Below are 144,179 nucleotides of genomic sequence, written 5' to 3'. Positions count from 1 at the left end.
GCCTTACTAAGCTCGACCTATACCTACTTGGTGCATTCTCCTCTTCCAATTATCAACGTGCCACATTCTATGTTAGGGTCGCAGGTTCTCAAGAATACGCATTTGGTGTGGTCGAGATCTCGTACCCAAATTTCTTGAAGTATTTTGCCAAATTACACTGTTCTATGACTCTTTTGGCAGTATCCTCCTTCGCCATGACTTCTTCAATGTTGTGGATAATTTTGAAATTTAGTTGGTTGTAGGTGTGGTTCTCAAGGGAAATGTGGTACCTTGCCCTTTCTTCTTTTGTGAATGGAAGTCAATGAGCCCGATCCTGCCGTGCTGCCATTTTTGAGTTCCTGCCATGATACCATAGTTTACCATTAGTGCCCTTAAGATCACTTCTTACTGAAAGGTAAGCAAGAATTGATTATGCTTTTATGGAAATATAAAATGCTTAAGTACATAAATATAATTTTCCTTCAAGCAATCCATTCATTACAAAAAGATTTTGACACTTTTTCTTAATCAAGAGTTGATTTTCATCTTCTCTTGTCCACTTTTGGACCATGACTGAGGCTTTTTTCCTTGCATGTTGAGACTTTTTTGCCTTGCTTGTTTCATTCACCTTACATGTTTGATTCACCTTACCCCCTCCCCTTTGGAATTGAGAAGAATCCTTCCTAGGATTAAGGTTTGAGGGGTCAAGGGTATTCACCGTGTGCTCTCGGTGTTTTACTTTCGCACAAGACAAGTATAGAAGTTTGATTCACCTTACATGTTTGATTCACCTTACCCCCTCCCCTTTGGAATTGAGAAGAATCCTTCCTAGGATTAAGGTTTGAGGGGTCAAGGGTATTCACCGTGTGCTCTCGGTGTTTTACTTTCGCACAAGACAAGTATAGAAGTTCGGATTGTATTCTAGAGTAGCATATAGTGTTCCATGTTAAGAGGAGAGATGCCTACTTGAGTGATGTAGTTGAGAATATCCATGAGGAGGTCAGCGGAGTCTATTCAACTAGCAATGTGTAACTCCTCTTCAGTCAAAATTCGATCTAAATACGAGTGGCTCATGATGTGCTCTTGTAGGGGTTAGTTATGAATCGTGGTAAACACCCTATAGGAGGCTAGAGCCATGTAAGTGGGGTCATACTTTGACCTTTTAATGGCATAGTATTGCTCAGCGTTAGTAATGATCTAGTAGTCCTCTAGGTCCCATTGAAGTTGGAGAGCATACCCTTTCCTCAAGAAAGAGGAGTCGTTGTTAGCAAGCCATTTCAACTCCTCCATTTCCTGGTCCGATGGCAACAAATACAAATTGGGATATGTCGTGTGGAAATTAATTCCTTGGCTGCCTAGGGAGCTTTAACAAATAGAAATTCGGAATCCTCCCAACAGCAAGGTAGTGTACACACTTTTGATTGCTAAAAGATCATCCAAAAGACCTAGGTCTAGTTGATCATAGCTTTTAGCAAATGTGGTAAATGTGGCATCCAGCCATCAAAGGCAGGAAACTAAGTCATCCCCCATATTTTCAACGAAGTCCACGGTGAATTTTAGAATTTATCTCCACTTTTTGTAAGAAGGTCTAAGGCTTTAGGTGGTTGGGGTTTGACAGAGGGGTTTGACAGAACTAGATAATTTAACAGCTAATGGTTGTGACTTTGGTTGTTCTTATCAGGGGTAAAGGTGCCTCCGTCTAGCCGCGCGTATATTACTACACTAGCAATATCCACCAGTACACATTGCAGGTGGCGGGTGCCCATCAACGACCCTTTATTCTTTATTATTTTAGTAATGGTTTGAACAAAAGAAGGCCCGATCACACATTGTCACTGTTGGAGTTCCCATTTTGTGTCTCTCTCTCTTTCTTGCTCTTGCTCTCCCGCCATAGCTCTTCTCAAGCAAGCTTTGATCCTTCTCACCTTTCAACTGGTATCAAAGCATGTTTGCTAGAGCATTTTGACTTGGTTCATGATTCCTTCAGCTTCTTATGGATTACCTATAGTCATTGGGTCTCCTTCTCGACAGCCATAGCTGACTCTCTCAAGCTCCCATCACTCCTCGGCTTCCCGAGCACCTACCCAGCCCCTTTGGGCACCCTCAGAGTATTCCAACAAAGATATTCATTCACTTTCTTTAGGGTTTCATTGGAGTTTACAAGTATAGTAGGGTTTGCAAGATCAGGGGTAGCCATAGCTCCCACCATTGAAGCTTATTCACATCATGTCTTGCCTAAAGCCTTTGTAGGCTATCTTGGGTTTGCACTAGGCCTTCATTGGCTCATTATTGAGCCCCATTTCACCTTGTATATCCCCATTAGGAGCAGTAGAATCCATCACCATATCAGCATGATTTGTGCCTAATCTACAAGCCCCTTGGACAGCTCATCTCTCGATTGCTAAAGGTCTTGTGTTGCTCCTAGATCATTGTAGCACCCTTAGCAATTATGCTTGCCATGATTTGAAGCATCCCAAGCCTTGGAAATTGATCTAAGGTCATGTAGCACTATTTTGAAATATTTTACAGTAGCTTATAGACACTAAATGTCAATGCTACACTAGTAGTTAATGACTATGTTGTGGGGAGCTTCCTAGCTAAGTGGTTTGATGCCTATTGATGACTAGTTATTGAAGGATGCAAGACAAATGATTTTCCATGATCTTGGACTATTTTTTGGGCTGAAAAATATTAGTTTTGAATAGTAAATCACTGTTTTACAACAGTGGGTTGAAGCCTATTACTTCATGTTTACCTATGCCTCTTGGAATTGGGACATGCTTTGGAGATGTACTTTGATGTATTGATCATCGGGAATCGACTTTGAACTTGATATTTCTTTGGATCACTGGTTGAGCTTGAGCTCACTTTGCATAGCATTTGGATCTCCATCTTTGATGTACTTATGGCATATACTTTACACCGGTCTTGACATGCTTGGCCTAAATCACTATTACATGCTCGTTACATTATCTAGAGTTGAATGCTACTGAGCCTTGCTTTGGATTGATTTCCCAAAGCTTACTATGGCTATTTCTTGACTTGCCAAAGTTACAGTTTGGATGTACTTGATGTCTATGGATGCTATGTATGGACGCTATGGAGCCTATATGCTCGGGATGTCTCACTGATGTTTGATCTTGGACACTTGTCCTGGTGCACTCTTACATGCTTTGTTCAAGCTTTCTTGCTTGACATTTACGGTTGTTGCGCCAGTGGGAGTGTCTTTGGATGCCAGACATTGAGCAGGTGGTTTATGCTACTTGAGCATTCAGATACTTGAGACTAGGATCTTCACTTGGATGTTGCATGGTTGATATGTCGTGCTTCTCACAGATATACTTGGGCCGATTTGGGCTTTGAACTCTCTGAGCATACACCTATTTGTGTCAGGTCTTGCCAGTGTTGTGTACACTTTGCTTTATTTATATAAAGGGCGTGCCGGCTTACTGACGGACTCATTTGACATGCTTGGGTGTTTGCTTGATGTCCTATGACTCTCACTTACTGATTTACACCCGCTTGATGCCAATTTTTCTTTGATAGTCAGTGGTTGACTTGGTGCATTCATTTTTCCCTATAGCTTGCTCTCATTGTACCTGAATGTAATTTATTACAATAAGCAGTTATGCATGGAATGATGTGGAATTTTCATGCTGAATCATCCTCATTTTATGTATTTTTGATGGTACTTTATGAAAAGCATCATTAGTTATCAGTTTCTAGTTATTTTGCCTTGGTCTTGGTGGTAATTTGGATGTTTACAACATAAAACAACAATCAGTTTTGAACTATGTGCACTATTTTAGCTTGCAGTATGGCATCTTCTTCCACTGAAAATGCTATCTTCAACATCACTAAGCTTGATGATATGAATTATGCTTATTGGAAGAACCAAGTTTGGCAGATATTGGTATAGAAATTGCAGATAAAACCACTACGGTTGCATGGAGAGTAGCCTGAAACCATGATTGATGAGGAATGGATGGAGCTTGATGAGTTATGCAAGTCCACTCTCATCTTGTCTCTCGTTGAACAGGTGCATTTAAATGTGGTTGAGTAAGCATAGAGTTCTTGGTAGCTTTGGGATAAGATCAAGAGCCTCTATGACAAGAAAAGTCCAACAAGTTAGATGTATTGACTAAAGCAACTTATGGATCTACGCCGCATGAAGGAGAATATGATGATATCTGCTCATTTGAGCCAGTTCCATGCTATCCTCAAGAACTTGACTTTGTAGGGCATTACTTTCAATGATAAGATTACTCCATTGTATTTGCTTGGGACCCTGAATGAGTAATGGGATGTATTCCACACTGCCTTATGTGCTTTTGCTGCCATTTTGAACTTGCATGATGTAGAGAGTGCTCTTCTGCAGGAAGAGATTAATCGTAAGAACTTGGATGCCTCTCGTGTGTCGCATGCTTTGACATCACTTGCTATTGTTGGCATTGGTGATGTATGACTACAATTCTCTATTGGCATTACTTTTTTGTTATAGGGGGATGTACGTCATGTACCTGTGCTTAGACGCAATCTTATTTCTGCAGGATAGCTTGATGATGCTAGGTTTAATGTCTCTTTTGGGGATTATGCCTAGAAGATCACAGATTGCAGACTTGTGCTTACTAGAGGTGCCAAGACTGGCAGCCTCTATCCTCTTGTAGCTGATGGGTTCTCTATTGACCATGTTTTGTGAGTGGGTTCTATCTCACATGTATCTCTTTGGCATGCCCATTTGGGCCATATGTCTTTGAAGGGAATGAAAATGCTTTCTGGTTTGCAGTACCTACCGCCCCTTGACTATTCATGTTTTAATTCATGTGAGCATTGTATTTATGGCAAACAAACTAGGAATATACATAAGAAGTCTGGTAGGACACACATGGGCGAGCCCTTGGCATTGGTACATTCAGATATCTGTGGAACCATTCCTATTAGTCTATGGGTAGTATAAAGTATTTTGTGATGTTTATTGATAAATTTTCACGCAAAATTTGGGCTTATCCCATTAAGCTTAAGTTAGATATCTTGGTTGTGTTTCAGAGATGGCTTGCATTGGTTGAGAACCAGACTGGGCATAGGCTGAAATGCCTTGGGATTGAAAATGGAGGAGAATATATATCGTGTGCCTTTGAGCAGCTATGTGACGTGAGAGTATCAGTTGACCGCTCTCTATATCCCACCTTAGAATGGTTTGGCTGAGCGGATGAATAGAACCATCCAGAAGCATATATGTATTGTGCTTAGCCATGCAGGCCTACCACAGAGCTTTTGGGCTAAGGCAGTCAGTACAGCTGTGCATATCATAAATAGATCACCTTCCAGTGGTTTGGATTTTCACGTTGCAGAGGAGATATGAACTGGGAAACCTTTGTCTTATGTGCAGCTACATGTCTTTGGATGTGATGCATTGTACTATATGTGCCCAAGGAAGAGCATAGTAAGTTGGATACTAAGAGTGTTAAATGCATTTTCCTTGGCTATGGAGATGCATGCGAGATGGTTTATCGCCTTTGGGATCCATAGGCATCATGGTTGTAGAAAGTCATTTGCAACCATGATGTAGTCTTCCATGAAGACAAGATACATAGGTAGCCTGAGAAGGTGATAGAGATATGGAGGGTTATATTCTAGGAGGAGGCACATGCTCCAGTACAGCCTGCACAACCATATGGTCAGCCTATAGAAGTAGTTGGTACACATGGCCAGGGTGTTGGACAGGCAGCAAAGCCTGAGATGGTCTACTAGAGATAGACGTCCAGCTAATAGATTTGAGCCCTCGATGTATTATGCCATAGCAAATACACATATCTCTTGTGCCCTTCAAGTATCACTTGATACCCTTCATGACATCCCAATGCTTCCTACCAGATGTAGCCATATAGCGTGCCACAACACCAACTGCAATGGTGTAATATTTCTGCTGAAAATATTACGAGGCCATGTGAAGTCTCAAGAAAAAGACAATGTCGGCATTGTGGTTACGAATGGTTTGGTCATTAAACAGTACACTTTACATTGGCCAATCAAGGCTAAGGACTAGGAAATCACATATGTTCGTGTGAACCTTCTCTTGGGAGGAGGTCAAGATGAAAATGATTATCTTATGGCAATTTTTTTTAAAATTATCCCTTCTTTTCCCCAGCCGAAGGCCGTGCTGGAGGGAAGGGAGTGAAGCATGGTTGATTCAGCACCGAGATGGATGACATGGGGGGGAGAATGCCCATGCTAGTAGCCGCGTGGGTGGGGGAGGTTCCCCTTCCTTCACCTATAAAAACCCTGTGGAAGGGGAGTAAGGAGGAAGGGGCCGTCACGCTGCAGATCGAGAGGGAGGCAAGAGCTGTGACGTCACCAATCTGAGAGAGAGAAGAGAGCAACTTTGCATCTGTGTAAGTCGTGAGGGGGTCGTGCCTAATAGAAGAGAGCTACTGCCTGATTCGTGAAGCCGCTGGCTGATGACGGACGACGCTAGCTGCAACAATTCGATCACCATACTCTCATCCACCTGGTTCCACCATGGTTACAGAAGCTTCAAGAAGCTTCTTGAAAGCTTCTAAGGGCTCTTCCAAGCCCCCATTCTCGTGGGTTTTCCCCCCTTTTAAAAAAATTCCTTAAAGCCCTTTTAAGACCCCCTTTCTATGAGGCTCTCATAAGGCCCTTCACACGCGGGTTTTTATAACCCCCCTAGAATTTAAGCCCCTTTACTTCCCTTACATCCTCGGGAATTGAACAGTTTCCCTTATATTCCCCATAAGCTCACATTTCTCGGGTTTTTAAACCCCCTTCCCGTGGACCCTTTCCCATTGCATCTACCAAGCGGTTTTTACAAACTGGGGACTTAAGCACCCTTTCCCCTTGCAACCTCGAAAATTGAGTACTTCCCCTTGCATTCCACAAAGCCATTTTTAAACCCTTCCGTGGATTTTCCCCCACACAAGTTCTTTAAAGGCTACTATGACATTCCCACACAAGTTCATTTAGAACCCCTGGTTTCTTTTTAAAAGCCTTCCATTTCAAGTCTTTTAAATCCATTCCTTACTTTGAGGAGGCAGCCTATAAGGCCTTCTAAATCTCGATTTTGAAAGACAGTGGAATCAGTGAAGGAAGCCAAATCACAAAGGGAGTTTCGTGTGCGAAGGAGATGGGCCAAGATCATAAGTGTGTGGCCAAGGCAAGAAGGTCGAATTCACGATGGCCCCTAAAAAGGCACAAGGCACAACGGCAGGAGGATCATCTCCTAACATCCATGTGGACATTTCACCGAATCCACAAATCCAGGTTTTCTTTCTAATTTTTGATTTACGTTGGAATATCGTAATTATGCATGGTTAATTCATGAAAGTAGGATGCACTTTTACAATTGAAAAACATTGGCTATCTTAGGGAAAATAGCTCATGATTGAAGAATTCAGTCATTTGTATTTTTCAATGAAACAAACAAAAAAGAGCATAAGATCTCTATGCATTCTTAGCAAATGGTTTTATGCATTGCAAAGTAACGAATTTAAATAAACTAATGATCATCTTTATAAAAGGAAATTATTGTAGTGCACTTCGATTATGCATGGAAAGAATAAATTGCATGTCGCACTATTAGACATCTTTTCATCATAATGATTCATTAAAGAAGGTTGCTAATAACCGTAGGAATTTGCAAGGCATGGTAATGATTCTAGGGGCTGCATGAAGTAGATGAATCTCTAGGAAATTGGCATAAATCTCAAACAATTACGTATGTAGTTACGAAAGGTTTTGTAAATTCAACATACAAATAATTCATTTAGAAATGAAATTAGAAAAAGGCTGCATGGTTCACATAAAACCCTAAAGCTTAGTAGCATGAATCTTGATTGCATGTTATAGAAGGATCGATAGGAATTATGCCATAATTTAACATACTCTTTGATCTTAACCAGAAAAGTTAGGGTTTGTAAATCTACTTATACATAGGCAATGAATCATGTGATTACAAAAATGATATCGTAAATATCTTCAAGAATAGGCAAGTAAATTGGTTTAACCTAAACACCTAAAACGCAAGGGACTCACTTAGGAATGGTTAAATCGATGCAACGTATCCAAGAACTAACTAGGATTTAGCATGTTGAGGACATGACCTAGTCGCTCTTATTGCTGAGCTGAAACTCTCATACCCTAAAAGACCTGCCCACATTCACGGAATGTAGGGATAGTAGGACATACTTGCGAGAAATGATCGAGGGTTTTTACCCTAAGGATTGCTCGTAAAAGGATGAAACTTGGTTTGAATTGGAACCCTAGGACCGATAATGTCGGCCTAGTGTAATTAGGAACGGATTGGTTATGAAGACACCCTAACCCTGTTTCCTATCTAATCATGATTTTGTGATTAGAAGACGCCATTTGATGGGTAAAATAGTCCCATGGTTTCTGATGCAACACTTGTGGAACAAGTTGCAGAGTCACATGATCTTGTGATTTGATCACAAGGGAATGGCCAATTCCTCGGAATGAGATTGGCAGATTCTTGTGCAAGTTTATCTTGCAAGAGAATGAGTAGTCATCCTAACATAGCACCTTTCTTGGGAAAAGTGACCAAGATAAAGGAATAAGATAATTGCTTGGAAGCAAATGACCAATTAGTAAATTGGAATAACATATTTACTGCTACTAGAACTTAAGGTATTGGTTAAGTTGGGTTAATAGGTACGGCCTTAACCCAAGGATATAAGGGTTAACAAACAAACCCTTGGGAATCTTGCCAAGTTGCAATTGATCCCGGATCAAATGCTAAATGCATTCGGAAAGAAGGATTCACTCCTTAGCAGTTGGCCAAATAACGACCACTAGAAATGATTGTGCTTGTAACAGTTTTTATGAGCACTGTTTGCTTTGTTTACTTAAGGAGATTAAAGGATTAAAAGATATCTAATGCTTCAGGTTGAAGGCCTAAAGGGAGAGGCAGCCTCAGTTACCCCGAACTGCTTGCCTGACCCTAACCAAGCCGCCGCGAGAGGTCTCTTCGTTGAGCGCTACGTGGAGCAAGAGGACGCTTGGGTGCCAGGGGGGCTCTGGCTGTAAATCCCTTGCCTTCCGGGCCCTGCACAAGAGGCCAACGTGACTCGGGATTGGATCTCGAGGCCCGCATACTAGTTTAGGGGCGGAATCTTGGATTACTAATCCCTGTGGATTATTGGATAGCCTTCGGGCGGATTATGGATAAGCCTACAGGCTGGACTTTATAAATGTATTTTCAAAGATAAATATGATAACCTGCTGAAAAGGAACTTGTTTGACACTGCTTTTCTATGTCAAGTGCTATGATTACGTGAAGGAACCAATACCTAACAACTTATTAAGAAAGTTGATTGATGCATGTCCAACTAAATGTGGTAGGTAATTAGATAACTAAAACCAGAACTTGAGGAAAGTGCGGTGGATGTGGCCATGGGTCCCATCATATGGATGGGTGGTCCCGGTTGGCCAACAACTTTTCTCAATCATGATGGACAGCAAGAAGATCGTTTCAAAGGACACCAATAGCAAGGGTGCTAACCTAGAGTTTAAGTTAAAATAATCCCAGTTTACACTATTTTAGGGGAATGAAATGGGACTATGCCTTATGGCAAAGAGGTCGAGCCTTGCATCCATCTCGTTTCTCATTCTGCTTGAACCAAGTGCAGCGTAAATCTGCTTCGGCCCTGGCGTTTCTACGTAAAGTAGTTCACTCGAGGTTTGACGCTAGTTGCTATTTAGGAAATGACCATTGGGAAAAACCCTGATTCAGGTCGGTCCTAAGTGGGAACGGCCAGAATACTTTCACTATGTGGCAGACGCGAAAAGTCCTAGATCGTACCCCGTGGCATTCCATGGGAGTGCCAGGCGGAGCTTTCTAGACGTCCTTTTTGATGGACTGCTAAGACGTGTCCTGAAGAGAATAGGTGGACACATTACAAATGGCAATATCTATTCAAGTGGCTATCACGGCATACATCAAACTGCCCATGGTTGATGCATAAGGGATCTTGGCCATCTTGGCCCTCTACTCATCTTTCTGTGGACAATCAACTTGTGAGACCTTCACATAAGAAGGTAATGGACATCCAATAGGCTTCATGTCCTACATGTGAAAAAAAACGCTCAATGACTTTATGAATGTACTCCCTCTGAGAGAGGTAGAGTAGTCCCTGATGCATGTCGTGCTTAATGCGCATACCAAGAATGTGACAGGCCTATCCCAAATCATTCATCTCAAAGCTCTTCTTCAACTGAGATTTAAGAGAATCCAACTCATCATAAACTTTCTATGCTATCAGCATATCATCCATATAAAGTATCAAAATAAGCAATGAGCCATCATGAGCTTTCTTCGTGTAAAGACACGGATCCATAGCAATACTCTTGTTGTAGCCCAATGACTGCATAAAGGCATCAAAATTATCATACCACTCTCTAGGCACCTACTTTAAGCCATAAAGACATTTCTTCAACTTGCAAACTAGATGCTCCCTGCCAGGTTCTGCAAAGCCCTTAGGCTGCTCCATGTAAATCTCCTCATGCAAATCCCCATGTAAAAATATAGTCTTGACATCCATCTAATACATGTCCAAGTTAAGATGCATGACTAAGGCCAAAACCAAGCATAGGGTCGTCATCTTCACCACAAGATAAAAGACTTCATCAAAGTCAAATCGATGCTCTTGTTTAAAACCCTTAGCAACAAGTCTTGCCTTATAAGCCAACTTGGGATGTCCAGGGGTACTTTTTAGCTTGTTTAAAACACATTGAGCTGAGGTATCACTTCATACGTGGAGTCATGGAGGACAAGTTTGTTGACGTTGTGAAGATCTCCATTGGCAAAAATCCTATAGATCTGCTAAAAAAAGTTGCACTACTGAGCACTTTGCCTTCCTTAGGAGATTGATGGGCATTGGATGAGATGACGTTTTTTCTCATTCTATTGTACATGTGTACAAAGTACTATCTTTTCTTTTTCTTTTTCACGTCATTAAGTGGGAGGTTTTTGGGGCCAAAAGTGCCTTTGCCTAGCCTTGCGTTGTCAAAGGGTTTCAAAAGCAATGTCGCAACTTCAGAAGTCCTTGATAAATTTCAGGCTAGAAGATTAAACAAGTGAGATCAGGCTATACCATAATAAACTCTAGACTCTTCATATTGAATACAAAGATTGTTGATTTAACATGCATTTGTTTTATAAATTTGCTGTTCACAGCCTGAAGAGCTATTGAATCTAGGCATCATCGGAAGAGTATAATACTTCAAAATCTAAGTCTTTGTAATCATTGAGAAGTGATTCAATATCCTCAACCTGTAAATCTCCAATTTTAGCATATAGAAAAGGGAATTCAATTGCAAGATGATATACTTTATTGGCTTCCAGGACAGCACTAAATCTATCAGTCTATAACTCTTCCAATCTGTTAACAAAGGTAATACTTCTCAGGTATGGTGAATCTCTTTTGAAGCATCCAAGCTAGCAAAATTCTTCACCCTCAGAGCATGTATAAAGAACAGTCTTCAATGTTTCATCTTTAAGCACTATTTAAACAGCCATTGAATTGTTGTAACACCAACTTAAGGCTTTTGTACCCTTTTAAAGATCTTCAGACCATATGCAGTCTCTTGATTGTTGTTCTCTTGCATCTTCTGTTATCAACCCCAGGATCACGAACCACCAAGAGATACTATGTATTTCTAGAGCAAGATCAAGCAATTTCTCCCTGTTTGTGCCCTCCACTGATGATGAGCAAGGCCAATTCTCTCCTTCTTGGTTTCTTTATCGGACTGTTTCTGCAATGACTTGGAGATGTTCTAGGATCCTTATTTATCACAATCCTTAACCTGGTTTTCTGCACTATCTATTCATTTCAAAGGAGGTAGTACTTTAGGAAATTTTATCTTAGTAGAGAATCTTGGACGGATCTCTCGTTAAAATGCCAAACTTGGCAAGCTTGCGCTCCAACTCTGGTCGGAACACTCAGAAAACAATTGCAATATATGGCTTCACTTAAGATTTTTAAACCAAGTTCAAGAGTTCAGAGTGGCCCCTTCAAATCAGGTCTTCAATTTCATCTTTCGCATCAAAGAGCGATGCCAAGCTGGAAATACAGGAGGTATAGCCTGTTGATTTACCACGACATAATAATCCCAATGTTCTCATGGAAGCATGGATCAGAGTTCTGTTGCAGCCTTCCAATTTCTTTGCATCACAGTAATGTTTTTGTTGAAGACATTGCATATACTCTTGATGGCAACAGGCTCATTGGCGTCTCTCTTCTATAATCGGAGTTTGTGAGATCATTCACTTGATCTGATCCTCTCTTTTCACATCAAACGGCCTTGCTTTTCAATTAATTAGTGCAAGCTCTGTCTTTACGCAATCACCAGCACATATTGCCAGATATTTGTGTGCATCTGCTGTATCAGCAAAATGACCCAAAGGTTGTAGAATAGCATCTGATGCAATAAGCCCAAAAACCGTTGATGAGACCCTCCATACCCTCCATAAGCTTCTACCAGCTTGGGCAGGAGATTGAACTGCAGACAACGTCCTCTTGTTCACAACCACCTCATGTATCCCAGTCATGCCAACGCCTCCCTACGATAGGTTAATGTCTTCAATATCCGCAAAAGATGTCGATTACTCCTTATAATACGTTCCTTTCATCCTCTTCAATGTTCGTTCCTCTAAGCTGTTGCAGATTAGAGACGACCTTTTGCGAGTTCCCAAAAACATGCAGCATACATCTATTGAGGAAGGTGCCTTGCTTCCTCAAAGCATAGAGTCGAAGGCGTTGCAGTCCTGGTTGACGTGCCTCCTTCACCTAAGCTCGAGCCCTTTCAAAATTATTCACCACGACTCCCCAATTTAGCATTTTCTTCATGAAGTTCATAAACCAGTAAAACCTGCGTATCTGAATCCCCAAGGTTTTTTCCAAGCTAACATTGCATCCCCTTTCCATAGGCGGAACTTCTGTTTTTTTTCTCTACGTGTCGACTCCTTCCCTCCTCTGAATTCTGTCGATTTTTTTCATAATTCTCTGTTTCCCCCCAAAAAGCCTCATTTTTCAAAAATAGCCATCCGTGGCAAAGCCTCCTTTTAAAATAGCCATCCGTGGCTTTGCTTTTTCCTTTTTTAGACCCTCTGAATCCTGCAATAAGACTATGCTTAGCAGCTGGATGATGTCGAACCTTCACCACTGTCCTGTACATCAGAAATAAAAGGCCCCCAAGGTGCACCAGAATTCCTGTGACCATTGAATGTTTCCAAAACAGCAAAGGTGATGATCGCACCAAAGTTTGAAAAGAAAGAAAATAATTGGAGGTAGTAAAAACATGAGGAAATACTCCTCCCGAAAATTAAACCATCGTTTGAAACTTTCTTCAGTATTTGATATATTTGAAATATCACCAACAATGAGTCCTGCAGACAGTGATCCTACAAAGATTTCAAGAAATCCCCCAAGCTCCAAGTTCAGCGTATCCTGAAATGTATGCATTCCATGAGATTACATCATGAACTGGCAGCATGTCAAAGACACGGTGTGCTTCAGCAAGTAAGCCACTTCTGCCATACATGTCTACCAGTTTGTTTCCAACATAAAGCTGAGGCAAGAGACTGCATCACGAATGGGTAAATTGTTGAAAACATGATGCGCTTCCGCAAGGGAGCCAAATTTCCCATACATATCCACAAGAGAGTTGCCCACCAAGGGGCTACAAGCCACATTTACCATAGATACTAATAAGTGTGCTATTAACAAAAACTTTTGAAGTGAAGCCCTTCATGTGAGCATCAATACTCATACGCTGAGAATAAATGTAATCACAACAACTAAATATGTACAAAGTACCAAATCCCATGCACAACTTTTGGGTGGTTTACACACCTCGAATGCGCAGCAATACGACATCCACCCCCTCTAATCCTGCGCATCCTCCGGATGGGCCAACTACCCATGATCATTATCATCAAGATCCACAAACAAATTAATCTCTTCGTTATGCATTTCCGGTAGATCAACAAGATTTTCAGCCATATCATCTGTCTCTTCCATTGGAGTTTCTTGTCGTTGCTCTTCTCTTGAAAATTCTTCCAATGCATAATCCTCATCATCTCTTTTCTTGAAAATCTTGATTCTTTTTCCAGCAATAGGCACTTTAAGCACTGTCCCATCGAATTCAGTCAGCTCATATGTTGCATTATCAAAGACATGTCTGACTATGTATGGCCCAAACCATCTTTTCACCATCTTCCGAAGTGTAGTATGCTGATTTTCAAGGCTGCTATCAAAGACCAATACCCAATCTCCCTCTTCTATTGCTCTTGGTCGTAAGTGATGCCTGCTGTCAAACCTGTCCTTATTCCTTAGTCTAGCAACCTTCAACCTGTCAATAGCTAGCTGAATATCCTCAGGTCTCCTCTCCAACTGTCGAATCCGAAGAGCTAAGAGCTCCTCTCTCGTCAAATCCTCCTGCCAAGGTAAAACTGACCAAGTCAAAGCACAAGTCTCAATCGGCATAACAGGTTTCTGACCATACATCAACTCTGCAGGCATATATCCTGTGGTAACACTATGAGTCGTACGATCAGCCCACAAAGCAAATGGTAGAAGTCTTGGCCATTCTCCAATCCGTCCTCTGCATGCTTTGGCTAATGCTTTCACTATTGGAGGATGCCCTCTTTCACTCTTCCCATTTCCCTCTGGATTGTATGCTGTGGTTAGAGCCAATTTGATTCCTAGCTGAGAGAAAAACTCCCTAGCTTCATCTGCATCCAATTCACCACGATCCGCTGTGATCTTACCCACACAACCATACCTACAGAAAATTTCCTCCAATAAGAACTTACACACTGCACTAGTGGTCTTCGTTCTCAAAGATCTGCCCTCAACATGATTAGAAAGATCCTCTCTAGCCAAAACAATGTATCTCATCTGCCATAGACCCATAGGCATGGTAACCAAATCAACTACCCACTTATAATGAATGCATAGCGGATAGTTCGGATGAAGCTCATCTCTATGACGCACTACTGAATACATCTGGCAGTCTCTGCAAGTCTCAACAAAGTGAGAAACATCTCTGTACATGCCTTTCCACCAATATTTCTCCCTGATTTTCTCATAAGTAGCCCATACTCCTCTATGACCAGCCCAAGGACTCTCATGAAACTCCCTCATCACCTGTAACTGTGTCTCTCTATCGCAGACAACCCGCAAAGGTAATCCGCCTCTTTTCTTCGGATGCTTCCAAAGAAATCCGTCCTTGAGAAAATAACCATAGACTTTCCTTCTGATCTTATTAAACTCTTCATCTGTCCATTCATCTCTTTTGCTTAGTGTACTAAAGTACCTGCCAATCTGCAACCAATCTCCAACATAGAGTTCTTCTATGAAAGCCACAATATCATAAACATGACAAACATGATCAACCATAGTGGCTGAAATTTCTGCATCATCCTCTTCTGCAAGTAGAGTCTCCTCATCATCATACCTGGCTCTAGACAACATATCAGCCACTGGATTATCCTTCCCTGTTATGTGTTTAAATTCCGGATTTAATGACTTGATGTATGCAATCCATCTCAACATAGCTATATCCGGAGTAGAGCAACTCGTGATCATACCAATCAATGGCAAGCAATCTGTCTCTACCACAACTGAAGCTCCAATAAAGTACTCCTTGTCACATTTGAGAGCCGTGACAATCCCCAATAACTCCCTCTTGATTTGCGGATATCTCCTCTGTCTCTCATTTAGGACTTTCGCCCCAAACCGAATAGCATACCTATTTCCATCTGCATCATCTTGACCCACAGCCCAACCTATGCCAATTGGACTAGTGTCAACTGTCAATACAATAGGCCTATCACAATTATAATCCGCTTTCCTGAGAGTAGGAGCATTCTGCAATAACTTCTTCAATTTCCGCATGGCTCTAGTGTGGCTCTCATCCCAATAGAATTTCTGCCCCTTTCGAAGCAACTGATACAAACAATCTGCAATGTGTGCAAAATGAGGTATCCAAATCATATAAAACACACAAGCACCAATGAATCTCCGTACCTCTGAAGTAGTAGAACAATACTCTGCAATCTTGCCTATAGCATTCACCTTATCAGGTGAGGGTTTCCTGCCATAATATCCACACATATGCCCAACAATGACAACCTCATTCACTCCAAAAATAGATTTTTTCCCTGAAAGTGTCAAGTTCACTTCTTCTAACCTGGCCAAAATCTTCTCACATGCTGAAATATGTTCAGCCACAAAGCATCTGCATCCCTGCTCATTTAGGCTCTCATTCTTTTCTTCTTCTGCACACCCCTTAATGGGCACATCATCCAAGAAAGGCATAGTAAGCTGAGGTATGTAATCACCAAGGACCTTATGCATGGCATTCATCATATGCGCAACAGAATTAGTGGCACCTTGAGGCAAGGTACACATCCTGACAAGCCCAATAGGAGTTCTCATGGTGGTTATGTCCCTGCTTTCCAAAGCCAGCTGAAACTGATCATAACCTGAATACAAATCACCCAAAGAATAGATGGCACGTCCAGCAAATGCCTCTGCAAACTCATCCACAACTGGACCTATACCAACATTCCTGATAGTAACTCTGTTTACTGGCTGCATGTCCTGAATAAATCGGAGAGTACCATTCTTCTTTGGAACTGTAAACCACCTGTTTGAGTATGGTGCAGATGAAGGCTCAAGGATTCCCATCCTGATTTTCTCATTCAATAAATCAATCAGCTTTAGCAAGTGTGCTTTAGGCACTGGAATAGGTCGGAGATTCCATGGAATATGAGGAATAGTAAAAATGACCATAGGAGCAACAATATCAGGATTCACACATCCAATCTCATGTGGGACAAAAGCAAATCCCCTTCCATGACACTCAAGCATCTCTTGAAAGCATTGCTTCTCCATGGGTAACAAGAAATCACCATTTCCTATTTTCAATTCAGCAAGTGTCTCTGCTGAAAATTTATGACCAATATGCTCCGGATTCCTCAAAATTTGCTGATCACTGTCAGGTGGAAGCGGTACAGCAACTGGCTTCACCTTCTTATCCAGAGTTTGTATTTCGTGTCAACCCTGGCTTCATTATGCTCTTCTGCATTACATAAACCTTGCTGTAAATCAGCAATTCTGCACTTCAATGGCTCAATATTCTCAGCCCTCTGCTCTATGGACTGCATAGAAACAGCCCCAAACTCTGAATGCTGAAATATTTCAGCAGTAAACTCTGCTGGCTGAAAATTTTCAGCCCTCTATCTCTGTGAAAGCTGATCATAACCAGCTGGAAACTCTGTTTCTGAATTTCTTCAGCACTCAACACTCTTTGCTGAGTTTCCTCAGCCTCTGACTCAATCTGTGACACAAAATTTGCAATTTCATTAAACATATCCAGGGATTGCACTAATACATTACCATGACAATTCAGCATATCAGTTTTCAGCATATCTCCCATCTCTGCCATCGTATCTGCACAAATCACACTGTCATACATCCCATCTATGTGCTCATCATCTTCCAAAATTCCTGCATTTTTCAAAATTTTCTCCTTCCTGCATATATACTGCCTGGCAGCTCTAGGCAACTTAGAAGTCTTCTGATAGCTCATTGAACTGTTTGCTGAAATCCCAACATAACCGGAGGAGAAAACACTACTGCCAGGAGGCGAGAACTCCAATCTCCTCTCCTCTGTACCACCGTCGTCTCGCGAAACGGCGGTACCTAATGAAAATCCGAATCCCTCACAGTGGGTAAGGGTGCATCTCTGAGAGTATCCCTGTTTCTAACATGATTCACACATACAGTCATAAACTGAACTGCTCTCATACCATCTTTACTACGAATCCGTGCATAAGCAGATCCATCATCCATGACCTTTGTTTCCATACGCATCTCTGTAATGAATGGCTGTCCAAGAATTATGGGATAAGAGCATGAATCCTGCACAAAGAAATGAAAATCCTCCTCTACATCACCAATAGAAACCCTGACACTAGGGCAAGCAGCATATAAATCACCTGTAGTGTTATTGGCGGCTCTCATACGCCACCCATGCTCTACATCCATAGGCCATCTATTACTCTCATAAACCCCACGTACTATGAGATTAATCTCTGAACCATGATCAACCAATGCAACATAAGGCACCTGTTTCTCTCCAACCTTTACCATCGTCTCTGTAGTTGCCCTAGCCCAATGCCTCCGTGAAAAGTGACTACGCGGTATCAAAACAGGCTCATCAATTTCAACATAATGCATAGGCTGAACCCTCTTCTCTACCTGCGGCAAAATAGAAGCATTATCAACCATAACCTCATCATCATCCTCATCCAACTCTCCAATCAAAACTCCCTGTGTATCAGTGGTAGACAATGCATGTCTTTTCCTCTTCAGGACCTCCTGAAACTGATCCTGAAACTCTCTTTTTGAGATGCCCAAAATCTCAGAAATAGTGAAAGTCACCTCACTGCCAAGTATCTTATCATTAAATATTTTTTTAATGTCTGTAGATGTCTCAATATCGGACATCAATCTGAATCCTGGCTGCTTTCTCTCTCTAGGCTCTTGCCTCTTTTCCCTCTTTTGAGCATCCTCCATCTGTCGATCTGGCCCTGATCGTGAAGACGGTCCTGCAGTAGGTGGAGTAACAAACTCACCCCCTCTAGTCTTCTTAGCTGCACTTGGATTTTCTTCATCCCTCTTACGCTTCTCCTCAACAAATACATCTGCACCATGAGATTTATCCAAATAAGCATAAATAGAATACCTGTCAACAGGTGAGTCCCAACCTGTCTCTGATCTGATGCTAGAGCCTGCACTAGTCAAAATAGTTTGCTGAATTTTCCCCTTGTTTGCAGTCTCCATAGCATAAGTCCATAGTGCGGACTGAGTCTCTGATCCCTTCTCAATCTGTACTCCATATGCAGAAGCATCACCTCTAGCTGTCACATAAGAAGTACGCGCAGCCATGTCCTCCACTAACTTCTTCATTCCACCTTTACCAAAGTTGGTAGCAAGTGGAGCTCCTATCTCAGTCAACCAAATCTTACCATCTTGCCCCCAATATACCAAATTCTGCCTCCTTGCATCCTAGAAAGAGTCACAATCCCTGCAATGCTGATGCTCCGTACTATCACACCAAATACATCTCCGATCTCTCCTAGGTGCACTAGGAGCACTCCTAGGTGCAATAGGAGCACTATAAGAAGTAGCAGGCGCAGTCGAAGCAAACTGCTCCTTCAACTTACCCACCAACTCCGCTTTGACTGACTCAAGTGTCAAATCTGTGATACCTTTGATTATGTCATCAAGAGAAGTAGGCACCGATGGAGCGGATGGTTTTGGAGCAGAAGGTGTAGGCATCGGTCGTGGAACAGGAGGAATAGGTGGAGTAGAAATAGTAGGCACTGGCATAGGCCAAGAAACTGGCTGAGGAGGAGAAGAAATAACAGGGATAGAAGTAGGCATAGGAGCAGATGATGGTGTAGGTGTCATGGAACCATTCTGTAGGCGAGTCTTCCATATCCTCCTCTTGGTCAAAGTCGAGACTGCATCCTGAGCATCCTGCCAATCAGTTTTAAGACCCATAGGCTTCGTGCGATCTTCAAGAAGCTCACCCAATTCTTCTTGAAGAGGAGGATTTGCAGCTTGCAAGAAAAGTTCAACTTTTTCAACATCCAATGCTCTTTGTTCAATAGCATCAAGCTGACTATACCTCTCTTCGAATTCTCGAATCAACTCCGAAGCAGCAAGACCCTTGTTTGGCATGTAGACCCACTCTCGGAATGACCGCCGAGTAGCCATACCAAAGTCCTGAAGGAAGTATTCTTCTTTTAGAGCCTTCTTAAAATCTTGCCAATGTGTATTTTGAATAAAAAGATCAATCACTTTTGTCCTCAAAGCAGGTGTGACAAGACGAAGGAAGTACTTACTCATAAGTCCAGCAGGAACTCCAAAAAACCCCATCTTGATCTCATATGTCTTCAAATATGCTGAAACATTATGCCCATCAAATAGCTTCTTCTCACTCTCAACTGCTTCAATAGCCTTAGTCGCGCTGTTTGCATTCTCCTGCTCCGAGTAGAGTTGCCTTTGCTGAGACAACTGCTGTTGATGCAATTGTTGTTGCTGCTGTATATACATTTGTGTTTGCTGATTTTGGAGCTGCATATACATGGACATATTCTGCAAAATCTGTTTTAGATCCTCCGTTGAAGTACTTGACGCAGCAGTCATAGATGGAGCTGAAGTAGACGCAGCTGGAGTTGTAGAGGAAGCTGAAATAGAGGCTGAAGTATCTCCCATCCTGAAATTTCTGCGACGTTTTCACGTCGGGTTCACCAAAGATGTCAAAGGGTTTCGAAAGCAATGTCGCAACTTCAGAAGTCCTTGATAAATTTCAGGCTAGAAGATTAAACAAGTGAGATCAGGCTATACCATAATAAACTCCAAACTCTTCATATTGAATACAAAGATTGTTGATTTAACATGCATTTGTTTTATAAATTTGCTGTTCACAGCCTGAAGAGCTATTGAATCTAGGCATCATCGGAAGAGTATAATACTTCAAAATCTAAGTCTTTGTAATCATTGAGAAGTGATTCAATATCCTCAACCTGTAAATCTCCAATTTTAGCATATAGAAAAGGGAATTCAATTGCAAGATGATATACTTTATTGGCTTCCAGGACAGCACTAAATCTATCAGTCTATAACTCTTCCAATCTGTTAACAAAGGTAATACTTCTCAGGTATGGTGAATCTCTTTTGAAGCATCCAATCTAGCAAAATTCTTCACCCTCAGAGCATGTATAAAAAACAGTCTTCAATGTTTCATCTTTCAGCACTATTTAAACAGCCATTGAATTGTTGTAACACCAACTTAAGGCTTTTGTACCCTTTTAAAGATCTTCAGACCATATGCAGTCTCTTGATTGTTGTTCTCTTGCATCTTCTGTTATCAACCCCAGGATCACGAACCACCAAGAGATACTATGTATTTCTAGAGCAAGATCAAGCAATTTCTCCCTATTTGTGCCCTCCACTGATGATGAGCAAGGCCAATTCTCTCCTTCTTGGTTTCTTTATCGGACTGTTTCTGCAATGACTTGGAGATGTTCTAGGATCCTTATTTATCACAATCCTTAACCTGGTTTTCTGCACTATCTATTCATTTCAAAGGAGGTAGTACTTTAGGAAATTTTATCTTAGTAGAGAATCTTGGACAGACCTCTCGTTAAAATGCCAAACTTGGCAAGCTTGTGCTCCAACTCTGGTCGGAACACTCAGAAAACAATTGCAATATATGGCTTCACTTAAGATTTTTAAACCAAGTTCAAGAGTTCAGAGTGGCCCCTTCAAATCAGGTCTTCAATTTCATCTTTCGCATCAAAGAGCGATGCCAAGCTGGAAATAGAGGAGGTATAGCCTGTTGATTTACCACGACATAATAATCCCAATGTTCTCATGGAAGCATGGATCAGAGTTCTGTTGCAGCCTTCCAATTTCTTTGCATCACAGTAATGTTTTTGTTGAAGACATTGCATATACTCTTGATGGCAACAGGCTCATTGGCGTCTCTCTTCTATAATCGGAGTTTGCGAGATCATTCAGTTGATCTGATCCTCTCTTTTCGCATCAAACGGCCTTGCTTTTCAATTAATTAGTGCAAGCTCTGTCTTTACGCAATCACCAGCACATATTGCCAGATATTTGTGTGCATCTGCTGTATTAGCAAAATGACCCAAAGGTTGTAGAATAGCATCTGATGCAATAAGCCCAAAAACCGTTGATGAGACCCTCCATACCCTCCATAAGCTTCTACCAGCTTGGGCAGCAGATTGAACTGCAGACAGCGTCCTCTTGTTCACAACCACCTCATGTATCCCAGTCATGCCAATGCCTCCCTACGATAGGTTAATGTCTTCAATATCCGCAGAAGATGTCGATTACTCCTTATAATATGTTCCTTTCATCCTCTTCAATGTTCGTTCCTCTAAGCTGTTGCAGATTAGAGACGACCTTTTGCGAGTTCCCAAAAACATGCAGCATACATCTGTTGAGGAAGGTGCCTTGCTTCCTCAAAGCATAGAGTCGAAGGCGTTGCAGTCCTGGTCGACGTGCCTCCTTCACCTAAGCTCGAGCCCTTTCAAAATTATTCACCACGACTCCCCAATTTAGCATTTTCTTCATGAAGTTCATAAACCAGTAAAACCTGCGTATCTGAATCCCCAAGGTTTTTTCCAAGCTGACATTGCATCCCCTTTCCATAGGCGGAACTTCTGCTTTTTTCTCTGCGTGTCGACTCCTTCCCTCCTCTGAATTCTATCGATTTTTTTCATCATTCTCCGTTTCCCCCCAAAAAGCCTCCTTTTTCAAAAATAGCCATCCGTGGCAAAGCCTCCTTTTAAAATAGCCATCCGTGGCTTTGCTTTTTCCTTTTTTAGACCCTCTGAATCCTGCAATAAGACTGTGCTTAGCAGCTGGATGATGTCGAACCTTCACCACTGTCCTATACATCAGAAATAAAAGGCCCCCAAGGTGCACCAGAATTCCTGTGACCATTGAATGTTCCCAAAACAGCAAAGGTGATGATTGCACCAAAGTTTGAAAAGAAAGAAAATAATTGGAGGCAGTAAAAACAGGAGGAAATACTCCTCCCGAAAATTAAACCATCGTTTGAAACTTTCTTCAGTATTTGATATATTTGCAATATCACCAACAATGAGTCCTGCAGACAGTGATCCTACAAAGATTTCAAGAAATCCCCCAAGCTCCAAGTTCAGCGTATCCTGAAATGTATGCATTCCATGAGATTACATCATGAACTGGCAGCATGTCAAAGACACGGTGTGCTTCAGCAAGTAAGCCACTTCTGCCATACATGTCTACCAGTTTGTTTCCAACATAAAGCTGAGGCAAGAGACTGCATCACGAATGGGTAAATTGTTGAAAACATGATGCGCTTCCGCAAGGGAGCCAAATTTCCCATACATATCCACAAGAGAGTTGCCCACCAAGGGGCTACAAGCCACATTTACCATAGATACTAATAAGTGTGCTATTAACAAAAACTTCTGAAGTGAAGCCCTTCATGTGAGCATCAATACTCATACGCTGAGAATAAATGTAATCACAACAACTAAATATGTACAAAGTACCAAATCCCATGCACAACTTTTGGGTGGTTTACACACCTCGAATGCGCAGCAATACGACAGCGTCTATTACTACAATGATAATACTACCCACCACTGCACACTATAGGTGGCAGACGCTCATCACCGTCACTTTATTCTTTATTCTTTTAGTGACAGTTTGACTAAAGAAAATCTCGGTCACACATTGTGACTGTTGGAGTTTCCATTTTTTATGTCTCTCTCTTTTTTGCTCTTGCTTTCCCACCATAGCTCTTCTCAAGCAAGCTTTGATCCTTCTCACCTTTTAGTTCTTGATTGTGCAATTGAGTCATTGGTACACTTTGCTTGCCTTGTGATGCGAATGTCATGTTACTAGATGGTGGTGAGGTTTTAGGGATACTAGCATGACTAGGTTGAGGCAGTTTGTTAGTAGTAGACTGTGGTTTTGGTTGATGGATTTGTTTAGGCTTTGCTGGCCTATGCGTTTGAGGCTCTATGGGTTTCGCAGCCTGAGTCATTTGTGGCCTTGGTGCTTTTTCTGCCACATGGCTTGGTGTGATTAAGTTTGAGGGTAGGGTTTGAGTAGTGCCCTTGGCCATTTTGGTTTTAGGCACACCCAAACCTAGGTATTACCCTCGTAGTAGCCTTGCACTTGCAATAAGATGTTGGGGACCCATCATTGCTTGATTGTTCGTTGATGCCTGTAATTCCTTCTCTACTCCTAGGTTTCAAATACAAGTTCCTAGCCTTGCGAGGTCATGATTGTGTACTTTTAGGTGGTGGCCCTTGATGTCTAGGCATCCATTTGAACTGTGGTGCATGGGCCTTAGCTCTGATTCTTGTGGTTCACTTGCATTGAGGTTTGGCAGGTTTGTGATGAGTTGCGACCCTCGTCCTTAGCCTTGGTGGTGGGTTTCGCTACCGGTGGATTTGCAGGCTTTGATGGAGCTGCACTGCCCTCGTTGAAAGCTGTGACTATATGTATGTTGCTAATGGCTAGATGAATGCACTGTGATTGGTAATCAATGCTACAAAGTGTTTGCTTGTTAAACGTATTTCCTAATAGTGATTTCATACCTACATCCTTTGCATTGGGCAACACATAAAAAATCATTGGTATTCTTTCAAAATCGATAGAAACTGCAACCTTGCACTTTCCAAAAAGTGCATATGATTGGCTCCCATATGGGCTAAGTTTGGCATTAGTGGGCTATAACTGTGGTCTGCCAATTTGAACCCAATGATCATGAGTCAAGATATTAAAATCAGCTCCCTCATCGATCAATGTATTAAATGTATGTGTTTGTTCGACAGTGACAGTCATGCACAGGTAAGCCAGAGAGCTACAACTTCCTCATCTTCATCTTCAATTTCTATAATAGTGGCTACTTGTACATTGATAGACTAGCATTGGAGGCTCATGTAGTGGGTAGCAGTCCTCCTCGCTGAAGGGGTAGTAGTCCTCCTATTCATCGTGAGAACTATCCTCATATGATTACTCGTCATCTTCTAAGTCTTAACAGGATGCTTTCTTGTCATCAGACTAAGGCCGAGTTGTACATTAAGTTCAAGTCATGCACCTTAGTCCACTGCCACTTGGTTTCATCCAAGAGATCCTTGAGAGGTTTCAAGTTAGCAATAGGGTTGCTAGCTAACTCGTCTATTAGGTATGCCAAGAACTCATGGAGTTCTAGCCCATTGCTAGGGACATAGAACATGACAAGTTTGGATTGGATGCAAGAGCTTTTGGCCATCATGTAGAGTGGCAATATATAGGCTCCTTCTTGGGCACTCTCACTTTATTTGTTTCTTGCTTGTATTTCTCTTTCTCATTCGAGAATGGTAGATCGACTGTAGCAAGTACATGCATCCAATCTCGCTCATCCTCTAAGCAAGGTATATACTTTGTGAGTGGCTTATAAGAGTTCCTTACTTGTGCATCACCAGCAGCATGGCAGAGTTGGCGTCCAAGTCGACTGAAGTGGTCTTCTCGGTATCCATCTCCACTCTCACTGCTTCCGTTCGGTTACCTAACAAAATCAGAGACCATTGCCCTAGTCCTCTATGATTGGCGCATTCCTCATCCAAGGTCGGCCTAGCAGGATGTCATAGTCCACTCCATTCATGACAATGAAGTTCACAAAAACCTGGACACCTACAATCTTCAATGGCCAATTCTTTAGTGCTCCATATCACTTTACTTTCATTTCATTAGCCAGTGTGACATTGAACCTAGCATTCTTGACAAGTAGGTTACCCCAAGGTTGGAGAAATGCGTTGCTCAGCACACTGACTCCTACCCTCGTGTCTATAATTTCCTTTCTTGTGGTATCACCTACAGCTAGGACTGCTAAGAATGCATGCACCTCTATGCATTTCCAAAAAGCATTATGTGCAAGGACTCGGGCACTAAGTGTAGCGTTAGACTTGGTATCTGTGTTACTGCATCATGCTCGTGTAATTCAGTTATGCAACCTGCTCTATCGATCCTTCTATCCACTACCTTAGTTCTTGCCATAGCGTTGGAAGCTGCGTAAGGAGCTCTCCTAAGCTTAGAGTCACTCGGGTGGTCACTAACATTGTAAGAAGATTGCGAGCTGCTTGCTTTTCTTGTAGTCCTATGCTCCTTGGCCAATGGAAAAACTAGTGCTCCTTGGCCAATGGCAAAACTAGTCTTATGCTCCTTGGCCAAAGGCAAAACTAGTCCTATGCTCCTTGGCCTATGCTGAGCTCTCTCTAGGTGGTACTTCTTAAGGTGCAAATGAGACTCTTGACTTTGGTCCTGGAGACAAAACTAGTGTGCTTACACTTAAGAGATCGTCAATCTCCTCCTCCGAGATGGGCTCAGCATCCTTAAGGTGCTCTTAGGCCTCTTTCACCGACTCCATTACCTTCTCTATGGCTTCTAGTTGGTGGTTTGGGTTATGGTACTCCCCTACCTTACCACTTCCTTTCTTAGTAGTATTTGGAGTAGATATCTATGCCTCTCTACGTCTATGACCTTCTCTGAAGTAGGCAGTGTTGTGGCACTCTTGGTTTTGAGCATGATCTTTGTGTCAATTTTCTTTTTTCTTTGCCTACGACTCTTCTTAGGTTCTAGTTGTGATATATTGGCCTACTTTATCTGCGCTTGGGTCATGACATGCAACAAGATGGGCATGGCCTCATCGTCTAGTGTTTCAACACCAAACAACCCCAATTGGACTGATGGCATGATTGCCGAGCTAGTGGATGGCTTTTGTCTAGGGCAATCAGTAAGGAGATGTGTGATCCCACACTCAGCACATCTAAGATCAGCCTTGTGTCGATTGGCTTGTTCCCTTTCAGGGAAGCATGAGGAGATGTGTCCTGGGTGATCGCAAGTCTAACATGAGCTCTTCGATCTGCTCTCTTAAACCTCTACCTCTACCTCTACCTAGTGCCATCATCAGTACTGGTCGATAATCGATGAGGATTGGATTGCCATCATCGGTACTCGTTGTCATTTGGCTCCTCCACACAGTGGATAAGAGTGTTGCTGAGTGGATGGGTTATGAAAGGTCCATGTGGTCTAGGTATCCTTGTGAGGTTGATGTCCATCCTAGGGACAACTGGCTTTAAATCATTGGATACTAGAAGAGCTAGTGGAGCTCCCTTCCATAAAGTGGCGGACTACTCCCTAGGTAGTAAGGTCGATTATATGGCTCTAGGTATGGTAACTGCCTTGGTAATCAATAATGCATTGCATCATGGCCAAACCTACCGTAAGTGGCACAAGTTCTAGATCTAGGATCCATGCATTTGATTGAAATATAGTTTTCTTTGCAACCCACACATTGCTTGTGAGGTCGTGCGGGACTTCTCATCATCTCCTGCAATCTACTTGCTTTCACTTCTCCTAGCTTGGGTGAGCACCCTTCCCTTTATCTGGGTTGCTTAGGCTTAACCGATCACTAGATGTTGTTGCCCTGTCTAAAGTTCTAAAGTTAGCTTTTTCTCGATTCAAATTCCTGGAGTTTCTCTATTTGAGTTGGTGGTCCACATGTATGGCCTCTTCAAAGATCCTAGCAAGCTTGTCTCTCTGCAAGCTTGAGCTGCCTGCCAAGGCCTTGTAGAGTTCCTCACTATGCATTCTATTGATGAACACTGCGGATACCACTCTCTCCGTGGGTCACTTGTTGGTGGGGATTCTCTTATAGATATCTCCTGGGCCTCTGGTCCTGTCTCTGGGACTGTCTCTGTAACTCCCCGTGGCGTTACAGTGCTCTGTACTATACTGCTCTATCTCTCTGTTGGCAGGTTGAACTTCACAGTCTTGGCAGGAGAGTTATTTTCATTCTGAACCATTGGTTCTTTCTTCTTGGTGTGCAAAATAGTAGCAACTTCCAACTCTACCAAATAAGAGGCAAGCTCTTGTACCTTTTGTTGGCTATCAGTGGCATTGGCCTTTACAGGGGCCAGACTGGGACAATCCTTTATAGTGTGGCCTTCACCTTTACATCGACTGACTAAGGATCGCTCCTTCAATAGCAACCAAGACCAATAAGGCCCTGGAGCATGTAAAGGAAGTCGATGTAGCTAATGCCTTTCTAGATCCTAGAACCCCAGAGATTAGTGTATGGATAGAAGGATGCTTCATTTCAGATGCATTGATTGAGAAGCTCATCAGTCAACATAATGACGGATGTGACAATAAAGGATTTAGGGTTGCAAGGAATTCAACCTACATAGTGGCTTATCAGATTGGCAGACCAAAGCAGAGTCAAACCGTTGGGCATCCTCCCATATGTAAAAACAACCCTTGTAGGAAGAGACTATTGGCTGACATACCTGGTGGTCAAACCAAATTCTTATGGGACCTCATACCCTCTACTGTTGGGAAGACCTTGGCTTTTTGAAGCAAGAGCTAGGATGGTGTAGCCCCATTCCCTAGCAGGCTAGAGAAGCCTGTGGATTCTATCAAAGATTATGACTTGGTCAAAGACCTAGACACTTTTAAACCAAACCTAACATTTCGGCAGTTGCTGATGCTGTCTCCCAGCTCTGCCGAAAGAGATTCAAAAGCATTTTGACAAGAAGACGTGGACTATAAGGGCTTGTAATCCATAGATCGTCTAGGGTTTGGACAATTCGGGGAGATATGAACCTTTTCTCCACTGCTTTTCTTCTCTCTGTCTCTCCCCCCTTTTCTTCTCCCCTCGCTCCTCTCTTTTCCTTTTTTCTTTTTCTCTCTATTTCTCTCGCATGTGAGCAACGTAGTTCCTGATGTCCTCTTTCACTACAATAAACAGGCCTCTTAGACGCGCTCTTAGACGCGATTTTTGAATTGAGAGAAAATCTTACGGGCACGTCTATAATCCCGTCTAAGTGCGGGTGTATAATTTCGCGTCTATAGTCGCGTGCATATGGAAATCTACACGCACTAATAGACGCGCATATACATGCTTAAATAAACGCTCATATACACACGAATATAGATGCACATATAGATGCACTTATAGATGCGCATATACATGCACACATAGATACAATTTCACCTGCAACTTAGATGCATATATAGATACGCAAAACAGTGTATGAAAAAAAAACCAGAAAGCATGTGGTTGCCATGCAACCACATGCTCTCTGGATTTTTTTCCCCCCATCAAATTTTGTGTGTTTGGGGAAAACACAAGAGCATTACTCAAGAATATTAGCCATACTTCTCATGCAATAACAAAACATACCTTATCTATGATGAGCCCCTTCTCGTAAAAGTCCATTGCAAAGATCGTGTAGTACCAGTGTGAGAGATAAGTAATTTTACAAGGTAGCTAATACAAAAAAAGAAAGATTTTATAAGATAGGATCCGTTGCAAGGATTGTGTAGTCCCAATGCAAGCAGGTTGTATAGCTTATGATAGCATGCATGTAGGGATTTCTCAACAAATCTCAAAAAACCTCACAGGAGGTGTGGTTGTTTAACGTGAGCGTGTCTACATGCGCGTCGATTCTGTGGATCAGACGCGCTCTTACACACACTAGCTCCACAAAACTCAAAAAAACCTAGGAGGTTGCATGGATCTTCAACACTTGCATATCTACGAGCGCGTCTACTCTGTATATCAGACGCGCTTGTAGACGCGAATTAACAGTGAAGCACAAAATAAAACTAGGAAAAACAAGCAACAACTAACATACCAAAGTTAAGAAGGAACCAAAATACAACTCAGAGTAAACAGAGAGAGAGAGAGAGAGAGAGAGAGAGGGAGAGAGAGAGAGAGAGAGAGAGAGATAAGAGAAGAAGCCCTCACCTTGAATATTTGTTGTGATGGGCAGCGGCACAACTACAAACTCCTTCTTCTCCTCCATCTCCTTGCTCTTTGGCAGTTCTCCTCGTCGCAACAAACATACCAAAAGCTAAGAAGGTAGCAAAATACAACTCAAAGCAAAGATAGAGAGAGAAAGAGAGAGAGAGGGAGGGAGGGAGGGAGGGAGGGAGGGAGGGAGAGGGAGAGAGAGACAGAGACAGAGACAAGAAGAAGGACTCACCTTGAATCGGTGTTGTGATGGGCGGCGACAGGGCTACAAGCTCCTTCTTCTCCTCCCTCTCCTTTCTTTTTGCCTCGTGCTTCCTCCTCTCTCTTTACCCTTTCTTCTTTGCCTCTTTCTTTCTCCTCTCTTTGTGTCGTGCGCATGTCAAAAAAAACCCAAAAGAAACGCAAGACGGGACTACTTTGAAAAGAACGACACACCATCAATATTTTTCAAAAAAATTTAAAATTTTAGTGCACGTCTGTGCACGCATTTGAAAGCGCATCTATAAGCACATGTATATAGAGCATGAATTGTGTCTATATACACGCGCTTATATACGCACAGTTAAACGCGCCCGACTATGCGCGTGTACCAAGCGCATCTATAATTGTTGCTTGTTGTAGCGTTTATCCCCATGGACATTGCATGTTGCATGCGAAAGATGCTTGTAGAATGGATTAAAGGTTGCCTGTCACATATTCGTGATGCATGAACTTCATTTAACAAAGTTGTATCTAGAAAAGGTTGAATGTTACATATTCGTCATGCATAAACTTCGTTCATCGAAGTTGCATCTAGAAAGGTTGCATGTCATATCAAAGCATGAAATTCAATTGCATCAAATGAAAGGTTGTAGGCATAGTTCCTTGATGTAAATCTTTGTAGGTTTTATGCAAGTTATTCTCCAAATTAACATTCGTCATGACCTGACATTGATCAGGTGCACCATAAGATTATCTGAGTACCCAATCTCCGAGGATCTCTTAATGAAGAGAATCTTGAGGTCATTAAAATTGTTGTGCGTGCAATGTCTAAGCTTAATGTGTACCATGTCCTACCTTTTATCACCCAAGTATAGGATGAAAGCATGTGAGCGTTGAGCGAGATCGATGAGGCCATTAGCCTAGCAAAGCTACTCAAACTGCTCTATGAAACTATACCACATGTCCTTGCTCAATTGGTACTTGTCTAGTTGTTTCGCAACCACAAGGATTCTCGATTGGCTTTTGGAGCCCTGGATAACTCCTAATCCTCCAAGCAATGATGTTTCTAGTGCTGTCATGCTTTGCTTTGTTGACATGTTGTCTATTAGTTACTTTGGGAAAAGCTCGCTTATTGTTAAGTTTGCCTCTAATGCTCTTTCCCTCTCGCATTTCAATGTTCTGTCTCAGATTTTGAGCACACTACTCTCAGCTTTGTAGGCAGCGATGCTTTGTAGTGCTTTCCTTGCCAACCTTCTCTCCTCCTTGAGATCGGCTAAGATATCCTCGACTAGTCTACCATGATACTCCATTTTGGTTTGCAGGTCATACTACCAAGTCATTAGTTGTTGTTGGGTGTTGACTAGGAATTCTCCCAAGTCAAGCTCATCATTTCTCTGGTTCGTATTGCCATATCTATGATCTCCTAATCCACTAGGTTGTTGATGAGGTTGATCAAGTCGGGTAGTGCTGTGCTCTTAATGGTGTTTCTATCTTGATGTATCTGGCCTTTCGTGTAGTGTTTGTCACCTGGTCCTGCCAATTGGGATTGCTTGATCACCTACCTAGGTTTGAGGGTCATCTCCTATTGGTGGGTTTGTTATATTTGTTAAGTGTGAGTGTGTTTCTATTTATTTATAGAGACAATCCCCAACTTGCATTTTCTCTGTGTGTGTGTGGTGGTCTTTCCGATGCACTGTGCTAAGTCAGGCTTTTAGTTTTTTCCAAGTGCACTTCAAGTATTGAAAACACTGTGGATGCAAATACAAGATAATAAGTGCAGCTTTTGCAGTCCAGTCTAAGCTCTCGGTCGAACAAGGCTTTATACTCAGTCAATGGCCACTCTTTCTCGTTTCTAGGGTCTATGCTATGTTGTTCACCTTGATTAGAATCAAATAGGGGTCAATTTCTCGTAATGTCCGATTTGTCAATTTCTCGTGTCAAGTTTTTGGTCTGATGTTATAATGTCCGATTTTACAATGTTTGATTCCTAGAATCGGACGTTCGATTTTGACAGGTGTCCGATTTCCATAATCTGATTCTTATGCGTACGTTTATGGTGTGTTTGATTTGCTCTGTCTGATTTTCAAAATTGGACTGGTGTGTCCGATCTTTGAAATCAGACAGGATATGTTCGATCGGACAGGATGGTTGGATCTGATGTCCGATTCTCCAAATCGGATAGGGTAGGGTGATTTGAGTGTTAGATTCGTCCGACCGGACTTCTAATGTCTAATTGGATTTGCAAGGTTGTCCGAGTGTCGCATGTCTGATTTTCGAAATTGAACAATGAAGTGGGTCTGATTGTCTGATTCTAGGAATCGAACCCCTGTGGACCATGTCCGATTTCGCCGCCATGCAAATAGTGACAACAAAAATCAATTTGTGGCAATAATTTTTACCACACCCACACGCAAGGAACTCAAGAATGCAAGAATGCATATAGAGGGAGTGTCCTATGTACCTGATGCGCACAGAAAACTCTTATCGTAGCCGATTGATTCGCCCTAAGCACCAAGTCTCTCTCACGGTCTCAAGCTCTCTCTCTCACTCTCTACTGCGAAAACTAAAAATAAGCCTTCTACCCCCCTTCCTTGGATCTTAAGCCCTTGTCCTAATGTCAAAGTGCTGTCTCGTTAGTACTCAAGCCTTATCAATGGAGTGCAAGCCCTTTTTTCCCTCGAATTTGCCTGTTTTGGCCAGTTTTACAGCAGAAACTCTAAAGTTTTTTCCTTTGATTTTTTTCACCTATCCTACTCTAAATGTAACAAGAATTAAAACACAAATACTAAAACAAATCCTCCTTCTTATCTACTCATCAGAAACCCAAAATACTTACTTGTTCTCAAGATTAAAACACCTAAATCTCCTAACTATATCAAGTACCGGTTCGGGGGTAACACCCTACTTTCCTATATAGAAAAACTATCATATGTAGGGAATTTTCCCTCTATAGGGAAACACAGTAAAATTTCCTTATGTAGGGAAATTTCCCCACATAGGAAAATCTTCTTACATAGGAAAGAAAAAAAAGAGAATTTCCGAGAAAAAAATACACCTTAGTAGGGAAAGTAAATAATAGGAAAAATGGAACATTTCTTAGTTAGAGAAACTAGGGAATCACACATGGAATTTTTCCTAACTAGGGATCCTAGTTAACTAGGGAATCACACAGTGATTTTTCCTAACTAGGGAATATCACGCATGGAATTTTTCCTAACTAGATCTTTAACTAGGGAATCACACAATGAATTTTTCCTAACTAGATCTCTAACTAGGGAATCACATAGGGAATTTTTTCTAACTAGGATCCCTAACTAGGGAATCACATAGGGAGTTTTTCCTTACTAGGATCCCTAACTAGATCTCTAACTAGGGAATCACATAGGGATTTTTTCCTAACTAGGGAATCACACAGGGAATTTTTCCTAACTAGGGAATCACACAAGAAATTTTTCCTAACTAGGGAATCACACAGGGAATTTTTCCTAACTAGGATCCTTATATGATTCCCTAGTTTTTCTAACTAAGAAATATTCCATTTTCCCTATTGTTTACTTTTCCTACTAAGGTATATTTTCATCTAGGGAGTTGATAGAGAATTCTCTTTTTTTTCCTATGTAGGAAGTGATTAAAAGTCCCTTGTGAGCTAGGTCTAACAGGGTTCGCATACTCAAGCTTGGAGCTTGTAGAGTTGTGAACCACAATTATATGTTATGCATGAACATTCTACGTTTGTCCATTGGGTCAAGTTTGTTTGCCAATTGTTACATTAGCTCCAAAGCTCAAGTTGGGAAATACTAGACGTGTGAATCTCAATCAATTGGCCTATATTGAGGAAGACCAAGCCTAGCTCTATCCACTTGCATAGCTCCAGTTTGTCCACCTACTTTATTAGCTCAAAAGCTGTTGAGAGCGACTAGTTATGTGAATCTCACTTACTTTGCCCACATAGATTATGCAATGTGAACAACTTGAAACAGCTTGGACATCGATTTCTCTTTTGAATTGAAAATGGTTGGATGGTATTATTTGTTTGCCTAAATACCATGGGTGATTACTATGAGCACTATCAAAATCGAAATGAGAAAAGCCTTCTTTTGTTTCTGCATTTTAGACAGTACTCCGAATGACTTTTACAAAGAGTAAGGATTATCACTACTATCAAATACCTGGCTGCCAGTGAGCACACGCAAACCAAACACCTTGAAAGCAAATCGTAGCTGATCCGGAATTATCATCAAGCCTGGTTCCACAAGCAATCGAATTTAATCAAACTGGATATTAAGCTATGAAAAATGATGAATATCCAGATTTTTAATGATATTTACCTGTCTCCAGCTTGTTCAATGACTAGAGTTTACAACTCTACATTCACACGAAACACAGATTCAGCAGAAACTGGAATGAAAGAATGTAGCTTTATAGCTTTAAGAATGAATTCTCCGTTAGTTACATCTGGATAACAAATTGATGGCAACATCCTCTGCGAAACAGGGGGGTGACAAGGTTGATTCAGCATGAATATGCTAAGGCTAGTTTATTAATCGGCCGGAGACTGCTAGGAGGTGAGTTCAGAAAGAATCCGCAGCAGAAGTAAAAATATTTGCAAGGCTGTTCCTTTTTTCGACGGTCCCCTGGGAGCTCTGCCTGCAGTAGAACGAGAGCATATATAACACACAAACAACACAGCATTACCCCTAAGCATTGACCCACTAGCTAGTCATAATGCCAAAGGCCGTCAACCACAACGTTCCATGGTGGATGATATCCATTGGCATGATCGGCGGGACATCCGGTGTCGTTGCTGATCAAGCCGTCGTAGCTGTTGAAACGAGGCGGTGACAGCAGCATGGCTTGAGCAATACTTGAGAACAGCAAGGAGTCGGGAGTGAGGAAGTCCTCAACGTCGACGACATCCAAGCTGGGAGTGCGATTAGTGTCGTCTTGAGCTGTGACAGCACCGTCGCCGTCGCGACATGGATCCGCTGACGACGATGAGAATGACGACGCACTAGGACGTTGCTCCTGTGGCGTAAAGTGATCTGAGGCACGTAGCTCGGCTAGGTCATGTAGTTCATGACAGCTTCCCGTGAAGGCGCTCCTGTGTCGGGCTAGCTGCTGATGAGGAGCGTGGATAGTATGGGCTGTACGGTAATACTGCCCGTACCTAGTATGCCCGGTTCGGCTGCTGCAGCTGGAGGGTAAGTTCGGGGCTGGATTAGAGGAGGCATGAATGGTCTTGGACACGAGGGACGCAGCAGCCGCCGCCGCCACCTGGATGCTCTTAGGGGAGAGATCAGCAGGAGGGGAAACCCTAGCGATGGTGTCCGGGAAGTTTAGAGTGGCGGAGCTTCCCTTCAGCGTGAATGCAGCCAAATCGTATGCCCGCGCCGCCATCTCGGGCGTGGGGAAGGAGCCCAGCCATATCCTGGTCTTCTTCTTAGGCTCCCTGATCTCCGACACCCACTTGCCCCAGCTCCTCCGCCTCACGCCTCGATACACAGACGCATTATTGATATTCCTACCCCCTCCAGCTCTGTCTAGTCCCGCAGTAACTGCCTTTCCATCAGTCCTGCTGCGTTCCCTGGCACGCTCCGTATCACACTCCTTCTGCGAGTCCACGCAAGAAGGAGGCACGATATTATGGTTGCTGCAAGCCTTCGGCTCCAAAGAGGGCAAACCCTCATGACCAGCAGATCTCTTCCGCTGATTTTCAGGACTCAGGTTCCCCTTATCGCGATCCATGTCGAGCAAAAGGCACTTGTGCTCTCCTGGTCCATGTGCGGCCATGTGTCCTGTAAGTGGCGCTGTCGAGGAGTGTCGTTCTTCCATGTGAGATTCATGTGATCTGCGAAGGTTTGTCGAAGACACTCTCCGACATTCAGCAGATTAGCGAATACATTATCATCATCGTCATTGAGTCGCCATTATGACAGTAATTAGGTCGTCCGTCAGCTGCTTTGTCGAACTACAAGTATCAATGTTTACATAATGCATCGTACATTCTGGCAGGAAGAAAAGAAGAAAGCAGAACTCGAACATCACGAGCTATAACACGTCCAACAAACACATAAAGAATGGGATACGTGTTAGAGCTCGGCATAAACAGAAGGTTTCTCCTGTCTGAGAGAGAGAGAGAGAGAGATCTATGCTTAGAACTGTGCTTTCCCTTTCTGGCCAAATAATAATTAAAGGAAACAGACGGCTAGATATAGCCTTGCTTGTGAAAAGGGGAGTACACCTAGGTGTAACAGAGCTGGTCCACGAGGATTGTGCTCCGTCGAGGGAGAACAGCCCCTTGCGGGACCGGCCAAGGGACAAGGGAGACGACGAGCCCCTCTCATTTTTAAGAAAGGATGCCATCTTTTGACTCTGCAAACGAATCATGTTCATCATGATCCCTTCCTTCAATCAATCGACTGTCAACACTTATCAATCCCTTCTCCCACTAAAAAAACACCCATTTTAAAAATAGTGTGTGCAGGTTGCAGGACCCCTAACGATTTCTCTCTGTTTTATTCGGATTAATATTTTTAATGGCTCCTCACAGCTTTTCTGTTCTGTCAACTTGTGCGCCTTCATGCCACCTTCGGACCGAATGTCTCCGCTTCAACGTCCTCTCGAGGATGCACGCTTACATTCTTCGTCGGTGGTTCAAATACCGCCGGGCCCTGGACTTCTAAGTGCAATAATTTGTTTGAGTCTTTGGACTCGTTTCAAATCACATGAGATATCACAACACACGAGATGGTTCCTTTCCCCCGATGTGTTTGCAAGTCCTATTTAGCGAACATGTGGCCGACCCCTATGTTACCATGCATCTATGTGTCTACTTGCACAAGATTGGTGTTGACAAAACGTATCACTCTACCTGCACTTTCTTTCTATGTGTCTACTCGGACAAGGTTGGTGTTGACACAAATGGTATCGCTTGAATAGCACTTTATTTCAATGTATCTATATGTCTACTTGCACAAGGTTAGTCTTGTCACAATGTAATAATGTATCTATTTACACATTGTGCTTTCACCTCCTTACTTGTACTTTGTACTTGCACTTTATTACAATGTATATACTTGCACAAGGATAGTATTTTCACAATGTATCTATCTACTTGCACTTTGATTACAATGTATCTATCTACTTGCATAAGGTTACAATTGACACAATGTATCTATATAGTTGCACAAGATTAGAGTTACTATTGTAAAAATGTATCACTCTACTTGCACTTCGTTTCAATATAGCTTTGTGTCTAAGTGCACAAGGTTATTGTTGTCACAACACATCTATGTACTTGCACTTCATTTCAATGTATTTATGTGTCTCTTACACAAGGTTAGTATTGTCACAATGCATCTATCTACTCACACTACAAGAAATTGGGGGCATTTGTGACTTGAGGGCGGGGAGGGGGAGGATTCAAATTGAAAGGCATGATCATAATGATATGGGCATTGCGTATGCAACTAAGTTTTGTGCCATAAATAGTAAAAATGTTACCAATGCTTAAACAACACACCAAGTGGCATTGAAAGAGGCATGTACAAATTGAAAAGCATACTTATGTGACACTTTACCAATTGTGTCCCATAAGCAACACATGTAAGTGGTGCCTAGCAATTGCATTCCATAAGTGATGCTTAAACAAATTGCATCACATAATCAATGCTTAGCAATTGCATCCCTTAAGTGACACTTAAACAAATTTCTTGCATAAGTGATGCTTTGGATCCTAGAATGCTACAAGTATGTGTGATTTCTTCTTCTTATTTATCATCACAATTATTAATTGATAAGCTATGGAGTGAGTGGAGCAAGCATTATCATAGTTCAAGCTTCTAGGGAAGCACTCTCCAAACTCTAATTTTTGATAGGCGCCACGCCTATATTTTGTCATGTCTATTGAGGCATTGATTATTGATTATTATTTTGTATGCGCCTATGCGGACGGATATGTTATTTCTATTTGGACATTGAGATTGGGCATGCCTGACTCTATGGGCACCGTCCATTAGCTTTATTTCGTATTTTTGTAGAAAGCAAACTCAAAAGCTAAAAGCTTGTCATATTTTTGTAAATTGGGCTATTATTGAGCATAAAGATTGAAATATACATAAAATACATGCTTTGGTAAAGCACTCACACAAGGCATGGGGGGAGATTGAACCCAATTGGTCTCTTGCTTCTTGTCGTTCATGCTTTTACATTGTTTTTTGTGCAAAAAGGTAGAGTTCATTGTTCTTGGGGACCTTTCGGGATTCACTACGTGAGCATACTGCGACCGATCTACGCACCAGTGATATCAGAGCGGAGCTGAGATGAAGAGCTTCCAATCGCTACCCATCTCGTGCGAAGGCGGAGCTCCTGGAACGATCGGGCTCTACAGTCAATCTCGTCGTGAACTGTTGATATAGGCAGACTTCTGGCGATCAAGAACCCCTGTTTCTACTCTCAGATCGCGAAGGACCAGGCTGTGCAGGCGGAGGACCACGCATCCATCTCCTTCATCAAGTCGTGGTTATACAGTAAGAAGTTCATATCTATTTTCTTCTAAAGCTTAGTCATAAAGCTTAAAAGCTTAAGGAAATTCCACAAATCCTCATCGAGCAGTAAGAGGGCCTTTCGAAAATCACGCGGCGTGGAGAAAACACCCCCCCCCCTCCCCCATGATTCGCGCCGTTGCTGCCCATTAACCCCCCCTACTAAGCTTAAGCTATAAAGCTTAAATCACTAAACTTTCATCAAGTTGGGCAAAGCAAGCAAGTTCATAAACTCCCGGTCCTGCGCACCAGAAGTCAAGTCCTGCAAGTCAACTAGAATCAAGTCCTGCAAGTTCATCAAGTCGACCTAAGTTCTGCAAGTCTGCAAGTCTGCAACTCTGCAAGTCGGCTAAGTCTGCAACTTTGCAAGTCAGACTAGTCAACTGGAGTCAGAACTGACTAGTGCTCAAAACTCCTAGAAGCGCTGTTCCTGCGCAAAAATTCTGAACTGGAAAGTTGTTCGTGGCAAAGTATTCTACCTATCTACAAGTTCGTTGAAGTATTTTCAGCAAACGAAGATGGAAATATTACAAATTTTCTGAAAATTGAGAAAGAAAAACCCAAAAATACATAGCCTTGTAACCCCGAATTTAAGCTACGCTCATCCCGCTAACCTGATTTTGAGTGAGAAAGGTTTATTGAGTTTTACAAGATGAGGACCCCACATATGGATGATCCTATGGCTGAAGACGACCTACCTAAGCCTACCATGGAACAAAAGCTGGATCTAATCATGTTGCAATCGGAAGAAGAACGAAGGGTTAGGCAAGCATTGCAAGCGCAATTGACAAAATTACAAAGAGCGTCCACCGACAAAGAAGAACCTCAAGCTGAAGATTTGATTCGATGTACCATCGACGCCACTCTTGAAGCACAAACCATTCGCAAGGAATCAAAGATAAGTAAACGAAGTTTCAAATTTCGCACTTTCAATGGCATACGAGAAGGAAAGATTGTTTTATCATTCATTAGCCAGTTTGATGATTATTTCCATGAGGAAACCTATCCAGAAAAAGATAAAATTAAGTGTGTTACTAATCATCTGGTAGACAGAGCATCACTTTGGTGAACTGTAGTACGCAAGAGCATAGAATGTCCTGCTACTTGGGAAGATTTCAAGAAGAAGTTCATGCAGAATTTTCTTCCACCGCAATTTCATGAGAAGGCTATCAAGCAATGGGATTTACTTCAACAACGGGATCGTGAGCCTATTCCACAGTATACAGAGTGTTTTTGGAATGCACTTCTGCAGCTACGCATGCTTGAAGACGTACCAGAGACGACACATAAGTGGAAGTATATGTCTGGACTTCTTGGACATTACTACGCTGAAGTGAACATGTTCAAGTCTGCTACCCTTGAAGACGCCATCTCCCTAGCTCACGACACTGAAGATAAGTTACGCGGAAGAGACAAACGACCACAGCAATTCCAAGCCAATGGTAATTATGGATCTAAACAATTCAATTCCAATTTTAGAAGGTTTAATCCAGGTCGTTTCTCTTCACCATCTTTCCGCAAGAATTGGACTAAACCACCTGCATTACCATCCAATGTCAATCCAAATCCTAAGCCTATTCCACAAGCAAATCCAAATGTACCCAGACTTCCAGCCATTTCAAATAATGTAACCAAAGCCAAGCCAATAGTATGCTATAAGTGTCACCAGCCTGGGCATCTCACAGCAAATTGTCATTCAAAGAAGCCACCAGCACATATCAACTATCTTGGAGCCATGGACGAAGACGAGCATGAGGATATGCCTGATTTCACTGAAGATGAGGATGACACTACTACTACTTCTAACACTTTACCAGGTATGCCTACTCCACATTCATTATTGACTATGAAATGTTTGGTTCATGGAAAGGAAAAGACTATCTTGCATGATGACGGTAGTACTCATGACTTTATTTCAGCAAAATTGGTAAAGGAGTTGAAATTACAGACTGTACCTACGCATTATCGCATAAAAGCTGCATTTTTAGGAACTAGGTACAATGGTACAAAAGAAGTTCAAGATTTAGAGATTCAAATTGGTTCATACATTGAAAGAAGAAATTTCTTAGTTGTTCCATTATAGTCAAGTGACATTATTTTAGGAATGCCTTGGAGACACCAGCATAATCCAAATATAGATTATTCCATGCACACAATGAATATTAATTTTCAAGGAAAATCTATTACATTATATGGTATGCATGCATCTAATATTTTTCCACTGCTTTCGCATACTCAAGCAAAACGTGCATTACGCAAGAGTACTAAATCATATCTCATTTGGGTGAATGAATTGCACGCAAAGGAAATCATATGCACCCTAGGCATAAGGAATTTCTTGCATATTTTAAGGACTGTTTTGCAGAAGACCTACCACCAGGTTTACCACCTTCATGTCCAGAAGACCATAAGATTGATTTAATCCCTGGCACACAACCACCGTGCAAAGCACCATATAGGCACAATCAAATAGAGCAAAAAGAAATCCAGAATCAAGTTGAAGAATTACTAAATAGAGGCTTAATTCGACTTAGCAGTTCTCCATTCAGTGCACCTATACTCTTAGTCAAGAAAAAGAATAATACCTATCGTATGTGTATTGACTACCGAGCTTTAAATAAGATCACTATAAAGAATAGGTATCCTATACCTAGAGTTGATGACCTTATGGACAAACTACAAGGATCTTCTATATTTAGTAAAATTGACCTTAAGTCTGGATATCATCAGGTGAGGCTAGATAAATTTGACATATTTAAGACTGCATTCAGAACACAGTTTGGCCATTACGAATTCTTAGTCATGCCATTCGGATTGACTAATGCACCTGCTACCTTCAGTAGAATGATGAACCGTATCTTTTTGAAATATCAGTACTGTCTGATTGTTTTCTTTGATGATATTTTGGTGTTTAGTCAAAATGAGAAAGAGCATTATGAGCATTTGTCATTAGTTTTTCAATTATTGAAAGAAAATCAACTATTTGCAAATCCTGAAAAGAGTGAATTCTTTAAGACGGAAATAGAATATCTAGGTCATATTGTATCATCTGAAGGAATTAAAGTTGATCCTAAGAAAATTGATGCAATATTGCATTGGCATGTTCCTAAAAACGTGCATGAGTTATGCTCATTCCTTGGTCTTGCTAGTTTCTATAGGAAGTTTATACGCAATTTTTCATTAATTGCTTTACCATTAACAAAACTTCTTAAGAAAGGCATTGTTTATCAATGGACTGAAAATCAGCAGAAATCCTTTGACTTACTGGAACGTGCATTAACCAATGCCCCTATTTTACAATTACCTGACTTTAATAGACCATTTTTTCTCGTTGTGACCGATGCTAGCGGATCAGGTATAGGAGCCGTACTAATGCAAGACAATCATCCAATAGCATTAAGACAGTGGAAACACTACTTAATGGGTTCAGAATTCATGATAAAGACCGACCAACAAAGCATTAGACATTTACTTAGCCAACCCCAAATCTCTGACCGTCATATCAAATGGGCTTCCTTCATTCAAAGTTTTCATCCTATCATTCAATACCAACCTGGAAAAGAAAATGTAGTTGCTGATGCATTGAGTAGAAGACCTGCAATTCATAATATTTCTGTCATATCTTTTGATTCTTTGATTGCTATGAAAGATACATATCAGCAGGATATTACTTTTCATTCTGATTGGCAAAAATTAATTCAAAATAATTTCAATTAGTGAAGTTTTACGTGTTTTCTTAGAGTTCTGATTTGCATTGAGAAGGAGAGAACGAGGGAGAGAAGAGAAACAGAGGGAGGGAAAGAGAGGGAAAAGGAGAGAAGTGGAGGGAGAGGTCAAGTCAGGAGAGAGAAGGTTTAGAGAGAGAAAGAGAGAGAGAGAGAGAGAGAGAGAGGAGGGAGAATATCTAGAGAGAGATTAATTGTTGTCACATATACATTTTCTTTGACATATACACACACTATGATTAGTGAAGTAGCTAGAAGAGTACTTCACTAGAGCACTAGTCATTGAGGAGCGTATTTAGGTATATAAATTCACTACATTTAATTATTAGTTATCAACAAGAGGAGAGGAAAAGAGAGAGAGAGGGGAAGGGGAAAAAGAAGAGAGAAGAGAAAGAGGAAATAATATTTAGAAAGATATTAATTGTTGTGACATATGAAATCTTTTTAATATAGCCATATAATGCGATTGGTAAGGTGGCTAGTAGAGCACTTCTTTGGAGTATTAGTCATCATTGAGTGTATCCAAATATGTAGATTCACTATTTTTTAATTATTAGTTTAACATATAATAAATATCTTTTGTTAGTCTAACACATGAAATAAAAGATAATTATTTAAATATGAAATGCATAGAGATAGACTTACTTCATATTATTAGTTTAATATAAAATTAATGTTTATTAATTGAGTATACTAAATAATATATTAATGATATATGACTTATTTTATATGAGTAGAGAGAGAGAGAGAGAGAGAAAATAGAGGGTAGCTAAAGTAGAGAGTAGGGATCAAAACAAGTATAATTGGAGTAAATATAAGAGCAAGAGGGAGTAGAGAGAGAGTAGAGAGAAGAGAGGAGAGAGAAACTACAGAGAAGAGAAAGTAGAGAGTGAAAAGAGGAAGAAAAGAGAGGAGAGAGGAGAGAGAAAAAGAGAGGCTAGCTAAAGGAAGTAGAGCAAGTACAGTTGAGAGATAAAAAAAGAGACTAGAGAGAGGGAGTAGAGAGGAGAGAGCCGCTAGAGAAAAGTAGAGAGAGAAAAGGGAGGGGAACTAAAGGGAGTAGAGAGAGGGACAAAGAGTTAAGGGACAATTAAAAAAAGTAGAGAGAGAGAAAAAGGGTAGCTAGAGGGATTAGAGAAAATGGAGAGAAGATAGAATATTAAAGAGGAAAAGGCTTGAGGGATTCACCTAATATAAAAAATCATCTATATAATGTGTGTTTAAAGAGTATTATAAGAAATATATTTTTAAAGCATGCTATAAGGCCATAAAATTGCACCTTTTACTTTACCAAACTTACTTATTTTTTTCAAAATTTTAATTTAAAAAAGCTTTTGTAAATATAATCATATAAATTTTACTAAATAAAATACCATTTCTTTTGAATTCACATAATATCTTACATGTTACATAAGGTGTACCCCTTAGGGGGGAAAAGAGAGTATAGAGAAAGGGGAGAGAAAGTACAAAAAGAAAAGAGTAGAAAAGGAGATGGAAAATAGAGAACAAAGATGATAGAGAAAAAAGAGAGGATAGTTAGATTAATAGTAATGAAAGAGGAAGTAGAGGGAGGAGAATAGGGACATTACAATAGAATTGGAGCAAAGACATAAAGGTGTCATTTGCAATAACATGCGTGTTTATCTTTTTGTATAAATTTGCATGTGAATATGCACAATATTTAAATTTACAAATGACATTATGAACACCACATTAAATGGATAGAAAGAGACATATTCTTACAAAGTAATAAATACTTCATTACACATTGCTACAGAGTTTCATATTAAGCCACAATCTGCAGCAAGGAATAATGAGTCAAAGCAAGATTGTATAAGAAATGTAATCTTCATAGATCAAGAGTCACCAATGAGAGAAAAATACACTAAATTTTATGAGTGTAGCATCTAAAATACCATGGATATCACACTTCAAAATTAGCATGTAATTCCTTCTCGAAGAGAATGGTTTTTGAGGATGTTTCCTTTACACATAATCGCCCATCCATAGGTAATAGTCAAATAAACCAAGATTCTGAGAAGTAACATAAACTAGGAGTCTGAGAAGTCAGCATCAATGACATGCAAATCACCACTAGTAGCTTCTAGTAGAAGAGCCCTTCTCATGAGAATTTATCATATGGAGCATGAACAGCCCATGTCACCCATCAAGACTAAGGATAGCATATATTCAAGTTAGTAAGTTGGAGAAATGGAAGATTCTACATAGACAAGCTAATACATAAGTGAGAGTACTATGATAAAGAGGTGAATGAGAGTTTGAAAATGGTAGATTTCAGGTGTGCCACCTTATGCAAATTTATTTCCACCATAACCTAAGGGTTTGGTCACCTCTTCTCACTCAAGCATACTTTCTAAAGTTTGTTCCTGTATAGATTATTGATGGAAACCTTGATTTTAAGTGTATTTTTGAGATGCGACACTCCTAGTCCAACAATATTGAAACTTGTTTCTATCCCTTTAACCATATGAACTCATTGGTCTACTATTAAAAGAACTACAAATTCACATGAGCTCACTATTGTATGTGTTGATATGGCACGAATGGCTACTCCTAATCCTCACACTCCCTTTCTTCACATGTACGTTGCAAGGTCTTATGATTATTCCCAGATGGATTTGTCTTCTTTGAATTCATGTTGCATGATTACCAAGATAAAAAATGATGAGAATTGTGTAATCCATGCTGTAGCAACCTCCAATATTTGTGCCACTTTGGATGGCATCCTTCACTAATCAACTTGGTGTACTTTTCATCACAATCATTCTTAAGAGCTTGTGTTGCATATTCCCATTAACTACCTCTACAACAAAAAGGCTCCATAGACGCACTTGTAGACGCAATATTTGAACCGTGATAAAAAATATCGGGTGCGTTTATTATCGTGTCTATTGCTGCATCTACAGTATCGCGTCTAAAAGCACACTTATAGTCAGAGTTACACGCCCATGTAGACGCGCAAATAGACACACGTATTGACACGCTACATAAATATATAATCAAATTTATAAAAAAGTGGATATATTCATATTGTGCATCTATACATGCGTGTATCTACGTGCCTAAAAAAGCGTTTACTCTGGAAGTTTTTGACGAGAATAGACGTGCATTTATTCTGCAATTTAGATGCGCTGATAGACGCGCAAAACAGAGGTATGAAAAAAAAAACCAGAGAGCATGTGCTCTCTGGTTTTTTTTCCCCCATCAACATCAAATTGTATGCTTAGGGAAAATAGAGAAAGATTATTTCGAAGATTGGATACTAAAAACAAAACAATGTATGTAGAATACAAAATTTCATATATATAGATGAAACGTTTTTACATGATGAGTTCTAGTGCTTGTGACCTCAAGCATGGTCATGGTCGCAAGCACTAGCTGAAAGTAATACATATCAAAAATGAAAATTACAAGCCAAGGGGAGGCATGAATGCATGAGGCTCCTCTATATCTCCTCAAAAGAGGCATCATCATCGCTACCACCACCGTTGCCTGTGCTGCTACCGTTGCCGCCACCGCTACTGCTATCCTCAACTGCATCAAGGTTCGCCTACACAAAGGATTAAGGTATATAAATACAATTACAAATAATAAATTAGAGTTATCTATACTTTTCATGTAAAAAATAAAACATACCTCTTGTGGTGGTGGAATCCTCATGGCACCTTTATATTGCTCCTCTGTTATGAGTCCCTCCTCGTAGAAATGCTCCCAACAAGTGGATGCCCGGTTATGACCTCGATGGTAGCCTACCTCTCTAGGAGTAGGCATCCTACCAACGATATGATACTACAAAACAATTTGAACATACAACGTATTAGAACACACTACATAATGAAGTGAAACAAATTACAAAATTAAATTTAAAAAAAGAAATCAAATAATACTTACAAACTCAGCCTCCCATGACTCCCTGCCACCCGATCCATAATGCAACGATCCCATGGTTGCCATTTGGATACGTGGTGCCTCTGCATGCTGGTGACTTGTCATTTTCTCCGCTGGTCTCTTCTTGGCCTCTTTCCACTCCCTCTGGTGGCAATTGGGTGGTTGGCCATATCCAGGGTGCCCCTGCTCTTGTCTCTGCAGTGACTCATTGGCGCGCGTCATAAGGCGAGACCTCTTGTTATGAAGCACGTCTCTCACCTTTGACCATCCCCAATCATCTGAGAATCGTGAATTCTCGGGATAAGGGTACCTTCTATGTATTATCTGCAGCACCTCTTGCCACAAACCATTTTTTTGGTGCTTGAAGGGAATCATGCAATCTTTGTATATGGCATGCATGATACTCCTCAAGTAGGCTATCACTTCCCTCCCTTCAGAGTCATGCAAGATACCACCAACATCAGTGTCAGAGTAGTACATTTATGGAGGCTCACCTCTCTCATTTTCCGGTGAGGGTGATCGAGAGCCACCTCCTAGGAAACCCCCACAAAGCCCTCGACCTCCTCATCCTCCCGCACGACTCTCCCTCCTCCCTCAACGAGTACTACCCTCTACGTCACTCGATACACGTGCTTCTGTAGATGCACGTGCTTCAGTCGATCCATGTACCTCAGTTGATCCATGTGCATCAGCTGATCTATGTGTATGCATAGTGCATGGAGTACTTGTTAGTAGAGGTGTGCCAAGGTTGGGTGTTTGTGCAGCAGTGCTAGGCAAAGATGTGATAGGTGTCCCAGACATCACACTGAAAACCTCCTCTGCAGTGGGAGGGCACCCAAGATAATTGGTCATCTCCCCCATGAATTTCTCCTTGTTTGGAAAACCTCCAAAAAAGCTACTAACACCTCTAGAAAACTCTACTAAGGTATTGTTCATGCGTTCCAACTCAGGATTAGTGCTGGAGGATCCAGGATTCCACATCTACACAAGAAAAATCATATTACCATGTGCAGATAAAACATATTACATCTTGCGTCTATATCTGTGTCTCTGTGTGCATCTGTTACTGCATCTATTATCACCTCTATACATGCGTCTACACTGTCATCTAGATGCGCTGACAAATGTGCACAGTCGGACCATTTCTTTTCAAACTTGGTTAAAAAACGTGCAAAAAAACCTCCATAGATGACGGATTATAGCATGTAAAGAGAGAGAAGAGAGAGACAAACAGACAGAGAAAGCAAACAAGATTGAGAGAGAGAAGAAGAACCACCTTCTTTGCTTGTTCCAATGGGTGGTGGCTAGGTTGCAAGCTCCTTGTCCTTCTTCTCCCTTCCCTTGGTAAGTTGCTTCAATCTTCTTCTCTTCCTTGCTGTTTGTTTCTTGTTCTTTACCCTTTGGCTCTTCTTTCCTCCTGTCCTCTTTTTACTCTTATTTCCTTGCCTCATTGTCTTCATGAAGTGATAGATAGACATGAGTAGTGATGTCGATCTCGAGCTGCAGAAAACGCGCAAAAAACGCAAGAAAGCATAGGTTTGAAAAGAAAGTCACAATTTTTTTAAATTTTTTTAAATATCTGTGTGGCGCGTCTGTAAGCACGTGTAATTGTGCATGTATATGCGCAGATAATACCTATTACACGCGCTTACAGACGCGCAGGAACAATTAAACTGATTAAATGCTAGCTTTTGGTTGTTTTTGGATCAACATGACATGACTTTCCTAGTCTTTCAATATCAAAATGTTTGCCTCCATATTCTAAGTATCAATGTATGCATTTAGGGAATATGACATATATAGATTATATGTGCATAGTGGTCCAACAAATAAAGCCTCTTTCTTATTTGCAGGCATTATATATTGTAGTTAAACTCTAACAATTTATATTGTGCCAAAAGATGTCATTGATTTAAGCTAAGATCTTGATCTACATTGCTATTCATACAATTTCATTCATGTTGGGTTGGCCAATCTGCTTGATTAATGCAAGATATGCTTGATATGATGTTTTTGATTGAGAATACTGGTGAAATATATAGAAAATCTTGAGATAAGAGATGGTACACTAGCAAATCAATTGACCTATGTGGTGACATATATAACAAAGCGTGAGGATAAGAGATAACACATTGGCAAGTCAATTGGCACATATGTGGTGACTTACTAGACCATCCCACTTACAATTGCATGCAAGTATCAATAGGTGGATAAAGCACGAATGGTTTTTAGCTAGAGAGAGATAATGCAATGAAGGTGTATATGAAAGAGATAGAGAAAGGCATATTATCCATCAATCAATCAAAGATATGTACATGAAGTGACTTGATATAGTAACTAGAGTATCGTTATTTTTAGGATGCTCCATTGACTTCTGTAAGTTCCTCTAACCTTGAAGTAGAATATAGCCAACCACACTGTCCATGGAAGGAAAACTTGACCTCATCAAATTAACCAAGTTAATTTACTTATACATTTCATAGATAAGAGATTTGTAGTTGGCTTGTTGGTATTGCAAAGTATCCTTAGAGTGATCTATTTTAGCCACCAACAACTGGACACACTGGCTAAAGATGATGAAAAGAGGACATGTACACATTGGCTACATGTGGTCCACCTTATCTAAAATTATATATGAGCTATAAGTGCACCTTGACATGATTGGAATAGTTTGCACGTGCACAAGCCAATTGATTTACATCAATCTACTCATGCTATGAGTTGGCATGCATGGCTAGGTTAAGTGTACAACAAATGAGACATGTGAGTGTATTGATCAGTTCTCTCTCTCTCTCTCTCTCTATATATATATATATATATATATATATATATATGTATATTGCAAATGCAAAAGTCAACCTTTGATCTATAAGTTTTAGCCATGGCTAGGTTAAGTGCACAATAGATGCAACATGTGCATATATCAATCACTTCTCTGATAATTATGTCGTATATACATCTAATCATCATGCCCTATCCAATCACATTTGTATAGGGCATGATTGGATGTATATAGGGCATGAAATCACATATATATATAATTAGCTTTTAATGATTGGATGTATATTTGTAATACTCAGAAAGAAGTAAAGTTGGTAATGTATATCATGTCCTATACATGTATATGCCCTATACATGTATATCATGTTCGTATGATCCTATACATGTATATCATGTCCTAGTTTATGATCTAGGTGTAATTATGTCGTATATACATCCAATCATGCCCTATTCAAACAAATACTAGCTGTTAAGAGGTTTGGTCATTTTCAGGGACTTTATGAGAAATGAAAAATATGTGTGTTTATTTTCCCATCTATAAGCGCGTTTATAAACGTGGATATATAGACGCGTTCTTTAAACTAGCGTGAATAGATGCGTTGATACATGCGCTTATAAATGCGCCCGCTTTTTCACGTGTACAATGCGCGTCTATAGGGCCTTTCTCTTGTAGTGTACGGCTATATCCTTTCCACTAAAACTACCTTGATCTCCTCATTAGAATTATAAGACAATTCAAAGTCCTACAACCTTATGAATATCAATCCACCATAAGCTTTTTACTCTCTTGATTGTGATCACAATTGTAACCTACCTACCTTAATTACGTGATGAGTACCATTGTAGTCGTCGCCTAGAGTTTACCTTCTAGCTGTTGCCATCCGTGCTCTAACCAGAACGATCCGATTTCGTTCGCCCAGTTAACTTAGGTCTATCCCGCAAGGGAAGCATTCTGTCGTTACCCACGGAGAATCGACCTCAAGGTTCCTAATTGACCTAATAGTCACCTATTACCAACTAACTCACATCCAGAGGTGTCCTTCCAGAGGCTTCTTGTCCGAAAGGAGAGAATGCCATTACCCTTGGTTCATGGAGTACAACACTTTTTTCCAATAGCAAACCAAGGATTTATGAAATCCCTAGCAGTGCTCCGGCACAGCCATTGTACCTTTCCCCTAAGATAATTTATTATTTGGTTGTAAGACCAAACCCTACGTAAGTCGATGAATCAGCCCTTACTAGAGTTTCTTCTTAGTGTTTGTTTTTTGGGAAACCTCTCAACTAATCGAGACCGCCCTACCATAGGACTAAATTCGTCAGGAACCCATCCACCCACTTCCCTCTATGAAGTTTCTTAGTTATCTAATTACCTACCACATTACGTGAAACATATAAAAACAAATTCATTAATTAAAAATCCCTTAATGCATAGTTATTCATTTGCATAATTTACTTATGGACATGTAATCAAAATTTAAAAAAATCATTGATTATATTCCATAATTTGTGTTCTCCTACCCATACAGGAGAAAATTTACAATTTCACGTGATGCTTGATCCGACGCATTTGCACGTCACCAAGATCAAATCCACCTATAGCTAGTGTTTTTAGGTATCCTAAGTAGAACTCGTTTCTAGGTGCGTAAAGGATTTACTAGCCAAATCCCCCTCCCTGGCATGCTATCCACCTCCTACTTAATGCAATCCCTGCTAGGAGATCTCTCGCCATCTGAGGTAGTCCATGCTTCCGCGGCGGTAAAAACATCCCCTCTTGGTATGGGGATTTAGCACCTATTCTTTGGGGAGGTATATGGCTCCTTAATTTTTATATATTCCAATACTCAATTCAATCAAGATTTAATCTAGAAAATCACAAATAGGGTTGATGTCTTCAAGAAATTATGACTTCAAACAATCATGCAGCTTTCAAGTGATGATTGATCTCATAGCAATCGACCTTTGAATTCCACACAGTGAGCTCTTTCCCTTGGAATTTAACTAGAGTACCTAGATTTTGGAGTCTCTAACTTCCCAGTTTAAGGTTTATGATGACATTCTTGTAACCCAAGTTACTTGGCCTTAAGTCAGTTTCTTCAACTTGGAGATATTTCCGGTCTTTAAAATCTTTTATCAAAGCTTCTAGATTGAAAATATATCCTTGGCTAATTTCTTCAGGATTTCATTCTTAATAAATTTGTCTTGAAAAATTCCTCATGATTTCTCTTGAGTTCTAGGTTTTCATAATTTCCCTAATAGTTTCTAACCTATAAGATGTTCTAAGAATTTACCAAGTGAATGCTCTAAGATCGCAATATTTCTTAAGAGACTTATCTTATTTCTATTCAATTTGGATAGAAATTTCTAGAAGAAACTATGGTATCGCGATTGGTAAAGGGTTGTTACCAAGGCTTGTGACTCCGTTAGTGACTCTCGTGAGGCAACTCCAACCGTTACTTCCACATTAGCAGGGCCACTCGCGGTTTCCGCTTTTGAATTCCTTCTCTTCAAAACCATGATGGAAATATGATTTGTAGAAGAAGAACACGATAGTAATACCGGCTAGCAATGGTGTAAGACTCTCAATGATGATGATCGTTATTGTGAGATTCGATAATGTAGGCCTCGCAGATGGTTCTTCTTGCTTCGTGGAGAGAAATACTTCTCTCTCTCTCACCTTGGCAAGTAAGGGTAAGAATAAGAGTAGCTCTTTCTCTAGTATAGATCAAAGGTGAGAGAATACGTATGATCTCTCTCTCTCTCTCTATAGTAGATGGAGTAGGGACATGAGTAGACGTATGACTTCTATTGGATTGTTAGAATAGAATAGGGTTCTTCAACTTCTTCTCTTCTCGGTAGAAGATGATGAGAGACCTTTAGCATATCCCCTCCTTGGGTTGAATGGAATAGTGTCTCCTCATCTCATGAGTAGAGTCTCCTTCTCTCAAGTTGACGAAGTAGGGTCTCCTTGTCATGGAATTGCGGAATAGAGTCTCCTCCTTCTCAATCAGGGTCTCGTCCTCATCAAGATTGCCCTTTTTGTTTGCCCTGCTTGGGCTTAGCTTCTTGAAATTTCCCAAGGATAAAGAACCTCTCTTTGGGTGTACACGGATAAAAAATCTTATCCATAATAAGTATCCTCAAGAATATCCTATCAAGCTCTGTAAGCACATAAGTAGCATTGTCATAGACATGCTTCACCACATAAGGCCCAAACTATTGAGATGTTGAGCTCTACAAGAGCTAGCATCCACTACATACCTTGGTGATGTGGTAGGATATTATTCACTAGTGTACTTGATGATTGACATGAAGAAAGACCAATAATTCTACAACTATGAACTATACCCACATAGTCAATCCTTGGTTATGACATATTTATTATGCCATCTCTTCTTTCTAGGCGATTCACACTTAGTGACTGCATATGCATACCTTGTGGTAATTTCATATTAGTCTTTTACCATGTTGTAGAATTAGTTCTTTTTTTCTAAGGAAGAAGAAAGAAGAGAAAGAAGATTTCAGCCCCATCTCCTTGTGTTCTCAAGTCTCCATTGCTTCTGTGTGTGTGTGCTCTTGGGTGCTTCATGTCTCTCCTCTCTTGTCTATTTTCATTATATCATAGCCATTCCACACTAGCTGTGTGGACCTTGATTGAAGGCTTATGTGAAGGTGTTGGAGTATGAAAGCAAGTAAGCAAGAAACGGGTAAGAAGCTCTTCCAACTTGCTCGATTTGGCTTAGGTTATAGCTATAGGAGGCTCCTAAGAAGACTAGTATGGATGCAGTCTCTAATTGTAGTGAAACTTATGGAGTAGGAATTGTTGAGAAATATGCAATTACACCCATGTCACAGCCTCTTTGAATGGAGCAATAGTGCAAGACACAAGCAGTTTGCTAGAAAGGATGCTTGAAATGCAGGATGCCTGAATCCATAAGCATAGTGGAGAAAAAGGAACCATCATGTGCCTATAAAGTGATGTACCTTCTTATCATTCAAGGATGGAATACAACCGTACTTTGTCCTTTCAATCATAGTCAGTGTCATACTCAAGATTGTGTTTATGAGTCCAAGCTTCCATCTTGGAACCTAATTCACTTGAGTAATAGTTCGTCTCTTCATTCTATGTCATCATGATCATTGTCTTTGTGTTCCATCCACCATAGCCATGCTCTAGATATGACATTTTAAACATGGTATCAGAGCCGAGTCGGGCACAACATTGCTCCTCCAGCACCACTTCGCCTCCGTCTAGCTCAGCTGGAGCTCATGACTTCATATTCAACTCCATTTTCACTTCCAGATACACTCAAACTTCTTGTCTGTCGTAGCAAAACTCCTCTTATTGATCATGATCCTCTAGGCTTGCATTAGTCAATGTTGGACCACTAATGTTGTTGCAGTCACACCCTCCAGCTAGTACTAATACTGTTAGAATATCAAGCTCTCATTACTCTTCAGTTAGTCTATCTTTATGGGTGTGACTGACATTAGCTGGATATAGCCGTACACATGTGTGACATTCAATAAGTCAGTGTAGTCAGTGACTTAACCACAGTTAGTCTTGGTTAGTCATGCCTATATGTGTAAGTCTCTTTCAGTTAGTATGATGGAATAATAATGGAAGAAGAATAACAATGAGCTGAGACTCATCTTTTGCTCCACTCTGTCTCTCTCCCTCTCTTCCAACATGGTATCAGAGCTTGAATGCCTGAAGCCTAAAGGCTTGGTAGTGGCCACTTGACATCAAGACATCAGATCTCAAGAAAATGTCATCAAAGGAGACTGTTCCTACAGCCTGTTTTTTTTGCAGAAGCTATATCTTGCTACATAAATGGTTTTTGAAGAGACGGCCCCAAGGTCCTAGTCATTTTGATGTGGTCTACAACTTTGCAGATTTTTTTTTTTTCAAATTCCTCATAGATTTTGAGATATTTAGCACAGACTTGTGCAAACTAGCTATTTACTACAGTAAAACAGCAGGTGATTCCAGGGCACTAGTGACTTTCACCCTAACAATGTATATGTCCTTATTATCATAAATTTGAGCATGATGTTGTATTATTAAATGCTCAGTTTTGGAGCTTATTTGCAAGCTGGAAACAGTGAACTAGTTGCTATGCTGAATTTGGAAATAATATATCTACAAGGTTGAAGTATCTGTGATGCTTATTTGCTAGTGACAAATGCTTGGATCATACCACTTGAGTGGCAAATGCTTTTTGGGAATTGAATGAGATGTTTTGGGGCTGTTTTGAGGTTTTAATACTCTTGTTTTGATAGAGAAAATACTATTGGTTATAGCAGTGGACTGGCTATATTTGGTATTGCACTTGCATACAGTACAAACATTGATACTTGTATGGACATATTATATTGCTGGGATGTTTTGCCACTACCATAGAATGTTTTGAACTGATTTGAGCTTGGTTTATGCTCAGTTGACTATGTTTTTTCATTGTTGGAATATAGTTTATAGCAAGCAGGTTGTCATAGAAACTGTCCTGAATCGCAAGAAACTATCCTGAATAGCAGGAAAGTAGTTCTGAACTGTAGGAAAAGGAGTCAGATACTTACAGGTTGTATACATCACTGAATACCTAAGCTGCAACTATAGCAAATGCTCAAGGAACTGATAATATCACTCAAATTGTGGGAGAAAAGCTGGACAACAAAAATTTTCCTTTATGAAAGTTTGGTATGAGGATTTTTTTGGTTGGTAGAGGTTATTGGGACTTATGTATAGGTGATGGGCTGGACCTAAAATACATGAAAGGAATCCAACAAATGATCAGAAAATGACTCATAAGATATGGACTGAGAGAGCATGCAAAGTTTTACATTGATTTTCCTTATATATATCAGATGCTATGGTTATACAGATTACTAGATGTAGTTCCCCAAAGGATGCATGGGACATACTCATGAAGAATTATGGAAATGTAACACATGCAAGAAAGATTCAACTAAACCAATAGTTCAATAACATATCTAGGAATGGCAGAAGCATTGAGGTCTACACTACAAAGATCAAGAATATAGTGGATCAGCTTGCCACCATTGGATCTTCTGTGTCTGAGGATAATATGATTGCAGTGACATTGAATGGACTTGGCAAAGAGTATAAAGAATTTGATATGTCTATTTTTGAGATAGTTGAATCCCCTGATTGGGATGAGTTGATTTCTTTGTTGCTGCATGAGGAAGTTAGCTTGGGCTAAATAGAGGTTCTAGTATGTCTCAAAGCAGAGACACAGTTCTTTACTCTAGCTAGTTTGGTAGAGTCGGCAGAGGCCGTGGCTCTTTTCGAGGTCGAGGAGACACTCGATGGATAGCATCAATAGAATGCTTGACATGGTACACATACATAGGGCCAACACGGATTTGGTGGCTTTAGAGGTACGGGGAGATCACCCCATGGTAGAGGTGGTGTATGTGGTTCATGGTAGCCAAATGATCAATCAAACAAAGATAAGGGTTTTCATTACTACGACAGATATGGACACATTGCAAAGTATTGTTACAAGAAGTAGGGAGATATGAAGGTAAAGGGCAAACAATATGGGCACTATGCATCTTCTAGTGGTGCTCATGATGAGCAGGTTGACGGATTGTTTGCCATGTAGCATGTGTCTAAGAATGCATCTGGGCATAACAGAGATAAGAGATTGTACATTGATTCAGGGGCTTCAAATCATATGACACCCCATGGATAATGGTTTGATGAGATGGCTATAGGTTCACATGGTTATGTATGTACTGGGGATGACACCCAACATGACATTCAACACACAGGAATTGTTCCATTGTTGATGCTTGTGATGGCAAGAAAAAGAGTCTACATGATATACTACATGTACCTACAATAACCAAGAATCTTTTATTAGTTGGGACAGATGGAAGAACAAAATTTGTAGGTGAGATTTAATAGAGATTGATGCTTTGTTCAAGAATATGGTAATGGCTGCAAATTGATTGCTAGAGGCCGAAGAGATGGCTGAATGTTTACTCTTGATGCGTCAATTCCATAATTGAAAGTAGCCATTTCTGCACATGATGATGGTGCTACACGGGATGTTGAGAGATGGCATAAGTGGATTGGCCATGTGAATGTACAAAAGCTAAAATCTATCCAACAAAAGGATATTGTGCTTGGACTGCCTGAGTTCAAGTATCATGTATTTGGACATGTATTTGATGGATATCAGTTTGGAAAGCAAGCACAGTTTTCATTTATGAGACATGTACGGAATAGATCATGACCCTTGCAATTGGTACATTCTGATGTATGGGATTTGTCTCATAATGCTTCGTTTGGGGGTGCTCGTTACTATGTATCCTTCATTGATGATTTCAACAGGTATACTTAGCTTTACATACTGAAACATAAGGATGATGTGTTTGATGCATTCAAGGACTTCAAGAAGCATGCTAAAAATGAGCTGAGTCGTAAAATTGCATGTCATAGATCAGATGGAGTTGGAGAATATGTCTCTAATTACTTTGACAGGTACCTTACTAAATATGGGATCAAAAGACAGTTAACTTGCAGCCATACACCACAACAAAATGGTGTAGCAGAAAGGAAAAATGAGGTACTGATGGAATCGGCAAAGAGCTATGCTGAATGAGAAGAGTTTGCCAAATGGTTATTGGGCTGAAGCTGTAGTGACTGCTGTCTATGTGCCAAATAGAACCCCTACTGTAGGGATTCATGATGTAACTCCATATGAGAGGTTGTATGGTCATAAGCTTGACATTTCACACTTGAAGGTATTTAGCAGCATTGCATATGTGCATGTTCTTGATGAAAAGAGGAAGAAATTGAATCCTAAAGTTGTCAAGAGTGTGTTCCTTGATTATGCACAAGACCAGAAAGCATGTAAGTATTATGTACCGTCTAAACATGAGACATTGATTAGTAGAGATGTTGTTTTTGATGAGTTTGCATCGTGTATGGTCATCCTATTGCAGTGGCTCTACTAATGGATCAAGTAGCACTAGTAATGTTGAAAATACACCTACAGTGAGTACATGTATGAGTGGTCCTATAGGTGATGGGTCACCGACAGTAAGTCCTTGGTCAGGACGCTTGCGGAGTCGTACTCCTACGTCTACTAACACGGATATGTCAGTGAGGGGAAGATTGGATAAGGAAAAAGAAAAGATACTTAAGGATGTGCAAAGTCCACTTACAACATGTTATGAGTCATCTAACAGTGATAGTTTGGATAGTGAGTTGGGCATTCTGTCTATTATGACGCTTAGAGCAAGGCAAAGTCATTATGTACCACCTCATGAGAGGCAAGCTCAGAGTGAGCCACAGTTACAAAGATCTGAGAGAGTTAGAAAACTAGTTGACAAGTCTACATACATTGGTTATTCAGCTTGCCATTATGCATATATGGCTAGTGTGATAGGTTACAAAGAACCTACAAAGTTTGATGATGTAGTTACTGATGATAACTGGTGTGCTGCTATGGATGAGGAGTATGCAGTCCTAGTTGAAAATGAGACATGGGAATTTGGTTGAGTTTCCTAAAGGAAAAGTCTCCATTGGCTGCAAATGGGTGTACAAGGTTAAGTGCAAGTTAGATGGTTTGTTACAACGCTATAAGGCCAGGCTGGTTGCAAAAGGTTATGCACAGCAATATGGCCTTGACTATGAGGAGACTTTCAATCCGGTGACTAAAATGGCAACATTCAAAACTGCCATTGCTTTAGCAGCATGCAAAGGGGGCTGGAAATTATGGCAAATGGATGTCAAGAATTCTTTCTTGAATGGTGATTTGGTTGAGGAAGTATATATAAAGCAACTTGAAGGCTATGTTCACCGGGACTTTTCTACACATGTATGTAAACTAAAAAAGGCTTTATATGGACTGAAACAGGCACCTAGAGCATGGAATGCTTGGATCAGTAGTTATTTATAGCAACATGGATTTAGATTGGGTAATGTAGATCACAATTTTTTCACCAAGAAGACATATCATGGATATGTGTTTCTAGTGGTTTCTCTAGATGATCTTATCATCACTGGAGATAATGAAGAGGACATTGTTAAAATTAAATCATGTTTACAGGAGGCTGAATTCAAAGTCAAAGACCTTGGTGAACTAAAGTATTTTCTTAGGATTGAGGTAGTCTCTATGCCTCAAAGTATATGGCTACCACAGAAGTAGTATGCCTCAAAGTATTTTCTTAGGATTGAGGTAGTCTCTATGCCTCAAAGTATATGGCTACCACAGAAGCAATATGATCATGACATGTTACTGAAGTGTAATATTTTTGCTGAAAAATATTACGAGCCGCGTAAGTCTCATGCAATGAAAATTTGGGCATCAAAGTTAGGGATGGTGTAAATTTTAAATGGTACACTCTCCACTGGCCAATCGAGACTTAGGACTAAGAAACCCGTATATCTTCATGAGAACCTCCTCTTGGGAGGAGATCAAGAGGATAATTGATAAGATTTATGGAATATATATATATATATATATATATTCTTTTCCCCCAGTCAAAGGCCATGCTGGAGGGGAGGGAGGTGCATTGGTCGAGGAAGCCCTATTTCAAAAGGGAATTGCGTATGCGAGGGAGACGGGCCAAGATCATAAGTCTGCGGGCAAGGCAAGAAGGTCAAATTCTCGATGGCCCCTAAAAAGGCACAAGGTGCAACTGCACGAGGATCATCTCCTAACATCCATGTGGATATTTCACCGAACCCACAAGTCCATGTTTTCTTTCTAGTTTTGGTTTACGTCGAAATATTGCATTTGTGCATGGATAATTTATGGAACTAGGATGCACTTTTGGCTATTTTAAAGGAAATAACTCACAATCCAAGAATCGGTCATTTGTATTTTTCATAGAAAGGAATGAAAGAAGGACATAAGACGTCTATGCATTCTTAGTAAGTTGTTTTTATGCATTGCAAAGTAACAAATTTAGATCAACTAATGATCATCTTTACAAAGTCGAAATTATTTTTGTATACTTCGATTATGCATGGAAAGATAAAATCGTATGTTGCATTATTAGACATCTCTTTCTTTGCAAGGATTCATTAAAGAACATTGCTAACAAACTGTATGAATTTGCAAGGCATGGAAATGACTCTAGGGCTGCATGAAGTAGATTAAACTCTTGGTAATTCGCATTAATCTCAATCAATGTAGTTACGAAAGGTTGTGTAATGATCATTCAGCATATGAATAATTCATTCACAAATGAAATTAGGAAAACAATGCATGGTTTGTTTTAACATAAACCCTACAAGCTTAGCAACATAAATCGTGAATGCATCAATGGAAATTATGCCGTAACTTTACATACGCTTTGATTTTAACCAAAAAAGTTAGGGTTTGTAAATCTAATCATATGTAGACAATGAATCATGTGACTATGAGAATGGTATCGTAAATATCTTCAAGAGTAGACAAGTAAATTGGTTTACCCTAAACACCTAAAACTATGAAAGAATCGCTTAGGAATGGTTAAATCGATGCATCATTCCCCAAGTGCTTACTAGGACTTAGCACATTGAGGACCTGACCTAGTCGCTCTTATTGCCAAGCTGAAACTCTCATACCCTAAAGACCTGCCCACATTCATGGAATGTAGGGACAACATGACATACTTGCGAGAAACGATCTAGGGTTTTTACCCTAAGGATCACTCGCTAAAAGGATGAAACTTGGTTTGAATTGGAACCCTAGGACCGACAATGTCGGCTTAGTGCAATTAGGAACGGATTGGATATGAAGACACCCTAACCCTATTTCCTATCTACTCATGATTCCATGATTAGAAGATGTTATTTGATGTGTAAAATAGTCCCATGGATTAGATGCGACACTTGTGCAACAAGTTGTAGAGTTGCATGATCTTGTGATTTGATCACAAGGGAATGGCCAAATTCCTCGGAATGAGATTGGCAAATTCTTGCGCAAGTTTATCTTGCAAGAGAATGAATAGTCATCCTGATATAGTAAATTTTATTGGGAAAAGTGACTAAGATAAGGGGATTAGATAATTGCTTAGAAGCAAAGGACCAATCAATAGTTTGGAGCAACATATTTACTGTTAATAGAACCTAAGGTATTGATTAAGTTGGGTTAATAGGGTATGGCCCTAACCCAAGGACATAAGGGTTAACAAACAAACACTTAGGGATCTTGCCAAGTCGCAATTGATCCCGGATCGAATGCTGGATACATTCGAAGAGAAGGATTCACTCCTTAGCAGTTGGCCAAATAAACGACCACTGGAATTAATTGTGCTTGTAACAGTTTAGAAAGTACTGTTTGCATTGTTTGCTCAAGGAATTAAAGGATGAAAAGATATCTAATGCTTCAGGTTGAAGGCCTGAAGGGAGAGGCAGCCTCAGTTACCCCCGATTATCTGCTTGACCCTAACCAAGGGGGTTCTTAACTGCGCCAGGTAGGTGGACCAAACCGGCCGCGTGAGGTCTCTTCGTTGAGCACTACTTGGAGTAGGAGGACGGTTGGGTGCCAAGGGGGGATCTGGCTGTAAATCCCTTGTCTTCCGGGCCCTGCACAAGAGGCCAACGTGACTCGGGATTGGATCTCAAGGCCCACATACTAGTCTACGAGCGAAATCTTGGATTAGTAATCCCTTTGGATTACTGGCTAGCCTTTAGGCAGATTATGGATAAGCCTAAGGGCTGGACTTTTTAAATGTATTCCAAAGATAAATATGATAACCTCTTGACAAGGAACTTGTTTGACACTGTTTTTCTATATCAAGTGCTAAGATTACGTGAAGGAACTAGTGCCTAACGGACTAATTAAGGAAGTTGCTTGATACAGGTCCAACTAAATGTGGTAGGTAATTAGATAACTAAAACAACTTGAGGAAAGTGCGGTGGATGTGGCCATGGGTCCGTCCTACAGATGGGTGGTCCCGGTTGGTCAGGAACTTTTCTCAATCAAGATGGATAGCAAGAAGATCGTTTCAAAGGAAATGAATGGCAAAAGGGCGTTGACCTAGAGTCTAGGTTATGATAATCCCGGTTTACACTATTTTAGGGGAATGGAATGGGGCTATGCCTTATGGCAGAGAGGTTGAGCTTTGCATCCCTCTCATTTCCCATTCTCCTTGAACTAAGTACAGCGTGAATCTGCTTCGGCCATGGCGTTTCTGTGTAAAGTAGTTCGCTCAAGGTTCGATGCTAGTTGCCATTTAGGAAATGACCATTGGGAAAAACCCTGATTCAAGTCGGTCCTAAGTGGGAATAGCCAGAACACTTTCGCTACATGGAAGACATGGAAAGTCCTAGATCGCGAACCCCGTGACATTCCATGGGAGTGCTGGGCAGAGCTTTCCAGACCTCCTTTCTGATGGACTACTAAGACGTGTCCTGAAGGGAAGAGGTGGACACATTACAATAAGTATTTTATGGTTGAATGCAAGCCTATGGAGACACCTCTTGATCAGAATGTCAAGCTACAGATTGATATCGACAGATGGTGGGCAGCTTGATATACTTGACTATTATCCGCCCTCACTTATGTTATGCAGTGGGACTGATTAGTCAGTTCATGTACAAGCCTTGCAAACCACATTTAGATGCAGTCAGGAGGATCATGCGATATGTAAAGGGTACTACAGATTAATATGGGCTATTTTATGTATATGGAAAATCTCTTGACTTGACAGGGTTTACTAATGTTGATTGGGCTGGTTGTGCCTATGACAGGTCAACCAGTGGTTATGCATTTGGATTGGATAGCAGTATGATTAGTTGGAAGAGTAAGAAACAGCCTACTGTTTCATTGTCTAGTACAAAAGCTGAGTACAGGGGAGCTACGTTAGTGGCTTGCGAAGAAGTTTGGTTGATGAAACTATTGAAAGAATTGGGAATACAACTGGAAAGCAGAGTGAGATTACATTGTGATAACCTAAGTAGTGTTATGTTGGCTAGCAATCATGTCTACCATGCTAGCTCCAAACATATTAAGATTCACTACCATTTCATCAAAGAAATGGTTCTTACAGGGAAAATTGACTTGATTCATGTGAAGACTGAAGACCAGGGACCAGATATATTTACTAAGTCTCTTGGTAAAGAGAAGTTCTTATTCTTTGGACAGCTACTTGGAGTTTATGAGATGGTTTGAGCTTGAGGGGGAGTGTTAGAATATCAAGCTCGTGTTACTCTTCAGTCAGTCTATCTTTATGTGTGTAACTGACATTAGCTGGACATTCAATAAGTCGGTGTAGTCAGTGACTTTACCACAGTTAGTCTTGGTTAGTCATACCTATGTGTGTAAGTCTCTTTTAGTTAGTATGATGGAAGAATAATGGAAGAAGAACAACAATGAGCTAAGACAAATCTTTTGCTCTACTCTGTCTCTCTTCCTCTCTTTCAACAAATACTAGTAGTACTACTAACAAAACCAACATGGCACGGCTACATTGATCATGCATGCATGAGCAGACATCTCTGTTGTGGGAGCCTATGCCACTCATTGTTGTAACTATATACCTTCATCCAAATGCAAAGGGGAGAACCTCACATGGGGCATCAACCTTGCCTTGGTAGAGTCAAGCTTCTACAATCAAACAATGCTCAATTTTAATGTGGCACCAAATGAAATGGTTCATGTAATACAAGGTGGAACTAGGTGGTGTTGTGGGTAGTAGGAAGTCTATACTGGCGAATGCGTTGTATGTGGTGAGCATAGGCTCAAATGATTATGTCAACAATTACTATTTGAATCTCTTCAAACTACCATTCGATTTCGTTGTGTCTTGAGCTCTCTCTCTCTCTCTCAATAATTGCTAGTGTTGTGTTCTCCCTCATGCAAATACCCTCAGAATCCCTCCTTCCTCTGCCATCACCAGCACAGCAACCATGGGCCAGCCTTCCCTCGAGGTCCCCTTTGTTGCCAATCTTGAGCTAGTCAAGGATCACGAAAGAAAGCCTAGTGAGAAGTCAAGCCACCTTTATAGTACTGTCCGTGGCTTCTGAATCTTCTTACAGAAACTCTCTCCATTGCTCGAGAAAAACTTCCTCCTGTCCCTGCTAAGCAAGCATGCCACCACACTCCAACTTGTCTCCTTCCTCTTCTTCGACTTCCTCATCTTTGCGGTCGATTAGGTCATCACCTCTTATAACAGGAGGACCATAGGCTTCAAGAACATGTTCGAGCTGGAGCCTTTCTTTGTCCATCCCATCCCTGCTTGTGAGACTGGCTGCTACATCAAAACTCCTTGTTATGACTTCCTATGGAGTGGCAAATCTATTCCCAGGGCATAGATTATCGTTAATAACACAATCGGCCCATAGATGAAAACAAGGTTTTAGCATTTGAAACACCAAGCGATGTGAATGCCTGGCTCTTAAACAACCTCATGCAAGCCACAGGAGCTCTACATTTCCAAGAGAGAATCTCAAGAGTGATTGCTTACAGAATCCAGACCAATTCAACTTTAAAGCAATAGTGTGGAATTTACAAGGATCCTACTTTCACTTATTAAATTCATCTTCAATTAGTTGTAGAAAGGAAAATTACTAGGTTGCTCACTAGAGGGAAAAATGGAGTTTTGAGCATTCAAGTCCCATCCATGTTTCCATTTCAAGAACTTGAAGACATACCTGCTACCTTGGAGACAGTGCAAGAGTTTTAAGCCGTTTCCGCTACCTCAAAGATAATGCAACTTTGAGTGGTTGTAGGTATTATGTTTATTTCATTAATGATTATACCTTTAAAGTATGCGTTTACTTTGTGCATGAAAAAATTGAGGTGTTCACTCACTTTAAATCGTTAAGGCTTTGGTTGAGAATGAGAGTGAAAAAAAGCCATATTGTACAGGTGTCTCGTGCAATGATGTCATAAAGAAACTTATCACATTACTATTGGGCTAAAGCAATTGTAGTATACATTATAAACAAGACACCCACTATTGCTATACATGGTATGACACCTAAAGAGAATTTTACATGTAGAAATCCAAAATTATCCCACCTCAAAGTATTTGGATGTATTGCTTATGTACATATTCTTGATGAATTGCATAGTAAATTAGATCCCAAAGCAAAAAAATGTGTATTTGTTGGATATTCTCTTGAGCAGAAGGGATATAGATGTTATGACCTTGTTAGATGTGAGCAAAGAGTTAAAAGGGATGTTGTTTTGATGAAATTGGGATTGATAAACATGAGAGTGTGGCTCTGTAGAAAACTGGTTAGTAGTCATAGGCATCAAGTGGACCATAAGTGTCTCCTAGTCATGGTTCTATTTTGATAGATCTTGGAGTGGAACATTGACCTTAGAGGTTACTCCACCAAGTACATTAGAGATATTAAGAAAAGCTAAAGAGAAAGTTGGGGACTCATGTTTCTCTCATGTTGATGTTGATTCAGATAACTATGAGTAGATCTTGAATGAGGAGTTTCAGATTCCATATATTAAAACACGTGGTGTGTGGAAGGGACAAGATGATGCATCTAGTAGTGATCCAACTCCATGTAGGTCAAGTAGAGTGAGAAAGACAATGCAACAATTGAAATATGATAGCTACGTAGCTCATCACTATGCATACATACCTAATATTGTGCAAGATGTAAAACCTACCCATTTTGAGGATGCAGTTGATAATGACCATTGGGATCATGCTATGGATGAAGAAATGGTTGCACTTATGGATAATGACACATGGGAGTTGGTACCATTACCTAAAGGCAAGAAATCTATTGGCTACAAATGGGTTTACAAGGTTAAAGCATAAGACAAATGGATTTTTTGAGCACTATAAGAAGGCAAGGTTGGTTGCCAAAGGATATGCAAAGACTCATTGTATTGATTATGAGGAGACCTATGCTCTAATGGCTAAAATGGCTACTATAAAAACTATCATAGCAGTGGTTGCATCAGAAGGTTGGATCATGCATCAAATGGATGTTAAGAATGACTTCTTATAGAGGGAGTTGTAAGAGGAGGTTTATGTGGAGTAGCCACTTGGTTATATAAATGAGAATGGAGCAAGAACCTAGGGCATAACATGATAGGATTGCAGAATATATTGTTAGCATTGGATTTTGTAGAGAACAAGCTAATCACTAACTCTATGTATGCGAGAGTGATGTAGGTATTGTGGTTATTACTATCTATGTGGATGATACTAAGATAGATATAGACAATGTGAAGGGTCTTCTTAAGGTGGAATTTGAGATGAAGGATTTGGGAGAGTTGTGCTATTCTCTCAGCATGGAGATAATCAAAACTCTAGAGGATATATGATTGTCACAGAGACAATATGCATTAGATATGTTGAAGAAGTATGATATAGACATGGATATAGATTATTGTGAGCCTATTCCTATACCTTTGGATATTAATGCTAAGCTTAGTGCACATGAGGAGATATGATTGAGAATGTCACTCTATATCGGAAGATTATGGATAGCCTTATCTATTTGATGATCATTAGTAGGTCTAGCCTAAACTACACAATTGGTTTAGAGAGTCATTTTATGATGCTTTCATGGAAGCTCATGGGTTTCACTATATATATATATATCCTCTATATAAGGTGTGTTCATGGCCTATTTATAAATATCCTAATCTATGAATTTTTCTTGAATAAAACACAACCTTTTTGTATTCAATCCGTAAGTAATCCCTTTATTTGACACCCTTCTCTATGTAAAAAAATGTATAAAAATAATATTTTTAAAACCTTTTATATGACACCCTTCTGTATGTAAAAAAATGTATAAAAATGATGTTTAAGAAATCCCTTATTTTGAACTCACGTAATATATATATATACTCATGAGTGACCCCCCCTCCCCCTGATGGAAGCCACATTTGGATGTAGTGTGGTGCACCTTGCACTATGTGAAGTCCATATTGGACTCTGCCGCCTTATTCTATAGTGCAAGTGTACCATTGGATTTGCATGGTTACACAAATGAAAATTGGGGTAGTAGTATTTCACACAAGAGATCTTTTAGTGTCTTCATGTTTTCCTTTAAGAGTACTGCTATTACTTGGAGAAATAAGAAACAGTTGTGAAAGTTTCCTTGTCTAATAGTACAAAGGTAGAGTACAGAGGTATTGCAATTGCAGCATGTGAGGTAGCTTGGATACATAAGCTACATGGTTATTTGGGAATGTAAGGTTGATAAGAAGGTTATCATCTACTGTCATAACCTTAACAACATTCAATTGCCTAGGAACCCCGTGTATCATGAATGGAACAAACACATAAAGGTCCATTACCATTTCATCTGCGAGCGGGTTTTAGCAAGTAATATTAACTTGATTTATGTCAACACAAAGGATCAAGTTGTTGACATTTTCACCAAGTCCTCGGGAGTTAAGAAGCTTCAATGCTTTAGAACTATGCTTGGAGTTCATGAGCTCATGTTGAGCTCGAGGGGGAGTATTGCGATGTCGACCTCTACATGAGCTGGCATCCAATACATGTCTCAATGATGTGTCATGATATTATTCATTGGCATGTTAGGTGACCGACATGACGATAGGTTAGTGATTTTACAGCTAGATTACACTATAGTCCATCCTTGATTATGGCATATTTGTAGTGCTACATCTCCTTTCTTAGCAAGTTCACACTTAGTGACCACATGTGCATACGTTGTGTTACTTTCTACCTCCTCACCATCTTTTGGATAGTTTTATGCTGATTTTTTGGGTTTCTATCATAGATCATTACCGAATCACCCTCTTCCACTGCTCTAGGTTATAGCCTCTACCTATTATCAAAGCTATCCATAAAAGCCTAACCTCAACTTTTTGCATTGCTCTTTGTAAGTACTAGAGTCTTCTTTCAAGTTGTTGAATGCAAAGAGATGAGAGCTCCTCTCTAGACATATCCTCCTACCAAGGTAATGCACTCTAAGTAAATGCACAAGTCTTTATGGTCATTACTCGCATTTTCCTATCCATCAACTTTGCAAGCATAAATCTAATGGTGACACTATGTGTAGTATGTTCCATCCATAGAGCATAAGTCAATATCCTTGGCCAATCCATAATCTCTCCATCACAAGCTTTGGCCAAGCCCTTCACTATAGGTAGATGACCCCTTTCACTCTTCCTATTTCCTTCCAAATTGTATGCAAAAGTCAAGGCTAGCTTGATACCATGCTTAGAGAAAAACTTCCTAGCCTCATCCACATCCAACTCACCTCAATCTACATAGTAATCTTCCTAGCACATCCATACTTGCCAAAGGTCTTCTCAAGAAGAAATTTTCATATCACACTAGTAGACTTTATTCTCTCAATGCTCTACCCTCAACTTGATTGGTAAGATGTTCCCTTATGATAATAATATACCTCATATGCCACAACTTAATTGGGATAGTAACCAAATAAACCACCCACTTATAATGCATACAAAGTGGATAACTCAAATGAGACTCATCTAACTGAAAATACTTACTTGACTTAACAAAGTGAGATACATATTTTTATATTCCTTTCCACCAATAACATTCTTTAATCTTCTCATACATATGCCACACAACTTTGTGACTAGCATATAGACTCTCATGAAACTCTTTCATAACTTGCAACTATATAGTCCTATCACAAGCTACTCTCAAAGGTATCCCATCTCTTGTTTTAGAATTCTTTCCTAGTAGCCCATTCCTCAAGCCTTTTGTCGAATCTTTTTGCACTCTACATCCAACCATTTGGCTCTTTTAGTCAATGTACTCAAGTATTTACAAATCTACAACCATTCACGTGTATAGAGATCCTCTAAAAATGCCTCAACTAAAGAGACATGACATATGTGATCAATCATAGCTAAAATCTTAGCCTCTCCATTGTCTACAATAATTTTTCCCTCATCCTATGAAATCTAGCCCTAGATAACATATCAGTAATCAAATTTTCTTTCTTAAAATAAGCATCCCATATGCATAATTAACCTTCTTCAAAGTTAAAGTAGTTTGCAATAGCTTCTTCATCTTCCTCATAGCTCTAGTATACTTCTCATCCCAAAATAACTTCTATCCCTTTTGGTGTGACTGATACAAATCATCTGTAATATGAGGAAAGTGTGAAATCCAAATCGTATAGAAGACATACGCACCAAGAAACCTTCTCACCTTTGATACTGAAGAGCAAGACTCTAGAATCTTCTCTATGGCTTCTTCCTTAGCAGGTGAAGGTTTTTTGCAATATTAGCCACACATATGTCCAATAATAAGTAGTTCATTCACCTAAAAAGTAATTTCACTCCCGATAGAGTCAACTTCACCTCCTTCCAACATAGACAAAATCTTCTCACAATCCATAATATTGTCTGCCACAAAGTGTCTACAACCATGAACATCCAATGCCTTATCCTTCTTATCTTCTACACAACCCTTAATAGGCACAACATCCAAGAATGGCATTGTAAGTTGAGGGATATACTCACGAAGGACCTTATTCATAGCATTCATCATATGTGCTACATAATTTATAGCTCCTTGTGGTAAAGTAAACATCCTAAAAAGGCCCAACGAAGTTCTCATTGCAGTCAAATCTCTACTTTCCAAGGCAAGCTAAAATTGATCGTACCTTGAATAAAGATCACCAAGAGAATAGATAGCTCGACCTATAGATACTTCATAAACTCATCCACAATTATACCAACACCTACAATCCTAATTTGCACTTGGTTTCTTCGCTATAGATCCTATGTAAACCTAAGAGACCTATTCTTCTTAGGCAGTGTGAACCATTGATTTGAATAAGCTTCTAAGGATTTCCCAAGAATCCCCTTCTAATCCTCTCATTCAATAGCTCAATTAATTTGGGTAGATGATCTCTAGGAAACACTAGAATAGGGCATAGATTCCAAGGTATAATATATAGAATAATAAATATTACCATCGATATCACAACCTGTGAATCCACATGTCCAATCATGCAAGTAAAATGTAAATGTTCTACCATGTCTCCCTAACATCTCCATGAAACATTGTCTTTCAGTAGTAAGTAAGACTCCCTATTTTCAATGTTCAATGCTTATGTGTCTACTAAAAACTTATGACCAAAATTTTCAAGATTCCTCAAAATTAGTTGTTTTGCAGCCCTCTTCATCTCATTATCACTATCAAGAGGCAATGGTCCTACAATAGGTTTCACTTTTTTAGCAATAGTTTTGTACTTTCTTTACACCATGGCTTAATTCTTTTCCCTTTTGAAACCCAACTCTTACTACAAATGCATAACACCCAAGTCTTTTGGCTAAATCAAGCACCCCTCCTCTCTTGGAACTTTATATAATCTATTCCAAACTCTGTATGCTAGCATAAGCATGTATCAAACTCTTTAGCCTGAAATAATTCAGCCCCCTGCAATCCTATTGGCTGAAATAATTAAGCACTCCTTTCAATTTGTTGGACTACAACATCTAATGAGTCCTTCTTTTAATAAATAGACTCAGAACCCAATCCTTTCTGTTGCATAAACCATCAATCTCATGATACATGTCCAAGGATTGTACTTGCACAAAATTAAAACGACTCTACACCTCAATTTCAACACATCCTCAATCTCTATAATCGTATCCACACAATATGACCTATCATTGTGCTCATCATCCAACAATAAACTTGCTTTTTACAACTCTCTCTCTTTTTAGCATACATACTATCTGGTAGCTCTAGGAGACTTTGCAACCTTATGAAGAAAAACATAACTCTATTGTAAGACTCATAAAACCTTAAGAAAAATCATCACTACTAGGAGGCAAGAACTTTTCTCGTCTATGTATTACAATCATCCCACAGAATAGTGATATCTAGTAAAAATTTAGCTCTCTTACAAAAAGAGGGAAATCCCACAAAGTATTTGGGTGGTTCACATAGACTATCATAAACTTCAACAGCTCTTTTCCCATCTTTACTTCAAACCCATACATATGTAGAATCATCATAAATTACCTTCGTTTCCATCTATGCCTCATTGATAAAAGGCTATTCCAGAATAACATCATGGGAACATGAACCTACACAAAAAAGTGATAATCATCCCGAATATCTCCGATAGTCACTCTCATTCTCGACATGTTGCATAAAGCTCTCCTATAATGTTGTTGATGGCTCTAATATGCCATCCATGCTCAACATCAATGGGCCACTTTCCACTCTCATATAGACACGAACTATGACATTTATCTCTAATCCATGATTTAGCAAAGCAATGCATGGTTTTTCCATCTCTCCAATCTTCACTATTGTCTCAATGGTTACTCGTACCCAATGACTACTAGAAAAATGTTTGCAAGTAATCATCACATGTACATCATCCTTTGCATAGTGCAATGGTTGTATATTTTTCACTATCTTCATACATTCTGCGACATCCTCAATAAGAACATCATCATCACTCTCCTTAGTCAACTCCTCAATCATGATGCCCTACATATTTAGTCCCTTTGAAGTGTGAATCACCTATTTCTTCCTCTAAATGATATCTATAATTTCCTCTTGAAACTCTCTTTTTGCAATGCCCAAAACCTCTTCTAGAGCGAACTTAACCTTGCTATTCAAGATCCTCTCTTCTATCACTTTTTAAATATTAGTAGCTTACTCAATGTTTGAAGCAAGCTTGTAACTTGCGTGGTTCTTCTATTTAATAGTCTTCTTCTTTGGTACATCCTCTTTGATTTGATCTAGCCCTAGTCTAGAAGGTGGTGATGTAGGCTCACCCTATCTAGTCTTCTTGGAAGTGTTAAGAGCACCATCATACCTCTTCCAGTTATCCTCAACAATCACCTCAACGCCTTGATTTTTTCTTAAACAACATAAATTAAATATGTTTCAACTGATAACATGCCCATAAGTTTCTCAAAACCATATAATGTGACCTATCATTGGAAAGTTCTTGAAAAATGGAATCTATTGAGCTATAGAGTGCTCCATTTGGAGTTATAGTGTTCAAGTTATGATAAATACAAAGATTTGACCACATGTCCCAAAATTATGGGAAATTCCCATATTCCCCAATATAGTGTTTAATATAATGCTCTTCCTTGCAATAAACAAATCAACTTGCTATACTTTGCCCTTATTTTCCATCTACAAAGCAAAAGACCATAACTCTAACTTGCTTTCGAGTTTTTCAAACTCTAAACAACATAAGCTGAAGCATTGCATGTGGCTACATAAGATGTACGACAAAACATATCCTAAAAAATCACTCTCATCCCTCTCTTCTCAAAGCTTATATCAATAGGTTTGCTTGCCATCCATGCACATATCTTTCCATCTTGCTAAAAAACTAACTTGTTTTGTGAAACATCCCTAAATGACTCATAGTCTGTGTGCTCATGACTAGGACTATCATATTGTATACAGCTTCTAACAAAGGTATTTTTAGGCAAAGCTTGAGAAGGGTTAGCTCACCCAAATTATCTACATTGAGCCATTTTAATCTGCATATCCTCTATACCCTTTACCGATTTTTCAGTAACATCATCCTTTCTTGAAACAAGTGTAGATACCATCGGCTCTATGGCTTTAGCAAATGCCCATCATTAGCAACAATAGAAGTAGGAGTAGGAGAAGACATAAGAGCAATAAACCCATTTTGCAATCTAGATTTCCACACCCATCTATTAATCAATGTATATAATGCATCCTCAACATCTTGCTTATCAATTTTAAGCCCCATCCACTTAGTTTTGTTCTTCACAAGTTTCCCTAATTCCAGTTACAATGGTAGATTAGTAGCCTATAAAAACAATTCAACTTTTTCAGATTGCAAAGATGCTTGCTATGCAACATCCAATTCAATGAATTTCTCTTCAAAATTCCTCCACAACTCTAATGAAACCCTCGGGGGGGATAGCCCTTTATTAAGCTTATAAACCCACTCCCTAAATGTCCTTCAAGTATGCAACTCTAGGTCCTCTAAGAAGTACTCCTCTTTCAATGCTTTCTTGAATACATTCCATGTAGCATCCTACACATAGAGCCCATTTACATGTATTTTCAATGAAGAGATCACAAGAAAAATAGAATAGTAACTCATCAATCGTGTAGAGACCCCAAAGGAATCCATATGTGCCTCATATAGTTTCAAATAACTAGAAATATTCCTTTTATCAAGCACTTTTATTAATCACAATTTTCATAGCTTTTTTATTACATTCTTATACAAAACATTAACTTGCAATTACATGTGCTGCATGATTTGCTATTGAATCAATTGATATTGCTACTCTTAGGGGTCCATCTTATAAAATATGTAAGATACAATGTGAGTTTAAAAGAAAGGGTATTATATTTACTAAACATTTTAGGATTATATTTACAAAAGGGCTTTTCTAACTATAATTTCTTAAAAAATTGTAAGTTTACGAAAGTAAAAGGGGTCATTTTAAGACCTTATAGCATATAAAGAAAGGGTATTTCTTAATATCCTTTGAACACATGTTATATAGATGATTTCTTTTAGATGTGGAGGTCACATGTTGCTACTATAACTCTAATTAATGTTGTTGTTGTTGTTGCTACATATACATATTCAAAGCTTGCAAATGATGCCTCATATCATTTGTAGACTCAGGCATACCTCTAGACCCCAAATAAACTCCCATCGTCCAATTTATGATGTGGTTTTTTTACATCAATTTCACAAAAAATGTTGAAGGGTTTTGTAACAAGCTACAACCCATAGGGAATAATGACTTAAAGCAAGACAAAAGAAGAAAGGTAATCAATGTCGAGCAAGAGTCGCCAAGGAGAGAGAAATACACATAATAATATGAGTGCAGCATCTCAAACACCATGAATATCATAATTGAGAGTTAGTGTGTAGTTCCTTTCTTAAGTGAATGATTTTTAAGGATGTTCCTTTTACACATAATCGCCCAAGCATAGGTAATAGTATAATATACTAGGAGTCTCAAACATCATCATCAATGACATGCAAAGGCTTGTTGATCACAACTAGTAGCTCCCACTAGAAGAGCCCTTCTCATTGAGAATTTATCATATGGAGCATGAAGAGTCCATGTCACCCATCAAGAATAAGGATAACATAAATTCAAGTCAACTCAATAATCTAAAGGAATGGAAGATGCTACATATACAAGCTAATACATATGTCAGAGTACTATGACAAAGATGCGAATGAGGTTTTGAAAATGGTACATTCTAGTGAGCCATCTTATGCAAATTTATTGCCACCATAACGTAAGGGTGTGGTCATTTCTTCTCACAAAATAATACTTCCTTGAGTTTGTTCTTGTATCCATTATCGATTGCCACCTTGAGTTTAAGTGTATATTTGTGACACAACACTTCGAATCCAATAAAACAAAAACCTTTTTCTATCCCTTTGACCATATGAACTCACTATTTCGTTGTTAAAAGAATTGCAACTGTGCAAAAGCTTGGTCCATAGTGAACACTTCTCAATGTGTTGATATGGCATAGATGGTTTCCTTCTAAGCTTCACACTCCCTTCCTTATCACGAATGTTGCAAGATCAAATTGTCTTCTTTGAATTCACCTTGCATGAATACCATGATCCAAAAAGATGCAAATCTCATAATCCATCCTATACTAGCCTCCAATATTTACATCACTTTTGATGATGACCCTCATTGATCAACTTGGCATACTCTCTCATTACCATCATCCTTGAGAGCTCATGCTACATGTCCTTGTTGACTATGGTCATCTTCTTTCAGCCAAAGCTAGTAGCCCAACCTCCTCAAAAGCACAAGACAATTTGAAGTCCTACAACCTTACAAATATCAATCCACCATGATTTTTTTGCTATCCTAATCATGATACAATCGTGCATAGTTTGAGAGACCCTCCTCCTAGAAGATGTAGACATCGAACAATAGCACACAAGCATCATCATTACCCTCTTTCTTAGAAACCTCTTCCCCCTTCCAAAAACTTTGGTACAATAGTTTTGGCCATCTTTTTTTACATTTATTTCTCCCCTAGAATAGAATGCATCCTAGTCAACTCTTCTCCCTCCATATTACAAGTGAATCTTTGCAGTCAATCCTTTGTCCCCCCCCTCGGTGGCATCGCAGGGTCTTCCCTTCCCAAACTCTCACCCATAAAGCATGCCAGATTTTCAAATCATACCAAAAAGCCACCCCAAAAGCATTTCCAAACACATATGAAGCCACACAATGTTCTCTTTAATCATGTAGTGCTAACTACACCATCAAGAGTATTGAGTGCTTCATGCACCTTCCAAAATCCTCGCCATAACATTTCAAGATCCCTATATCCTATCCTTACTCACCTAACTTATGGAAAATAAAAGAGCATAGAAAATATGTACAAACTACCATACTTTCCAGCCAAAGCCTTCTACTAGTAACACTAACTTTGGCTAGTTGAAACATTTGACTTATGACCATATTCTAAGTTTTTTGCGAGTGGATGCACAATGTTAAGACAAAAAAATCTCAATTTTAAAATCACGCTGTCGAAGGGTTTTCGAAAGCAAAGTCGCGACCACAGAGGACCTTGATTAATTTCAGGATAGAAGATCAATCAAGCGAGATCACGATTCAATTTGAAAGAAGGTCACCTCAATTTCGGATAATGGCATTAACAGCTTCAACTTCATACTCATCGACAAAGTGAAATCATGGTCTCAAAGAGAATCAAGCAAGTTCAAATTGCATTATGACTACTGAACTCAAAAATCTCTACAAAGAAATTTGGCTATAGTCACCAGAGCCCTTAAGAAAGTAGTAATTGTATCACATAGATATTTCAGAGTAGTTGTTCATGGCCTCTTTGGCAGTCCAGTAAAGCTCTAGCCTGGTCCAAGTAGTAAAAGAGGGAATGAAATTTGATGAGGCTAAGTCTCTTCACCATCCAATCAGAGTACTAATGCAGTCAATGCCATCAAACGCTGATGTTAACTTTGGTAGATTAAAAGAAGGCTTTGAAATTTTCAGAGCACCTTATGACCTGTCAGTATTGTCCCTTTTGTTGACTGCTAGGATGGGCCTGTTCAGTTGGCATCGAGTAGTCACAGAGGCGGAGTAGATCGAATTTGGAGCTCGAGAGGACATCGAGAGCTCTTGAAGCTAGGCCTGCAAACCCTCCTACTCCTCGTTTGATACCTTGTAATAGTTGGAAAGTACTTTTAATTTTCTGTTTCCTTGATCTCTTGACTCGTTTTCTGCAATGTCTCTGTTTATTAGCACTGTTGCTAGAGCTCACCTCATCTAGGGAGTCTAAATAAAATAGAAGTAGCTCCTCTTTGTCATAGCTTGATTTCCAGTTAAGTCAAAGTTCACTCTCATATTGAAGAGGGAATGGATGATTCAAGGTGCCGAAGTTGAATGGCTTAGTTAGGCAGCAGTTAACAATGACTTTCCTCTGAATTATCTTCATCCACTCTTTTTTCCCTTCTATGGTTGCAGCATCTTCACCTTCTTCGTTCTGCATTGTCTCTTGCCAGCTATCCTTTGTCTTCACAGCTTTCGCGTTTGATCTGTTTTTCGTCCTTCTACTTCATCTTCAAAGTTCACCTCACAATCCCTCATTGTTTGTCATCCTAATGATGTATTCAAACACTGAGATCACCATCAACATGTTGGAGCTTAAGCATTAGAACGTTGCACCCTCCATCGCCCTTCCAATATCGAAGAACTCCTCAATACTTTCATTCATCAATTGCTCTAGTATCCTCCGATAAACTCGAGCTCTTCCTTTGCAACATGCTGCACCTCATTGGCTTCTACATCCTCTGTTATTGCTCTTCTCAGTCGTAGCAGTGAGACTGAGCCTCCGAGCTCTTCTAACCACAACGTCCGCATCGTGCTTTTTCTTTCCAAAAGCTTCTCTCCCAATGCAACAACCAGTCTGTTTCTGGGCTGCTTTCTGCCTTAGGCTGACAGAAAACTTTAATAGCGGGCTCAAGCCAGCCTGCTTCTCATCCAATTGCTTTATTTGCCGACGAAAACAATCCACCTTTGTTTGCTTCAAAAACCAGCATAATCCCATGAGAGGAACTAAGGCCAACTCAAGGAATGCAACTGCATAGCTCCACTAAGTCAAATGCTCCAGAAATTGATCCTCTGCCTCAGAATCTGTGTTCTCTTCTGTATAGACTTCCTTAACACCTAGCCGAGATTTTCTTTCTGAAGCTCCCTCTACTTCTGCTGCCCCTCCTTCGATCCCTCTTGTTCGCCTTCACAAACAAAGCTCCTTTCAGAGTTTAAGATCTCCATCTGTCTGCATCTTCACTTGTTGAGGAGCTGACTTCTGATGACGATGTCTCATAATCTAAGCTACTATCTGAACTATCATCTGAATCTGAGCTTTCAGAGTCTGAATCAGAGTAGTATTTTCATTTCTTCCTCTTGCTTCCCTCTTTCCAATGCCGTTTTTCTCTCTTCCTCTTCAATAGCTCCACTCAACTCTACACACCTTTGCATCCACTTCAGCTCTTCCTCCTTTCGGACTAGAAAAGCAGCCCCTTTCTTTCTCTCGTCATCTTTGTTTCTACTTCCCTCCAAAATGCCCTCATTTCAAAAATAGTCCTTCTTGCTTTTTCTTTTGGCTCCTGTATTCCTGCCCCATCATATACAACCAAGGTACCACTATTGTAGATGCCTAGAGAAGATATAGCAGCAGAAAAAGCTGACTGTGATGGTAACATGTGGGCAAATTGAAGGTGGGATCTACCACTCCATCAACATCAAAGAAGAGAGCACCTGGAATATCAAAAACCTTGTATTCTTGAAAAGATCCCTTTTCTCATTTGGCATGTACCAAGATGGATTCAACACCTTTCACAAATTGAAGCCTAAAATTCTTTCCTTCATGATGTAGGAGACCTCTTATGAACCCTTCATTAAAACTCTGATGAAGCTTTCGTGAGGTAAAGTTTACTTGCCTGCCAGCATAATGGACAACTCTCACAACAGTATATGATTTACTGAGAGTTTCTAACAACAAATCATGACTGACAGTTTGTGATAATCCTTCTCTCTACTATACTGCCCATATAGAACAAAAATGCAAACATAACAACTAAGTATGTACAAAGTAACAAATCCCACACACACAACTTTTGGGTGGATTTCACACCTCGAATGCACAACAATACGACATCCACCCCCTCTAATCCTGCGCATCCTCCGGATGGGCCAACTACCCATGATCATCATCATCAAGATCCACAAACAAAGCAATCTCTTCATTGTGCATTTCCGGTATATCAACAAGATTATTTGTCATATCATCTGTCTCTTCCATTGAAGTTTCTTCTCGTTGCTCTTCTCTTGCAAATTCTTCCAATGCATAATCTTCATCATCTCTTTTCTTGAAAATCTCGATTCTTTTTCCAGTAATAGGCACTCTAAGCACTGTCCCATCCAATTCTGTAAGCTCATATGTTGCATTATCAAAGACATGTCTGACTATGTACGGCCCAAACCATCTTTTCACCATCTTCCGAAATGAAGTATGCTGATTTTCAAGGCTACTATCAAAGACTAATACCTAGTCTCCCTCTTCTATTGCTCTAGGCCGCAAGGGATGCCTGCTGTCAAACCTGTCCTTATTTCTTAGTCTAGCAACCTTCAACTTATCAATAGCTAGCTGAATATCCTCTAGTCTTCTCTCCAGCTACCGAATCCAAAGAGCTAAGAGCTCCTCTCTCGTCAAATCCTCCTACCAAGGTAAAACTGACCAAGTCAAAGCACAAGTCTCAATCAACATAACAGGTTTCTGACCATACATCAACTCTGCGGGCATATATCCTGCGGTGGCACTGTGAGTTGTATGATCAGCCCATAAAGAAAATGGTAGAAGTCTCGGCCATTCTCCAATCCATCTTCTGCATGCTTTGGCTAATGCTTTCACAATCGGCGGATGTCCTCTTTCACTCTTCCCATTTCCCTCTGGATTGTATGCTGTGGTTAGAGCCAACTTGATTCCTAGTTAAGAGAAAAACTCCCTAGCTTCATCTGCATCCAATTCACTGCGATCCGCAGTGATCTTACCCACACAACCATACTTGCAGAAAATTTCTTCCAATAAGAACTTACACACTGCAGTAGTGGTCTTCGTTCTCAAAGATCTGCCCTCAACTTGATTGGTAAGATCCTCTCTAGCCAAAACAATATATCTCATCTGCCATAGACCCATAGGCATAGTAACCAAGTCAACTATCCACTTATAATGAATGCATAGCGGATAGGTTGGATGAAGCTCATCTTGATGACGCACTACCGAATACATCTGGCAGTCTCTGCAAGTCTCTACAAAGTGAGAAACATCTCTATACATGGCTTTCCACCAATATTTCTCCTTGCTTTTCTCATAAGTAGCCCACACTCCTCTATGACCAGCCCAAGGACTCTCATGAAACTCCCTCATCGCCTGTAATTGTGTCTCTCTATCGCAGACAACCAACAAAGGTAATCCGCCTCTTTTCTTCGCATGCTTCCAAAGAAATCCGTCCTTGAGAAAATAACCATAGGCTTTCCTTCTGATCTTCTTGAACTCTTCATCTGTCCATTCATCTCTTTTGCTTAGTGTACTAAGGTACTTGCCAATCTGCAACCAATCTCCAACATAGAGTTCTTCTATAAAAGCCACAATATCATAGACATGGCAAACATGATCAACCATAGCGGCTGAAATTTCTGCATTATCCTCTTCTGCAAGTAGTATTTCCTCATCATCATATCTAGCTCTAGACAACATATCTACCACTGGATTATCCTTCCCTACTATGTGTTTAGATTCTGGATTTAATGACTTGATGTATGCAATCCATCTCAACATAGCTATATCCGGAGTAGAGCAACTCGTAAGCATACCAATCAATGGCAAGCAATCTGTCTCTACCACAACTGAAGCTCCAATAAAGTACTCCTTGTCACATTTGAGAGCCGTAACAATCCCCAGTAACTCCCTCTTGATTTGCAGATATCTCCTCTGTCTCTCGTTTAGGACTTTCGCCCCAAACCGAATAGCATACATGTTTCCATCTGCATCATCTTGACCCACATCCCAACCTATACCAATTGGACTAGTGTCAACTATCAATACAATGGGCCTTCCGGAATTATAATCCGCTTTCGTAAGAGTAGGAGCAATCTGCAATAACTTCTTCAATTTCCGCATGGCTCTAGTGTGGCTCTCATCCCAATAAAATTTCCGCCCCTTTCGAAGTAGCTGATATAAACAATTTGCTATGTGTGCAAAATGAGGTATCCAAATCATATAAAACACACAAGCTCCAATGAATCTCCGAACCTCCGAAGTGGTAGAACAATACTCCGTAATCTTGCCTATAGCATCCACCTTATCAAGTGAGGGTTTCCTGCCATAATATCCACACATATGTCCAACAATGACAACCTCATTCACTCCAAAAATAGATTTTTTCCCTGATAGTGTCAAGTTCACTTCTTCTAACCTGGCAAAATTCTTCTCACAAGCTGAAATATGATCAGCCACAAAGTATCTGCATCCTTGCTCATTTAGACTCTCATTCTTCTCTTCTTCTGCACACCCCTTAATGGGCACATCATCCAAGAAAGGCATAGTAAGCTGAGGTATGTAATCACGAAGGACCTTATGCATGGCATTCATCATATGCGCAACAGAATTAGTGGCACCTTGAGGCAAGGTACACATCCTGACAAGCCCAATAGGAGTTCTCATGGTGGTTATGTTCCTGCTTTCCAAAGCCAACTGAAACTGATCATATCCTAAATACAAATCGCCTAAAGAATAGATGGCACATCCAGCAAATGCTTCTGCAAACTCATCCACAACTGAACCTATACCAACATTCCTGATAGTAACTTTGTTTACTGGCTGCATGTCCTATATAAATCAGAGAGTACCATTCTTCTTTGGAACCGTAAACCACCTATTTGAGTATGGTGCAGATGAAGGCTCAAGAATTCCCATCCTGTTTTTCTCATTCAACAGATCAATCAGCTTTGGCAGGTGTGCCTTAGGCACTAGAATAGGTCGGAGGTTCCATGGAATATGAGGAGTAAAGATCACCATAGGAGCAACAATATCTAGATTCACACATCCAATCTCATGCGGGGAAAAAAGCAAACCCCCTTCCATGTCGCTCAAGCATCTCCTAAAAGCATTGCTTCTCTATGGGTAGCAAGAAATCACCATTTCCAATTTTCAATTCAGCAAGAGTCTCAGCTGAAAATTTATGGCCTATATGCTCCGGACCCCTCAAAATTGGCTGTTTGGCAGCCCTCTCTATTTGTTAATCACTGTCAGGTGGAAACGGTACAGCTACCGGCTTCACCTTCTTATCCAGAGGCTTGTATTTCATGTCAACCCTCGCTTCATTATGATCCTCTACATTACTCAAATCTTGCTCTAAATCAGTAATTCTGCACTCCAGTGGTGGCTGAATATCCTCAGCCCTCTGCCTTATGGACTACATAGGAACAGCCCTAAACTCTGGATGCTGAAATATTTCAGCAGTAAACTCTGTTGGCTGAAAGTTTTTAGCCCTCTGTGTCTCTATAAGCTGATCATAATCAGCCGGAAACTCTGTGCGCTGAATTTCTTCAGCACTCAACACTTTTTGCTGAGCCACCTCAGCCTTTGACTCAATCTGTGACACAAAATCTGCAATTTCATGAAACATGTCCAGGGATTGCACTAATACATTATTGTGACAACTCTGCATATCAGCTTTCAGCATATCTTCCATCTCTGTCATCGTATCTGCACAAATCATACTGTCATACATTCCATCTATATGCTCATCATCCTCTAAAATTCCTACATTTTTCAAAATTTTATCCTTCCTGCATATGTACTGCCTAGCAGCTCTAGGCAACTTAGAAGTCTTCTGATAGCTCATCGAACTGTTTGCTGAGATCCCAACAAAACTGGAGGAGAAAACACTGCTGCCAGGAGGCAAGAACTCCAATCCCCTCTGCTCTGTACCACTGTTGTCTCACGAAACAGCGGTACCTAATGAAAACCCTAATCCCTCACAGTGGGAAAAGTAGCATCTCTAAGAGTATCCCTGTTTCTAACATGATTCACACACACACTCATAAACTGAACTGCTCTCATGCCATCTTTACTGCCAATCCATGCATAAGCAGCTCCATTATCCATTACCTTTGTTTCCATGCGCATCTCTGTGATGAATGGCTGTCCAAGAATTATGGGATAAGAGCATGAATCCTGCATAAAGAAATGGAAATCCTCCTCTACATCTCCAATAGAAACCCTGACACTGGGACAGGCAGCATACAAATCACTTGCAGTGTTGTTGGCGGCTCTCATACGCCACCCATGCTCTACATCCATAGGCCATCTTTTACTTTCATAAACTCCACGGACTATGAGTTTAATCTCTGAACCATGATCCACCAAAGCAACATAAGGCACCTGTTTCTCTCCAATTTTTACCATCATCTCTGTAGTTGCTCTAGCCCAATGACTCCGCGAAAAGTGACTACGCGGTATCAAGATAGGCTCATCAGTTTCAGCATAATGCATAGGCTGAACCCTCTTCTCTATCTGCGGAAAAACAGAAGCATTCTCAACCATAACCTCATCCTCATCCTCATCCAACTCCCTAATAAAAAATCCCTGTGTATCAGTAGTAGGTAATGCATGTCTTTTTCTCTTCAAGACCTCTTGGAACTGATCTTGAAACTCTCTTTTCGAGATGCCCAAAACCTCAGAAATAGGGAAAGTCACCTCATTGCCAAGTATCTTATCATTAAAGATTTTCTTCATGTCTGTAGATGTCTCAATATCAGACATCAATCTAAACCCTGGCTGCTTTCTCTCTCTAGGCTCTTGCCTCTTTTCTCTCTTTTGAGCATCTTCCATCTCTCGTTATGGCCCTGGTCTCAAAGACGGTCCTGTAATAGGTGGAGTAACAAACTCACCCCCTCTAGTCTTTTTAACTGCACTTGGATTTTCTTCATCCCTCTTACGCTTTTCCTCAACAAGTATATCTGCTCCCTGAGACTTCGCCAAGTAGGCATAAATAGAGTACCTGTCAACAAGCGAATCCCAACCTGTCTCAAATCTGATGCTAGAGCCTGCACTAGTCAAAACAGTTTGCTAAATTTTTCCCTTGTTTGTAGTCTCCATAGTATAAGTCCATAATGCTGATTGATTCTCTGATCCCTTCTCAATCTAAACTCCATAAGCAGAAGCATCTCCTCTAGCTGTCACATAAGAAGTACACGCAGCCATGTCATCCACTAACTTCTTCATTCCGCCTTTCCTAAAGTTGGTAGCAAGCGGAGCTCCTGTTTCAGTCAACCAAATCTTACCATCTTGTCCCCAAAATACCAAATTCTTCCTCCTTGCATCCTGAAAAGATTCACAATCTCTGCAATGCTGATGGTCCGTACTATCACACCAAATACATCTTCGATCTCTCCTAGGTGCACTACGAGCACTCCTAGGTGCAGTAGGAACACTAGAAGAAATAGTAGGCGCAGTCGAAGCAAACTGCTCTTTCAATTTTCCCACCAACTCCGCTTTAACTGACTCCAGTGTCAAATCCGTTATGCCTTTGATTATGTCATCAAGAGAGGTAGGCACCGACGGAGTGGATGGTTTTGGAGCAGAAGGAGCCAGCATCAGTCTTGGAACAGGAGGAACAGGAGGAGTAGAAACAGTAGGCACTGGCATAGGCCAAGAAACTGGTTGAGGAAGAGAAGAAATAACAGGGATAGAAGTAGGCATAGGAGCAGAAGACGGTGTCGGTGTCATAGAACCATTCTGTAGGCGGGTCTTCCATATCCTCCTCTTGGTCAAAGTTGAGACTACGTCCTGGGCATCTTGCCGATTTGTTTAAGACCTATAGGCTTCGTGCAATCCTCAAGAAGCTCTCCCAATTCTTCCTGAAGAGCACAATCTGTAGCTTACAAGAAAAGCTCAACTTTCTCAACATCCAATGCTCTTTGTTCAATGGCATCAAGCTGACTAAACCTCTCTTCAAATTCTCGAATCAACTCTGAAGCAGGTAGACCTTTGTTTGGCATGTAGACCCACTCTCGGAATGACCGTCGTGTAGCCATCCCAAAGTCCTCAAGGAAATACTCTTCTTTCAGGGCTTTCTTAAAATCTTGCCAATGTAAAATTTGAATAAAAAGATCAGTCACTTTCGCCCTCAAGGCGGGTGTGACAAGGCGAAAGAAATACTTACTCATAAGTCCAGATGGAACTCCAAAAAACCCCATCTTGATCTCATATGTCTTCAAATATGCTGAAACATTACAACCATCAAATAGCTTCTTCTCATTCTCAACTACTTCAATCGCCTTAGTCGCGCTGATTGCATTCTCTTGCTCTGAATATAGTTGCCTTTGGTGAGACAACTATTGTTGATGCAATTGCTGCTACTGCTGCATATACAATTGTGTCCGTTGATTTTGAAGCTGCATATACATGGACATATTCTACAAAATCTGCTTTAGATCATCTGTTGAAGTACTTGACGCAGCACTCAATGATGGAGCTGAAGTAGAGGACGCAGCTGGAATTGTAGAAGAGGTTGAAATGGATGCTGAAGTATCTCCCATCCTGAAATTTCTGCGACACTGTCACGTTAGGTTCACCAAAGATGTCGAAGAGTTTTCGAAAGCAAAGTCGCGACCACAGAGAACCTTGATTAATTTCAGGATAGAAGATCAATCAAGTGAGATCACGATTCAATTTGAAAGAAGGTCACCTCAATTTCGGATAATGGCATTAACAGCTTCAGCTTCATACTCATTGACAAAGTGAAATCATGGTCTCAAAGAGAATCAAGCAAGTTCAAATTGCATTATGACTACTGAACTCAAAAATCTCTACAAAGAAATTTGGCTATAGTCACCATAGCCCTTAAGAAAGTAGTAATTGTATCACATAGATATTTCAAAGTAGTTGTTCATGGCCTCTTTGGCAGTCCAGTAAAGCTCTAGCCTGGTCCAAGCAGTAAAAGAGGGAACGAAATTTGATGAGGCTAAATCTCTTCACCATCCAATCAAAGTACTAATGCAGTCAATGCCATCAAACGCTAATGTTAACTTTGGTAGATTAAAAGAAGGCTTTGAAATTTTCAGAGCACCTTATGACATGTCAGTATTGTCCCTTTTGTTGACTGTTAGGATGGGCCTGTTCAGTTGGCATCGAGTAGTCACAGAGGCGGAGTAGATGGAATTTGGAGCTCGAGAGGATACCGAGAGCTCTTGAAGCTAGGCCTGCAAACCCTCCTACTCCTCATTTGATACCTTGTAATAGTTGGAAAGTACTTTTAATTTTCTGTTTCCTTGATCTCTTGACTCGTTTTCTGCAATGTCTCTGTTTATTAGCACTGTTGCTAGAGCTCACCTCATCTAGGGAGTCTAAATAAAATAGAAGTAGCTCCTCTTTGTCATAGCTTGATTTTCAGTTAAGTCAAAGTTCACTCTCATATTGAAGAGGGAATGGACGATTCAAGGTGCCGAAGTTGAATGGCTTAGTTAGGCAGCAGTTAACAATGACTTTCCTTTGAATTATCTTCATCCACAATTTTTTCCCTTCTATGGTTGCAGCATCTTCACCTTCTTCGTTCTGCATTGTCTCTTGCCAGCTATCCTTTGTCTTCACAGCTTTCGCGTTTGATCTGTGTTTCGTCCTTCTACTTCATCTTCAAAGTTCACCTCGCAATCCATCATTGTTTGTCATCCTAATGATGTATTCAAACACTGAGATCACCATCAACATGTTGGAGCTTAAGCATTAGAACGTTGCACCCTCCATCGCCCTTCCAATATCGAAGAACTCCTCAATACTTTCATTCATCAATTGCTCTAGTATCCTCCGATAAACTCCAGCTCTTCCTTTGCAACATGCTGCACCTCACTGGCTTCTACATCCTCTGTTATTTCTCTTCTCAGTCGTAGCAGTGAGACTGAGCCTCCGAGCTCTTCTAACCACAACGTCCGCATCGTGCTTTTTCTTTCCAAAAGCTTCTCTCCCAATGCAACAACCAGTCCGTTTCTGGGCTGCTTTCTGCCTTAGGCTGACAGAAAACTTTGATAGCGGGCTCGAGCCAGCCTGCTTCTCATCCAATTGCTTTATTTTGCGATGGAAACGATCCACCTTTGTTTGCTTCAAAAACAAGAGTAATCCCATGAGAGGAACTAAGGCCAACTCAGGGAATGCAACTGCATATCTCCACTGAGTCAAATGCTCCGAAAATTGATCCTCTGCCTCAAAATCTGTGTTCTCTTCTATATAGACTTCCTTAACACCTAACCGAGATTTTCTTTCTGAAGCTCTCTCTACTTCTGCTGCCCCTCCTTGGATCCCTCTTCTTCGCCTTCACAAACAAAGCTCCTTTCAGAGTTTAAGATCTCCATCTGTCTGCATCTTCACTTGTTGAGGAGCTGACTTCTGATGACGATGTCTCATAATCTAAGCTACTATCTGAACTATCATCTGAATCCGAGCTTTCAGAGTCTGAATCAGAGTAGTATTTTCATTTCTTCCTCTTGTTTCCCTCTTTCCAATGCCGTTTTTCTCTCTTCCTCTTCAATAGCTCCACTCAACTCTACACACCTTTGCATCCACTTCAGCTCTTCCTCCTTTCCGACTAGAAAAGCAGCCCCTTTCTTTCTCTCGTCATCTTTGTTTCTACTTCCCTCCAACATGCCCTCATTTCAAAAATAGTCCTTCTTGCTTTTTCTTTCGGCTCCTCTATTCCTGCCCCATCATATACAACCAAGGTACCACTATTGTAGAATGCCTAGAGAAGATATAGCAGCAGAAAAAGTTGACTGTGATGGTAACATGTGGGCAAATTGAAGGTGGGATCTACCACTCCATCAACATCAAAGAAGAGAGCACCTGGAATATCAGAAACCTTGTATTCTTGAAAAGATCCCTTTTCTCATTTGGCATGTACCAAGATGGATTCAACACCTTTCACAAATTGAAGCCCAAAATTCTTTCCTTCATGATGTAGGAGACCTCTTATGAACCCTTCATTAAAACTTTGATGAAGCTTTCGTGAGGTAAAGTTTAGTTGCCTGCCAGCATAATGGACAACTCTCACAACAGTATATGATTTACTGAGAGTTTCTAACAACAAATCATGACTGGCAGTTTGTGACAATCCTTCTCTCTACTATACTACCCACACAGAAAAAAAATGCAAACATAACAACTAAGTATGTAGAAAGTAACAAATCCCACACACACAACTTTTGGGTGGATTTCACACCTCGAATGCGCAGCAATACGAAAACGCACATGCTATTTTTAGATTTTTCTTTGAGTGAAAAGATAGAAGTTGCACTATAAAGGATTAGGCCCATAGATGGCTTACTAACGCCTTTTTTGAACTAGTAAAAAAAAGGATGTAATCCATGATCCCTATTAACCACCCATCAAAACATCTATATCTAAAATCATGCTTATAATAGAGTATATAATCGTAACATTTTACACTTATTTTAACATGCTTAAACTTTTAATTTTTAGGGTCTCTTAAACAAAAAAGAAACGTGGTGCATCCTGCAATTTTCACGCATTTTTTATTTGTAGTCTATGATCCCTATTAGCCACACATCAAAACAGCTGCATCCAAAATTACACTTATATTACAATATATAAGCATAACATTTTATGCTTACTTTAATGTGCTTAAACGTGGGCATTATTTTTATGAATTACACTCGCATATTAAGAAAATGTACATACATTAAAAAATTAAGTGTACATAAGAGAAATGAGTAAAAGTAACCTATATTGCCCAAATTGTATAGAAGATCATGCTTACATAAATTTCAACCATCTATTATGGATTTAGTACCTAGCATGCTAGTATATACAAAAAAGGTCATATAGCCTTTGAAGTGGTATCACCACCATAGTGTCCCTCTTCATTATCATCTCCGTCACCCTTATCATTCTTATCCTCATAGCCATTGTGATTCTCAACATTGTGCTCTTTGCCCTCTGTGTCATCCTCTCTTATGCCACTCTCTTTCTCTCCAGCCAACTCATTATATTGTTTTCCTTATAGACATGCATATTTCAAGCTTATAATACTAATAAATTTCAAAGTATTTCATAAAATAAATGACTTAGTAAATACTTTGTACCATGATTTCATACTATTACTATTGATGATACCCTACTCCCACAAGTGTGTCTATGTGTTCAATATGCTCACATGTAAAAATTGAAACAAACCAAATAGTCACATATAAAAGCTGAAATAAAAATCACATTCTTACAAAGTTTTCCTTCCATGTGTTGGTATCTTTTGATCCCAAATATAACAAAAAAAGTATCTCCATTTGGATTTATAATTCCTTATTTTGTTGTGGGTTAAAGATCCTATGTCCACCCTACTTTGAGCCTCTATCCACTCTTGGCCATGTGCACTGATTGGCATTTGCTTGGGATCTAAGGCTTGCTCTATTGTCTTCTTTTTTTCCACTACTATGTGTTCAACCATAGCCCTCTTATGCCATGCTCCATTCTACTTTGAGCCTCTATCCACTCTTGGCCATCTACAAGGATTAGGATTGACTTGGGATCCAAGCCTTGCCTCGTGCTCTTCTTGTTTTCCAGTGCTATGTGTTTAACCGTGGCCCACTCATTAGAAGTTGCCTCTCCGATCCTATCTTGAGGCCATTCATTTGTGAATCTCAAATGTGGGGGATTGGGAAACTTCTCATGCATCTCTACAAAGGTTTCATAGATAATAGATGGGACTTAATGTTTAAATCATAAGAAGTAATCTCTATAGTTTTTGCATGCACTACTATAGAATGCAAGTAACTCATGATCTCCTTGCCTATAGCATTGTAGAGCATCCCGCATGATGCATTTAGTTAGTAATATACTTCTCGTTGGGGTTCTACCTTTGTCTTTCTTCATATTATTGGGCTTCTATCTCTCTCTTCATTTTTCTAGGGTTCTACCAAGATCTCTCCCTATGTTGCTATGAAAAGAGGCTCTAATTACCACTAGAATATCCTTTACCAAAACAACCTCTACCATGATACTTATGGCCACGGATACTATTATTACCACTCTTATATCAAAAACATAGATCTAGAGCATGGGAGCTATGGCAGATGGAAGATGAATACAAGACTCATGATGATATAGATAGTGAGGAGACTGACTATTACACAAGTGAATTAGGTTCCAAGATGGAAGATTGGACTCAGAAACACAATCTTGTGTAAGAGATTGACAATGACAATGACACTAAATGAAAGTAGTAAGTAATATGATATATTTCATTCAGCTTTATGAAAGTGATAGTCAAGTACAATGCTTTATAGTAGCTGGATAGTAGCATTCTCCACCATTGTGCTTATGCGATTTAGTCACCTCTTCCTAGACTGCTTGCATTTCCCTTGCCCACTACTCCATACAAAGAGGCATAAAAGCAGGTGTGATTGCCAAACTCTGAACACCCCTCACGTCGCGTCGTGTCATGTCATGGGGGGGGGATGCCATTGGGGGGGGATGGGGCACGTCGCGACATGGTTCTCAATCACAACCAGAGAGGTACAAAGTGTATAGAGACTTTAGTGAATCACCAGTGCAAAGTGTGGGCACAACACAAACATGGTAATCATCCAGAGGCTGTCAAAAACAAAGCTAACTGTGGGTACCCAAACATGGTGAACATCCAAAGGTTATAACAGGGGCTTCACAAAGTGTACAGAGGCTGTAGTGCCAAGTTACATGAGGAGTTTACAAGATTATGAAAGAACCTTTAGGGGAAAGTACATACAAAAGAAAGGTCTAGTAAAATTTTGCGTCTTGGACTGGTACACCATTGTGGTTTTTTTCATTTTTAGGTATGTCATTATGAGCATTACTTTTAGCACAAATCTTCTTCTATTTGATCTTCTTTTCCTTGTCCTTGTCCTTCAGTTTGCTTGTAGCTTTAGTGTCTTCATGGTTGATCTTCTTCTTCTTCTCCATCGATTTGCTTGCATTGATCGTTTGGTTCTCTTCTTCATTGTGCTTCTTAACTTTTTCTTCATTGACTTTGTTTTCATTAGTCTTCATGTCCCCCTCAAGCAAAGGTACTTGTACAATAACTAGAATGTCTTCAAAGTCTTCAAATAATATCGTTGATTGCACTTTAGAACATGTAAATTCATCCATCCCTACAAGTGGAACAAACAATTGTTTCATGTAGTATAGATGAGCAACATGAGTCATGTTACTTTTCATGAGCGGAAACCACTTAAAAACCTTCATGATTGGCATTCTCAAGATAGAAATCAGGTTCAAATAACTAAGAATAACCAACAAACCAGATGTTCTTGAATGTGCCAAAAAAACAAAGTCCTAAGAAGCACTAGATTAGTATCAAAATATACTAGCTACTATGAAAAACTTAATGTCAAGCTTGATGATACTTGATCTTCAGGTGGACTCCTCCAAATCTTCTTCTTGAGGGTTAACTTGCAGGGAGCTGATTAGATCTGAGTAAAAGAGGCTTACTTGAGCTAAGAATAGTGAGAAAATAAAGTGGAAAAAATCTTGAAGCAAAATGGCTATGGAGTCTCGATTTAGGGTTTCATGACAAGACTGGTTTTTTTGTTGTAGAAGCTACCACAGTGGACTATTTGGGCTCAAACTTTATCAAGAGAAAGCTTATGTGATGGGCTTCAAATGCCCTGTAGCTAGTGTAGAATGAACTACACTATGCAGGAGGAGAATTGACAGTACCAACAGTGACACGCACAGACAAGACAACGAGATGATGAATTTCAGCAATGCTAGGTAGACAATGAAGCACAAAGTTGTGCTGCAATGTGATAGAGACTTGCGTTCAAAGTGAAGGGAGAGAAGTAAAGAAGAAAGTGTGATAATATATGGCCTATAGAGAGAGTTATAAAAGTTTTAAGTACTACAGGTCTAGTCTAGCTATGGCTGCCAAACAATGGGTATGAGATTTAAGTGAGGGAATGAAGACATGTATTCAAACTAAGCTGACTTGAGGTTGAACAAAGCTGAGAGGAGTGAGAGGAGAGCTGAGCCAGGCTCGACTAAGCTCTGATACCATGTCAAAAATACAAATCTAGAGCATGGTAGCCATGGCAGGTGGAAGATAAAGACAAGACTCATGATGGTATAGATAGCCGGCTGTTAAACAAGTGAATTAGGTTTCGAGATGGAAGCTTGGACTCATAAACACAATCTTGTGTAAGAGACTAACAATGACAATGACACTAACTGAAAGTAGAAAGTATCATGATATATTGCATTCAACTTTATGAAAGTGATAGCCAAGTACAATGCTTTATAGTAGCTGGATAGTAGCATTCTCCACCATTGTGCTTAGATGATTAAGTCACCCCTTCCTAGATTTCTTGCATTTCCCTTGCTCATACAAAGAGGCATACAAGCGAGTGTGATTTCCAAACTATCAACATCTTATGAGATGGCTCATGCTGTGGGGATTGTGGAATGCTTGCATTTGAGAAGGTGAAGCTAATATTACTAGAGCTACTAGAGACTATACATTTGTTTGTAGTTGAGAAGGCCAAGGGGTGGTCATGTACTTATAGAACTCGATTGGGGTGGGAGAGTACCCAAAGAAGGCCTCTATCTTGGCCATCATTCTCTCTTTCTCTTATCCTTAGGATTGGGGTCTTTAGATGATCACTCTCACCACATTAAAATTTGTATTAAAATGAAGAGAAACATCTTTTAAAAATGTATCATAGAAACTTGACTATTACTCCAAAAAACCATGATTGTAAAATAATAAACGAAACATCAAAGTAAATATAAGTTACCACACCTTTGATTAGTTGATGTTTTTACTTTTCTTTTCACCTAGTGACAAATAGCATAAATGGTGCACCCTAAACACATAAAAAATCTACAATTATATAATTTTGTATTTAAATAATTTAATCTATAGTTAGATAATTTAATAATTAAATCTATATTTAATCTGAGCTTAGTGACACCTAGCCTAAAATGACTTTAATATAGGCAAGCATAGCCAACCACTCTGGCTTGGCATAGCCTAAGATTAGGGAAGCCTAGCCTAATATGGCTTTCCTTGCCCCATGTAATATAGATCAATATACCTAAGCCTAACATCATTGAGTATAGCATAGTCTTCATCACTGAGATTCGCAGCTATGTTTCATATAGAGTTGATAAGGCCTAGCCAAGCTTACCCCTAGCCTAGTCTAGCAGATGATGTGGTTCGTTGATAATATGGTAGATAGTTAATGAAGCACATCCTATGGTTTACAAGTTAGGTATGGCTTAACATATTCTAGCTTATACTTATCATTTTCTTATTCTTGGATTTGACCTAACAAAACCCAATCTAGCTTACATTTGGCTTACACTTAGTGTGTGCTTATTGTTAGCTTATATTTATCCAAGTCCTACATGCAGCTTATACTCTCTTACTCTCCAACTCTCTATCTCATCTTATAATATTCTATAATATTATATAAAGTTACTTATTTTGTACTTATAGTTAGTAAGTTAGTATATATTCATTAAAATTAATAACTTTAACAAAAAGTAATTATAAATATTATTTAAGAAATGGAAAATACATGTTTGACACATCTAACAACTCATCAAAATGCCCATTCACATAGCTTTGTCTTGCATTTATACTCATGGCGAAAATTATATTTTTGTTGAGGAAAATCCATCAACCTCATACGTCAAATAAACTAGCAAACATAGCATGCAAAAAAGATTGTAATAAAAAACAAAAACAATTGCATTAAACTTCACGTTTAATCTTTCATCCACAATCGCATTTTTGTGCATCAAATTGTGTAAATAAAAATGGTTCTCTTCAAATGATGGTGCTCTTCATGCCCATGCACACACATTAAACAATACATACTCATAGCAACAATGAAATCATTACCATGTAAGATTTGATTGAAGATGTATCCTCTTCTTTCATAGCAACTACCCTTGAAAGCTCTCTCTCTCTCTCTCTCTCTCTCTCTCTCTCTCTCTCTCTCTCTCTCTCTCTCTCTCTCTCTCTCTCTCTCTCTCTCTTTGTGTGTGTGTGTGTGCGTGTGTCTCTATGTACATTTTTGTATATGAAAACTTTTTAAAGTTATACTTTTCATTCAACAAGTCAGAAGTTGAAAATAGCATATCACTTTTTGAAATTAGAAAGGTGTTAAACAAGTGTCTATAATCCCAAAAAAATTAGCTCTTGTTTTTGTATTTGAACTAGCATTTCAATGAGCTATTTGGGACCTAGCTATACTACCCAAGTAAATGTGATACTTAATGGTTTTTTTTATGTGCTTATAAATTCATAAATGTCACCCTTACATGTCTTTGCTTTCATTTTATTATAGTAGATGGTGGTATCATTCGTACATAGTAGGAGGAAGTCTCCATCATAGTTTGAATTCCTCCTTTGGTATCAAGGAATGTACCCATAGTAGTACTCGTCCCATTGCTCAAAACCTACCGATTCTTACACTTTTATCTCTATATTTTTTGACCCAATACTAAAATAATCCATTTGACATATTCTTGGCCAAAAGTCTACATACACTACTGAATCATGTAGCCTTGCTTGAAAACCATGCCTCTCAATCTCTTTTCACATTGTCGTAGTAGTCAATGACATGGTTAAAGTACAAAGGGATGTCATCACCCTTTCTTGTGCTATCCTAATTAAACCTCATATGAGCCATTATCCAAGATACAACTACTTCATGAGCTTTAATAAAAGCAGCAATTGGAACAAATTGGGATATCCATTTGGGAGTAGTGAATTATCAACATTATCCTTCTTCTATAACTATATATCCCCCTCCTTAGATATCCAATCAATTGTTTTTTAATGTAATTTATATTACATGACGACCCATTAAAAAAACTAAAACTTGAGTAGTTTTTAGTGGCCAACAAGGGCATTATGTCCATCACAAAGATATCCATCTTTAAAAGTCTTAAATTTGAGGACCTGTCAATGTAGAAAAGGGGCTAGGATTGATAATGTAGATATTTGTAGTATCTCGATCAAGTGTGAAAATGTATACACTATTTCTATTCTGAATGCTTCTGGATAGCTGCCAAAATTGCGTCTACATCCTCATTTGCATTGTTTCAAAAACCACCTTTGCAATACAAAGTGTGAGATATATGAGCACATATAGATTCTTATTCTTTGATGCACAATATCCATTTATAATAACAATAGATTTGGGAATCTTATGAAATGAGTGCTCATTATTATTGGAGAAAGTACTTTCTGGTTGTTAATCTTTATCACTATCAATCATCATTGGTATGACGGGGTGGCCTCTAGAGTTGACCCATAGCCATTTATATACAATGTGGGATTATATCCTTTGCCATCATGAGCTATATGGTAATATATAGATTTCTATATTTCAAAGCATGAATCAAGAAATTATCACTCATTCATAGACCATTTGTTACTAGATCTTCAATCTCACGTCTATTTTCTCTCTCTAACTTATGCAAACCAAATGCAAGAGTTCCAATTGTGACATTAGGATCAAAATGCCACAAACCACTCAACACAAAGTGCCTATAGTGAATTTCTCCATGATTATAAGTGATTGGGTGAAGCTTAAAAACATGGGCAAGATTTTTCTTAAAGACATCTCAAAGGGAGAGGGAAAACTATCTTTCTCTATGTCAATGGGACCTCGAATGGATAGCTTGAGCACATGGTGAAGCTCTACCTCAAGGAGTGGATACAAGCTTAAGCCTAGACATGTGCTCAAGCTTTGAGATAGAACTTGGAGAGATGTAGTTCGTATAAGCTTGAGGACATGGGCACATTCTATCCCAAAGACATATTCAAGACAAATGGGAAATTAACTTGCCCTCAGGGCACATGGTCAATCTTTTTGTTGGGGGTAAAGGCGCCTCTGCCTAGCCGCCCGTGTATTACTACATTGACAGTCACCACCACTGCACACTGTAGGTGGTGGGCGCCCGTGACCATCACTTTATTCTTTATTCTTTTAGTGACAATTTGAATAAAGGAAGGCCCAGTCACACATTGTGACTGTTGGAGTTCCCATTTCTAGTCTCTCCCTTTCTTGCTCTTGCTCTCCCACCATAACTCTCGAGTCCAACATTTGATCTGTCGCTCCCTTTCAACTAGTATCAGAGCTTTGCTTTCCAACTCTTGAGCTTGGTTTGTGGCTTTCTCAGCATCCCATCGACTCCCTACTTGCATTAGGTCTCCTTCCCGGCAGCCATATCCGACTCCTTCGAGCTCCCGTCACTCATCGGCTTCCTGAGCACCATCCCAGCATTGTTGGGAACCTTCAGGGCATTACATTAGAGGTATTTGATCATTTTCTTCTGGGTTTACTTTAGTTCTTAGGTCTCACAGGCTATAAATAAGATTGGGGCAGCCACCATTGAAGCTCCCTTGCTTCATATCTCATTTTCCTTTGAACAAGACTTGCTAGAGCTTGTTTGATGCCTTCCTTGGCTTTAACCGGACCCCTCTAAAGCTTGGCCACCATTTTTTGCCGCCCTAGGACCAACATTTACAGTTGGCAGAATCACAGAGCCCTCTCATATGTGTCTTCAGCATTGATAGTCACAAGAGCAACTCTCCCCCTCTATTGGCACTTGGAAAGGCTCCATTTCGGGCATATGAACATGCTTTGATGCTTGGTTTTAATGGATGATATGTTGGCATAGAATTCGGACTGATTTAACACTATTTTGGGATTGTCATAATAGTCCACAGGCAGTTTATGATAGTGTTACACTGACATTTGATGCTACAGCTTGTTTGGCATTGTCATTTGATGCCCGATTCATCCCATTTGATGCCCGGATGTTAGGGGAATGTATGCCTATTTTTTGGCAACCATTTGGAACTGATTTTGGTGCTGAAATTCTCAGTTTTGAACAGTAAATTACTACTGTACACCGTTCGGCTGAAGTCATTTTACTCATGTATACTTAGGCCTATGCTTTTCGGGCTATGTTTTGGGCATATATGGTGATGTATTGACACTTGGGGCTCGACATAGATCTTGGTTTTGATTCGGTATCATTGGTTGAGATTGAGCTCACTTTGCAAAGCATTTGTATGCTCTTTCTTGGATGTACTTATGGCATGTATGTTGCTTATGTATGACCGGTCTTGACATGCTTAGCCTATACCATTACTACATGCTAGTTACATTGTTTGGAGCCTATTGCTACTGGAGCTCGGTCTTGGCTTGAAATTGGATTCTAGGAGCTTACTTGAGCTATTTATTGGCTTTCCAAAGTTGTATCTTGGGATGTACTTGATGTCTTACATGCTTATGGATGCTACATATACGGATGCTCTACCACCTACATATTCGGGATGTACTATTGATGTATTGTCTTTGACTTATGTCATTGGCACTGTGTCTTGCCTTGGATTGAGATCTTGAGCTCGTACATATGGCTTTTGTACCAGTGGAAGCATTCTTGAATGCTTATTAGACATTAAGTAAGTGGTACTTTTATGCATTGAGCCGTTACATGCTATTGAGCACTTACAGACACTTGAGACTTTGGGACTTCTTACCTTTTAGGATGATATATCATATGTCTTGGTTCACTGTATGCTTATGAGCTAAGTCTCAGTTTTAGATCCGTATCCTTGTGAACTGACACCTACTTGTGTCAAGTTTTGGTAGTGGTAGGAACACTTTGCCCCATTGCCTGGGGGGTGTGCCTACTCACTATCAGATGTTTGTATGGCATACTTGGGTGTTGGATTCATGCTTATCAATTGTCATATGCTTATGCTATGCCCGCATGATGCCGGATTTGGTCTTGGCAGTATCTGATGGCCTTGGAATCCGATTTTGGCACTGTTAGCTCTCTTTTACCAAAATCTGAAATTTATTATAGCAAGCATATATGTATGGACTAACATGGATTTTTCATGCTGAAACACTATGATGTACTTTCACTAGTACTTGGTGGGTAGCAGCTTTGGTTCCACTTTCTTCGCCATTTTTCCTCAATTTTGGTGATTTTTTTGTCATTTTCTATAGTAAACAACAAGCAGTTTTGAACTATCTATCATCTTCCAGCCTGCATTATGGCAGTTCGTCCATTGATCATGCTATTTTCGACATCACTAAGCTTAATGGTACAAATTACTCTTATTGGAAGAGCCAGATTTGGTAGGTGTTGGTGTAGAAATCGCAGATCAAACCTTTGAGGTTAAGCGGGCATCTGCTTGCAACTATGCCAGATGAGGAATGGCTTGATCTTGATGAGTTATGCAAGTCCACTATTGTATTGTCTCTCACAAAATAGGTTCACTATAATGTCTTTGAGGAAGAATAGAGTGCACGGCAGTTGTGGGAAAATATCAAAAATCTCTATGACAAGAAAAGTCCAGCGAGTCAGATGTATTGGATAAAGCAGCTTATGGATCTGCGCATGGAGAATGTGACTATGTCTGCTCACTTGAGCCAGTTCCATGCTATACTCAAGAACTTGACTTTGCAGGACATCACTTTTGCATAGGATGTCACTATTCTTTTCTTGCTTGGTACTCTTAATGAGTCATGGGATGTAATCCACACTGCATTATGTGCCTCTACTGCTACCTTGAAATTATCTGATGTTGAGAGTGCTCTTTTGCAGGAAGAGGTTAACCATAAGAATTTGGATGCCTCTCCTGTGTCTCATGCTATGACAATTAGAGACATGAATGATGGATATGGAAATCATGGTAGTGGTAGTGGCCATAGACGGTATTCTCAGAAATTTCAGTCCAAGTCTCGTGGGAAGTCACGTAGCAAATCCTGTGGCAGGAATGCAGATGTTACTTGTCACCATTGTGGAAAAAATGGCCATATTAGGCCACAATGCCATGAATTGCACAATGAAAGGTGCAAAGATAGGGGGAAAGACAAAGTGCAGGATAAGTCTTCTGATCGCAGCATAGTACCTGCAAAGTCCAGTGTTAAATTTGAAGAGATCAATGTTATGCACCTTGAGAATGTTGATGATGATGATTATATCCTAGCAGCTTCTTCTAGTGCTTCGCAAATGACAGAGATACACTCTATGTATGCATAGTGTTGGACCTTGGACTCAAGTGCATCCTTTCATGTGACACCTTGCTGAGAGTGGTTTCATTCATACAATATTGTTTCGGGTTCTATGCACTTGGGTGATGAGAGATCTCTTGATATTGTGGGCATTGGTGATGTTAGGCTGCAGTTTTCTTCTGACACCAGTTTCGTTATGCAGGATGTACATCATATACCTGCTTTGACACGCAGTCTCATGTCAGCTGGACAGCTTGATGACGTAGAATATCATGTATGTTTTGGAGACTCTCCATGGAAGATCACTCATGGCACACTTGTGATTGCGAGAGGTGCCAAGGCTGGAAGTCTCTACCCCTTGATTGTATCAGCTTATTCCCTTGATCATGTTCTTTCTATGGGTTCTATCCCACATGTATCTCTTTGGCATGTCCGTTTGGGCCATATGTCCTTGAAGGGAATGAAAATGCTTTCTAGTTTGCAGTACTTACCGCCCCTTGATTATGCATGTTTTGATTCATGTGATGTAACGTGTCCACCGCATGTTGTCTTCAGGACACGTCTTAGCAGTCCATCAAAAAGGATGTCTAGAAAGCTCCGCTCAGCACTCCCATGGAATGTTACAGGGTTTGCGATCTAGGACTTTTCGCGTCTACCATGTAGCAGAAGTATTCTGGCCATTCCCACTTAGGACCGCCTGAATCAGGGTTTTTCCTATTGGTCATTTCCTAAACGGCAACTAGCGTCGAACCCGAGTGAACTACTTTATGCAGAAACGCCAGGTCCGAAGCAGATTCACATTGCACTTGGTTCAAGGAGAATGGGAAACGAGAGGGATGCGAAGCTCAACCTCTCTGCCATAAGGCATAGTCCCATTCTGTTCCCCTAAAACAACGTAAATCGGGATCATTTATAACTTAGACTCTAGGTTAGTGCCCTTTTTCTAATTGTATCCTTTGAAATGATCTTCTCACTGTCCATCATGATTGAATTATAACGACCTAAATCAAAACTAGGAAGAAAAACCTAGACTTGGGTGAAATGTCCACATGGATGTTAGGAGACGATCCTCCTGCGGTTGTGCCTTGTGCTTTCTTAGGAGCCATCGCGAATTCGGCCTTTCCGCCTTGGACACAGATTTATGATGTTGGCCATCTCCTTTGCACGTGAAACTCCCTTTTTGATTCCACCGTCCTTTAGAATCGAACCTTAGAAATGGAACTTCTTAATTTCTCCTTCCTTTCGTAGAAGCTCGAGGGTGCAAATTGTCTACACGGGAAGGGTTTTAGCACACGGGCTAATTGGGAGATTGTAGGAAATCCAAGGAAAAAAAAAAGGCTTGACGAGGCTTTTTAAAGGCCTCGGATAGGACTCTATGGGAAAAAAGATACTAACTGGACTTTAGCGGATTGAAAAAGGGCAAAGGGTATAAAAGCCCTTAAAAAGGGATATTTCCGTGGAGAGGGGAGGGGGAGAAACTGACGGGAATGGGGTTTAAATCCCGAGGAGTGGAAAAGAGGTTATAAAAACCTTCAAGAGGAAGGCTCAATGAGGCTATAGGAAGTGAAGGCTTTGGATCCCGGGGGGGAGGGGGGGTTTATCAAGCCCAACAAGAACAAGGGCTAGGAGGAAGCCCACAAGGAAGAAATGGGGGGGTATAATATGAAAGGGGGCTTAGGAAGCCCCCTTGGAATCTTCAAGAAGCTTCCAGAAGCTTCTGCCAATCGTGGAGAACCCACGTGGAGGGGAGAAAAAGTCTTAAGGAAGTCCCCTTGGAAGCTTCTAGAAGCTTCTGCCAATCTTGGAGAACCCATGTGGAGGGGAGAAAAAGTCGAATAAGGGCAGCAGGAGGCAGTTCGGTAAGGCGAGCTCCCTTGTGATGGCGGTGCTATTTTGGCAGCTACAACTCTCTCCTCCCCTTCAATGGCAGCGGCAGTGCAGACTCCTTACGACCTCTCCCTCCTCATCACACAGCGTGCACCCTCCCGCCTCTCTCCCATGGTACAGGCTATATAGGTGAGGGGAGGGGATCCTCCCTCCCCCACGCAGCATCACACATGCCTTTGCCCCCTCCATGAGCTCCAGCGTGGTGCTCTATCATCGCGCCTTCCCTCTCTCTCCTCCAGCATGACCCTTGGAGGAATTGAGATGTCCTCATCTCGAGATAAATTGGGGATGTTGATGGTTGAGAGTGCTTTCATCTATCCAAGTGGCATCCTCCTCGGGATAATCTTTCCATTGGACGAGGCATTCTCTCAAGGTTGTAGATCTCAGTTGTCTCTCCCTAACATCTAAGATCCTGTCAGGCCTTAGTTCAAGGACTCCTTGACTAGGCATTATAACTTGTTGGTCATCAAGTACATGGTTAGGATTAGGTACATACTTCTTCAATAGGTTGATATGAAATACATTATGAACCTTTAGGTTCTCCGAAAGTTGCAGTCTATAGGCATTAGGTCCTAGGCACTTGAGGATCTTGTATGGTCCACAACACCTTGGACTTAGCTTCTTGCAATCCCTTAAGGATAGAGAACTCTTCTTTGGACGTACGCGAATGAAGACCATGTCTTCTTCCTCAAAGATTCTATCTTGACGCTTCAAATCCGCGTATGTCTTTTGTCTATCCTTGGTGACTTGGATGTCCTATCTTATTGACTTTATTTGGTCATCCATCTCTTCCAACATCTGCCTTGAAGCTTCAAACCTCAAGGTTGGATCTGAGAAGTTTAGGGGACTTTGATAGTCATGACCGTACAATGCTTGGAAAGGGGTCATCTGAATGCTTTGTTGGTAAGAAGCATTGTAGGCAAATTCAACCAAAGGCAAGTATTGAATCCACCTTTTTCGCTCATGACAGCAATGTGCCCTAAGCATATCCTCGATGACTTGATTGACTCGCTCTGTTTGGCCATCTGTTTGGGGATGGTAAGCTGTGCTAAAACAGAGTTGAGTCCCAATGGCTTCAAAGATAGCTCTCCAAAAGTGTGATGTGAAGAGAGAATCACGATCACTAACGATTCTTCTGGGTAGCCCATGGTAGCTTGAATATCTCCTTGATAAACAATCTTGCAATGTCTGAGGCTTTATAGTTTGTCTTTACTAGAACAAGGTGTGCAACCTTAGTCAGCATGTCAACCACAACCATGATGGAGTTGTATCCTCCCTGAACTTGGGGTAGGCCAACAACAAAGTCCATACTACTGAATTCCCATTTCATTTGGGGAATGTCAAGTGGTTGCAGCTTCCCTGGCATTTTGATATGTTCAGCTTTGATACGTTGACAAGATAAACATTCAGTGATATATTTAAGAACGTCATCTTTAAGCCTCTCCCAATAGTAGCTCTTTATAACTACATTGAGAGTCTTGGCATAGCCAGGATGTCCTGAGAAAGGGGAATCATGAGCTTCCCACAATATCTTTTGCTTAAGTGACTGGCTTGCTGGTATACATACTCTCGTTCTATAGTAGACAAGTCCACTATTGATAGAGAATTCATGATACTTAGCCTGCAGCTTTTGGTCCTGATCCTTGATAGGGATCTCCCTTAGCATCTTTTGATAGGCTGGATCATGGCATGCTTCCTCTCTAGCTAACTCAAGTATTGGGTTGTTTGGCATGGATACCTTTGTGGCTAGAGATCTAGCTGTTGATGGATTTTGCAAGATTAGAGAATTAAGGAATGCCTTGTGACTGAGTGCATCGGCAACTACATTATCTTTTCCTTGTCAGTACTTGATTTCAAAGTCATACTCCTCCAACACTTCAATCCATCGATGTTGCCTCATGTTGAGCTCGTTCTGGGTAAAGATCCACTTGAGACTCTTATGATCAGTCACTAGAGTAAACTTGTTACCCAATAGGTAGTGTCTCCAAAGCTTTAGAGCGTGGATGAAAATTAACAAATCCAAATCATGAGTAGCATAATTCTTCTCATGAATCTTCAGTTTCCTTGAAGAGTAGGCTACCGGGTGACCCTCTTGTATGAGCACACATCCTAAGGCGAGTGCGCTAGCATCTGTTACTACCTCAAACTCCTTACTGAGGTCCAAAAGTTTTAGGATAGGTGCTAATACCAAACTTTGTTTCAGTTTATCAAAGCTGGTTTGTTTGCGAGTTGACCAAGCAATGGATGTTTGCTTCTTCAGTAAATTCATCAGAGGTGCTGCAATCAAAGCATAGTTTTATATGAAGACCCTATACCATCCTGTCAATCTAGGAAAAATACATATTTCTTTAACAGTTGTTGGTATTGGCCATTCCATCACATCTCTGACTTTGGATGGGTCCACTGAGATTCCTTCCGCTGATACGATGAATCCCAAATATTCAATTTGACGTTTGAAGAATGCACATTTCTTCATCTTAGCATACAACTTATGTGCCCTCATTATCTCAAGGACAATTCGAAGTTGGGTTTCATGATCTTCTTCCTGTTGAGAATAGAATAAAGTGTCATCGAAGAAAACGAGTACGAAGTCATCAAGATATGGCCTAAAGATATCCTGCATTAACGTGTTGAAGGTGGTAGGCGCATTCCTAAGTCCGAATGACATAACTAGGAACTCAAAGTGCCCATATCTTGTGTTAAAGGCCGTCTTTGGGATATCTTCGTCCTTGATTCTTATCTGATAGTAACCAGACTTGAGATCAATCTTGGAGAAGATCTTCGCACCCTGAAGACGATCAAGAACCTCATCTATTCTAGGAATAGGGTACTTGTTCTTGACAGTTGATTGATTTAACCCCCTGTAATCAATACATAGTCGAAGCGTTCCATCTTTCTTTTTCTGGAACAGTACTGGAGCTCCCCACGGTGAACTGCTAGGACGGATGTAGCCCTGATCTAGCAGTTGCTTGAGTTGTTCCTTCAGCTCAATTGCTTCCGGTATGGACATTCTATAAGGTCTCTTTGCAATTGGCGCAGCTCCTGGTACTAGCTTGATCTCATGATCCACTTCTCTTTGAGGTGGGAGTTCTGTCAACTCTTCAAGAAATACATCCGCATATTTCTTTAGCCAAGAAGGTCCTTTGCTAGACTCCTACTTTTGATCTAACTTGTTGAGCTTAATCAAGTAGACAGGTAGTCCCTTTTGTGACTCCCTTTATGATCCGAGACACTTTAGCCAACTAAAATATTGGCACTCCAGCCTCACCTTGAGTTGTGACCAATTCCCCTTCTGAGTTCCGAAAGGAAATTTAGCCCTTTCCACAATGAATGTGGGCGTCATTAGGTTTAAGCCAATCCATTCCGAGTAGACACTCATGGATACCTAAATTCATGACTCTGAATTTGACCGAAGTCATCTTTTCTCCCAGAAAGAATTCCACCTTAGCAATTTGCTTGGTACAAGTAACCTCACGATCACTTGCCAATTCCACAAGCAAGATAGGTGCTTCTACTGTGGCTATTCCTAATCTTTTTGCACAAACTGGTGAGATAAAGAAATGTGTACTGCCACAATCAATCAAGGTCTTAAAACCTTTACCTTGATAGTCCAACGGTGTCTGAATCACCGAGAACTAGCGATTCGGGCCTTTCTTGTGTAGAGGGGCATAGACTATCGCCCTTTCAAACCTTGCTTCCATGGTCAGATCTTCTTCTTCTTGGCACATCTGCCTATTGGCAATGCAGGCGATTCTTTCTCTGCCTCAGGTAGCAGCTCCCTGGCCACGATCAATTCCTTGGAAAGCTGCCTGGCAATGTCCTCCTCCAAGCTTGGGACATTGCCTTTTGAAATGACCGGGCTCATTGCAGTGGAAACAACGGAGGTTTCGGCCATTGCTTTGAGTAGGGAAAAAGTTGTTGACATTATTAGTCCTTGCTTTCTTTCTTTGTCCCTGATTCTGACCTTGAACTCTCTTCATTTGAGGCTTGAATGCTCCTCTGTTAGAGTCATTATAAGACCAAGTTTTTTTACCTCTTGGTCTAGCTTGCATCTCCTGAATTATAGGGGCAGCTTGAATGAGTGCGTCCTGAAGATCTGATGTGGATGCATAGATTCGAGACGGGTATTTACTGGTGGATTTAAACTAGCATAAAATTTTGACACCTGCTGTGTTATGTCCATCTGTGGCGCATACTTAAGAAGTGAGACAAATTTAGAGTAGTATGCGTTAAGAGTGAGTCCCAGCTATTTTAGCTCGTAGAACTCATTCATTTTGTGCATGCGATATGCAGGTGGTAAGTATCTTCCCTGCACGGCTTTCTTCAGCTTCTCTCAGGTAACAGATCCTTTCGCGATCCCTTGATCTCTGCACCATTGCTTCCACCAAAGCTTGGCTTTGCTGGTGAGCTTCAGCTTGGCGAGCATAGCCTGGTTGGCGGGTGCAGTACAAAATCCAGTTGCTTCAAAGTAATCCTCCATGGATTCAATCCAAATTTCAGCATCTGCTTGGACGGACTTGTCTCTCCCGTAAAATTCAGGCAGCTTAATTTGCTTGAGAAGAAACTTCTTCTCTTGGATTACAGCAGTACTACATGCAGGAGAGGCGAACTGGGGATCTGTACCTAGGGTTGTGCCTCGATAAAGGTTTCTTAATGTGATTACACGATAAATGCTGTGATTTATATTTCATTTCCATTTCAGCTAGCAACCAAGTAATCTAACCACTTAACTTCTTATCAACTCTCATGAACAAACAGACATTGATAAAAAGAAGTCTTATTGTATTTATATGGGCATAGCCCTTTCGGAATACAACATTTCTTGCGATGATAAGCCAAATGTTTACATTTAGTTTGGGGAGAATAATGTTGTATTATATTTATCTATAAGAACTCGATAATAGTATGGTTTCGGGTCATGGATCTTTAGGAATCGGTATGTCATTGGAAGATCAGGGTATCCTTTCCTTTGGAACCCATTCTTTTCATGGCGCCCCAATACCTTGATCTTGTCCCGACGGGGATTACAGGGTCACTTCCTCATATACATATGAGTTCAGCTCAACCCTCCAACCTCAAATATGAAAGTTGAATTTATGTGAGCCTCCACAAAAATGAACAGCTTCACGACTTTCAGGTCTTCCAACCACTTGATCCTCTTTAGGTTGGTTTGAAGGTATGCAAACTGATGGGCAGCTATCTAGTAGATTCCTAAGGCACCCATCCATCTTCGTTCCATGTACAAAGGCGATGGATTATAAATACGCCTAGGATGTTCATCATTCCAACCCTTTGTTGATAATCCGGGGAATGCATCGCAGTTATAAACATGACGCGGAACACTAGGAACCTGTTCCATGCTTCGCAATTCTGCAAGACATCATCGAGAGTAAGGAAATATTTGGAACAACAATATTTGCTTCACTTCATCTTATTAAGATTTCATAAAAATAAATCCGTTGTTGGTTGGCTCTGATACCAACTGTAACATGCCCACCGCCTGTTGTCTTCAGAACACATCTTAGCAGTCCATCGGAAAGGATGTCTAGAAAGCTCCGCCCGGCACTCCCATGGAATGTTACGGGGTTTGCGATCTAGGACTTTCCGCGTCCACCACGTAGTAGAAGTATTCTGGCCATTCCTACTTAGGACCGACCTGAATCACGGTTTTTCCTATTGGTCATTCCTAAATGACAACTAGTGTCGAACCCTAGCGAACTACTTTATGCAGAAACGCCAGGTCCAAAGCGGATTCACGCTGCACTTGGTTCAAGGAGAATGGGAAATGAGAGGGATGCGAAGCTCAACCTCTCTGCCATAAGGCATAGTCCCATTCCATTCCCCTAAAACATTGTAAATCGGGATCATTTATAACTTAAACTCTAGGTCAGCACCCTTTTTCTGATTGTATCCTTTGAAACGATCTTCTCGTTGTCCATCATGATTGAATTATAACAACGTAAATCAAAACTAGGAAGAAAAACCTAGACTTGTGGTGAAATGTCCACATGGATGTTAGGAGACGATCCTCCTGCGGTTCTGCCTTGTGCTTTCTTAGGAGCCATCGCAAATTTGGCCTTTCTGCCTTAGACACAGATTTATGATGTTGGCCGTCTCCTTTGCATGCGAAACTTCTTTTTTTGATTCCATCGTCTTTCAGAATCGAACCTTAAAAATGGAACTTATTAATTTTTCATTCCTTTCGTAGAAGCTCTAGGGTGCAAATTGTCTACATGGGAAGGGTTTTAGCACTCGGGCTAATCGGGAGATTGTAGGAAATCCAAGGAAAAAAAAAAGGCTTGACAAGGCTTTTAAAGGCCTCGGATAGGACTCTACGGGAAAAAAGGTACTAACTGGTTTTTAGCGGATTGAAAAAGGGCAAAGGGTATAAAAGACCTTAAAAAGGGATATTTCCGTGGAGGGGGGGGGCGGGGGGGAGAAACCCACGGGAATGGGGTTTAAATCCCCAGGAGTGGAAAAGAGGTTATAAAAACCTTCAACAGGAAGGCTTAATGAAGCTACGAGAAGTGGAGGCTTTGGATCCGGGGGGGGATATAATATGAAAGGGGGCTTAGGAAGCCCCCTTGGAAGCTTCAAGAAGCTTCCAAAAGTTTGTACCAATCGTGGAGAACCCACGTGCAGGGGAGAAAAAGTCGAATAAGGGCGACAGGAGGTGGTTCGATGGCGGCAAGGCATGCTCCCCTATGATGGCGGCGCTGTTGCGGTAGCTATGACTCTCTCCTCCCCTTCAACGGTGGCGGTAGTGCAGACTCCTTATGATCTCTTCCTCCTCAATTCATAGCGTGCACCCTCCCGCCTCTCTCCCATGGTACAGGCTATATAGGTGAGGGGAGGGGATCCCCCCTCCCCCACGCGGCATCACACATGCCTTCACCCCCTCCATGAGCTCCAGCGTGGTGCTCTGTCATCGCGTATCCCCTCCCTCTCCTCCAGCACGACTGTTGGCTGGAGGAGGAGGGGATAATTTAAAAAAAATTACCCTTATCTGTTTGGCCTCGGCGATATTACATGTGAGCATTGTCTTTATGGCAAGCAGACTAGGTCTACTCATAAGAAGTCATGTAGGCCATACATGAGTGAGCCCTTGGCATTGGTACATTTGGATGTCAGTGGGCCCATGCCTTATCACTCTATCAGTGGTGCAAAGTGTTTTGTTACGTTCCTAGATGATTTTTCACGGAAAGTTTGGGCTTATCCCATTAAGCTGAAATCCGATGTCTTGGCTGTGTTTCAGAGATGGCTTGCATTGGTTGAGAACCAGTCTGGGTATAGGCTAAAATGCCTAAAGACAGATAATGAGGGTGAGTATGTCTCACATGCTTTTGAGCACCTATGTGATGAGAGGGGTATTAAGCATCAGTTGACCGCCCCCTACACCCCCCCAGAATGGTTTGGCTGAGCGGATGAATAGAACCATCCAGGAGCGTGTACACAATATGCTTAGCCATGCAGGCCTACCACAGAGCTTTTGGACTGAGGCAGTTAGTACAGTTGTGCATGTCATAAACAAATCACTCTCTAGTGGTTTGGATTTCTAGGTTGCAAAGGAGGTATGGACTAGAAAACCTCCCTCTTATGCGCATCTCCATATCTTTGGATGTGAGGCATTTTGCCATGTGCCCAAAGACAAGAGAAGTAAGCTGGATCCCAAGAGTGTCAAATGCATTTTCCTTGGTTATGGGGATGCAAGTGAGATGGGTTATCATCTATGGAATCCGTAGGCGTGAAACATCATCCGCAGTCATGATGTATTTTTCCATGAAGACAAAATTCATAGGCAGCCTGAGAGAGTTGTTGAGATCCACACGGTCATATTTCAAGAGGAGCCGAGAGCTCCTACACAGCTATTTGGACAGCCTACAACTGCAGTAGATGCTCATGGTCAGGGTGTTGGACAGGCAGCTGGGCAGGCAGCAGAGCCTACCGTGAGACGGTCTACTAGAGACAGACGTCCGCCTGATAGATTTCAACCCTCGATGAATTATGTCTTGGTTACAGATACAGGAGAGCCTTTCACCTATGATGAGGCTATGCGCAGGGGTGATAGTCACTCCTGGGAGAGGGCTATGTAGTCTGAGATAAACTCCCTGCATAAAAATGAAACTTGGGATTTGGTTTCCTTGCCTATGGGCAAGAACGCTTTGCCATGCAAGTGGGTGTACAAGCTAAAAAGTACCCCTGGACACCCCAAGCCGGCATACAAGGCTAGATTGGTAGCAAAGGGTTTTAAGTAGGAGCATGGTGTGGGCTTTGACGAGGAATATTCTCCTGTGGTTAAGATGACCACCCTGAGCTTAGTCTTGGCTATTGTTGCTCAGCTTGACTTGGATTTATACCAGATGGATGTCAAGACGGCTTTCTTACATGGGGACTTTCATGATGAGATTTATATGGAGCAGCCTAAGGGCTTTGTAGAACCTAGCAGGCAGCACCTAGTGTGAAAATTGAAGAAAAGTCTTTATGGCTTGAAAGAGGCACCTAGGGAGTGGTATCATAAGTTTGATGCCTTTATGCAGTCGCAGGGCTACAGCCGGAGTGCTATGGATCCATGTCTTTACATGAAGAAAGCCCGTGATGGTTCTTTATTGATTTTGGTACTCTATGTGGATGATTTGTTAATAGCAGGGAAAGCTCATGATGAGCTAGATGCTTTTAAGGCTCAACTCAAGAAGAGCTTTGAGATGAAAGTTCTGGGATAGGCCGCTCACATACTTGGTATGCACATTAGACAGGACATGCATCAGGGACTCCTCTACTTGTCACAGAGGGAGTACATTCATAAAGTCCTTGAGCACTTCCACATGCAAGGCGTAAAGCCTATTGGCTATCCATTGCCTTCTTATGTGAAGGTATCACAGATTGATTGTCCGAAGAAAGATGAGCAGAGGGCCGAGATGGCCAAGATTCCCTATGCATCCGTAGTGGGCAGTCTTATGTATGCCATGATAGCCACTTGTCCAGATATTACCTTTGCAGTTGGTGTTATGGCACGCTTTATGGCTACTTCTAGCAAGAAGCATTGGAATGCCGTGAAGGGTATCATGAGGTACCTGAAGGGCACTACAGATATGTGCATATGCTATGGAAGCCAGGATACAAGAGTCGTGGGGTACACTGACTTTGATTATGCAGGACATGCAGATAGTAGGAAGTCCACTTTCGGCTATGTATTTACCTATGCTGGAGGTGCTGTTTCTTGGATGTCTAGGGTGTAGAAATGCGCGGCCCTTTCTACTATAGGGCTAAGTATATTGTAGCCACTAAGGCTTGCAGGAGGCCATTTGGTTGGGTCGTTTAGTTGCTGACCTTGGTATTGATGCTATCCCTACACTGCATTCGGATTCTATGAGTGCTATTCAGTTAGCCAAGAATCTAGTCTTCCATGCGAAGACAAAACACATTGAGCTGAGGTATCACTTCATATATGGGGTCATTGAGGACAAGTCTGTTGATTATTTCAAGATCTCGACTGACCAGAGTCCTACAGATCTACTCACGAAAAGCCTCTCTACAGAGCACTTTGCCTTCCTCAGGAGGTTGATGGGCGTGGGATGAGATGATGTCTTTCCTCATCCTGTTGTACATGTGTACATGTTATATTATCTTTTTTCTTTTTCTTTTCACTCCTCACTAGGGAAGATTCACCTTTAAGTGGGAGTTTGTTGGGGGTAAAGGCGCCTCTACCTAGCCGCCTGTGTATTACTACACTGATAGTCACCGCCACTGCACACTGCAGGTGGCGGGCGCCCATCACCGTCACTTTATTCTTTATTCTTTTAGTGACAGTTTGAATAAAGGAAGGCCTGGTCACACATTGTCATTGTTGGAGTTTCCAGTTCTATTCTCTCCCTTTCTTGCTCTTGCTCTCCCACCATAGCTCTTGAGTCCAACATTCGATCCGTCGCTCCCTTTCACTTTTGCCTAAGGAGATCTCAAAAAGAGAGTGCAGGTTGAGCTTGAGCACATACCAAAGCTCTATCTCAAAGGCATCTCAAAGAGAGGGAAATTTATCTTTCCAACATGTCAATGGAACCTCAAAGGGAGAGTTGAAAATATCTTGCCTATAGGTCTAAGGTTGAGCACATGGCCAAGCTCTATCTCAAGTAGTTGATATAAGCTTGAGCATGACCATGTGCTGATGCTTTAAGATAGAGCTTTGAGATATGGGGTTCATATAAGCTTGAGCACATGACCAATCCCTGTCCCAAAGATATCTTCAAGAGAAAGGGGAAACTAACTTGCCCATAGGGTCAAGCTTGTGAGAATATGGCCAATCTCTACTTCAACACGATCTCAAAGAGAGAGTTGAGTATTGAGCTTAAAGAACATGGCTAGGCTCTATCTCAAAGAGAGAGAGAGGAAACTATCTTTCCCAATATACTGCTAATCTTGAGCACATAACCAAGCTCTATGTCAATGGGACCCTGAAGGGAAAGTTGAAATTATCTTGTCTATATGTCTAAGCTTGAGAATGTGGACAACCTCTACCTCAAGGAGTTGATATAAGCTTGAGCTTAGCCATGTGCTTAAGCTTTGATGGAGTTCATATGAGCTTGAGCACCTGGCCAAGTTTTGTCCCAAAGACATCATGACATGAAAGGGGAAACTAACATGCCCCTACGGCCAAGCTTAAGCACATGGAAAATCTCTACCTTAAGGGGAGATCTCAAAGAGAAAGTTGAAGATCCAGCTTGATCACATGGCCAAGCTAAAACACATCTCAAAGGGAGAGGGGACACTATCTTGCCCATAGGGTCAAAGCATGAGCATATGGCCAAGCTCTATGTCGGGACCCAGAAGGAATAGTTGAAAATATCTTGCATATAGGACCAAGCTTGGGCACATGTCCTCAAGGAGTTGATATAATATTGGGCCAAATTATTCTACCTGTCTTACTACCATAATGTTAATGCATTGAGTATCCCATACCAAAACTTGAATTGTCTCACCTATATGCACCCTTTTTTTAGTGTTTTTCACCACATCTGTTAGGGAAAAATCTACCTTCTAGTCATAAATGAAGGATTTATGAGATAGGTATGAGAGATAGCCCAAAATTTCATAAATATTTCCATAACTAGGATTTTGAGAATGATACCACTTCTCACTTCAAATAGAAATGCATGGTAATTGGAGTAATATATTCAAGTTGTCTACAAAACTAGGCTTGATCCCAATATCAATATTATGAAGTAATACATAAAATTTACATAAAATAAGTACATTTATAGGAAATACAAAACAAAACACATATATAAATTTGTGAGGAGTGAAGAAAAAAGTCCAATAAAGAGGGATAAAATGCATCTCAAAAATATCTAGCTTGCTATGCAACACAAAAGGCATTACACTGAAGCGTATACATGTTTGATGGTTAGGCTAGTTTGTGGCATCCCTTGAGTAAGTTGGGTTTGGTTGATTTTTGGTCCAACTTCTGTTTATTTTTAACCTTTACAAGATTTGAGGCATAATCATTACCTTTCTTGGGTTGCCAAATTAGCATGTGTCTTTTGGACTCCTATTCTCATTAATTATTGAAGATACCTTGCAAGCTTAAACATAAATCATTAAAATTAAGTGTCCTAATTTCTTTTGTGTTCATATTAATTTCCCTCTCTTTTGGCAGCACCTTCCTTTTCACCTAAAGATAAAACTTGTTCCTTGTATGATCATAGGATATTGGAATATTCTTTTCTAGCATCATGGACCTCTTGATTGTGATATTCATTACTCTTGGGCAACAAATAGTACCATAGGATTGTATTGATTGGTGTCAGCATACACATTTTCAATTGGTTCCATTGACTTGAAGATCCAATCCACCATCTTTCTCTTTGGCATATTTCACTTATTGTGATCCTCATAGCTAGATTCTTCCTCCAAATGCTCAAAGAATAATGCTTTGATTGAAAATAGAAAAGATACATTATTACTCCCCCAATATATATGAAGTATACCATTATCCTTTTGATGCATGTGACTAGTACTAGTGCTCTAGTACTTGTTTGTTTTTAGCAACACAATAGTTCCAAGATCATGACATGGTGGTAGATTAAAGTACTCATGAAATATTCAACAAAACATATCAATAATCACCAAAGGACCAAGTGTATTTGGAAATCATCATCCAACCCACTCCAAGGGTAAGAAAAGGAATTATTAGTGATGTTCTTCTTGACATAAAGACAAACTTCTAAGAGACCTAAAATGTACAGTTTTGAAAAACAAGACTTAGGAATGATCATAATGTTGGCCTCTAGCAATGTACTTATAGAGCTTGGCCTCTACCAATGTTTGAGAGTGATGTTATTTAACTTGATCTACTATCAAAAGATGTGTTCCTCACATCGAACATCTAGTTTGCACATCATTTTCCACTATTCATGAAATAGTTGAAGGAGAAGTTAAAAACCATTTATTTTGCATTAGCAAAGGTGATTTATGTCTCATTTCTTCCTCATAATCCTAGAAGAGAATGAAGGCATTGCATGTTGTGGGATAGGTGTAACGTGCTACCAGAGATTCACGAGATCCAAGATGGTAGGGGCATTGAAATTGTGTGTGGAGTAAAGTTCTCCCAATTTCCTGAAGCATGTAATTTCTATATGAATCCAGGAAATTCTCATGGCCAAAAAAGAATGGGAAGAAGGAAGAGGTCACTAACAAAAAGAATGGAGAACCCAATAATAAAGCCAAGAATCACGTGCAAAGTGGCAAGGGCAAGGAAGTGCAAGATTCAAGTCCTATTATAAGGATGTTGTGCCATCCAAGATGGAGGAGATGTTTGAGTGTAGTCCTCTTCCTCGAATCCTTTGATGGCTCCACGATTCAAGGCGCTCACTCAAGCAAGCTCCAAGCTCAAAGCTCCATAGCCATGCACATGAGAAAAGAGAATAGAAGAAGGAGGAGAAAAAGAGATTCTCCATGGTCCCTCACTCTCACACACTCAGTCACTCTCTCACTCACTCCCTCTCTCCCTCTTTTATGCACAAGAAAAAGGCAAAAACAAGAACAAGAAGAGAGCTAGTTTGCACCAACACCAAGAATGAGCTTATCCATTCATTGTTTGACTTTTATATATGTCCTTCTCCCCTTGAAGATAATAATCAAAACAACGAGGAGAATGAAGTATCAACAACCAAACTAGCAAGATCTAGTCATATCTAGGGTAATGACAGTGAAAAGGGAGAAGAATCAAAAGATCAAACTCAAGAATTTGGCTAGGAGAATGCAAGGCCTCATGAATCTATATGGGCATGTGGTGGGGAAATTTGATACCAAAAAAATTGAGTGAGTCAAAAGGAGAGAATTAGCTAGAATATTATAGGGTTTTGGTTGGCTAATAAAGAAAGCTTATATTAGAGATTACTTAGGACTAGTAAGCCAAGTTTTCTTATGTTTCAAGAATTAAATATTGGACCAGATCAACCATTATAGCTAGAGGCAATGGGACCACAAATGTGTATTTAATGTGAAAAATAGAAGAGAAGGTAACTTGTGACTTAGCAAGGATGTACTCAAACTTGAGAAAAGTATATAAATGATGAAGATGGTCTAGATGGAGATGAGATACACATAGTGTTGTTTATGACCCAAATTTATGTGCAAGGAAAGTCAAGTGGTAGGATTAGCTTGCAAATAGATAAGAGAGGGAGGCAATCATTATTAGAGGATTACAACATGATTGTTAATCCCAATGGAAGGTCTTGTAGCAATGAATGTATGACTAATGATAAAAATTCCAGTTGGGAAGATGTTCAAAAAGACTTGTAGCTATTTGATGTGATTTATTTTAGAGTTGCAACTTGGAGAATCACTTATTAAAAAGACATAGAGATGAGCTATTGCAAAAACTATAGGAGTGTCTGTTCATTGGAGAAATGTATCAAAGTATACCAATAGAAAAACTATTTTAGGCCTTTGAAATTGACAAAGAACTATCAAGAATATTAAGAATCTTAGATAAGCAGGAGGTGGTTGCAGTAAAACAATCCAAGAACCAAGGTATATCTTTTTACTTAAGAAATGTGTTGAATATAAATTTCATTATAATAGTTTTTGATTTGTGATGTTGATCTTATTTAGGTCTCTTCTTAAGAAAAATGTAAGGGAGAGAGATGCTTTAAAGCATATCAATTTTATTATCACCTTTAGTAGTTCTCAAAAATATTCTTAAGAAGAAGAAATTTAAAAGAGAGAGAGAGAGAGAGAATTCTCGGATTTTTTCATTAAGCATCATTCTTTGGATTTTGAGATAGTGCTAAAGACTTTGGATAGTATTAGTATTAATGGAGATGATATACACAAGGTTTCCCACTAATGTAATCAAATATGACAGCTATGCAAATGTTTGCTTCCAAGACCATCTATGGTAAAGACTAAGTTAAAAAGTTAATGGTAAAGTGATGAAAGTTTTAGGTGAGCCTTTCCACACCAAGGATAGCTTTAAGAGCAAGAAGAAAGAGATTCTTTTCAATGAACTTAATAACATTTTTCTTGACATGCCTTTTGTACAACATTTGATGATTAGATTCTATGATTTTTATTTAAAAGAGGCATAAGGAGTAGCTAGGTTTGTGACTAAACTTGATGAAAGTGAGATTTTAAAGTATACAAAATTAGAAAGGGTCTCCATTTCCTTGATGAATAGAGCACTTTCATCAAGTCATTGTAGTAAATCAATATTGTTTAGTGTTCAATTTGAATACAATATCTATTGTTAGGAGCTTTTGAAGTAGACATGGAGGATTTTGATATATTGTATTGGATTTTTAAATCAAACTTCAATACTTGATGTGATTAAGAGCCAACAAGAAGGAGAAGAGCTCTTTGTTGAGGGATTTGGGAACTACAAGGTTGAATGACATATAGCTGGTGACTTGAAGGAACTCAAGTTTATGTATAATGTATGAAAAGGAGAAAAATCTAGATGTCCCTACGTACATTCCACTTGTCCTGTCCATGCTTCTTGTGGCTTCATGGTGAGGTATGTGCTTTTGCCTCTAGTGACTGCATATCAAAGGTCCACACTTCAATCCATTTTCAAATATTCTTTAGTCCATGCTCATATATGTATACTTCATGCACTTTGCAATATAATTAAAAATCTCATTCATATTTACATAGGGTTTTCTTGGAAGTGAAAACCCTTATCAGTTAGACAAGTTACTATAACAAAGATCAAAACACTTTTATCTGCGATTAGTTTGTATGAAGATTTAAATGTTGTTATTGAATCAAATCCTAAAAAGTACAAGGATGGAAATTGTGTCTCCAAAAAGCTAATTATTAGTGGAGTGAAGGCTAGAAGGTTCCTAGGCTTCCATGGAAAACTTGGTAATATAAACTCTAGAAATGGATGCTCAACCATTAAATACAATCAATAGAAATCCCTATATAATGTGCTTAAGGATCATGCTAATAATGCATAGGCTCAAAACTAAAAAGCCAAAGTTTGAAAATTACTAGATAATGAATTTTTTATTATAATGATAAAAGTGATTGGAAAGGTGATGATCTCAAAGACATCAAAGACCAACTAAACCTTTTCAAAAAGCCAATGTGATAAAAGCTTGGGGTAATCAACACTTTACTCACTATATGGTAATATGTTAGCACTGGCATGTTTCTTCATTATCTAACTCATATAAGGCTTTTAATTAACTCTCTTTATTTTTATTTATGTAGTATATTTTATACAACCATGCTATATATTTCGTCAAAAAATGTGAAAGCCTTTCTATCTAGTGAACCCAAAGCATGAATGACTCATATTATTAATCAAAAACAAAATACTATCGACACACAAGACATGGAGTAGAAAGAGTAAAAACAAATAGTTTATTATAGGTCTTTCAATGGTTCCATAGACAAACTTGGCATAAATTTAAGCTTAAAGGCAAAACCACATCATGTTATACATGATCTTTGGCAAAAACCATACAAATGGTTATTCAAAAGAGAAAATAGAGATATTTAAACTCTTATGCAAACCGGAGATTTTTAGAATGGTTATAAACTAAACAAAGAGAACACAAAAGATGTGTTTCAAGGAACCCTTGACTTTCTAAGATCCTTCAGCGTGGTGGTCTGATTCTATTTATAGAGGAATCTTTGGTTTCATCCCACTTAATAAGGCCTTTGCATTTCAAAATCTATTTCTTTCTATATCCTAGGAGGAGATTCAAATCTTTTACATCTCCTACATGCGAGAGTAAATAGGAGGTAAGAACTTCAAAGGGTTTATCTCTAAATCCCCTATAACTAGGCATATGTAGCCAGAAACCCATATGGCATTTTTCCTCTCTAGTATTTTAAAAAAAATCATCTAATGATTTTGGAAATAGCTTTTAAAGAAAAAATTGTGGTATACTTTGAGAGATTGACAATCTTCTATGATAAATTGCAATAGCTTGATTATTTAGCTTTTCTAATATAATGTCCAAGGCCTTGCTTCAATGGCCTAGAGCCCTTGGAATACCCATTTAGGAATTTTGGTACTCATTCAAGTGTTTTTCTCAAAGACACATTTTCAAAAAATGGTAAATCTCATAGGTACATACATATTTTATAATAGTTTAACATATGCCCATTGCCCCCCTTCGCCACATATTCCTTTATATTTTAAAGTAAAAGGGGTCATTTTAAGGCCTTATAGCATGTTAAGAAAGGGTATTTATTTATATATGAATTCTTATAGGTGGACTCCTTGAGCATAGGTGTTGAGATTGCCATCTTGATAGATTAGTTGTAGAAATTTGGATTATACTTAGCTTGGTAAGGATGTCTAAGTCTATATATTAAACCATGAGAATGCACAAGTAGAATATAATATTGTTGAGCAAGAAGGATCCATGGAAAAGATTAGTGATGTGGAGCTCCTCTTTTGTAACGAGTGGGAAACATATAAACCAGGGGCTAGACACCCAATCACATTGATTGGGGTATATAAGGTGTAAGAGTCCCAGATTAGGAAAATGAATTATTATCAAGATCATAGTCTTCACCTTAATCTTTAGCTTCCATGGCTTCCCCCTTCTTTCTCCCCTCTTTTCTATCTTTTTCTCTCCTCTTCTAGTCTTCTTTTCTCTTCTTCTTGTTCTCTTTCTCTCTCTTCAACTCTTTCTCCTCTCTCCGCTCAGCTTCATTCATTACAAGTGGTATCAGAGCATCAGGCTTTGGTCATTTTCTTCTTTCACATTTCTCATTTCTTATATCCTCAAAACCCTAGTTACTCAGATTATAGGTAGAGATACAACAAGAAGGACTACAGTTAGTCTCAACTTTTTGAAGTAAGCAATAGGAGCTATGGCTAGAGATTCAAGCATAACTAGAGGTAAAATGACTAAACTAGCACGTTGTCACTTCTTTTCATGCAAATTTTAGGGGTTCGAGGCCAATTTTAGAGTTCCAGGAATTAGAAGAGAGAAAAAATCAATTTACTTTTTGCCTTAGTCATCCTTCTCTCACCTCTCTTGCAAGCTACCATGGATGCCAGCTCCAATAACCTTCCCAAGCTTGCTCCAGTCTTCTCCAGGCCATCAACCACCACCAAGAACTAATCCCTCACATCCTCATCTTCATTTTGTACACCTTGGAGGCCAGGGAAACCCTACTGTAAGCTCCAGGTAGTAGCCCACAGTTTGTGGCACAAACTACGTTGTTGTCTCTACTCTCCTTCTACCTCCTACTCCAGCTTCTAGCCACTCCCTTGGCATTCCTGGCCCCTAGGGCCAATGGTGGCTCAACCCTGCTTCAGCAAGATTGGCACTTCTTCCTCCAACATTGAGTTCCCAAATAATGAAGACCCTGTTGTACACTACCTGTGGGCAACCATTATAGCTCAGTTCAAGCTCTTGATTTAGCCCACAACCCGGCCTGAGGGGAACTTTGCCCACCTCCCAGTGATCCAGAGTCTAATACTTGTATGCAGGTGCATGTACTCTCCCATGATCACCACCCCCCTTGATTCAATGATCCCCCTTGGACACCCTTTTAGTGCTAATGGCACCCATGCATAATACTTAAAGTGCATGCAATCAAAAGAGATGTAGGGCAATGAACTTCACTTATGTATTGATGACGGAGCAGATGGATATGCAATGATGCTTGGGATAGTGATAAGTATGCTCAGGATGCTATTCATGTTGTTGGTCAAGCCTCTCAGTATATGGCTTATTCATATAGTGATTTTGCATTAAGGGACAGACAATGTTTTTTGTCACAGTTAAGTAGGGTAGTCATAAAGATCCAATTACAAAAAACTCTATATTGCACCTAGGAGTAAACCATATCGCTCATCTTAAAGGGGATGTTGTCCACTGTGGTTTGAATAAAAAATATCCCCAATATCGAAGCTATGGTCTAAAAGTTATGCCTATTTTGTGCTGAAGGGTCATTGTGGACAAGGTGCAGACCACTCCATGGCAGACATAGAAATCCTATTGCAAAATATTCTAGTCATCTTTTGTCACAAAAGTTAATAGCGCATCTCGAAGAGGGATTTTTCCCCTTAGATAGGAATCAATAATCTCACCAATTGGAGTTTCCTACCAAAAGTTACACCCCATTTACTGATAGCAAGTCCTATGGACTACATCCAAATGGCTGGCCAAAAAGGCAAAAGCAAGGCCTATGAAGATCTCCAGAGGGAGATTAGAGACTCTAGGACCTCCATGAATGATGAACCGAGCTTGGCACAAGATTATCATGGTGATATGCAAGAGGAAATGCCTGACACGGATTCCTATAGTATGCTCAACCACACCTTATGTCAGCATAATCTTTGTCACATGGACCGGCATAATGACATGGTCACCAACCATAGCCAAATGATGTCCAAGTTTGATAAAGAAATTGAACAAATGGCCCTCTCAAACTCGCAAACTCATCAAATCTTGGAGTAGCTCACCACTCTTGTTGCTCAACTAGCTACAACTTCATCTCAAGAGAAAGTAAATGACTCTAAGCATGAATCTAGACGTCCACCACCTCAGGAGCCATTGCATGGTCCATAGCGCATTCTTGGAGCTAAAGGCATTCTCCCTTCCACCTATGAGGTTGGTGAACCCACCCTCTCATGCGCATGATGAGCCCCTGTTGCGCTCTTACACCCTTGGTAGAAGCTCCCCCACTCTCCCTAGGAGCCCCCATGCAAACTATACGAATCAGCCTCATGTCATGGACAGTATGGTACTAATGGCCAACATGGCAATCATGGGAAGCATGTCTATGATGGGCAGCATGGGATAAGTGCACCACATGGTATATATGGGTAGAAAGGTATGTATGGACATCATGGGATGTATGGACAATAAGGGTTTCATGGGCAACAAGGCCCTCATGATCTACGTGACAAGGTTATCCTCACTAAGTACAATGGGCAATATCTACCCCCATACTAATGATCAGAAAATTATCTTTGCTTTTCTCCACTTGGAAGGATTTACCCACACTTGGTGGTACTATATCAATTGAGAGAATCATCAGGTCATTAATTGGAAAAAAATTAAAATGCATATGGTCCAAGTGTTTGTGTCCCTTGTGGAAAAAGAGCAGTTGGCAAGACGATGGTACACTCTTGACTAACATAACCTCATTGTACATGAGTAGACAAATTCGTTTATGAACTTGACCATGTATGTGGAGAGGATTAGTGATGATGCTAAATTACATAAGTATATCTATGGGGTGGAATTGAGCATATCGGCAAACGTCATGGCCCAAAAGCCTACCTTGTAAGAATGAACATTTTCAACAAGGTTCTGGATAGCCTCGTATCCCTTCAAGATTATCCCCATATGGAGGTGGTTTTTGAGGCACTTATATGCCTAATACTAGCCCCAAAATACCCACTTACCCCACCTTCCATGCTAAAAGAAAACTAGGCACTTTTGGGAAAGCATTTGGCTCTAATCGTCAATGTAAGTATGATAAAAATAAATAGTCCACTGCATTACCTTTCCATGGCTCCAGTGGCCAACATTTCATTTCTCTAGATGTTGTGAAGGAACAGAAGGATAAAGGCCTACGCTTTAAATGCGAGGATGAGTACACTACTGACCATGCCTTCAAGTGCCCTTACAAAACAACTAAGGTCAAGGTCCATAGAATGTATGCCATGGAAGATTGGCACAATGATGAGGATGACCTACCCACTGACCATGTTGAGGATGTGGATCACGAGCAATTCTATCACCTGGAGACCTAGGGTGTTGTCCATCACAGATACTTGATTTGACCATCCCACTTGCCTACGACTTCCCTTTGCTCCATCTCCTTGGACGCTTAGATGGGTTCTCAAAGCCCCAGCACCCTCTATGCATTCAAGGTAGTATCCATGGGAAGCATGTCTTCATCCTTGCAAAACAGTGGTAGCACTCACAATTTTGTTAATAAATCAACCATTGATCGGTTGAAATGCACCCCTACAAAATTACACCACCCCTTGAAGTTCCAAGTAGCAAATGGAGAAGAAATCATCACACATGTATATCCCGCAGTCTCCTTATTCTTGGCTGAAAATTATGTGGCATTAGTTGATCTAATTGCCCTAGATATGGGCCCCATTGATGTTGTCTTAGGTTTTGATTGGCTAAAACAATTGGGAAATTTTACTATGGACTTCTCTCACCTCTACATGGAGTTTGTGATGCATGGACAACTCATCTGCCTAGAGGGACATGAAGATCATGCTGATTTTCATCTCATTATAGCAAAACAACTCAAATGGGAGTTTAAGAAATGCTCACAAATCTTTGTATTGTAATTGAATAAGACAATTCAAGTCAAAACTTTGAAGTATCTAAGGATTCAGCCTTGCAGGCCGCCCTACATGAGGAGTACAATGACCTATTTCAGATGCCTAGAGCCCTTCCCCCTTAGAGACAAGTGGACTACCCACTTGATTTAGAATCCGTTCCAAGCCAATAAACAAGCCACCTTATAGACTCTCCAAGTGTGAATGTGAAGAGGTTGCAAAGTAAGTCAATGAGCTATTGGAGATAGGTTTCATTGAACCGAGTTCTTCCCCTTATGCATCCCCTATCCTATTAGTCAAGAAGAAAGATGGCTCTTTCTGCATGTGCATCGACTACAGAGACTTTAAAAAAATCATAGTGAAGAACCGCTATCCCATTCCAGAGATTGATGACTTGTATGTTGGATGAGTTGAAAGGGGTATGTGTTTTCACTAAGATTGACTTATGCTCTGGCTACCATCAAATTCATATGAGGGAGGGACATGAGATCAAAATGACCTTGTGGGCTTTATCATTTTTTGGTGAAGCATTTTGGGTTGACTAACACTTTCGCCACATTTCAGAGCCTCATGAACAAAATCCTTCAACCCTTTCTGTTCAAGCTTATGCTCATCTATCTTGGATGACATCCTCATTTACAACAAGCTACCAAAAGGAGCACTTGGTACATGTCACAAGAAGGGTGTTTGACATATTGAGAGGGCATCAACTCTTTGCTAAGGAGAGCAAATGTATCCTCATGCAGACATCTGTCAAGTACTTGGGACACATTGTGAGAAAAAATGGCATGCAGGTTGACCCCAAGAAGTATCAATGTGTTAGGGACTGACCCACTCCATCCACCACCACTTCATTATCTAGCTTCCTTGGTCTCTCTTCATTCTATGGATGCTTCATTAAGCACTATGCCACTATTGGAGCACCTCTGACTGATCAATTAAAAAAGGAATCATTCTTTTGGGATATCATTGCTGATCATAGCTTCCAGCAGTTAAAGGACATGCTTACTTCTACCCCCATCCTTGTCTTCCCTAGCTTCTCTACGCTATTTAACATTTATTGTGATGCTAGTGGCAGGGGTATTGGTGCATTATTGCTACTATAGCATCATGTGATTGCATTTGAGAGTCACAAATTTTATGATAAGGATATGAAAATGAATGTGTATGACCAAGATATGTCGGCCATCCTCCATGCTATCAAGAAATAGCACCGCTATTTGTATGGTAGTCAAGTCCTCCAATACTTCTTGACTCAGTCCACTTTGACTCCTAAGTAAAGGTGATGGGTGGCAACATTAAAACAACTATGACTTTGACATTTCTGATACAGAGGGCAAAGATAATATAGTGGTTAATTCACTCTCTCGGAGGTGGGCATGCTAAGTATCCTCTATTTCAAAGTTGCATAGTGATTGGATGGAAGAGCTTCAAGAATCTTATTTGCTAGATGATAACTTTAGCCACATCTTCTAGAAATTATAGCATGGGAACATGGCTAAAACCTCCCAATTTTAGCTCAAGCATGACCTTATTTAGTCCCATGGAAAGATCATTATCCCACACAGTTCCCCCTTCACACAAAACATCATGGAAGAGATGCACTCTTCCTCCACCACTGGTCACTTTGGTGTTTTCAAAACATATGGCATGATTGCCAAGAGGTTTCATTGGAAAGTCTTATGGAGGGATGTCAAGGACTTTGTGACCAAATGTGTCCCATGCCAACAGAACAATGACATTACACTCAAACCCGCTAGGCTCTTGTAGCCCCTTCCTATTCTTGAAGGGAAATGGACTCATATCACAAGGGACTTCATCATTGGCCTCCCCGTGACCAAGAAAGGGTAGAACAGTATATATGTGGTAGTTGATCGCCTCACCAAAGCTACCCACTTTATCCCCACTAAGATCCAATACACTGCCTCTTAGGTGGCCACTCATTTATGGAATATGTCCTCAAGTTGCATGGCTTACCGCAAGTCATAGTACATGATCGAGATGCTAAGTCTATGAGAAACTTTTGGCAGAGAGTTTTCACATCTATGGGTACCAAGCTCGCCCTATCCACTACATACCACCCTTAGACTGATGGCTAGACTAAAAGAGTGAACAAATGGGTTGAGACATATTTAAGACACTTTTTCCATGATGTACAACACAGTTGGGATACATGGCTCCAATTGGCCGATTTTGCCTATAATAACTCCACCTAGTCAAGCATTGGAGTTTCCCATTTTGAGGCCTTATATGGGTATAAGGTTGCCCTCTCTACAATCTTATTCAATGATAAAAGAAACCCTTAGAGTCAAGCTGAGTTGGATCACTGTCAAGGTTGTGGGAGAGAAGGAAGGAGTCTCACTTGTAGCCTTCTAGCTTGCACAATGGGGGAATACACACAAAGATGGAGGCTAAAAACAATTTTCCTTTTCTTAGTTGTGTAAGCCAAAAAGAACTCTAGTACAAAAGAAATAGAAGAACCCTATATATGGGTCTCAAACCAAACTCAATCAACTAAGGTGGCATACTAACTGAGCCACAAACTAGAGTAGATAAGGGTAGTTATCATCTAGCTATTATTCATGGGTGGTGTACCAACTGCATCTACAGCTAACAAGTCGATGACATAAATGCACAATGGTCACCCTGGCATATCACGAGTGGAGCTCGATATCTCAACACTCCCCCTCGAGCTCAATCCCAATTCTTGCATACCAAGCAGGTCCTTGAACTTGCGTAGCTTCTCTGCACCCAATGCTCTCGTAAATATGTCAGCTACCTGATCCTCTGTGCTAACATAAACTAGATCAATAAGACCTAGTAAAACCCTCTCCCGCACATAGTGATAATGCATCTCAATGTGCTTTGTTCTAGCATGATAGACTGGGTTATTTGCCAAGTGTATACTACTCATGTTGTCACAATAAATGATAACTGGCCCATCTGTAGGCTGATGCATATCATAAAGTAGCTTATGCAACCAAGCTACCTCACATGCAGCCATTGCTGCACCCCTATACTCAGCCTCTGTGCTCGACAAGGCAACTATAAGCTGTTTCTTGCTGCTCCAAGTGACTGTAGCACTCTCAAAAGAGAACACATATCTACTGTTAGATCGTCTATCAGAAATACTACCAGCCCAATCAGCATCAATGTATCCATGCAATTGTATTTGAATCCCAGTCTCATAAAGTAGTCCATACTGCAATGTGGACTTCACATACCTGAGTATGTGTCTTGCCACATCCAAATGCGGTTTCCTTGGAGCCTGCATAAACTGACTTACCAATCCAACAGCATAGCTCAAATCTGGCCTGGTAATAGTCATATAAATCAAACTTCCTACTATGCGTCTGTACATAGTAGGGTCTTCGAGAAGCTCACCTGCATCTACGCTCAGCTTCACATTCTGCTCCAAAGGAGCTGAAATAGGCTTACAACCTGTCATCCCATATTTGGATAGCATGTCCAATCCATACTACCTCTGCAAGAGCCATATCCCACTTGGTGATCTAATCACCTCAATGCCCAAGAAATAACGCAGCTCTCCCAAATCCTTCATCTCAAACTTATGCTTCAATAGCATTTTCACATGAAGGATATCTTCATCACTATCACCAGTGATAATCAAATCATCAATATAAATGATAAGCGGCAGAATACCTTTCTCCGTTTTTGTCACATAAAGTGAGAAATCTGCCTTGGAAATCTAAAAGCCAATAGTAACAATATACTTTCCTATCTTGTCAGACCATGCTCTAGGTGCTTGCTTCAAGCCATACAATGCTTTCTTCAACCTGCAAACAAACTTAGGATGAACAGCATGCACATAACCTGGTGGTTGCTCCATATATACCTCTTCTTGCAAATCACCATGCAAGAAGGCATTCTTTACATCCATCTGATGTAAAGACCATTCCTTTGATGCAGCCATAGCAATGACTGCTCTTACGGTTGCCATCCTTGCAATTGGACTGAATGTTTCTTCATAATCAATGCCATATGTTTGTGCATACCCCTTGACTACTAATCTTGCCTTGTATATGTTCATAGAACCATCTGTATTGTGCTTCACCTTATAAACCCACTTACAACCAATTGCATTCTTACCTTTAGGCAAAGGTACTAATTTCCATGTAGCATTTGCTTCCAAGGCATCTATTTCTTCATCCATGGCTTTCTCCCATTTTTCTTTTCCCATGGCTTGCTCAAAAGAAGTGGGTTCTGGTTCCTGTATCACTTTGACCATATATGCATAGTGAATGGCTGTAAATCCATCATATTTTAGCCTATCCACAGGATACCTAGCTCTGGTAGACCTGCGTAAAGTACGTTCACTCCCAGGCACTCTCAAAACATCCCTAGTCTTCCTTACTCCAGGTGTAACAATAGAAGGAATACCCAACTCATCATCAATGCTCTGTTTTGAGCCACTGGATTCACCATCCACATAAGAGTGACCTCAGCTTTTGGATCCAACTTGGATCTCAAATCATCTGGCACATGAATATAGGAAATGCAACCAAAAATCTTCAAATGAGAAATATCTGGTTTCCTACCAGTATACCTCTCCTCTGGTGTCATCCCATGTATTGCTACAGTGGGAATCATGTTCATTATGTAGATTGCTGTAGCAACTGCTTCAGCCCAGTAAAAATCTAGCAAGTCTTTTTCCTTGAGCATGGCACAAGATACCTCTCCAATATGCCTATTTTTCCTTTCTGCAATTCCATTTTGTTGTGGGGTATGACTGCGTGAATATTGCTGCTTTATGCCATGCTCCTGTAGGAACCTTGCAAACTCATTTGAGAGGTACTCTCCCCCTCCATCTGACCTAAGGATTTTATTTGCACGCGTGTTTCCTTTTCAACCACAGCTTTAAGAGTTTTGAAATGCCCAAAAACTTTACTTTTCTTTTTCATAAAATACACCCAAACTTTTCTGCTATAGTCATCAATAAAAGTGACAAGATAATGATAGCCTCCAAGAGATGCAGCTTTAGTAGTCCACACATCAGAGTGGATTAATTCCAATGGCTTCTTACTCTCTTGAACATGTCTAGGAAATGGTTTCCTTGCCTATTTTCCAAATTGGCAGGCTTCACATACCTTATGCATTTCTGCAACCTTGAATTTAGGCAATCCTGCAACAATATTTTGGGCTTGCATTGATTTAAGTCGATGTACATTAACATGACCAATGCGTTTATGCCAGATATCAATATCTGCAACTACATCGGTCCCATGTGCAAACATTGCTTCACTCAATTCAGACATGTCTGCATCCAACGTAAACATTCTGCGCTTCTTCTTTCCTTTTGCTATCAAGCGACCTTTATTTTTCATATCCTCAATAAAGCATCCATGGGAATTAAATCTGACCTGCAAGCCCTGCTCAACCATTTGACCAACAGAAACCAGGTTCTTGGTGATATTCGAAACATGAAATACATCTGACAGGTATTTCTTTTTCCCATCCTGCATAAACAAAGGAATATTTCCAATCTGCACAATAGGATGTGCAGTATCATCACCAGTCTCCACAAATCCTCGTTTTTCCATTTTCCTTACATCCTCCATCCATTCTGCATGACCTGTCATGTGGTTTGATGCACCTGAGTCAACATACCATACATCGTTGCTTTCTTCTGCACTTGTCATAGAATTGTTCATGTGCTGCACCATAAACAAATGCTCATTTCTGTCATCACCCTGTCTACTAGAAGATGCATAATTTCCTTGTTGCAATTTTCCATTCATGATCTCATTCTGCTTTTTATAGCAGTCTTTAGCCATATGACCCATTTTACCACAATAGTAGCATTCAACATTGCTGTTTGCATTTTGGCCTCTTTGCCATCCACCACGACCTCTTTGGCTCCCCCTGCCTCTAGAGTTACCATGTCCTCCTCCATAGGACTGGTTTTCTTGAGTTTGCTACATATTTTGATTTCTACCACGGCCTCCAAATCGGCCTCCTCTACCTCTGTCTCTACCTCTTCCAGCATTTGAGTAGAAGAGAGCTTCTTTTGAAGTTCCTCCTGAAGAAGATGCACCACCATTTCTCTACTCCTCAGAATTTAGAAGAGCAGTCAACTCCTCAAAATCAGGAAATCTTTCACGGATGGAAATGGATGTTCCGAACTGTGAATAATCCTTTCCTAGACCATTCAAGGTCACAAAAACTAAATCATCATCTTCCACTGGTGACCCAATGGAAGCAAGTGTATCTGCAATCTTCTTCACCTTCATGTGGTAGTCATTGATGCTCATATTTTCTCTTTGCACATTATGCAACTCTTGCTTGAGCTGCATTTTCCTGGCTTGCATATTTGTGCTATACATTTTTGACAAAGTATCCCATGTCTCCTTTGGCGTACTTGTATCTTAAATATGCACAATTGTAGAGTCTGAAATGCTGATAGACAGCCAGTACATAACTTTCGTGGCTCTCTCATGCCATGCTTTAAATGCCTGCATTTGCTGTTGATTGGGAACATCAAGAAGAACTGGTTCTTCTTCATTTCCTGCAACGAACTCCCAATGGAAGTTATTCTTGTGAAGCTTTTCAGTGACAATCTGTGAAAGAGAATCAGACACCATTATAGAACACTACGAAAAATTCTGTCAGTGCAAAGAACACAGCTTCAGCCTCACAAGGGCAAATCTGCAAAACTCACGAAAGTGGTATTTGACCACACAGTCACTTTCTAGTGATGATTTTGCATCAATAGACAACAAGGATGATTCTGTAACTCCCAATGTCTCTGCGCATAGGCAAACGATACAATTTCTATAGTAACTTTTCACCGACCTGTAGAACAATCGTCGCACAGCATAAAACTGGGCCTTTTCTTGAGTGTGTGCAGAAAACTTCTGCCTCCAAAACAGGCCCCGAAATGGCCTCAAATTAAAAAAACAGAGCAACCAAGGGCTAAAGTCCACTCGCGCAGCATATACTGCCCTCTTGCTACACCGCAAAGGGCATCTCAATCTGAGACAATGCACTCTTGCACTTTCCGGCTGTGCTACCTGTCTGCAGAGACTTGCTCCCAAAACAGAAAAATGAAAGCAACACTGGTCCTCTTACCAGAACACCGCAAACTTGGTTTGCTTTCTTGAGCTCCTTACCACAAACAAGGCTCTGATACCATGTCGAGATTGTGGGAGAGAAGGAAGAAGTCTCACTTGTAGCCTTCTTGCTTGCACAATGGGGGAATACACACAATGGTGGAGGCTGAAAACAGTTTTTCTTTTCTTAGTTGTGTAAGCCAAAAAGAACTCTAGTACAAAAGAAATAGAAGAACCCTATATATGGGTCTCAAACCAAACTCACCTAACTAAGGTGGCATACTAACTGAGCCACGAACTAGAGTAGATAAGGATAGCTGTCATCTAGCTATTATTCATGGGCGGTGTACCAACCGCATCTACAGCTAACAAGTCGATGACATAAATGCACAACGGTCACCCTGGCATATCACGAGTGGAGCTCGATATCTCAACAATTGTATGCAAGCCCTACTTCAGCAATGCAAAGTGAATCTTCAAAAGGCACAAACTCACACATGAAACTCTATGCTGATGAGAAAAGAAGGCTTTTGGAATTCCACGAAGGGAAATTGGTCCTCTTGAAAGTGCCTAAGTCCCGCTACTCTACTCTCAAAGAGGGCAGCAGTAACAAGCTGGCCCACTGCTTCTATGGCCCCTACCGAATCCTCAAGAGAGTGTATGACTTGGCCTACTAATTAGAGCTCCCACTACCACCAAAATCCATAATGTGTTTCATGTCAACGAGCTGAAACCCTTCATGGGCACCTCAGTGGACTATGAGGAAGAACTTGCCCCCATAGATGAAGAAGGCATCATTCAGTATATCCCTAAGGCAATCATTAGGCAATGAGATAAGCACTTAAGGTCTCGACCTCATCAAATGGCAAGGCCTACCCCATGAAGAAGCCTCATGGTGCCCAGCCACTATTATCAATGAATTTTCTCACCTCCAAGAGGCCCAATGGACTAAAGACTAGCTAGTTCTGCCCCCGTTTGACAACCCTTTGCCTCTATAGACTACACAATATTTTGGAACAGTTTTGTACTTTCGCAAATCTCAAGCAGGTGCATTCTACCTAGGCTGATAAGCTCCACTTTGACATGTGGCATGCCCCATTTGGAGCAGTCTATCAAAAGTTATGATAATTTTATCTCAGCAGGTTGGTCATGGACAACATGTTGTCCCTAGTCTCTTTACCCACCCATTTTCATTGTAATGTGGCTCAAAGTAGTACTCTGCACCCCTCCCCAATCCCCCCTCACTCCCCTCTAGTTCTCTTCATTTTTTAGGGAAAAGACCTTGAGAGTGGGGCTAGATTGTAACTAGCGGGATACATAGAAAACTAGGGGTTAGACAACTAGTCGCACTGACTGGGGTATATAAGGTGTAAGAGTCCCAGATTAGGGCAACCAGTTATTATCAAGAACATACTCTTCACATTCATCTTCAACTTCCATGGCTTCCCCCTTCTTTCTCCCCTCTTTTAAGTCTTTCTTTCTCCTCTTGTAGTCTTGTTTTCTCTTCTTCTTATTCTCTTTCTCTCTCTTTAGCTCTTTCTCCTCTCTCCTCTCAGCTTCATTCATTACATATTTGGTTAGGGTCCTTTCCAACATTGAAATGATGTAGCAACTCTTTTGATGCATCTAGTTTATGACACTCAATGATGGATCTTATGTAGATTCATAGTACGTGGGATCATTACTTAGGAAAGAATATTAGAATGGTTTTAGACTATATTGTTAATTGTACTTTGCACTTTCCTAGTAAAGAATATGGTTGGCCTCTATAGGGGTATAATTTGGCATTATTGTGATGTAGTAATGGTTGACCCAATTCTTACAAATAGTAGTAAGCAAGGGTATTGAAATTAGCACATTTTTCAATGAGTACATCAACAGTCACATTGTTAGTTGCAATTAATCCAATGTTGAGGTAAGCTTAGATTATTGATAGTCATGTTGCTTTAATATTGAATCTTCTAGGAAGAAGGCTAGTTGGAGATTGATTATTTCATTTTGTGAATTACTTTATTTTAAAATACTAGGTTTAATGAGTTCTCATGATGAATCATATCGATACGTCAAGGTCTCTCATTGGTGGCCTGTGTAAGTAGTGTCCTAGAGGATAGTAGCACTTGATGCAATTGTCGTTAAAGTGGCCACCAACATCCAAGGTTTCTAAGACACCTTATCTATCTTGCTAGTGACATGGACATATTAGGATTTGAGTCCTCGAAGTTTAAGTTTATATTTCTAGTATCGATTGAGTACAATAGTACTAGGCATCTTTCTAAACAGATCCCCTTTATGTTTGTCAAACCACACCTTTTGTCAAGATTTCTCAACAAGTAGGACATGAGTTAAGAGTAATTATACTTCATTCAGATGTTTGAGTTCCACAACGTGTTTAGTCTAAGAGTTAGAACCCTCCTAGAGTTCTTGTATTATGATGCTGAGACTTTGGATAAAGGACTGAATGAGCACAACTCTGCTAGTCTTGTAAAGTGAGCTTGAAGGGTGTTTAGCCCATAGCCAACTTGTAAGTTGCACCATAAGCCAAAAGTGTAACTATGAGCTAATTCTCTCAATCCAAATGAGAAGGTGAGATGGTCTTCATAAGCACATTAACAAGTATCTTATTAATTACTTCTGATTGGCTATTTGCTTATGAATAGTATAAGGACTAGACTTATGATGTAGGATCAAAAATCTAGATAGGAGGTGTTTCACAATGTTAGTTAAGAAATGAGTTCATCAATTATTAAAAATCTCAATGGGATAGCTAGAGTATGAGATGACCTGCTCCCATAAGAAATGAGTTCCTCAATTATTAAAAATCTCAACGCAATAGCAAGAGTATGAAATAAATTACTACATCATATAGATCACAATCTACATATATATAGGTGAGACCTAGTCTAAATAAGGTGAGCTATATATAGCTCCAACACCCCCACTCAAACAAAGGTCTCTAGCTGCGGATGAAAAACCCCTTAGGTAGCACAAGGGAAAAACCTAAGCTTCTATACACATATATACAAACATGATCAAGAAGGATTATTGTGTGCATGTAAAGTGAATCCGTGCATATGAAGTAAAATTGAATATGTATGTAAAAAGATGACCAAGAGGTCTGAGGTGTATGTGCATGTGTGAAGTGTATGGTGTCTACAAGGAGTATATACAATGGCACTATAATGTCATAGTAGATTAATTCCCAAATATTGAAGTCGAGACAACTCAAAGTTTTGACCGTAGCAGCAGAGTGAAGCGTGCTTCATTGAGTCCTTGGTGAATATGTATGTAGTTATCTAATCACTTAGACAATGTTCAATCATGATCGTGCCTTTCTTTACTTCATATCAAACATAATGATAATGCATTGCAATATATTTAGACTTGTTATGTTGAACATAGTCTTTAGTAAGACTAATAGCACTTTGGTTATCACATCAAAGTGGTGTGCTGGAGACAGGAGGATGGCCAATATTTGATAGAACTTGTCGAAGCCATACTAACTCTCACGCCACTAAATATACAGCTACATATTCAACTTCTGTAGTGGAAATAGCAACATAACATTGTTTCTTGCTAGTCCAAGAAACAAGACAACCATTGATAAAGAAACAATTTCCACTTGTAGAACTCATAGATAATTGAGAGCTTGCTCAATCTACATCTGTATAACCCAAAAGTTGAAGTGAATGTAGAGAATCAGCGTTTTGTGGGCGATGATAAACCAACCCAAAATCTTTAGTGCCTTTTAAACACTTCAAAACTTGTTTAGTTTCAGTCCAATATTTAAGGCATGGAGAACTAAGATGCTGTCCAAGAAAATTTATAACAAAAAGAATGTCGGGGCAAGAATTTAAGTGAGAAAATTGAGGACATCCAACAAGATTAGCATAAGGTTGATGTAATGCTTATTGTCCATCATTCTGCAAAAGTGAGATTTTTTCAATGAACTTTGTTTGGTGCAATAATAAAACATCCTTTTCTCGATAGCATTGAATCTGAATACCAAGACATGAGTGTATGTCTCTAAGATCAACCATGTCAAACGCAGAAGATAAAAGCTTCTTTAATTATTGAAGGAAGTTGAGATTGTTAGAAACAAGTATGGTATAATTCACATATAGAGCAAGAATAACAAAACTATCATTACAGTGCCTAACATATAAGTTAGGGTCTGAAGAACAAGATATAAAACGTTGTTTTGTAAAAGGAAGAAATAAATCTTTTGATACCATGCTCGTGAAGATTGTTTAAGACCATAGAGTGCCCAACAAAGTTTGCAAGTAAGATTTTCCTTATGTTTGATTACAAATCCCTCTGGTTGCTCCATGTATATCTCCTCCTTTAAATCACCATTAAGAAAAGTAGTTCTCACATCCATTAAGAAAAGTAATTCTCACATCCATTAAGATAAGCTAGAGAAAGGGAGCTAGATTACAAGAGGTGGGTGCCCAAAGAACATTATTATAATATATTTATAAGAAGGATAAAATGAGAAGTTGATGTGATAAGGGTGAAAAAGAGAAAAAAATTTCCTATAGCCAACAGTCTGCGCCTTTGTAACTTCAAATCGGTGGAAAATGTGAAAAAAGTTTCTTCTACAACTTTATAGACCAAATCAAAACTGGTTGAGCAATGCAATAATTTTCTTGAAATTTGATTTTCCTTGGGATTTATTAAAATTTCTAAAAATGGCTTCCAAATGCTACTTTAACTTTAATTCCTTATATATATATATATATATATATATAAATACATATAAGCATATGATAGAGGGGGTCCATGCTTGGAAGCTTTTGTGTAAAATCCAAATAACACCATGATGTGGACATTGACTTGTGTACAAGGGTGAGGTGTCTTCTAATGATGGTGATAGATCCCAAATATTGGTGATGCAAGTGGAACCTAAGCGTAGTTGGAGGTTAGTCCTTTGAAAAGAATCTATGCACTCACTTAACCCCTAGGTGTAATCCATTTTCATCTTCACTAAGATACCCATCCCTTTTACCCTTTACATTGACATTCCTCCTAAAAACTTGTTTTCCCACTTGCTAGAGTTACTATAACCGAGAAGCAATGTAGCATACCTAGTGCTTGAAGAGTAAACCCAAAGTGATAAGATGTAGGGTTTAAGCTATGGGTAAGGTTCTTGATAGGGCAAATTTTGTGGTAGAAATTTGATTTGTAAAAAACTCGGATCATTAGCCCTCCCCTTAGGCTAGAGGCATTCATGCCTCCAGCTTGCTAATGATGGTCCAATAGAGCAGGGAGGACTGCACCCTCTCATTGGTTGCTCTTTGTCGAATAAGTGCTCTAAAGTGTCTCTAAATCTTTGAGAATAAGGTTTGAGTCGCCATCCATTTACCCTTGACTTGTGAACCCTCCCATCCATGTCACCTATCTTATAGCTGCCACTTGGATATATGCTTATGACCATGAATGGCCCTTCCCACTTGAACACAAGTTTAGTATCCTTTCAGTTATGAAAGAAGTTATCATACCGTAGTACAAGTGATCCTTCCTTTATGTGCTTGCTAGCCATCTTCTTATTAAATGTCTTCCTTCTCTCTTCAGCCTACATAGAATAGTGTTGGATTGGTGCTTCTTTGTGTAAATCCAACCTCTCTAAATCCAATATCCTTTCCTCTATCTTCTTATCTTGATTCTTCTCTCGACTAGCTACTAAAACACGTAAGCTGGCCAGTTCCACCTTTATAGCAAGCAAAGGCTCCTAGCCATAAACGAGGTGAAATTGATTATAGCCAAGTGAGATTCTAAATGAAGTCTTGTAGGCCCAAAGAGCTACACTCAAATTTTTATCCCAGTGCGTGGGGTGCATGTGTACTTTCTTGGTAATTAACTTACAAATTAGCCTATTCACCTTTTTGACCAAACCATTACATTGTGGTAATAGGGAGTAGAATGCCTGCGCTTGATTTTTAGCCTTTCCATTAGCTACCCCATTAGATTAGCCCTAAAACCAAGACCCCGCTCAGAGATAATTTCTAAAGGTGTACCAAACCTACAACAAATGTTTTCAAACACAAATTTCCCCACTTCTTGGGCTGTGATCCTACTAGTTTTTGAAGCCTCAACCCACCTCGTCATATAGTCTACACCCATTATGATATATTTCTTACCACACAGAGTTCGTGGGAGTGGCTCTATTGCATCAATCTCCCTTTTCTTAAATGGGCCATATATAGTTATGGGATTTTGTTCCTCATGTACTAACATCCTTGGTCCAGCCTTTTGGCAAGCATCACAAGTGCGGCATCAATGTTGCACATCTTGAGGCAGACTAGGCCACACAAAACTAGCTTGGAGAATCTTTATGCTAGTTATTTCTTGAGAAACATTTCTACCAAAAACCCCCTCATGTGGCAGCTCTTAATCACATCCATAATCTCCTTGGTTGTTGGCACCCTTCTAAGCATTGCATCCTTTCCTTTGCAATACAACACATTATTTATCAAGGGGTATTTAGTGGCCTTAGTAGCCAATCACCTTTTCTCACTCTTATTCATATGTGTAGGTACCTCACCATGCTCAAGAAAATAAAGCACATCTTGTAGTTGAAACATACCCTGAAACAAGGGGAGCTTTAGTGCAATGATACCCACCATTACCTCTTTCAATTTTTCACCTGCTAGAGCATTTGTGTCACTATTTGTGTGCCTTGGCACAAAATAGATTTGGGCTTTCTGTAGCTTCCTCATGAGAGTTTTGGACTCTCTCATTTTCATGGCTAAGTTATCATTTTTACAAGCCCAAATTCCTTTCATTTGCTTAACAATTAGCATAGAATCCCCAAAAACATTAATTGGAGTAACACCATGTGAGAGACACCACCTCAAACCTAAAAGGAAGGCTTGATATTCTGTCTCATTGTTAGAATGGAAATTCTCTAGGCTAATACCTTCTCCATAAAGTTTATCACCTTCGGGACTGAATATCACTATTCTTGCTGCCACTCTGTCTATAATACGCTTGTAGGCCCCATCAAAGTAGAGGGCATGGGCATTCTTCACCCGTGGCAGGTCCTCAAGCAAAGGTGTCTCCTCTTTACATTTTCCTTCTCTTTTTCCTTCTTTTGATGGCATCTATGAGTCAAAAAATCAGCTAGGCAGGCATGAGTAGAGTCCTCCACCTTGAGGGTCTAGTCAAACTCTTGGAGTTGTATCATCCACTTAGCGATTCTAACTGAAACATCCATGTGTTGTAAGGCATAGGGAAAATGATCTTCTGTCATGATCACTATGAATATCCTAGGGAGAATATAAGGATGGAACTTACTTACAACAAACATTAAAGACAAAACCATCACCTCCACCATCTTGTACCCTCGTTCTGATGCTGTCATTACTTTGCTAGAAAAGTAAACTGGCCTCATCAGGCTAGTTTTAGCATCCTTTTGTATTAGTGCTGCCCCTAGAGCATCTTCCCCAAAACTCAAGTTGACAAAAAACTCTTGATCCTAGCAAGGCTATAAAATTATGGGAAGGGTGTTGAGAGCCTTCTTTACCTTGTAAAAGCACCTTTCTCTTTCGTTACTCCACAAGAGCTCCTCAGAGTGGGTCAACTGTTGCAGTGGAAACACTAATTGGGAGAGGAGATGAATGAACCGCCCCATATATCGCACCTTCTAAATGAAAGAGGTTAGTTTCTTCATAGAAGATGGTGACGGAACCGCCAATAGGGCCTTAATTTTGTTTAGATATGCTTCAATGCCCCTCTTAGTCACGACATGCCCTAAAGAAGTTACACTACTTTCACCAATACAACCATTCTCATTGTTTAGCTAGCCCCCCATTTGTGCAAGGTGATTGAAACCTTCATCCACCTTCCCTAGATGTAGAGCCTTAGAACTATAAATACAAAAATCATCAATAAAGACCCTAATGGACTTACCAAAATATGGTTGGAAGACATAATTCATGAATTGTTGGAAGGTAGCTAGGGCATTTGCTAATCCAAATGGCATTACTTTGTAACCAAAACACCACCAAAGCATGGTGAAGGTGATCCTCCTCAGCTGTTTGAATTTGGAAATAACCTGAATACCCATCACAAACAGTGTATCTCTCATGCCCGGCCATTTCGTTGAGTATTTCATCCTAAAAGTAAAGAGGGAAGTGATCTCTCTTTGTTGCAGCAGTTAGTGACTTGTAGTCTACACAAATCTGTCATTTGCCATTCTTCTTGGGTGTCACCACTATAGATGACAGCATTTAGCGGCTTATAGTCTACACAAATCTGTCATTTTCCATTCTTCGTGGGCATCACCACTATAGGTGAAACCCACTCTGAGTCCCCTACTGGATAGATGAAGCCTGCCTTCATGCGCCTCAATGAGTAGAGCATTTTGTTGAACTACTCCCAACCACCGTAGGCTCTACACCACTAGCCTTGCTCCATCTTTTAGATTAATGTAATGTTGTACTACCGTCACACATGTGATGTGTTCATAATCAGAAATAAAAAGTGTGGAGTATTTTATCACCACTTTCATGTAGGCTGCCTTCTCCTCAGCTGATAGATCCTTAGCCAATATTTTTTCTAACCCCTCCTTCTCGACCTTTGGAAGCTGCTACAGAATTTCACTACTAGAAGGCCCTTTCAATGTAATTCCCACCACTTCTAAATAGCTTTCTTCCTCCTCATTAGAAGACTCACCCTCTGTTGTAGATGACCAATCCTCGTTGGAACTCCATTCATCAGCGGTGGTCTCTAACGCAAGGTCCTCCTGTCGGCCCTCCTTCATGTTCACTACAATATAAACATGCTATAATGACATTTTCTTTATATATAAAAAATGTCTCCGTCGTCGGTATTAGCGTCGCTAGAAAACTGTCGCTATTTGCATTGCTATTTAGCGATGCTAATACCGACGAAAATACCGACGGTTACAATGAATTTTCGACGCTAATACCTACGATTGCAGAATACTTTTCCGATGCTGATACCGACGGTTACAGAGAATAAAATTTTTTTGTGGCAGAGCTGCAGATACAGCCTTGCCACCACAGTTAGAGCCACATAGGGCTAAGAGACAATTCCTACTGCCAAAGAAGTTAGACAATCGATCCCAAATAATTACAAGACTTTGCAAACAAGTACTTTCATGACATTAATTAACAGAATTATGCACTCATTGATAAAGAAAATAACAGAACTTAAATTGAGAAGTGCTACTGCGACAAAGCAAATATGGAGTCATGCTACAAGATAGAAGTCCAAATCATATATACTTTGCTATTACATATGGAGGATAGAGGCCATAATGCCATACATAATACAAGATGGGGAGTAATCCTATGTAGCCTAATCTACTCTCTACAACTCATCCACATCAAAAAACTCATATCACTGTAGTGGTATATCGAAGGGAGTCTGCAACAGCAAATGCATATATAATTGTGAGTACCAAATACAAACTGACATATAATGAAAGATTTCTCAAATTAGGAATGATATTTATTACTACTTACTGATCCTCCACGAGCATAGAGCTTCTCGATCAGGGCACTCAAACCATGCTTCTCCCCACATGTCACCTCCAGTGCAGTCGGGTCGCGATTCATAAAACCTTGCTGTGGCACACAAACATTGAAACAAAACGTACATGAGATTCATGTTCCAAATACATACATCAACATGGATGTCATTAAATTAGAGTACTCTACCCTATTAATACTTACAAAATCTATCACAAATGTTGCGTGGTTGCCGCTACCAAGGTGATGCACCGATCCTGCATCCAAGCGCGCCTTTGTTGCGTCCTTCTGCTGCTTCCACTTGTTTGGAGTGGATGTCGCCTCATCCTGGAGATTACTCCAATCCTCTGTATCCAGCCACTCTGGCTTTGATTTGCCCTACTTGACTGCTTCGCGTGCATCAGACCGCCTATGCGACTGATAGTCATGCATACGTATCATCATCCACCCTCTCGAAAATCTATCATTGCTAGAGGGTTGAGGGAACTCTCGATACAATGTATCGATTATGTACTCCTTGCTAGCATCTGGGATCTCCTTCCACTTTTCTATAATGTTGTGTCGAAATACTTGTTGGCAGAACTCATGCATCCTAGAGATGACAGCTTTTCCATCATCATTCATGTATAAATGGCCAGAGGCCTTATCTATGAGATATGAGTAACCTGCAAGATTTTGCAAACGGGTACTTTCAGGACATTAATACAAATGTGCCAAACATAATTTGAATTGATAAGTGCTACTGCGAAAATCTTCATGCGAAAATACATACATGGAGGAGTGGGTTTCGTGTACTTCTTGTCGGCCCTGGGAGTGATCGGTAGGGTGCGTGAAGGAGTGGGAGTGATGGGTGGGGTGCTTGAAGGAGTGGGAGCAATAGATGTCTGCCCGCCACTGCCAATGAAAGATGGTATCGACTCCCTGGTGGCAGTGTGAGTGGGGGAGACTACATCCGCATCCCCACAACAGGAGCTACCACCTCCTCGACCACGTGACTTTGAAGCAAAGCGAGACCTACGAGTGCGTTTACTAGAGACCGACGCATCGGACTAGAGTCTGCCCATCGTACTGAGGTGGATTGGGATGCTATGCATCGGCTCTATCTCTGACCCATGCTAGCTTCTCTGGTGAGAAACGCGCTAGCATTGCGTTGATGTCGTCATCTGTAAAATCCCGGCTCATCCTGCCGTCCGTGCTCAAATCCTAAGCCTGCACATACAAGGAAAAATAAGTCAACCTGATAATGAACTGCAAGACATAATAAAACTAAGACTTAATTTGCAAGACTTTATTTTAAAATAATAATAATAATTAGATAATACAAAATATGATACTCCAAAAACATACAAACTGTCCTAACCAATTTGCAAAAAGTGGACATGATGTAGTGGGAGGAACGTTTTGATCGAGTCACTTTTGTTTAGGGTTCCACAATCTCATCTTGACATAGCTCAGTATACACCGGAAGGTCTATAAAAAATTCTCCGCAAAATGAGGACTCTGCTTCATTTTCAAAAAACCTTTCCTCTATCTCCATAGGTGAGATGTCTTGGTCCTCCAGGTATTTCATCCTAGTTTCTTGTATGCCTTCTGTCATTGCCGCTATCAAAGGTGTCTCTTCTACGATTGGTACGGGGGTTCTAGCAAACACTGGGATACTCCTAGATGTCATGGGAATGACATACCACCATTGAGGTTGTTGTGGATTAGGGAAAACAACAACCTGATCCATATTACAATTAGTATAAAAGTCCACTTTGAGATTGCTAAAGCGCATCAAGTATTAGGGATGCTTACCTGCTCACAGTGATTTGGCAAAACAAATGTATCACTCAAATCGGTCCACTTCTTCGTTGAGTCAATCTCAACAAAGCCACTCGGCCAATGCCGAATAGTTGCACCTGCTCCTTCGAGAGTAACCTCGAACCATTGCACATCAAATATGGTAATAGAGAAACTTCGATAGTCCACTGCAAGGATACTCTGTAAACATCCAAAATACTCCATCTCTGTAACTACACGGTTTGGATATGTGGCATGTCGTCAGCTTTCCTGCTCAAACATTGCCATCACTCCATAGTCCATTGTCGAGCGTAACTTGTCGATGTGCTCTACTCTGAAATGTCATCCATGTGACCGCGCTGCACTATGGACCTTATACTGGGAGAAGAACAAGAATATTAGTTGTGATTTGTAGTATAGATTGTAATTTCTTGGGATTTCATACCTTGGGATTGCATCCATGTGAGAGTCTCACTCTTCTTCAGTAACTATTTCTCCATGTTGAGATGCTTTGGTTAGGGCCTCATGTAGCCATCTAGTGGACATGAGTAGAGGCATCTCCTCTAAGCCCTTCGGATATTAAATGGGCCGTTGCCGCATACTCGCATCGAAAGTCAGATCTTGCAGACTCTCGCTCAGCGTGAGCATCCTCATACCGTTGCAGCCACTTCTCCATCGTAGCGCTATGCAGCATACAAAATCGGTTCACCTTGGACTCCATGGATGCGTCCATCTTCTTCTCTATTCTGTTTTCCACTAGGACATCTCCATTCAGATGATCATCCTCCTTAACTGACCATATTAAGCCTTTGTCCCGGTCCACAGTCGACAACCACTCAGAAATGTACACCAAGGCCTCCGACACTAACCAATCTTTAGCCATGCTACCCTCAGGACAAGCCCGTTGTTGCACAAATCCCTTTGTCTTCATGAACCGTTCAAGGAAAAACATCCATCGAGTATGGACAGGACCTGCAACCTGCAATTCATCTACAATATGCACTAGAAGATGGGTTTGTATCATGAGCATACTAGTGGGAAGATACTTCCCCAAAAGACAAGCAGTCTCTATTGCCATGCATTTCATGGATTCAATCGATGATGTGTGAATCTCTTTTTGGGAGACAAACTAAATCAACTCGGACAATTTGTAAATGGTTGTCCGTACCTCCCATGTCAGAGACCCCGCGATTGCGATCGGCAATACGAATTGTGAAAACCATGATCTTAACATTGTGTATAAACAAACGGAGATTCTAAAATCTAATATGTAGAATCATGCCATACGCAGCCTCATACCATACATACCTGACACATCTTATGCCAATCATGGGATTTGAGTCCTGTCAGTTGGTCATCCTTTGTGAATGCTATCTTGAGAGAACACATTAGGCCAGTTGGCATGTGAAAGGACTTGATGTTTTCCTTTACTCGTTGCACTTCATTGCCAGACAAAACCCAAGGAGCGTGCGGCAATTGCACTCGATCGTCGACGCCACTTACAGGCCAATATGGTTCCATCTTTCCCACTGCTTTCAAATCCATCCTCGCTCCTAGTGTGTCTCGCTGCCCAGTGAGGTGGTCCCATAGCAAGCTACCCACATTCTTAAAAATGTGCATGGGATCTAAAAGGTGGTTAATCTTCAGTTTTTTCCAATAAGTCAGCTCATAGAAAATTGAGAAGCGTCACATTCCACTAGGAAGCGAGTCTTGGTCCACCATCATGCAATCAAACCAACTCAGTGCGTTCATTCTTGCAGGAGTGCGACCAAGAAATCCTTCTCTCATGACATGACCCTCTGGCAAAAAGGCCCAATGTCCCTCAACTACCATCTTCTTCATAGATTTTGACATACGAGAATCCAACCTTGGTCCACATAGAGGACATGCATGGTAACCTAATGTGACTAGCCCTGCAGAACACACATGTACAATGAGGCATGTCATAATACCAACATCGCTCAAAGAAAACTAGCAAAATAAGAAAACACGCTTTACCAGAGCATTCTCCATAACCTGGAAAGTCATGCATGGTCCACATAAGAATTACCCTTATAGTTGCGGATCGCCTACCAATATGTTTGGTCATGTCCTCCACTACAATTCCCTCCCACAACTCTTTTAGCTCATCAATTAGTGGAGAGAGGTAGACATCCATATTCTTGACTTTGTATCGTCCAGGCACAAGCAAGCTGAGCAAAAGGTGTCCTTTCTTGGTGGAAAGCCGTGGCGGTATAGTGTAGTTAACAAGGACTACGAGCCATACACTATAGAACTCCATATTCGGGATTTTGGGAATTTCCCATCAATATGGGAAAATCAAATCAAAATGGATTTCATGAATTTTGGGAATTTCATTAATTTGGAACTTGGTGCAATTAAACATATTGCTGCTTATGGTTGTTTCCAAGAGATTGAAAAAAACTCAAAAAGGTGGTGTTAATAAGCACCTTAGTTTTAATATCCTTGAAATATTCAAGGAAAATCTTCAGTCGATGGATTCATGTAGACTTTCTTTAGCCTTCAATACAACCTTTGGGGGAATTTTGATTTTTTTGGGAGATTTTGTACCTTTTTTCATCCAAGAGAAGACAATGCTATCTATTGTTTCCCATTGTTCAGGATCTTTTTTGTTGCACATCCAATATTTATCCCAACAATTAAAATACACCTCTGCATCTGTAGCATTTTAACGACTACAAACTGGTGCCCAGTATTGTATACATACCTTGTTGAAGTTTTTGGAATGTCTATTTGTATCGACCTTAGTTTGTGCAACACCAAGCCATATTGGATATATTGGATCTGAAGGTCTAACAAGCACAAAGTCATCTTTCTTAACATCAAGCATTGGTTCAAATGCATGTTTGGGTCGTTTGCTCAAAGGACCACAATAGTGATCATTCAACTCTTCCAATCCAATGAAGTCATCTGCATTATCTACATCTATATTGGTTACATCACTTTGTGTTCTTGGCCAAAAATCTATGAAAAATAAATCTTCTTGGACATTTGGAGTTTGAAGAGCGTAGATTATATGTTTCCAATAATCAATCACTGGTGTTATAAACTTTGTGAATTCTGCTTCAGGTCCTTGTACATTTGACCATCTTTCCCAATACTTCAGATAATCTTTAACTCCACTTACTACTTCTTGATGATCCTTAACGTACTCAAACATGGGCAGCAACATTGGAACACCCTTTGGAAGAGTAGGCTTTCCTGCAAGGTCTCTCTTTCATAATTCAATGCCACCTTCTCTTGGTAACCAGTCTGGGGATTTTGGATGCATCTTGTATTGCATGACAGGTGTATCTCCTTGCATATAAAACCGAAATTGAAGAGGTTTTGAGTGACCAACAAGTGTATCTTTCGAATCACACAAGTATCCCTCAATGTATCTCTTAAAGTCAGGCACATGTGTCAATAAGAAAGGTGTAGGACTAGTCATTTGGCATGATTGAAAATGTTGCATAAGATGAGGAAAAGTGAAGGTCATGCTCGTCCTTAGCTTCTCTGAAAATTTGTTAAACATTGCATCGATGTCTTCATGTGTATGACCCACCATGAGAAACCCAAGCTAGATCATCTTGAATGTTCCTCGTGCAACAAGCAATGATAGATATGCAAAGAGATAGCGATTTTTGTTTTCTGACCCACAATTATCAAGTTGTAGAAGTAAGTTCTCTGGAAATCGTTTGAAATGATGATGGTCATCATGTGGTGTATTATCTTCCATGCATGATTTATTTTGTGCAACACCTTGATGGTGGTCTAGTGCTTTTTTCGAGTTGAGGGCATTTAGTAGCACAGAGGTTGATCTTGGCATTCCATCTACTTGTAGATCACCATTTGCATGCCTATGTAGTCGCTCTAAGTTCCTAAAGCACAATGACAATGAGGCAATCGTGAAGTTAGGATCATGAGGCCATAGATCAAGTGAGAAATGTCCATATCTACCTTCTCCATGTCCATGTGTAATCATGCCAGTTAAGGAAATTGGTAGTTGAGTAGATCTTTCAGTCTCTTTTGATCGAAGCCTTAACCTAGGGATAGCTGTCTTTTGCTGAGGTCCATTTTATCATGTATGATGCACAAGTTTTTATCTGGATCTAATGTTGAGGCCAAGCGCCAACTGTAATATATGTTCCGACAACTTTATTGTTGTAGCATGTGACATTGACGCTTCTTTAGAAGCACATTTCGCTCTTGAAGACACTTTGTTGCTGCAAGTTGCTCTTTGATCTCTGAGCAAATACTACATTTGGAGAACTCACTTGTCTTTGCTAAGGGTACATGCTTGAACTCTGTGTTCCAAACATGATTAAGGGTGGACAAGGACATTTGCTTACATCCAATACCACTCAGTGTTGTATTTACTTCTGCCCATATATCTACCTGCTTATAAACATCTGGGATGACCAATTGTGTCTCCCTTGATCCATCTTGCATTGTTCTACTCTTGTGTGGCATTTGCTCTGCATTCTTCTTAACAAAGTCTCTAAGGATGGCTCTTCCCATCTCTGTGTGATCCCAAGCTGCTCTTATTACCCCCTTGTGTCCATGCATTGTCCTCCTTACGCCATGCTCAAATTGTGTTTTGTACCTGTAAAAAGATGTCTTTGGGATTCCATGAATCTCATACCATGCCCTTCCACATGCCACTTGTCCATTGAAGATAAAGCTGTACTTCCTTGTTCCCAAGTAATCAATCCTGCATGATGATTCAAACTTGTCATAAACATAGTTTGTGCGGTCTTCAAATTGCAATCCCTAAAAGTATTTACGTAATTGTTGCATTGCTTCTCTATCAGCAAACTGACAACACTTTTCTTGGCAACAATCAATCATGGAAACCTGTGAAATGGAGTCCATAGAAGTCCTCAAGTTTGCACCTTTAGGGGAAATAATTCGAGGCTTTCTATTGACCATACAATATGATCTCTTCTGAATAAAAATTGATTTTTTGCAAAAACATAATCTTCATTGGTATCTTCCATGTTTTTGGCACAAGTATTTGTAGAGACAAATTGCATGTATGATTGTTGTTGTAGCAGTGATGTTCCATCATCAAAGGTGATTTGTTTAATAGGCCATCTTTTCAAAGTGACACAGTGGAGGTTGTCATCTATGTATGTTCCTGTGGTTTGATCAAGGGCTTTATCTACCACCACACCAACATCCTCTTCTCCTAGCAATTCAAAGTTTATCACATCATATGGAAAAGCCAATAATATAACCCCTATCCCAACACACACAGTGTTGCCTTCTGTCCATAGCATCACTCTACGTTCTCTCCAACTTTCACGAATGCTAAGCACATCAATATCCTCAGAAGGTAGGACATGGTCTGATTTGTAATCATCTCCTCTGTCATGATTTGTTATTGAGTTTGAAACAACCACCACATCTTTCTTTCCCCATTTTACAAAACCACCTACAGCTTCATGAACCTTCGTTGCATCAATTGTTGGGAATGGCAAATACGCTACTACATTTAAACATTTATCAATAGCCACTGAAATATATCCATCTTCAAGTGTTTCTCCATGACATGTCTCATTTGGATGTATTGCATGCACTCTACCAAGTGCAACAATCTCATGATCAACTAGCAAATTCACAGTTTCTCCAAAATAAAATTCGTTATTCATGATACCTGTACAAGTGAGAAAATGGAGATTTTATCATTTGTATGTTATCACCTCTCAGAAAGAAGAAAATAGTGATGAAATTGCTAAATATAATGAAGAATCAAATTTCATTGAAACAAAAAAGTACTTAAACATTAGATAGAATGAGTCCAACTTCCATAATAGAAAGTATTAATGGAAACATCGTACAGAAAGAAGGGGATAGATTTGACCATATCAATCCAAAAAGTATTAATAGAAAGTATTAATGGAAAGATCATACAAAAAGAAGGGGATAGTTAAACTACATTGATTATGACCATTTCAATCCATACAATTACTACAGATCACACTACTACTCTTTTGTATGATTGGTATTGAATAATATTAAGATCAAACACCAAAAGCATTTTCTAAATAAGAATCATGTATGAAAACTAAATGCAATATGTATTTCTGTATATGTATTTCTGTAGCAATGAGATTAGGCACTCACCCTTGAGAATTCAATATCTTATTCTTCTTCTTGATTGCTTGATTGATCTCCTGGAGTGCTTGTGTTTTTTGTTGTCCAACCACTACCTTGCAAGTGATAGCTTCACTCTACGTCAATATTGAAAACATGACTTCTTGCACTGTTGAAAATACTCTTTTTGTTGTGAGTATGAAGTATATGATTTGTGTAATGTTGAAAAAAGTCTCTTAGATGTGAATATGGAATAAATGGTTTGTGCAATGCTTTTATCAATGATGAGTGCTTTCAAAATACTAGCCTTTCTTTCTATTCTCTAATGCTATATACCTCAAGATTTTGCCTCAAGGCTAAACCTACCCTTATATTTATTGTATCATTCTGTAATATTAGAGCATTTTATTAAGTTCTTATACATTGTATTATAATTTACTATATATAACT

General features: G+C 40.2%; 1 protein-coding gene across 1 annotated transcript; it reads right to left on the bottom strand.

Moving 5' to 3' along the window:
* Positions 1-34,020: 34,020 nt before the first annotated feature.
* LOC148013007 (uncharacterized) lies at positions 34,021-35,758 on the bottom strand. Its single transcript, XM_087667679.1, has one exon. The coding sequence runs from the start codon at positions 35,452-35,454 to the stop codon at positions 34,339-34,341; it is 1,116 nt and encodes a 371-aa protein (XP_087523805.1). The 5' UTR covers positions 35,455-35,758; the 3' UTR covers positions 34,021-34,338.
* Between the last annotated feature and the right edge of the window lie 108,421 nt (positions 35,759-144,179).

Source organism: Lygodium microphyllum, chromosome 26, assembly GCF_053477565.2.
Source record: "Lygodium microphyllum isolate KBCC chromosome 26, Lygodium_microphyllum_v1.1.10, whole genome shotgun sequence".
Classification (NCBI taxonomy): domain Eukaryota; kingdom Viridiplantae; phylum Streptophyta; class Polypodiopsida; order Schizaeales; family Lygodiaceae; genus Lygodium; species Lygodium microphyllum.
This window is presented reverse-complemented; position numbering and strand designations above follow the sequence as displayed.

Excerpts from the sequence above, each read along its gene's own strand:
- LOC148013007 (XM_087667679.1), bottom strand. The coding sequence starts at position 35,454 with ATGGAAGAACGACACTCCTCGACAGCGCCACTTACAGGACACATGGCC.